This window comes from Podarcis cretensis, assembly GCF_951804945.1.
Source record: "Podarcis cretensis genome assembly, chromosome: 2".
NCBI classification, from domain to species: Eukaryota; Metazoa; Chordata; class Lepidosauria; order Squamata; family Lacertidae; genus Podarcis; species Podarcis cretensis.
The window spans coordinates 43,220,237-43,332,432 of record NC_137171.1 but is presented as its reverse complement, the minus strand read 5'-3'; the positions used below and the strand labels follow the sequence as shown (position 1 = coordinate 43,332,432).

The 112,196-nt window shown below is 44.1% G+C and overlaps 4 protein-coding genes and 4 long non-coding RNA genes across 12 annotated transcripts; 2 read left to right on the top strand and 6 right to left on the bottom strand.

Annotated features, from left to right (window-relative positions):
- Positions 1 to 791: 791 nt before the first annotated feature.
- Positions 792 to 30,586, bottom strand: GIPC1 (GIPC PDZ domain containing family member 1). Of its 3 annotated transcripts, XM_079966221.1 has the most exons (8): positions 30,179 to 30,380; positions 28,412 to 28,516; positions 21,977 to 22,312; positions 21,498 to 21,683; positions 17,044 to 17,224; positions 3,760 to 3,872; positions 3,080 to 3,161; positions 792 to 2,849 (listed from the first exon to the last, which is right to left on the bottom strand). In XM_079966221.1, the coding sequence occupies exons 3-8, from the start codon at positions 22,259 to 22,261 to the stop codon at positions 2,698 to 2,700; spliced, it is 999 nt and encodes a 332-aa protein (XP_079822347.1). In that variant the 5' UTR covers positions 22,262 to 22,312; positions 28,412 to 28,516; positions 30,179 to 30,380; the 3' UTR covers positions 792 to 2,697. The 3 variants fall into 3 exon arrangements, with proteins under 3 accessions (XP_079822347.1, XP_079822349.1, XP_079822348.1); XM_079966223.1 differs by lacking the exons at positions 28,412 to 28,516; positions 30,179 to 30,380 and adding an exon at positions 30,466 to 30,586; XM_079966222.1 differs by lacking the exon at positions 28,412 to 28,516.
- Positions 30,587 to 37,244: 6,658 nt separating this feature from the next.
- DNAJB1 (DnaJ heat shock protein family (Hsp40) member B1) lies at positions 37,245 to 41,438 on the bottom strand. The gene is made up of 3 exons (XM_079966215.1): positions 41,066 to 41,438; positions 38,533 to 39,101; positions 37,245 to 37,873 (listed from the first exon to the last, which is right to left on the bottom strand). The coding sequence occupies exons 1-3, from the start codon at positions 41,274 to 41,276 to the stop codon at positions 37,643 to 37,645; spliced, it is 1,011 nt and encodes a 336-aa protein (XP_079822341.1). The 5' UTR covers positions 41,277 to 41,438; the 3' UTR covers positions 37,245 to 37,642.
- Positions 41,439 to 41,721: 283 nt separating this feature from the next.
- Positions 41,722 to 44,233, top strand: LOC307210438. The gene is made up of 2 exons (XR_013836002.1): positions 41,722 to 42,140; positions 42,570 to 44,233. It is a non-coding gene; the product is annotated as an uncharacterized lncRNA (long non-coding RNA).
- A 3,444-nt stretch (positions 44,234 to 47,677) lies between these two features.
- Positions 47,678 to 74,856, bottom strand: LOC307210410. 2 transcript variants are annotated; one of them, XR_013835961.1, is made up of 4 exons: positions 74,492 to 74,856; positions 66,239 to 66,322; positions 53,482 to 53,550; positions 47,678 to 47,806 (listed from the first exon to the last, which is right to left on the bottom strand). It is a non-coding gene; the product is annotated as an uncharacterized lncRNA (long non-coding RNA). The 2 variants fall into 2 exon arrangements; XR_013835962.1 differs by lacking the exon at positions 66,239 to 66,322 and having other exon boundaries at positions 74,492 to 74,847.
- Positions 63,204 to 95,178, top strand: TECR (trans-2,3-enoyl-CoA reductase). 2 transcript variants are annotated; one of them, XM_079966210.1, is made up of 13 exons: positions 63,204 to 63,336; positions 80,989 to 81,039; positions 86,747 to 86,798; positions 87,395 to 87,439; positions 87,887 to 87,990; positions 88,085 to 88,200; positions 88,825 to 88,930; positions 89,203 to 89,275; positions 89,685 to 89,728; positions 90,892 to 90,949; positions 92,504 to 92,592; positions 93,023 to 93,068; positions 93,526 to 95,178. In XM_079966210.1, exons 1-13 carry the CDS (start codon positions 63,322 to 63,324, stop codon positions 93,651 to 93,653), a joined length of 927 nt encoding a protein of 308 aa, XP_079822336.1. In that variant the 5' UTR covers positions 63,204 to 63,321; the 3' UTR covers positions 93,654 to 95,178. The 2 variants fall into 2 exon arrangements, with proteins under 2 accessions (XP_079822336.1, XP_079822335.1); XM_079966209.1 differs by lacking the exon at positions 63,204 to 63,336 and having other exon boundaries at positions 80,863 to 81,039.
- Positions 92,111 to 93,086, bottom strand: LOC307210455. The gene is made up of 2 exons (XR_013836022.1): positions 92,982 to 93,086; positions 92,111 to 92,332 (listed from the first exon to the last, which is right to left on the bottom strand). It is a non-coding gene; the product is annotated as an uncharacterized lncRNA (long non-coding RNA).
- Positions 95,179 to 97,347: 2,169 nt separating the features above from the next.
- Positions 97,348 to 100,307, bottom strand: NDUFB7 (NADH:ubiquinone oxidoreductase subunit B7). The gene is made up of 3 exons (XM_079966293.1): positions 100,127 to 100,307; positions 98,166 to 98,334; positions 97,348 to 97,546 (listed from the first exon to the last, which is right to left on the bottom strand). The coding sequence occupies exons 1-3, from the start codon at positions 100,239 to 100,241 to the stop codon at positions 97,441 to 97,443; spliced, it is 390 nt and encodes a 129-aa protein (XP_079822419.1). The 5' UTR covers positions 100,242 to 100,307; the 3' UTR covers positions 97,348 to 97,440.
- LOC307210449 lies at positions 99,395 to 99,962 on the bottom strand. The gene is made up of 2 exons (XR_013836016.1): positions 99,788 to 99,962; positions 99,395 to 99,643 (listed from the first exon to the last, which is right to left on the bottom strand). It is a non-coding gene; the product is annotated as an uncharacterized lncRNA (long non-coding RNA).
- Positions 100,308 to 112,196: the final 11,889 nt, after the last annotated feature.

The window sequence follows — 112,196 nt, the reverse complement described above, 5'->3', positions numbered from 1 at the left end:
AGGGTGGGCATCTGACACATCCCTGCTAACTTGATTCTAAGGTGGGGGGAGAATTGGTATGTACCTGGGAAGGGGGGAGCAACTCCTTCCAATACCACATGACCAGAGCATTCAAGGGCCTACACGGCTTACTAGGAGCTGTAGAATCTCAGAGTGCCCATTAAAATGAAATTGCTGGCTGCACACAGTGCAGCATCTGGTTCCACTTCACATGCAGGGCCATTTCCAACCCAGCCCTCACCAACCCGTTTAATATTTGGACTGTTCCAAGCAGGGAGATTTAGAAATATTTGAGCCAAGGAAACACAAATATCACAGGGCAGAAATCGAACGACTACTTTGAGGTTATTTGCTCTCACTCCAGAGGCAGACCCCTAGCAAACGAGACACATTATTTTTATGTGTTGCTTTGACAGGGCTCAAGCATAGGAAAAAGTTGCACCTGGCCATGAAGTTAGGGTACTGCAGTTGTTTTACTGGGTATTTCTCTGGGTAGTTTCCTTTTTCCCAATGTGCCATCTGCAACCTCTCTTTTGAGGTAATTGCTACACGCACTTGCTCACGTCTCCCTTAGCAGCAACCAGAGAACTGTCTTGCTTACCCAGATTTGCAACACCACCCTAACCGGCTGGGTCCCAACTCCCGCATCCTACCATTTCCTCCACAGAGGAAGCTTTAATTTTTGTCCATGTCAGCCAAGAGATGGGATAAGCCGGAACTCCACTTGTGGGCACTCTGCACCTCCCCTCCCCACAACACACCCCTTAAGCACACATGCAGCCAAAAAGCAATTTAGTAATGTCAATATATTTTTATCTTAAAGATGCTTTACACATAGAATACAAAAATATGCCCAAGGAGAATGTGGTGCCTGGTCTACCCACAAGGCTTCCGGTGCCAGGGCACAGGAAGGCAGCAAGGCTTGGCAGAAACCTCACCCACTCTGAGCATGAGTTGTGGGTCCCGAGGGCAACTAGGCTCCACATCCTACCTGGGGTTAGTGTCTTAAAGAGATACAGTAGGTGGATTGGGGCTGTGAGGTGTAATTGAAGAGGGAGGGGGCCTTCATGGCTCCTAGGGTGACCAGACAGTGCCTGAACTACAGTATTGGGATACAGTACAGGGAAGAGGCCCAACATTTGGGTGGGTGTGTGCGCGCGTGTAGTGTAAGTGAGAGAATAGCAATAATTTAACAGAGGCAGCTTTTCAGGCATTATTAACTGGGCCACCCTGGGAGGTAGGTCAGTATGACAAAGTTGGACAGATTAGTCAAAGACAGATCTCGACAAGGACATGCCCAAACCCAGACCGCAAGGAGAACCTGCTGCTGTTGTTGCTTGTGGTTTTGCTGCCCTCTGGGAACGTCCCCAGTGCCAAGCAGCACCACCCTGAGCAGAGGAGTTCCCCAGAACCAGTCCAGTAAGGGAATATTCTCAGCAGTAATTGGGACGGGGGAATGCCACTGGTGTGACAGGCTCAGCAATGGCTCATCGCCAGTGAGACACATGGGACGACAACCTTTGTACTATCCACACAGTGTGAGTGACTGGGGGCAGGAAGCTCAGCTGCAGATGGGGGGTGGCGGTTAAAGAGAAGGTGGGCCTTGAAACTACACTTCGCTCTGGGGAAGCGGTTGGGGGCAGGACAAGCCAGATCCATTCAGGGGGAGTGGGAGTGGCTGGCTATACAGCCTTGTGTCTCTGCTGCCAGCTGTTCTCAGCCATGCCCAACCAAAGGAAGCTTGAGACTGCCGCTCAAAATGGATTCAAGTTCAACAGCTGATGATGGGGCCGGGAAGCAGAGGCAGGCTTTGTTAGGCATGGTAGGACCAGCAGTTGAAACTCAGCTGGAAGGGCTGCTTAGCCACATGGAAGGAAAGGATCTCTCTAGGAAACAAGATTGGGGTCGGGGACTTTATTTCCTCCACCAGTTTTTTTTTTTTACCTTGTAATCTGATGCTCTCTGATTTCTGAGTGCCTCTCTTGCATTTACTACCCAAAGCCAAGCTACGAGGATCAAGCAAGAGAGAGCAGCTATGAAACGAGGCCCACCTGTGGCAACAGAAACAGCTTCCCAGTGCATATCGTACCAAAATGGATTGGAGCTGGACCAGCAGAGGATGTTCATGCTGGAAAAGAGGGATGAGTGTGTGTACCCTCTTAGCCTATCCAGAGCAGATATGCACAGTGAGGAGCTTTTGCCGCACCTGCCCACCCACCCAAATGGTTGTGTCAGGGCTGTCCAAACCCATCCGAGCTCACCCCAGCCTCATCCATCACCTGAGAGTGCCTGTGAGATTCCCCCCAGACTAACTGCCTATCAGGATGCCTGCATATCCTCGTTCAAGGATAGGCCTGGAAACCAGCAAGGAGCAGCTGCATCTCCCTGAGAACAGCAAACTGTATGAGCAGAGTGGCAGAAGCCAAGAACTGGCAGCAAGGGACTCCTAGAAGACTGTGTTCAGGTCTGAGGGAGCCTCATGCACAAAGAGGTGGTCAGCAGCAGTGATTCTGGCCCCCATTCACATTACACTTCAGTCATTAATGCAGGTGACTTATTGCTCGAGGGCCTCTCCAGCCCCTAGGGAAAGGAGGCAGGTGTGGCCCAGCATCGAAGTGAGGGCACAGTGGTGTGCCAGGCCCACCAGTGGCCTGCCTAGTAGTCCTGCCTGCAGGGTCCAGCAGAGGGCGCAGAGTCCTAGTAGCGCCCAACCTTGGCATCGCCAATCGCTCCCCAGACGTCGAAGACAAACTCGTCGGGGAAGGCAAAGTCCCCCAGCTGCTCGTCCAGGGACTCAGCAAATTCGTCAGGATTCCGTTTGTCCTTTCCCAGCTCCACCATGGTAGCAGCTGTGTGGGGGAAAGGAAAGAAAACCAGAGGTGAGCATCTGCTCCACACCCCAAACAGCTCACAAGCCAACACAACAACTGAGACAGAGGCACAGGGAGAGCTTCACACTGGCTCCCATTCCAGCATTGGAAAGGTGTGCAAATCAAGGGGAGATGCCAGCAGTCTCTTAACTAGTTTGCTTTGGGTGGTTTATTTCCAGATTAAAAGAGGAAAGGTAGCGGCAACTCACCTAGCTCTGTGTCACGGATGCCCATGTAACTCTCCAAAAGATCATCAACCTTCTCGATGGCCTTTTCCTCAAATGCAGATGGCTGTGAAGAGGAAGAACACAATGACTAAAGCAGCAACAATGTCTGTTTTCCTCTCTATTAACTTGAGGGGTGGCCGCTGCGACTTGGCTACAGCTACTAGCTGACAGGGCCAATGGGTCTAATGCAGAAGAAAATGGCTGCAATGTGACTGAAGAATTTTGGTAGAGATTGGAGAGTGGGAGTCTCTAGAGCTGCTTATCCAGGGACCACGTGCGGCTCCGTGTCTTCAGAAGATGCATGAAGGGGGTGAGGAAGAGTACCAACCCAGGGCTGAGTGTATCAGCTAGGCTATCCCTCTTGCCACCAATACCATCATAACATCCCTTTACTCCTCTGGTCTGCACAATAACTTGAAGGAGAAGCAGGGAGAAGGAGATGAGAGAAACAGGAGAGATGCCTGCTCCTTCTCCCCCCTCCTCTAAAACCATGCCACAAGAAAGAGCTCAGGGGCAGGGGGGAAATATGCTGCTGGGCATCCCTCTCACCAGAGGGGGATGGATTTGTGGACACCTGCTCTAAACCACTCTTGGAAAAAAGTGGAGCAGAGCAGGGCTGCTGATCCTACTGCTCTACATTTCTGGGCTTGCTGAACACACACCTGTTCCTCCACAGTGGCTGGTCCTTTGGCCCGAAGTCGTAGGGTGCCCCTTCCTGTGCCAAGCTGAGCGCTCCCGCTGTGTTTGCCTCCTGCAGACCGCTGACTGATCATATCTGGAACAGAGCAAGAGAAAAGCCCGGTGAGCTTTTTTGCAGAGTCTGCATGCTGGTGGTCCCAGCTTAGAAACAAACCCAACAGAATGTTTTCCACATGATGTTTTCAATATGATGTGCGGGGCAACATGCACCAACCAAAGAAAGAAAGAAAGAAAGAAAGAAAGAAAGAAAGAAAGAAAGAAAGAAAGAAAGGGCAGAGATTGAGAGAGGCATTCAAGAAATGGTGTAGGCAATAGCAATGGTAAGGACAATCTTTCCACAGTGGAAGCTAAGAAGGGGAGTGATGGCAAGGAGACCACTGTGAAGCAAGCTTAGGAAATGCCATTCTATGTAGCAGAAGACTTTTAAATATATAAATATATCCCCAAAACACATCAGGCCCATTTCCTTCTCACATCCCAATGCTCAAATAAAACAAAAAAGACATCTTCTCAGCAGCAGCTCCCATGCCTGCAGATGTCATATTTCCATAGCCCTTGCCAGAACTGCACCTTCTGAGTCTACGTGCCTCTCAAGGCACTGTTAATTTCAGCTGAAGAATCAATTAAAGCCCCTAGGGAGAGGGAATTAGTCCTGTTAGATCCATGGCTTGCCAAGGGGTCAACGCCTCTGCAGCATCAAGTTCCCAGATAGAGGAAAGGGGAAAGGGGAAGTGGAGGGGGGTAAAGTCTAGCACTGCAGGACAGTCTGAATTAGACATTCTTTCTAAAGGCAAGACTAGAAAGAGTGATGTTGGAAGAAGCCAGCTGTGTCAACACCAAGGGGGAGATGCGGGGCAAGAACAGAAGCAGGGGGAGCAAACTTACAAGAACTCTACCCCAACAAGGTAAGCATAATCAAAAACAAGATAGTGATAACAGAGCTATGCTGGGCAGAGGAGATGCAGAGGGCCATTTCACATGGAGCAGAAGAGCAGTTAATTCAGGGTTTGTACCAATGTGTCAAATGGCACCTTTCCACGCTTTCAGGTTATTGTTGAACATACTGCCTATGGCAGGGGCAGGGGACCTATAGCTTTCCAGAGGTTGATGGATTACAACTCTCACTGATCCCTATCCCTAACCACTGCTCACACTGGCCATGGCTGATGGGGATTGCAGGGCAGCAGCAGGCAGAGGGGCACAAGTTCTACAAGTTCCTACGAGGAGATCTGTGAGCTCCCAATCCAAAATACAGACTGTTCTCTTCACATTATACCTGGAAACATGGAAAGGAAAACCACAAGGCGGTCACCTGTCTTTCTCTCACACACCCTCAGCTCCAGTCCCTCAGCAGCCTGCAGTGGACACTGTGGAAGAATTCAGCACTGCACTGAGCTGATCATTGGCACAAGCATCACAGCTGGAAAGTGGAATGAGTCCCTCCTCTCCGCCCCCTACACACAGTTCTGGGGGTTCTCCTGACCTCCTTCTCAAGCCAACTGAAGAGGCTATGCAGGGAGAAGAGAGGGGAAAGCCCCTCTGCCAAGCCGAAGTCCTAGCACAGGGCTTCTGCTGATGGGACCTGTTAGGTGGCTCCCACCCTGTGCATCCAACTGCAGTACAAACAGGATGGGCATTTCTTTCCCTGCCAGTATTTTACCTCTGGGAAGGTTTTGTACAAATTCTGCAAGCTTGAGAAAGCAGTCTTTGCTCACTTCCTCTGAACAGTGCATGAGGGTGGTGAAACCATCAGCCACAATGTCCTAATCTCCTTGCCATTTCCCGACTTCTGCAATTGCTTTGGGCCCCTGTTGCCATCACTGGTTTGTGGTGGTTCATCGAGTACCTGATAAGGAGGTTTGGCTGACTGAGCAGTTCTTTACACAGCTGCAACTGTCTGGCCTGTTGCTGATCTGGATGCTTCCTTCCCTGTAGCTTATGTTCATACTGCTTGTAAACTTATTCTCTAACCTCCAAGCAGACTGTAGCCGCAGGAGCCTTTTCCTTAAATCAGCAACATTATCCAAAGCACTCTCGCCACTTACAAGCAGTAACAGGAAGGCCACTGCATATAGCGGGCCCTTTCTGTATAGTTTACAGTGGAAATGCACAAGATAATATTTTATCTCAGACACTTTGCATTTTTGCCTACAGAACATTGTGTTGAACTACATGAACAGAGGGTCTATGGCAGATGTGTTAATCTGATGACATTAACTCAGGGCACTTTATGGAGGGACATGGAAAGTATTGATTCTTTAATGAAGCACTTAATAGGATTAGCCAACTGAACTGGCTGGGGAAAAAAGGGAATTTTGTCCAAGACATCTGGAGGGCACTAGGTTGGGGAAGGCTGTCATGAAATGGAAGTACTACTCTTTTTCACAACCAATTAATGGAAGGGTGATGAATGGTGCAAAAGAATACAGAACTGCAGTGATACCCTCCCAAACCCAGCATATGATCTGAGTTTATCTATTTTCCCCCCTGTTTTATTAAATTTGCTTAGTAACATAACATTATTATATATATTCTATAAAACAAAGAATACAGAACAAAATTCATTCATACTACAATGCCTAACTACATAAGATTAATATATATGGTTTCTGAAAAAAGGCTTACATAACAAAATCAATTCAAAATACCATCTGATTTACTTTTTAAAAATTTTTTATCTGAGTCTATCAGCAGGAATGCAGTGCTTAGAAATGGAAAACTTCTGCCAAGCTATTTCCCCCCGGTATATTCTGTGGTATACACTGGCCTAGTTGAATAAGCTCAAAAGTCCATGCAGATTTCCTGCCCAAAGGAACTAAAAAGCACTTCATATTAGTTCAAATCATTGCTTAAAATCTCTGTCATAACATAAGTGTGCAATGACACGGGGGCAGCTTTGAGAAAGGAATTAAAACAAGTGCTGAGGCTTTCAAATTTGCTTTGTTCTCTGAAGTCAGATGCCCAACACAACTAATTGGTGGGAGGCAGCCTCCAATCCAGTGTGTGGTCCTGGAAAAGTAACTGGCAGGTTAAAGCCCTGGCTGGGAATGGAAGAACACAATATTCTAGGAATGTCGCTGGGATGAGGCATTGACCTCCTTTGTCATGACGATTAGTCTGCCAGCTTATAAGGCAGATGCGTGCACGAGAGTGGTCACGTGCTTCTGCATAAGCATAATCAAGAAGAAATGGCCAAGCTTTGGGCAGTGGGTTGTGAGTGTCTCCCATTAATTTAATGAGGACTACATTCATGTTCCAGGCTAGAGCGGGTCTTTCCAACTGGAGGACAGGCTTCAATAGTCACTTCTATAGAAAACTTTAGTTAATTGCCAGAGGAGAAAGAAATGCTTTTGTTATCGATGTGAGAAGCCATTGCAACATATACTTTCAATGCAGTAACTCAGACACTTAATAAGTAAGAAACAGAGATTTCAAAAGAGGCAGTGAGAGGCAGCTCTGGAGCAAAAGCTTAGCACCTCTTCTACATGCTCCTAGCTCTTCATTTATAAAGGAACAACTTAGGTTTTCTATAGTTCACTATAATTGCCTGCATTCATAATGAGAGATTGTGCAGTCATTCTTCTATCAGCCAGACAGGTAGAGCAATTCCTGACTTGGATGAGAGGCCAGGCCAGCACTCTATGGCAGCCTTCCCTAAATTGGTGCTCACCATGTTTTGGACTACAATTCCCATAATCCATGACCACTGGCCAGGGCTCATGCCATGGGAGCTGCAGCTCAAAACATACAGATGGCAGCAGGTTGGTCCATCTAGCTCAGAAGTGTCCACACCATGAGCAAGGAGCCTTTTTAAGGTCAAAGGCTGTATAGCCAGCCTTTGGGTAATCTTGTGGGGCAAGCATTCCAAAGCCAAATGTTGGCAGAGCCAAAGCCAAACCTACTTTTGATCAGCCATACTCAGTCATGTAGATCTCCCTCCTGAGCTATCTCCACTCCATGCTTCTGTCTCTTCCCTTGTATATAGGAATTCGGCTTATAAAAAGATCCAATTTTGTGTTAATGGGACTTTTTCTTCCTAATGGCCACACAAATGGGCAAATGCCATAAATGGGCAAGGCAGAATGAGCCATTCTTACCAACTCCTCAAATATCACACACCCCTATGTGGTCACAAAGACTTTGCTGGAAACATCTGCATTGCAGGCTGCTGGTTCTTCACCATGATCCAGGCTGACTGAGAGGAGGTTCTCCAAGGTTGCAAACAAGGGTCCTTCCCAGCCCTCATTGGAGATGCCCAAGCAGGCATATCTTGTGGTCCACCACCAAACTGAGATCCTTCTCTAAAACTAGAAGGAGATTGCACAGGCCAGTATTCTTCTCTTCCAGAAAGTAACTCCTCCCTTTTTGCCACATACATCAGCACACTTCGTGCATGTGTCACACCAATGTGATTCCATCTGGTGCTTCAATACACTGCTCCCAAGGACCTGCCAGGTTGTTCCACAACACACACATGTGCTCCTTCCTTGTTTATGTGCACACAGCTGTGGTGTTGTCTGTAATTATAACCAGAGTTTTCTCCAGGGGCAGCTAAAGACATGTAACGCCAGATGGCCGATACGCATTTTCCTGAGGTGCCTCATCTCCAGTGGCCTTGGCTCCTCATGGTGCATCAGCCCAGCCACCCTAAGGTGGCGGTGGCACTGGCAAGACAGATTAATAGTGCTTTTCTGAAACTATACTTCTTGATTGTATCGACAGACATGTTGATTGGGAATAGGCTCTACAGATCAATTGGCAAACTGCACGAAGAGGAACCCAATACTCTGCCCCTGCCATCAGTGAAGTCAGCCTTCTCCTTTGCCTTATCACATAATCCCAATGTCAGAGCTGCAAGGAGGCATGGTACAAATTGTACAATCAAGGCAACCGCTCTCTAGTTAACAAGGACAGAGGAGCCCCATGTCCAGCAAGCTGGGGTTTGCAGAGTTCAGTAATCCAGAGAAAAACAACTGCCTGCTCACGACATCCTGGCACCATCCCCAGCAGCAGCTGCCTGGCTCCTCCAAGCCTCCAGCACACCCACCCTCAGATCCCTCCAGCATTCCACTATCCTCCAAGTGCAAATTAGCACATTATGGGCCGCGGCTGTGCCAGGTTTAAGATCAGAAAAGGCTGTAATCTTGGCAGCAGACTGCCCTTAGACATTGGGATGGGCTTGGGCTGAGCTCAAACGTATGGCACAATTAAAGAGCCACGCGACAGACAATAACTGGCAAGGCTAACCTTGAACACCAACTTTGAGAACCGACATGCTGCCTGTAGGAAAGACCAGGATGCAGACCTAGCAATGGGACCTCTCTCTATATCCTGCCTCCCTGCGTTTTATGATGCTAGGGCAGACTTGCACAGGAGCTGTGGTCTCCAAACTGCCCCACTGGCTTTCACATGGGGACAGACACGAGAATGAGTTTTCCTCTGCTGCAGCGGCTCTTGCTTTGCATTCCCTTCCTAAGGAGTACACTTGGCCGCAGAGAAGAGGTGCTCTCGGTTAAGAAGGAAAGGGCAAAGGATTTACACAGACTGCTCTCCTACCCATAATTTATAAGCAACAGTTTCTAACACATACACACACAAAATAGGGAAAAACAACATTCACTCAGGTCCAATTCCACTGCTTCATGCAGCCAGCATGAGGTTATACACAGACCCTACATGGGCCTCCTCAACTGCTGAGAGTCTGCTTACAGCTCCCTACGGCGGAGCTGGGAATGCATAGACAGAAGCAGTACACATAAAATGCTCGGTTGTTCTATCTGGTCTGGCAGGGACATGTGTTTGGCCAGAAGCTGGGTACTATCCCCAGATGTTCCTGGCCCTGTTCTTTGTAGGTTTCCTGCCTCTGCCCTTTCAGCTCCATTGTGGGGACATTCCAAGGAATGATACAACCCTAACTGGGCGACAAAGCCTCATAGTATTCTTGGCTGGCCCCTGCCTTTAGACTTGGCTAGGTGTCCAGACATCAACAACTTTTTCATCACCTTCATTCTGAAGAGCAATGAGAGCCAGTGAAATAGCTAATCTGAAAGGGGTGGGGTGGAAACACACACACAGCAATTCAGAGGAGCCCATCAATGTAGACCGTGCATTAAACAGCCAGCTAAAATACCAATGAAAAGGAACAGAAAAGCAGTAGGACCAAAGTGCACACACAGAACGAGGGCATGCAGAGAAAGTATTGATTTCCCAAGACTAAGACTGTTCACCCTGAACCCCCATTTTATTCACCTAGGGACAATTCTAGCAGTGCCCCCTCCATCATATCTCTGTTATAGCAAGAGGACTGCAGTAATTGGCCTTTACCAAAAAGACCAACTAGAAAGATAAAGAGCAAGGGAAGTGCAGCCCCAGGAGATTCTTTCATTGCTCCAACATAAAGGGTCAATGTCTAAACAAATATGTGATGTGAGATTGATGAAAGTGTTTAAGGATGGAACCTGGCAGTTAGCAGGCAATAGCTCAAATCGGTTTATGGCATGAGTGGAAAGAACACTTGTGGATTTCTGGGAAAGAGACCTCTGCTTCAGGGTGGGCCCATGAGGACCGTATAGTCCCACATACTGGTAGAGAAATGAAAAATTCCACAATGTAGACCAAGCCATAACCAAGGGTCCAGCTAACACATTCGACTGCATCAAAAATTGGCACCTGGATAATTTTTTTAATGGCCATTTTATTTCTACATCGAAATGCTAGTCAGTGGCCTGTTTATTTCTCTTACAACATTAAATTCAAAACAAGTAGATCCCAGAAGTATTAGGGGGAAAGTTATAAAGATGTCAGGATATGAAATTTTGCTGGAGCTTATTCATACTATTAGGCCATCTTGACAGTAACTTTGTTGTCGGTTTATTATCTGCAGCAAAAATACTTTGGTGTTATTACTCTAAAATATATATTTTCTGGACATGTGGCTGGTCGTCAAAGAGTTTATGCCCTAACTCATACAGTTATGTGAAGGCAGACAACAAAATGAGTTCAAATGGTAACTGATATCTCTCTCCGAAGAAGTATAGGTACCAATGCTGTACTGAAGAAAAATTCCAAAATCCTTATTAAGGCAATACCTTTATTAGGCCAAGCAAAGTATCACAAGATAGCAGTCAACTTTTCTAGTTCTCCATAAACTCTTCATCTAAACGGTCAGCAAAGCAAGAAAGAAGAGGAAAATAAAATGTCACTGTCCTAAGGCAGACTGAGAGAGGGGCTAACAGACATTCAAATGAGGCTCTTTTAGGGACTATGCAAGTATTGGCTTGCACCAAGGCTTACTGGGAAGAAGAACCGGTTTGTTCGCTATGGTTCCAAGTTGTTGGAACCAAGTTGCTGTCTCACTGGCAAATCCCAAAAGCAAAAGCCCTGTTTCTGGAACCAATGAATCATTCCACAGCTCAGCTCTCCTAACCTGTGAAATACCTGTGCAGGTTAAAGAGCAACATTGGTTGCTTTCAAAATGATCCAGTGTCTAGGCAATAAATGGAACCCCATTTTGGGATGACTTGGTGGTTCCAAAAATTAACAGGAAAAATTGTTCTACTGGAAAAGTGCTAATTCTGTTTCTCTCTTTCTCTGTGTTTCTTCTCCTCACCCCCCGCTGGCCAGCCAGCTTAGCAAAGAACATCATTCACATCCAAGTATTGCATGATGGAGAGGAGGGAATCAGTGCGACCATTCCTAAAGCACTAACAAATATTAATCCAGCAGAGGAGATGAAAGTGAAGAACACACACACACACAACAGCCACAGCCAAGGAAGGAATAACTTGGAAAGTGGAAAATCATCCTTCCCAGAACTGTCTGGTGAGTCACTCAAGGAGGAAGAAACTCGCAGTGGCAGAGGCAGACTGAAATGATGGATAAGCTGTGCTGCAAACACAGCAGGGGTTGCAATGCATTTAGAAACTGGAACTGCTCGTGACCTATTCTGGGTAACACGAAGAAGCATTAAGCATAGCGGATGCACCGCAGACACAGAACTCCAAGGTGCGGTTATTACCCAGCAATGTGATCTTAGGCTCTCTCTGCTAAGTAGAACACTACAGGCGCAGGGAGGTTACTTAGTACCAGGATTCAAAGACATCCTGTATGGCAACCAGCCTAATGCACCAGCCACACAGGAATATAAAGACAGCACAAGGCTCTGACCAAAAGGGAGCTGGATCCTACCCAGAACACAGTTGTTAAGAGCAGGAATCTTTGCCATGCAGGAGATAAAATGAAAAACTGAGCTTTGTGTATTCGACATGGAGCTTCCTGCCCATCTTCTTTCAAGGGTCAGGGAAGTCCAGCCCCAAGTTTTGCTCCACAAACCTCTCACTTCCTCAGTTCTCCTCTGGGTCACTTAAAACTATCCTGCTTCTCCCTCCCCATCATGGATAACCTTCTCATTTTATACTGACTAAGTGCAGGATCCCTCCTCTAGAGACCTAGCAAAGCTTCTGGATAGAGAAGGGAAACCCACCCCTCTCTGCGCTCACTTGAGCCAACACTGAGAAAAATTGCTGCTCCATTCAGATACCAGTCCTGCTCTCCCAAAGCTAGCTATTCCACCTTACTACATGGCAAGGGCCACCCTCTCTGCTTGCCTAGGAAGAGGATGTGTAAAAAGAGTTTTTTCCACCCAGCAGAGATTTGGCTCAGGGTAGAGAATTCTATTGAACTGGTGCCACCCTGACCTCTGCTGGCGAGAGAAGACTGCAGCACTACAATTTCAAACAAGAGCTGCCTCTCCAGGGATTTTCTCCCAATACCGAAGTTACTTGTGTGCAGTATATATTTTGTTAATGCATGTGAGAGAGATTTTAAACTAAATGTATATCCAGGTTTTGCCAGCACATTCTAAATCCCAGAACTGCACATGTGAAAACTCCCTCAACCATAATGTAAATTATATGGTGCAGGTGCTTAATGAAGCTCCTGTGCCACATTTGTGCAAGCTTGTTAGAATCCTAAAAACTGCAGATATCCATTTTTAGTGACCAACTGCTTTACTACTGCAATAAGCTCTATGTGGGGCAGCCCCTGAAGATGATCTGGAGGCTGCAGCTCATGCAGAACGTGGCTATCGGGTTGGTAAGTGGGTTAGCCTGATGGGACCATGGGGCTGTGTGTGAACTACCAGGTCTAACATACTAGCATTCAAAGCCTTAAACAGCTTGGGACCCAAGTACCTGAAAAAAGCACCTTCAATTACCAACCATATTGAGACTACGATCGACAGTGTCACCAGTGGGGATTGGCAGAGACTCGTAATTGGGCCTTCTCAGTGGTGGTTCCTCATTTGTGGAATGCTCTCCCTAGGAAGGTGCACCTGCCTCCTTCATTATTAATTTTCAGGAGGAATTTTAGAAACGTTCCTTTTTACGCAGGCATTTTATGACTAAAAGATAGTGTCTACCCTGAAATTATGAGCTGCGAGAGTAGGTGATTGTTTTAAACTATTTTTTATTTGCCACCCTGGGTTCCTTTAGGAGGGAGGTGAAGATATAAGCCTAATAAATAATAATATAGTTGGAAGAGATATTTGAAAACAGTAGTTGCTCAAGATAAGTAAAGATGAAAGGAGGAAGGTAATATGAAGCCCAAACTTACTCATTTTCTGAAGAACTTTACTGAAAAGTATCCCATGTTTTGTTTTGTTAATACAAAATCAGTGCACAGAATCAGTGCAATTTATGTCTCAGCTGTGGCTTGAACCTTCACTATGCTCATGAAACCAATGTGCAAATTAGGTCAATTACAAACAACTGCCTGGGCATGAGGCCACAGCTAATTTGAATAAGAGTCCTTTCTACAAAAATAGGATGTTCAGTCTGCTGAAGACCATGCAAGGCTGGTGCTGTAGCACCAGCGACATCTGTTGGCTGCGTTACAGCACAACTGTCAACCAGTGCCATAAACTTCTTTTCTTATCGTTATCTTGTTTCACAATATGGAATTTGGCTGGCATGCATGTCTCTGGGATGGGAAAGCCAAAATATATAAAAGTTTCATGAACCATGTCATTGGGAGAAATTTGTATAGAGTCTGGGAGAAATATAAAAATTTGTTGGAAAGAAAAACACCCTTATGGTTATCGCCAACCAAAGCAATTACAATTAAGACAATAAATATGGATAGACGGTGGGAGTCCTTTTGAGACTTGTTGGAATTTTTGGGGCGAGAACCCAGATTGAAACCAATGGAAGGAGCCAAGTTACTGATTGGGTTACAGTACAGTATCATCAAATAAGAAAAATGGCTTTTTGGACAAAAGCTCACAATTTGAAAGAGAGTTATTGCTGAATAAGGAAAAACTACTATCTAAAATGTATAAATTATTATTGGAGTGGGAAACAAAAGACGAGGTGGTTAAAGCGTCAATGACCCATTGGGCAATGGATATATAGGGTACAATATAAAACTAAACCTCTGGGAGAAACTTTGGAAGAATGATTTGAAATTTACTGCATGCTACACACTGAAAGAGAACTATATGAAAATGATCCATAGATGATATTTAACTCTGAGTAGATGGGCTAAGATGTATAATGCAGAATCTGATTTGTGTTGGAAATGTAAAGAAGGAGAAGGAACTTTTTCCCATATGTGGTGGGCAAGCAAAAAAGTTAAAAGTATATTGGGAAATGATATACAATGAGATAAAAAAATGTTCAAAACAACTCCCAACCCCGCCCCCCCCCCGAAACAGAAGCATTTCTCTTAGGAATTGTTCAGACAGAGGTTTCCAAGAGTCAGGAAAAAAATATTTATATATGTAACAACAGTGGCTTGGATTTTGCTAGCCCCAAAATGGAAAGTGAGGGAGGTCCTTAGCAAGGAGGTCTAGCAACTTATGATGATAGAATATGCAGTTAGCAGTCTAATAAGTAGAATAAGGGAGCACGAAGAATAGGTATTTAAAGAGGAGTGGGAAATTTTTGTCGAGTATATTGAAAACAATTGTGCACAGTTGAAAACACTGGCAGTATTACAGTAAATTAAACAGTATAATATATATTGAAATAATGTAAGAGAGGAAAACAGAATTAGATGGATAGATCAAAATATGCAGGAATGGTGTTAAATGACCCTTGGAAGGAGGGAGAGAGAGAGAGAGAGAAGTCAATGAATGTATGGTATAATAAAAGATGTTTAATTTGAAATGTAAAATTTGAAAATTTAATAAAAAATATATTAAATAAATAAACTTATTTTCTGGGCTGTATGCACTCACAGCACTTGAAAAATAATTCTGCATGCACACAATTTAAATTCTTTGGCAAGAAAAATGGGCTGTATAAATAATGCAATCTTGCACAATGTATTCTGGATTTGATAGTCATTTGGAGTGGCAGGGGATGGGGAGAGGAGGAAGAGAGAGGAGAGAAGAGGAGGAGGAAGAGGAAGAGGAAACAGGGCATCAAAGTCCTCTCCAGCTACTCAAAATCTTATTCTGCCACCTATCTTGATTTAGATTTCAGCAGGTGTGATCCACACATTATTGAGAATAGCCACCAATCCATAAGAAATAGAAAATTGCTTTTATCCCTTTTTTCTTTTAAAAAGGTCCTCAGGAAGTTGAAGACAGACATAGAGTACACCTTCAAAAATAGCACACACTGCAAGAGGGCAAACTTCCCTTAATTCTAAGCTCAGGTGAGTCTGCTCCCAACTGAAACAGAGCCCATCCTCTTCGCTAATTCTTTGACACAAACAAACTGCATTTTGAATAGAAGAAAGGTTCAGTGTTTCCCTCAGCTAGGCTCATACACATCATGGAAACTTCTCTGTGTGTCTGTATTGGGTGCAAAACTTACAATTTTGTCTTGCATGTCATGAGCAAAATGTAAACCATGTTTTGCTCAAATTTCAGTTTAGAAGCTAACAGGAAACCAGCCTGCTGCAAGTAGAGAATTCAAACACACCCTTTGTCAACCTTCTCCTATTACACCAGGTGGTTGCCAAGTATTAAAACACTTCTTCCTTAGAGGAAGAGTCTATAAACCTGCCTATAAAAGGTGCACAGAAACCAGAGGTTCTCTTTGATGAATTTTCTACTCTTAAATGTGTGCATCGTAGAAACTTAGATCCTGTTTCCTACTCCAATGTGTGAGTTCCTGAAGAAAGTGTTTGGAACGTATGCCACTGAAAGAATCATTGATTGCCACAGGGAAAGCCAAAAGACAAGTCTGTGTCATTAGCCAAAGTGTACAAATGTTATTCATGCTGTGCTCTTGAAAACGAAGTCAGATATACCCTTACTTTTGGCTGGGAATCTGATATGGAAATTGGCTTTAAAGCTCCAGTACAAAGGTAATCAAATTCTTTTTAACTTGATGCAATACCGAGGGCAAAGCCAAATATTAGCTTGCACCTTCATTTTCTATGCCTAATCTGCACCTGCCACCGTATTGTAAAGTAAGACATCAACAGGTTAGCTGAAGTACCCTTGACATTTTGCTTGAGCACTGCATGCATGGAAGATTACATGCAACAGTCTGTGGGATGGTGATGCCCATGGCTCGTGTACAGAGGGTTGGTCAAGAGGGAATGTTGCGGCCCTTGAGCAAAAAAGATGTCCCGCCCCAGGTTATTATAACTGAGAGGCAGTCTAAGAAATTGCTGTCCTCAAGCAAGGGAAGGCACAGATTTTCCTCCAGCAATTATGGAGTCCCTAGTTTTACCTCCCCTTTAACTTGTGGATTGGCTTGTAATGGAAACATGCCCCCGGGACTACAGTGGTGCCCCGCAAGACGAATGCCTCGCAAGACGGAAAACTCACTAGACGAAAGAGTTTTCCGTTTTGGAGGTGCTTCGCAAAACGAATTTCCTATGGGGTTGCTTCGCAAGACGAAAATGTCTTGCGAGTTCCTGCGGGTTTTTTTCCCTTTCCCCCCCTTTTTCTAAGCCGCTAAGCCGCTTATCTGCTAAGCCGCTAAGCTGCTAAGCCGTCAATGGGCTTGCTTCGCAAGACGAAAAAACCGCTAGACGAAGAGACTCGCGGAACAGATTCTTTTCGTCTTGCGAGGCACCACTGTAACTGAATCTCCTATCAGTAACCAGAAGGGCAGAGTCTAAAAGAGGACAAAAGCCACCTCAATTACCTCTAGTCTTGTGAAAATAAAGTTCAGCTACTGTTGCTTTGAGAAACAGCAGGCTGCCAACTCCCCATTTCTTGAATGATGTATTTTTATCTCCCCCCCCCCATACTTCCCAGCAATTCAGTATGTGCAGAATACACTTACCAAAAGCCTTCCGAGGCTCAGTAAGCTTCAGTGTGAAAGTGCGGCCTTTGGGCAGGTCCTTGAGCATTTTGGCGACCTCATAATGCCGGCAGCCGATAAGACTCTGTCCATTGATAGACTCGATCATGTCCCCCACATTGATGACTTGGATCCGGTCAATAACACTCCCTTCCTTGATTCTCTGCCAACAACAGATGGGAACAGTCAAGATGCAAATACAGACCCAACCATTTCCTGACACTTCCCACCTCAAGAAGACATTGTGTCCAGAAATCAAGAAACAAACTATACGGCAATAGAGGCAGGCTCTAATTCTAAGCTGACCCATCCATTCTAGCTTCACAATCATACCTTTATGATGGACAACTGTCAGCATTTCTACAGGGAAGGAAGCAAGTTGGTGAGAGAAAGAGTGAAGCTCATAATAAAGCAAGCCAATGGAAGAATCATTTTCATTGATGTTTTTTTAACACCTGGTTATGACCTGACAACTAGTGTGCCAAGACCAATTCCTTGGTGAGTATTTTGCCACATGTATCATGTGCCTTTTAAGCATGTGGAAAATCTCCACTGTCAGGCCTCCGAGTAGAGAAGACCATGTACCTCTGAGGAGTAAGAAGCCCAACTTTGTGTTCAGCATGTTTTAACTCCCCTGTCTCATGACTTTTCAGCCTTGGGATCCACCACAGCCCTAAACTATGTACATACAATGCTCACCCTGCTCCATTCTGCTCCAGTGCTGAACCTGCAGCTTTTTTTCCTGAGGATTGTGACTCATAATTACACTTATATATTTAATTGACTCATGGTGGATGCAAACAGTAGCCTAACCAGTCTGGCATCCTGTTTCCAGCAGAAGCAATTGTCAAATACCTTGGAAGGAGGTATAACCCCACCTCACCAAGCAAAGTTATACTTCTGGAAGCAGTTTAGAAAAAGGAATAGTGCTTCTGGATCACCAAATAACCCACACATCAAGTCCAAGGAATAAGAGCCTTCTTCACACAAACCTGCAAGTAATAAGCACCCTGAGTCTTTCTCTTCCCTGGTCCATGGTTCCTAGACAGACTGCCTGTATTGCACTGCAACAGGGTGGAAGCATTCCTTTCCTTGTAGGTTTTGCCTTGCAAGAGTGGTGAATGCCCAGAACTACAAACCTAGTGTGAGACGTTGCCTGTGCATGTTTGCTCTGGATTGAGCATGGAGAGAGGTTACACGTGATTTATGATACAAGGAACCTATCAGGAAGTGTAGCCTCCTGAAGAGAAGTAGAAAAAGGGGAGGAGACCAGAACAAGGGAGAGTATTGCTAAGGAGAACAGAAACCGAAGCAGGTGGAGAGGTTCTGAATACTGTTTCACAGGGTATTTAGGTAATGGTGAACAAATTTCTGTTTTAAAGCTGCTTAAAGAACTGCAACAGCAAACCTTCACATTAAAAACAAATACTGCAGTGTTGTGCTGTTTTTAAAAGGGCAGGGACTCCCTCAGATCATCCTGTGATAATACACAGTCACTTCCTCCAGGACTGAGAAGCTGATGAACCCTGGGTGGAGACAGCAACTGTTTATTAACTACACAGCAGGTACTGTGGCAGCTCTGCCCAATGCCACGTGAATATTTCCTTCTCTATCCAAAGATACCAAACTGCCACTAGTCTTACAGCTCCTTTACACCTCCTTGAGAAAGCACAGGTTGTGATGCTCCCAGGAAGTTCCAACCGCTCCAAGACAAAACATCCATCTCAAGCAGTGCCACAACTTATTTTCCGCAAGAAAGCTGGAACAGGGCCATGTGGCAGGTGGTCTAAACTTATCTACTCCAGGAGAGAATGAGTGTTGCAATCTCATGCTCTTGCACATGCTCAGAACTGTGAAAGTAGAGCAGGCTCTAGTATTTTCCAGAATGTAACTAGCTAATCCCTAGTTTATGAACCAACTGTACGAAGGGAACATAAGCAAGGGTACAAAGAGGATTGAGGCTCTTGCATCAGAGGTATAGCTCTGTTCCAAGTGTCTAGGAACATATAACCTGAAAAGTGGAATCCAATATTCCTGCAGAATCTGAGGAATCACACACACACAAAAACAGCAACAACACCACATGCACTTTTAAAGAAGGAAGAACAGAATAACTATTCTACTGGTAGTTAGAAAATGGAGTGGGGTTGGGTTAGTGTAGTCAGGTGGACAAGCTTCTGTATTCTGTAGTACTGGGGAAAATTTGTTGAATATTTGAAAAATATAGGTATGATAAGAAATCAAAGAAGTGCAAAATTTAACAATGAATGGGATAAATTTAAGATATATATGGAAATAGAGACAAAGGGAAAATTAAAATGTTGATCAGAAACACATATGTACTTATAGAAATCACAGTAGGCATGAGACAACGCTTACTACGTAAAAATTTTATTAAGGAATAGACGCAGCAGATAGATAAACAAGATAATAATTTCTGAAATCGAGATAAAGGGAAGTCAATCAATGTCATCAAAGTTGTATGTATTTCATGTTTTGTTTGTTTGTTTTTTTCTCTTTTTCTGTTTTTTCTTTTTCATTTTGTCTTTTGTATATTTGTGAAATATAGTTATGTCAAAATTTAATAAAAAATTAAAAAAAAACAAAATTGGAAAAAAATGAAAAATATAGGTATGCAAGTAAGTTCATTTGTAGGATTAACTTAAAACAAGCAGTTAAAAATATTATTGAAAAAAACAGAAGATTATCATAAAAATGGAATAAAGTAGAAAATGCAGTGTAAAAAACTAAAATTAAGAAACCACAAAAGTGTGGGGGGGGGGGAAGAGTCAAATATGTAATTGTATTGGATGTATATGTCTGTAGTGTGTCTGTTTGTAAATTTTTGAAAACTGAATTATTATTATTTTTAAAAAGTAACAGCGAACTAAGGTTTCCAAACCAAACCAAACCAAACCAAACCAAACCAAACCAAACCAAACCAAACCAAACCAAACCAACTATAGTTTCACCTAGCTCATGGTATGTTGGCAGTAAATGAACTACTGTTAAGCCACTGAGCAGGGTTCACGCATAATGCTAATCCATGCTTTTATAAACCATAAGCATTATGTGCTAACTTGTCCACTATGTAAATAAGTACATTAATTCAGTTAGACTGAATATATTTCCACATAGCAGAATTTATGGTTTCTTATCTTATTACTCAAATAATTTTAGCACAGACTTTAAAGAAAGTAAGAACACAAATGCTGGACAAGAGCAAAGATTTAGCTAGTACAACTTCTTTTCCAACTATAATAGTAATAAACCTCTGTTAGCTCCATCAACTGATATTCAAGGATACACTGCCTCAGTAACTGGAGGTTCCATTTTGCTATTGTGGCTAATAGACTTGGGTTGTCCCATCTCATTTTAAAGCCATCCAAGTCAGTGGCCATCAGCCTATCTTGTGACAGCAAACTGAATGAATGATCTGTATCATTTTCTTCTCTCACTTAAATCTACTTATAATTAATTTAACTGGGTGCCCCAAATCATCTATAAAAGAAATTCTTATCTGCTTCCTCAAACTTTTATATAACTAAAAATCTCTGTATCATATCCTTCTTAGGTAAAGGTACCCCTGACTGTTAGGTCCAGTCGCGAATGACTCTGCGGTTGCGCGCTCATCTTGCTCTATAGGCCAAGGGAGCCGGCGTTTGTCTGCAGACAGCTTCTGGGTCATGTGGCCAGCATGATTAAGCCGCTTCTGGCAAACCAGAGCAGCGCACGGAAACGCCGTTTACCTTCCCGCCAGAGCGGTACCTATTTATCTACTTGCACTCTGATGTGCTTTCGAACTGCTAGGTGGACAGGAGCAGGGACTGAACAATGGGAGCTTACCCCGTCGTGGGGATTCGAACCACTGACCTTCTGATTGGCAAGCCCTAGGCTCTGTGGTCATCTTTTTTTCCTTAAAAACCCCCACCCCAAATGCTTAGCATTTCTAGACTACTTGGTTTATCAGAATTTTTCTGTTCAGACCCTAGAAGATAACCTGGTTATCATGTTTCATGTAGAAAAGGCCAGCAGGTGTGTTAGGGGGCCTTGTGCATTATACAATCACTTGGTACAGTAAAATAATACATTCTCAGCCAGAGTGGGAAGGAAAAAAGGGTAATTGTTAGGAATGGGTGGGTTGGACTCCCTAGCTCCTGTAAGACACATTAGCTCCCAGAAAGGTTCAGATCAGGGAAGATTCGTAGCTCACAATATGAGGATTAGGGTAAGCACTGGGCTTAGTGGCCTCGGGAAGAAACCTCTGAAAGATAAAATAGCCTCCCTGAAGCTGATAGATTAGAAAGAACAATGGAAGCAACACAGTGGACCAAACAAAAAACCACACCCACAAAATGGAAGCCCCATGCACCCTCCTTCAACAGCAGCAAGAATTCAGTAGGAGAGCAGCACAAGCTGAGCCTACCCAAAGATACCTTGATAAAAGCATAGCCAGCTCCGTTGTCTGTGATGGTCAGGCCCAGGGCTTCCTCAGATTTGAACACCTCAACCTCCTTCCTCTGGCCCTTTGTGTGGGCGAAGATGAAATCCTCTAGGCCAATCTGGCCACCCAACAGTTTTTCCATGTCCACTTTGTGGGTATTTAAGGTGCAGAACATCACCTAGATAATGGGAAAGGAGGCATGAGCACTTGATGTTACAGGCATCCTAACTGCTTTTAGAGATAGTACTCAAAGTGCACCAGTGGGGTCTGCTCCTTCAGTTCTAGAGGTAAGAGACCTGGAAGCTTTTGGCGACAGACTTGCAGCATAAGCTCCCAGATATTTACTTAAACACAGCCTCATGCAATCCAAACTGTGGTTGACCCTGGCACCTGCCCCACCCAAGCTGAGTTAGCCATGCCATCCCCAACACTAAATGGGCATTCCCAGGAAAACATGATGATTGTACCTACCTCGGCTGGTGAGATTTTAAAGGCCTCGGCAATTTTACTATACAGTTCTTTGACATTGGTAAAGCCCTCGATCCGGCCAGTGGGGCTTCCGTGGGCCAGCTGGGTGTGGAACACAAGTCGAGGGCGGAGACTGGCAGGGGGTGGGGGGAGGCCAGGCTGAAGTGCCCCGCCAACCACACCAACGCTGCCTACCCCCAGCCCGCCCAGGCCACTGCGAATGGGCTCGGCTTCCTCATTCTCCACCAGCGGTGGGGCCTTCTTCCGTCGGCCTAGTCCAAGCGGCATGAGGGAGATGTGGCCAGTCAGCAGCGAGGGTCAGTCGCCCAAGGTATGGACCTAGAAATGGAGGGGGCACAAGGTGAAAAGAAGGAAATGGAAAAGGACAGGCAAGCCTCTAGAAAGACGCATTATCTTGAATTCTAGGGAGCACTTTTCCAACAAGGAGGAAAGGAAGCTGGACAAGAAACAGGTATAGAACTTAATATCACTAGACAACAGCAGTTCTCTATTTGTGCCATCAGGTCGGGTAGACTCAGTTTATAAGTAAAGTATTCTTGCAAATAAGACCACAACAAAATATTACTGGCTTGCCTGCTCACACATATCTGTGGTAACCCCTTGTGGTAGCCTGAAAAGAGTGAAGAGCAAGGAAGGAAACAAAGCTTTCCGCCATTTATAAGCATTTTAATATTCCTGCGCAGCAGAGAGTTGGACTAGAAGACCCTTTGGCTCCATTCCAACTCTATGATTCTATGATTTCTCAGTTTGGCAAATGGCTTTGGGATATGTGTTTCTTGGGGACATTTTGCCTTGTTGTGGAAACTAGGGTTTTATCCAGGCAATCTATGTACGCAAATCCCAACCACATCATGGCTTTTGCACAGAAGCGCCACAAGTTCCAACTCAAAGGCACAAGACGGCAAACAACTACCGTGGGAGTTCTGTATCCCACTGGCCATTGCTTGGAAAAAAAGGGAAGGCTGTAGCTCAGTGGCAGAGCATCTGCTCTGTATGTGGAAGGACCCTAGTTCTATCACTGCTGTCTAAAGGCAGGGATGGGAAAGACTCGCAGCTTGAAGAAATGATTCTTCGACATCAACTTTGTTAGACTGGTCATGTTGTTTAGATGCCTGATTATTGTCTTCCAAAGCAACTACTCTATTCCCAACATAACAATGGAAAGCGAAATACCGGTGGACAACAAAAGAAGTTTAAAGACACTCTCAAGGCAAATCTTTAAAAATGTAGTATAAGCACTGATAACTGGGAAACACTGGCCTTGCGTTCCAATTAGAGAACAGCCTTTACCAAAGGTGTCATGGACTTTGAAGAAGCACAATCTCTGGACAAAAAGGAGAAACAAGCTAAGAGGAAGGCATGTTTGGGAAATTCTCACCATGATAAACTCCTGCCTGGAAACCTATATCCCCACTGTGGAAGGATGTGTGGATCCAGAATTGACCTCCACAGTCACTAACAGACTCACTGTTAAGACCGTGTTCATGGAAGACAATCTTACTTGGCTATGAGTGATCGCCAAAGAAGAAGAATTACTAGCATACTCCTAACATGTACAATTAACTCAGTCACAATGCAAGTTTTCAAAAAAAATTGTATTGGAAATTTTCCAGTGGTTTTTCCTATCCAAATTTGCATAGGGAAATTTCAGTTTGCATCAGGAAATTTTCTCTAGAGAATGATCTAATTAGCATGTTTGCTTAACTTGTATTTAATAAATGAAGCTACAAGCTCTGATATTGCCAGTCTTACCTAATATTTACTTGCAACTGACATCCATTAGTTGTCACAAATGAACTTATGAAATGGAAAATTTTCCACAGAGAAGCATATCACAGGAAAGTTCTCCATTTTGCAAGATTTTCTGCCCCGCATCTCAGTAAGTCACAGTTAGCTCAAGCTTTCTAGATATGTATGCCTATTCTGTTTGTGGTTGTCTGACTACAGGAACTCTATTTGGTGAGTGGACACACAAACAGGAAACAAAATGGGGAATATAGGAGCATGGATCTAGACTTTAATCCCTTTGCCATGTTATATCTGACTTTATCTCCTGACTTCTGAGTTTCACCTGAAGCAAGAGGTTTCTAGTCTTGCTTGCTGAAAGGCTTATAAGATCCTGAAATGTTGTGAAACACAGAAAGCCTATTGTTGAATTCAAGTTGGGAGGCTGCATCACAGAGACAAGATTTTGATGTCTGCTGAAGAGAGAACATTCCAGTTGTTCGAAGTTACCAGTGACAGGCTGCACTGAGGCTATATATGAATTGGGTTTTTTGTTTTAACATTGAAACTGTAATTTAAAGATGCCTTGGTCAACCACTGCATATGTCGCTTACTCCAGAAAATGCTCACAGAGATGATGCACATTTTCTATTAACCAGGGAAAGGGGTTAATGAGTAGAAAATAAATCCCATTTTAGATAGATGATGTCGATGTTGCATCACCTGGATTTTATCACTCCATGATTGTCCAGAGGTGAATACTGGCCAAACACCTTTTAGCTGTTTGTTTATGTGTATTTGTTTAACTGCCTCCATAAGCCATAAGAGGTTTTTATCTATGAAATGGAATTGGGACATATTAATTATCTGCCATGAACTACTAAGGTTGTAGAGATCGGGCTCTGGGCAGCAGTCTAGTTGCACAGCCATTTGCTGCTGTTAAACCCCGACTCCCAGCAAAACACACTTGCAGCACGCAAGAGGGGAAGAGCACATCCTCAGAATGAAGGAAAATGAAGTAAAAGCAAACAGTGGGAGATTAAGCATTCTAACATTCACCACTTTTAAAAGGCAAGACAATGTTCCCCTGTTGAAGCAGTACACTAGGGAGAAGCTCACCACTAAAATGTGTTTTTTAAAAATCAAATAACCAGGCCATACAACAGTACACGCCAGGTTTATTTAGAGGTGGGGCAAGAAGAGGGGTGTTGTCTCTCATCTTTCTCACCACAGGCTATATCCAACAGGCACCTGAAATGCTCACATGATATTCCAACACAACAATTACAATGGCTGTGACCACAAGAAGAGCCCTGATAGATCAGACCAAAGACTGATCAAGTCCAACATGCCATTTTCAACAGTGGCCAGCTAGATGCCTCTGGGAAACCCACAAACAGGATATGAGGGTATGAGGGCACTAGCCCTCTTCTATGCTTGATCCTCAGCAACTTGCACTCAGAGGTATATTGCCTCTGCTCCTGGAGGGTAATATACAGCAACCATGATTAATAGTCAATGATAACTCTGCCCTCCATGAATCTGTCTAATAAGCGTGCTGTAGAGATGGGGGGAAATGCTCCCCCCCCATCAGATTGATGAACTTCTATGATGTCTCCTCCCCTTACTCATCTTTCTTCTAAATTAAAAGAAGCAAGCATTATATTCTTTCTCTGTAGTGGAGTTGCTTCAGCCGCCTGACCCCTTTGGTTGCCCTTTCCCTAAAAGTGACAGGATTTGATAGGTGAGCATGCTTTGCTCTCTTTCGGCTATGAAACGGGCATTTCAGAGCTGGATTCAGTACAAGAAGCCACTGTCAAATCTCAGGTCTGGGTTCATGTACAGTACTGCTCATCGCTCCATAACACACAGGTACACATTTGTGTGGGTTACAAAGGTTTATAATGAATAATACAAGTACTCGTCCTTTCTGTAGGAAGTTAACAACTAACTGATACAAGAACAACCAATAGGTAAACACTATCAGATTAAGATTTAAATACAGTAAACCAAAGATTAGAAATAACTGGGAAGAAAAAGTCAAACTGTCAAGACTTTGGTTTAGAAGTGTCTGTGTATTAACAGGAGACAAATTATTCCTCCAAATTAAAAACTGCATAATGCTGACAAATTATGCTGACAATACCCTAAAATAGCTTTTGGGTCCAACAACATGACTCTCTCCTAAAGGAAAAGGCCCTTGAGTAATACAGCAGGACACAAGATCCTAACCTTTCTGCTAATTTATGTGCATCTCCAAACCAGGCCCTGGGAATGTGCAAGTGTTGGGACTGGCACAGCAGGAGCAAGCCTCTGACGCCTCTGTTCTGGGATCAGGGTGGAGCAGGCCTTTGCAAGTTGATTCAGAGCAGAGAAACAGGCTACAGGGTGTTCCCTAGAGGGTGGGACAGCAAGGGAACGCAGCCAAACCTGTGAGTGCTCCACACTGAAGAACAGCTAAAGCAAACTACAGGGCAAGGCATTCCACATTCTAAGCACAGCCTTCAGCATTGTCAGAACACTTCTGCCAACAACACTTCCCCTTCAAACACTGCCAAAAGTAACTATTTTCAAAGCAATATTTTGTCTCCTTTTATGCTGCAAGTTCCACTGTGGTCTGGCTTGTCCCATCATTTTCAGCTCCCAGAGATCATTACTGTACACTGTTCTGCACTTGCATCTGTCTCCCTTGACTTCTCTCCCAAAGTCTGCCAGAGAACCAAGATCTTATCCCTGTTTCAATATTACATTCATATCCCGTCTTTCCTCCAAGGGGCTCACTGAGATAAACATGGTTCCCTGTGCTAGAAAAAGGGGTGCTGGAACTCACCATGAAAACCTCCCTCATTCTCTTAGAATGGCAATGGCATCCACCTGAGAGGTGCCAGCCCAGAACCCACTTGAGAGGTGCCAGAACTGAGTTTCTCTGAGTTCTCCCTGAAAAAAGCCCTGGTACTCCTCCCTCCCTCTTTTATTCTCAGCACCCATTTGAGGTATGTCAGGCTGCAAGATGATGATTTGCCCAAGTTAACCCAGTAAGCTTCACAGTTCAACGTTGATTTGAACGTGGGCCTCCCCCGTCTTCCTGATTCACAATATTCTCATTTCAAGCAATTATGAAAAATATAATCACACACTCCAGAGCATAAATCCACCAAGACTATAGGCATTTACAGGTCATGGAATTAGCTCTAAACAAGACTCCTCATGGGTGCTGAATTTTAATTTGTCTCGACAGCAGACATACAGGAGACAAAGTGCTGACAAGGCCCCATCTTGGCAGAAATGCAGAAGGCAAAAGGCTGAAAGCCCTAAAGCTATAATCTTTACCTATAAAGCAAATCATTTGAAATACTAACACATCTAAACTTAAACTAGTGTGAAGCATCCTAAGAATTTCAAAATTTGAAGCACAATGTATAGTTTTGGGGAGGGCCAGATAACTTCAGAGATCTGCTCCATAAATCCTACTCAAGTTTTGTTGACATTCCATACTGAACTAGAGATTTCTCTGCAGCTGACTAGGATAGGCGTTAAAATGCTAAGCCTTGAATAACTGGAGGCCTCAAATGGATTTTTGTGGTAATGCCTCTGTATTAAGATAGGAATTATTTCACCTAGGCCTAAACAATCAAGAGGAGGCTTGCCAAACTTCCTCTTAAACTCTCCAGTGAAGATGGCCGTGAATTCACTAGCTAACTTAACCTCCTATCTCTGCTGCTTTTACAGCTAAGGATTTGCTTTCTACGTTTTTAACAAAGCCTTCGTTTCCTGCTGTTAGAAACACTACTGGTTGACTTCCACCTGTTAATTGTTTGTTTTAACATCAAAATCCATGTGCTTGCGCACCCTATAACTTAAACATATTTATTTCTGTCATCACCTATCCCCCAGGTTCTCCAGTACTGTGTGTACATTTACTTAGCTGGGGCAACCCAGGCAGATAGGTGGGGTACAAATTTCATCATCATCATCATCATCATCGATATCCCCTTGAGTCCAAGAGGATTTTCTCCCATGTCAGGATTGCAGTTGAAGTATTTCCCTTTGAAGTGCGTCTCATTACCAGCAGCCTCACTAGCTGTTATTACCATCACTACTATTTACGGTAACCTTTTTTATTGTCTGTGTGAGACACTGCACTGACCTCACGTATAAAAGCCGCTCCTGCCCAGATGGCTTTCTATGGAAGACTGGGAGGACAAAGATGAAGGGAGATAACAGGAAGAGAGTAGCAAAGGGCAGGTGGGAGAGGGTTGTATTTACTATTACTCCTGCATGTTAACAGGATCAAAATGAAGGCACAGTATTATTTCAAATGACTTGGACAGAATACTTTGTGCATCACAGAAAATCCTTTGCTATTCTTGCAACAGACCACATTCAATTTGTGATCCACAATTACCACTGAATCCTTATCAGCAGAGCTAGAGCCTAGCTAGCCTACTTTTTCTAATACTATAAGTACATTATACCAGACAGCTACTACATCCCACAGCAGGAAAGCATGTGAGCGACAGTGTTACTTCACCAACATCAACACAGAGGTGGGTGGGGAGACCTTTCAGCAATTTTGTTTTACTCTTCTGATGAATACTGTATTTGGAAAGGAAAGATGGTCAGAATCATCAGGGTTCCTCCCTGCTTCTGCTCCCTGGGTTAGGCAAGAGAAGATAACAAATGGCACCTCACCCTACAGTGGGCGCAGTTTCCTGCTTCAGGAACCAGTGACCTCTTGGCAGTAAGTGAAGGAAGGTCCCCAACATCAGGTGGGGAAGAGAGTGTGAACTGGCAGGCCTGAGGAAAAGGGTGGGCTCCATTAAACACATCTGCATGAAAAGGCCAATTCATTACTCACCAGTAACAGAAATATACTGTATACTGAATGCATTATACAAAGTCACCAATATCCTGTTATTGGAACATATTATGCACATTCACCCACATTTAATCCTTTTTCATCATTATTCTACCTGCAAGATTTAAGATTTCAAAGAATTTGGAGCATTTTGCAAAATGTAGAAAGCCAGAGGAGAATCAGTGATTAGGCTTAAATGGTCAGCAGGAGGGGAACAGAACATGGTGGCCACAGGAGGGAATAAATGTGCATGGTGCTGTGTTGTTAGATTTCGCACAACTTTGGTGACAGGTTATGCCTGCCAAGCACCTACCCACCCCTTCCTTGTTAAAATGGTAAGGGACGGTAATGGAACACACTGTGTGCATCCTTTTTGACCTAGATAAGGAGTAGTAAGCTTCTGAATGCCTCTGAAGAGTGAAATAGAAGCACTTGCCACTTTTGCCAGTTGTTGAATAGCACCTAGGTTACAGAGCACAAATCTTTTTTCTCCAACTTCCTCAAACGTTAACACCCTCAACAGATTACCTATAGCAACAAAAGGACAAAAGTCCAACACCTTATACCACTGAGCCAATCATTAAAAGCATAGAGGAACACCTTCTAAATTCAGCAAAAGAGCCTTCAGTTAGGGAAGATGGAAGCCCATAATGCAGGAGAATGGCATATAGTACACAATTTAGGAGAAAGATCTGACAAAACTGCATCCCCCCCCCCCAGCTTCTCAAGTCTCCTGTGAAAGCAGGGGTGCTGACCTCACTGAAGAGATGTTAAATGGACAGGAAAGCCAGTTTCCTCTGCTACTAGGCATTTGGGTGTTGCTACCGAGTTTCCCTCAATTCCTACACTACAATAAAAGGAAAACAGAAAAGTCAGTTTCGGTAGTGAAACTCAATCCTCCCATCAATGATAACACAGAGACACCGACCCACACTCTCTCCTGAGCCCACTTGGCATCAGGAACAGCAGGAACCATGGAACTCGGCACACTTTGAAACAGGTGGGTCTTTATCAGGCACTTGTTAAACCACCTTATTTTATATTCTCTGAACGTAGCAGGATAGTTTAAAAACTCCTCACCTAACTTAAAAGTACAGAGCGGACGTACATGGGCGTTTATTTAATCGCCTACCCCCTTTTACTAATGGAAGGGGGAGCAGAGGGTGAGGGAAGAGAAACTCTCAGCATGTGCAGAAAAAAACACCCTGAAATTCCAAGTCACAACACGCTCAGGGGCTCCATTCAGAGAACCCAGGAGTCCGGGCTGCCGCTCCAGCTGGCAACTCCCCTCAAGAGCAGGCTGTCTCAGGGGCAACGGCACTACTTTCCCTACGTGTTTTGTATCCAGGCAACCCCGGCGGGGCTTTTTGCATCTGCAAACGGGCAGGAAGCTCCCTCCCGCCGGGTGGGGGTTGGGGGGAAGAGCGCTGGATGCCAGGACTCCTGGGTTCCCCCTCACCCCTAAATCTCGCTTCCTCTTAGGAGCTGCCCCCACTTCTCCCCCCCCCCAGCTCCCTTCCCTCGCAGCGTCGCCGACACTCCTCCCCCCGGAGCCCCTCTCCTTAGGCAAGGCACGTCCATTCCCTTCTCCTCCTCCTTACCAGCGTCCCTTTCCTCGCCGGGCCCGTCCCTCAGCCAAACTACAACCCCGCGCAGCCAGGCCTGTCCCTCAGCAGGAGGCGGGACTTAGAAACCGCGCCTACTAGCCAATTGGAGCGCGCTTCGCCTCCTTCCTTGGCTAATCACAGGTTGCCCTCCCAAAGCAAGGAGAAGATTCCGGGTCCTTCGTATCAAGTTCCACACAACCGCCGCCACCCCCAGCTTCGAGATGCAATGGAAGGGGTGGGATGGGGTTGCGGAGCAGAAACGCAGAGCGGGTGGAACATACCATCCTCGAAGTGGGGGGGAGAGGTGGATAGTAACCATCCAGGAAGGGCTTTGGGGGATAACTGCCCGCGGCCCTGAACCCGCCCAAGCGCCCTCTCCTCCTCCCCCCGCCCGCACCCGGCTCGCGTCCGTGTTCTCATTGCCTTCTAGTGGCCAATTCTGTCACTACAGCGCGCTTGGAACCAATGGGAAGGCGGGAAGCCGGGCGCGGCCTGAGCCGGAGGCGAATTAGCTGCCCCGGGTGGAGGGAGGGGGAGACTTGTCTGTGCCTGGCGCTTAGCAGCCGAGCGCCGGGGTGGGAAGGTGCGCTATTCTGATCACGCCTTTTCTCTAGGTTAGGGGCGGACCGGAGTTCACCACTTCGGCCTCGCCCCGGAACCTGTTGTGAATTCGAGGGGATAGAAAAATACAAACCTGGAGAACTATGCGCTTTTACTTCATGCGAAACCAGCCCCACTACTTCTCGTCCCGCAAAAGCCTCTCCCTCCGCTTCAGGCCGTAGGAGAGGCGGTTCTTGGGGGGCAGCGGTGGCGTCCAAAGCTCGGGGGGGACGACCCACATGTCACAGCTCACTGGTGACCGAGGGAGGGCGTCTTGCCCACTTTCAGAAACGGGGTGTCAATATCCACTCACCACGACACACATCACACCCAAACCCACTTTTTCCTTCACTGCGTCGAAGAGAATCTCCCAATTCTTGGTGATTTCGAAATCTGAATTAAAATGCCATTGAAATCAATTGGGCGTGACAGAATTATCATAGATTGGGGCGGCCCATTGTGAACACAATGGTGCTTGCCTTTGAGTAAGTATCCCGAGCGCCAGTCCTACCATTAGGCAAAGCGAGGCAGCAGGGAAGCTTAGCAAAGCACTCGCAAACGCATAGGTCATATAATAATACCCTGTGTCAGTGGTTTTTCCCCCCTGGGGGGACACAGGGGTAAGCATACCCCTAAACATTTTGTGAATCTAAGTTTGGCTTCATTGAGGGGCAGTATTTCAATATGAGTAGGAAAATGAGAGTACCCCTCTGATTATTTATTTTTAGAAAAAAAGCACTGCATATAACATACAGCTGTGGCTCTTCCAGGGCTAGCTCACCCACAAGTCAAGGTGAGGCAACTGCCTCGGGTGGCAGGATCCACAGGGGCAGCAGATCCCGCCTCTCTGTGAATAGGAAGCACTACTGGTCTCCTCCCGCCTTTGTTCCTGATATATATCTTCACTCTACCAGTTGGCTCCTTATCTCTCTCGCCCTGACCTAGCCACTGTGATCCACACGATGGTCACCTCCAGACTGGATTATTGTAACTCGCTCTACGTGGGGCTGCCCTTGAGACTGACCCAGAAACTCCAGCGGGTGCAGAATGCCTCAGCGAGACGCCTTACGGGGTCTTCGCTGCGAGATCACATTCATCCGGTGCTATACCAGCTGCACTGGCTCCCGGTGGAGTACAGGATCAGGTTTAAGGTGCTGGTTTTAACCTTCAAAGCCCTATACGGCCTAGGGCCCTCGTACCTACGGGACCGCCTCTCCTGGTATGCCCCACAGAGGAACTTACGGTCTTCAAATAAAAACACCTTGAGGGTCCCAGGCCACAGAGAGGTTAGGCTGGCCTCAACTAGAGCCAGGGCTTTTTCAGCTGCGGCTCCAACCTGGTGGAACGCTCTGTCACAAGAGACAAGGGCCCTGCAGGACTTGACATCTTTCTGCAGGGCCTGCAAGACAGCTGTTCCACCTGGCCTTTGGTCAGGGCGCAGCCTGACTCCCTCCTTTGGCAATCTTTACAAAACTTTAGTTTATGGTTGCCATCAATTTTGCTTTTAATTAATTTTTATAATGTTTTTATAATGTTGTACTGTTTTAGTGTTGTTAGCCGCCCTGAGCCCGGCTTCGGCTGGGGAGGGCGGGATATAAATAAAATTTTTTATTATTATTATTATCTGCCCTAGCAGGGACACACCATTTTGTGGTTCATCTCAGGTGTCAAAATGCCTTGGGCTAGCCCTGGGCTCTGCCATAGTACTTTGAATTTGCAGGGTGGGGCTATCTTTGGTTGTATGAGAAGACAGTCGGCATAGTCGTGTTGATTACCATATGTTTCGCCTACATACTGCTGGGTGTGTGTGTTGATTTAATCTCAGTTCTGTGCATGTTCAGTGATGCTGTGCACCTTGAAATTAAGGGAGGGATTTGCTGGTTTATTTCAGGTAGCAAAATGTATTGGACTAGCCCTGATTATCCTGCTCTTCCTCCAAAGATGGCATCCATAGTTATCTTCTCCACTCCTGTAGACTAACATTTGTATCAGATAGGTTTGTCTGTGAACCACCCAGCCATTATTCTGTGACATATCCTGGTGTGGCCTGTCCCGTTTTGCCACCTTGCACATGCTTCATGCACTGCCCACCTCCACTGAAGCCTTGCTTTCTGGGGTTGTGCAGCTGCAACTTCCAGGTTCAAATAACATCTTTCTAAAACCCAGAAACCGCCACAGCTCCTTCTCCGATAGCAGGGGCATGCATCTGCAGAGGCACCCCTTGGGTTCTATCACCTGAGGTGGCAGCCTGTCTGCATGGACAGGCCCAGCCCTCGCCATACCACAGATTATTAGCAGCCTAGGCCAGGAATGGAGAACTTGTGGCCCTGCTGACAGTATTGGACTGCAGCTCCCATCGTCCCTCCTATTTGGCTATGCTGTCTGGGACCAATGTATTGGGACGCCAACATCTGGAGAGCCACGCATGAGCTAGGTACTAAGAATTAACGTACCAGGGAAAACAGCTCAACTCAAGCCTGTGCTCTACTTGTACTGTACTGCTTTTCTTCAGATAGAAAAAAAATGTGATTCCTGGCCTACCGTCTGAACTGGTAAGAGTTCACTTTACCTCCGTATTCTGCATGTGTATCATCAAGCCCCCGTCACTCTTCTTGGCTGCTATCTGGTTGAGCTTCCTAAAATTAATCTCTTGGAACTTGTTTGGCTCAAGCTCATATGGCTCACACATGCAGCAGACTGTATCGCTTCAGCTGTCAGATCACATTTTGGAATGTGCTTCCTGCCCCCATATAAAATATTCAGCAAGTTAAAAACTAGCACAGCTTGTTGCTCTCTGTTATGCTGCTTTTCAACTTGTAGAGAACTGAAAATTCTTCACATAGCAAAGAATTTAGAAATGTGATCCAGCACATACTTATCTACCCGCCTCTTCCTGCTGCACACATAGACTACGCTCCTTTGGGACTTTTGGGAACAGGGAGCTAAACACTGAGTTTAAGCAAATGAAGAGATTTCTTAGAATGCAGAACAAAACCTTAAAATTTAAGCAAAGTTTACAGTAAGAATTCTTATTTGGATGAGGCTGGTGCAATAGCACATACCAGTTGGCAGTCAATACTTTGGAGGGTTTGCTTTTAGGGCTTTCGTTCTTAGCCTTTACTCCCTGTAGCTTAAATCAGCACTAGAAAAAAAATCTGCGTGAATTGACAGAATATAGGAAGCACGGCCATAAACAGTAGTGTATTAGGGTAGAGTTGTTGCCAATATATCCGTGGTATGGAGAGGAAGAAGGAAAAAAACATCAAAATGAAGGCAGCAGCAGATACCTTAAAATTGTATTGAAAAGCCTCTTCATCTTTTTGCTGAACTTCTTGCAAGAATCCTATTGGACTACATGCATATAGTACCAATACTGTGTCTTGACCAGAATGCAGATACACCTCCTTAGACCACACATGTATTATTTTACAATAAAATTTCACTCACTTTTCTGCTTGTATTTACAATAAAGGAAGATCCATTTTCATCCGTCATATTTTGCTTCTTGGGTCCTCATACCTCACTAATTTTGTCTGCCTAATATTTAAAAAGTTAACCTAGATTCAAAAACCCAGCTATCGCATAATCATGGAAACCAATACTTTAAAAATCTGGTTTCCCCCCGCCCCTTGTACTTAATGACATTACAACTGTGTAAGATGCCTGTCTTTGGACAGCGACATCATGACAAAAATCCTACAAACTACTTAAGTGTTGGAAATATCATGAACTGTATAGTTCATGATTGCACATATATGTTACACTCACTGCTCCTGCATTAGGATATATGCATAGGAAGCTATAGTGAACGCCTGCTTAACCATTGAAATAGACATGTACTCAATCATCCTGTGTAATAAACACACAGGTTGCAAGCCATTTGCCACTCATGGGTTCTTTTCAAATGGACACCGTTGAAGCAGCTCCAACGCAGAAGAGGTTGAGACAGGCCCTGCCTGATCAATCTCCTTAGCTTAAGGTAAATGTAAAGGGATCCCTGACCATTAGGTCCAATTGTGGCCGACTCTGGGGTTGCGGTGCTCATCTCGCTTTATTGGCCGAGGGAGCTGGCATACAACTTCCAGGTCATGTGGCCAGCATGACTAAGCCGCTTCTGGAGAACCAGAGCAGCACACGGAAACACGGTTTACCTTTCCGCCGGAGTGGTACCATTTGATGCAGCTAAATGATGTCAGGTTTTATCTTCCCTGGAGAAGCTAGACTCTCTTCCTGTTCTTTTATCTACTTGCACTTTGACGTGCTTTCTAACTGCTAGGTTGGCAGGAGCAGGGACCGAGCAACGGGAGCTCACCCCGTTGCGGGGATTCAAACTGCTGAACTTCTGATTGGCAAAGTCCTAGGCTCTGTGGTTTAACCCACAGCGCCACCCGCGTCCCTATGCCACCTATGCCAAATTGAAGAATATATGTTTCACAAAGAGCTAAGTAACTGCAGAATCTGTAGTGTAGCCTGAATTCGTTTGCTATCTGTAGCAAAGTTAGGGGTGCATCCCGTATAGCTTCCAACAATGAAAATTGTGATTCTATGCAATCATTTGTCACATTCACATGAGTTACATGGAAGCTGTTGCTTGAACCGTATTAGAGTGAGCAACAAAACAATCATATAAAAATATTCTTTCCCACCTTGTCTGATGTGAATCAAAGGATGCTGTAGCCAATGTGGCAGTTCTAGAGCACTGCACTGATAGAATATTCAGAAGTGTTGCATTTGATGCAGCTAAATGATGTCAGGTTTTATCTTCCCTGGAGAAGCTAGACTCTCTTCCTGTTCTTTTGCCAGCAGGTGAAGATCTTGTTCCAAGAGGCTTTTGGGAATTGACTGCTTTTTAAAAAAGGGCTGGTGCAGTACTGTTTTTAATTATTTGTATGTTTTAAACCAATTTTATATATGTGTATAGTTTTATGTCTATTAATGTTTGTTTTTTAATTATTTGTTTATATGTTTTTAAGTGATTGTTTTTATCTCTAAGCTGCCTTGAGCCCCAACAGGGGAAAATGCAGGGTATAAATATAACAGCAGCTCAGGTACCGAAGGAAAAAATCCCATCAATTGGAGAGCACTCCCACACATAGCTCTGTAACTGGCTTGTTTCCTCCTAAAGGTGACCAATTTCAGTTCCCTGGAGACCCAAACTAAAATAATATGCCCAGTAATCTTAAATCTCTTAATCTTATACTCGTATGATGGAAATGCTACTGGTGCATGTCCATAAGATCCCAACCCGCCACCTGAAGATGAATTCTCTAGCTTTTTCCTGTAGAAACTTACATTTGCCTATTAAGAAACAAGGTGCTCACAAGGTATTTTTGGCACATACACATTATGTACAAGAGACAGATAATTTTAGTTTGAGATAATGTATATGACCCATTATTTGGAATTCACGTCTATCAGACACACAGTGGGCACTGTACAGAACTTCTGGCATAACAGTGAGATTTTTTAGTGAACATGTAAAGACCATATGGCAACACAGAGGCCCTTCGGTTTACAATTGCTATTCATTAGACTAGTAGTGATCACGCAGAGGAATGAAGAAGCAATCTTGCTGAGGAAATTAAACAGGTTGCATTTCTAGAAGAAATGGGTAGCTTTGCCTGCAGTAATCAGTTATTTTCCTTCCATTTAATCCCTCTTTAGGATCAGATAGCAAAGTGGAATGCCTGTTCAGAGATTTTAGTGACAAGGATCCAGCAGAAGCTGTGGATTTATGTTGTAGCTAAAGAGCATTTCTTCATAGCTTGGAATGCATTCCATTTTAATTTTAAGCCCATAAACTGTAAGCTATTTAATGTTAATTTGGTATTTTTCAAACCTAGAACATTGAAGAAAGAAGCTCAGTATGACAAGTTTCTTATTTCATGACCATGAACCAATAAACACTCACATCTAGGTTTGTTTACACTAGTTATAATTTTTAAAAAATGTTTACAGGAGGCTATACATGTTCCTTTACTAGAAACAATACCTTTAAGAAAAATGACTAATGCTTTACTCTTTTCAGTTTCAATAGTTATCACCTATTGAAATACTTATTTATTAAAGAATGTCTTCAACTGAACATTTTACATCTTTTCTGCCAGTCCAATCAATCAACCAGGATCAAGTCTGACATATTAACAGTGTATGGCAAGAAGTCAAAGATTTCACTGAAAAAACCTGTAAACTTCTTACATGCTTTCCAGAAGTTATAAGGCAGCATCCTGCTTGCTTAACAGGGGAGGCCATACTCCACCAATTTACCTTCTGGAAAAGGGCAATTTATGGCCAGGTTTCAGGATGCCTTCCCTTCTAGGAGCTTCAACACATGGCACCATTTTAGAATGGCTTAGTAAGGGCACCCTTAAGAGCAACAAGCAAGTTAGAAAACTGAACATTAAAGGTACCCCCCTGGGAATGAGATAGTGCAGAATGCAATAAGACACAGTACAGCAAAAACAAGAGATTGGAGGTGTTTACTTCTGAAGTCCAGTTTAGATTGTAATCTTCTCCTTCCTATGGGAGGACCTATGTGACATGCCCAAGTAGGGTTAGCCAACTAAGTGAAGGCATGAATTATGATTGGTTGTCGTCTTCCACGTTCAATTAAAAGATGTTCTGTCAATTCTTTCTCTTGGGTAACTGAGCATTGCTGTAAATGTTTTGAGCAATGACAACCTGGGCCAAAAGTCACTGAGAAGTGCAATGTTCATCTTGCAAGAATGGATTTCCCAGAAATCTTTTAGCAACATGAAGTTAACTTCCCTACCCACTGCCAAAAGTGACTCTGAAATCCTGATTCCAGTTCCAATTTCTCTGCTTTGGAGGCACAGCAGTCCCGTTCTGCCTGTCTTATTATATTGGCAAGATTTGTTCTAGGACACTTTTTGAAGACTGTGGAATTCTGTCTGGGAATCTTATATCAAACTCAATAATAAGATCCCCTCGTTGGCTTGGATTCTTGGGGAATGGAAGACCTTCTCCAGGAATTCTTCTCTTCATTCCAGGTTTAATGATGTCCTTGAATACCATTGGTATGTTCCTACCATCTAGTGTTGGTGTGTTCACAGTGCAGCCACATAGAGCCTAAACACAAACACAAACCAGAGAAGTTAATACCTTTTTTTGTAAATAGTTCTCTCTTATAATTCCCATTAAACCCAAGTATTTTTAGTGGGCCTATGACAACTGATGAGTTCATGAAGACAGGAGGAAATGCTGACAACTCTTGAGCTGAACACTGAAGCTACATATACAGTCAGCATCCCATAACATTTCACTGTGCCTGAAATCATGCTGCTACTACTGTATCATGATCTGCTTCCTCAGTGCGCTCCCCATGCGGCTCTGATGAAGCATACTCTTAATAGTTTGCCCACAATATAGCAACACTTACTATAATCACGTGTAGTGATGTGTAGGAAATAAGATTGGAACATTCTCAATTTTTACCCATTTCAAAATCTAGTAATTTAGAAACTTCAGATGGAGTTCAATGTTGTGCTATCATGAACAATCCATCTGTGCAAGAATTACAGCTTGCCTGATGGAATGACACCCCCCCACTTCCTCCCCACAAAGCTCTGGGGTTCTCTGAATGCCCCCCGAGCCAATTTCAGAGGCAAGCCCCACTGTACAAATAGAAATTCCTGCATAGGACTTCTGCTGACAGGGCATGTTCGGTGAATCCAACCCTTTGTTCCCCCACTTCATTAATCAGCAAGAAGTCAGGAATTTCCACTTACCTCACGGAGGCTGATTTTGGCTGGATATACAATATCAGACCCATCTCTTCTAAAAATGTTATGTGGCTTGTCTTTTAAAACAAATACAATATCAGCTGGAATGTTGTTTGGTGTCTGGTCTCCTTCTTTGGGGAATGTAATCTTTGTTCCTTCTTTCCAGCCACGTTTGACTTCAATCGTTAGAATCTTATCTTCATTGCGTGTGCTTTTCCCATCTGGACTGAGACGTTTATGAGAAATTTTCATTTTCTTGGTGCATCCAGAGTAAATCTCCTCCAAGGATACTCTCAACTCATGAGTGATGGGTGGGTCTTGTTTCTTGCGTATATGTTCAGCGCCCCCACGAGCACGGGAAAAGCCAATGTTACCAAAGTTCTGAAAGCTTGTGAAGGGGTCATCAACATCCATGTCTTCATCGCCATTCCTCTGGACAAAAAAGGTATCAAAAGGATTCCTCCCACCAAAGAATTCTGCAAACATGGCATGAGGATCTCCATGAAAGGTGTAAGTGAATGAGGTGCCATTGGGACCTCCTCCTCCACTGCTGCTGGGACCACCTCCCTTTAGTCCTGAAATACATACAAGGACACACAAATTAATCTCTTTCAGCAATTACTGAGCTATGCTGTCATGATTTATATTAGGACTCCTAATCTTCAAAACTTCTTCCTCAGTGCCTCTTTTACTGTGATGCCAGACTTTACTAAACTCTGAGCACACCACTGGAATTTAATCAAATACTTCTAAGGAAGTCCTGTATCAAAAGGCCAAGCACATGCTAGCAAAGAAATGCCAAGTAAAGATTTTATCAGAACTGTTGCAGCCTTCTTTCTCTCCATTTTCTCAAGTGCAGTGTGTTGAGAACCCTACCATTCGGGAGTACTAATGCCATGTCCTCCACCATGTTAAAACTCCAATCACCTCTCAACGTTGGTCATGCTGGTTGGGGCTGATGTGTACTGCTATCCCAACAATATCTGGAAGGCCCTACATTGGCTAACCTTCACACTTTGTAGAGATTATCAATAACTGAATCCATGCTGCTACACAAACACAGCACCACTTAGAATGCATTTCACCTTAGCCTGTATAAACAAATAAGTCTTTAACATGACATTAATAAATATTATTGGGAACAGACCTACAAATCAAAACTAACATTGTAAAGAACAGGTTAGCATGAAGAGTATGCTAGAATCTTCTAGCAAGTACTAGAAGACTTTTTGTAGCAAAGGCTCCACCTATCTTAGAAAGCCTGTCATGCAGCCCAATTTATCCTGTCAATGCATGTTACCAACAATGTTACAGGAAACTGCTAAGCATTTTACTATGAATGCAGGCAACAGAATACCAGAAAAATTACACAAACCTAATATATTTGTAACTAAATTTAAATACTTCAATCCTATGTGCTACATGCCTTAATATATCACAAAAGTAACAGTATTGTGTTTAGTTCCTTCTAAAAAAAAAATAATTCAAAAAAGCATACTAAGTTGCTGGAAAGCATGTACTCGGAACAAGTTTATTATTGAAAAACTGACAGATCCTTAGAAAAGCAATAGAGATAAATCCTACATAAAATTGTTTTTTTCACTTTCTTCCCTGCCTAATTGATTTCCACTTTGTTTCAAAGAAGGTTTCTCAAACAGGAAGAACCTGAAAGGTAATGGTGGATTTTTAAGGAGTGACCTTAATACTATATGAACAATTCAAAGATGGCAACTCATCTGGCTAGTTTCCAGGACGACAGAGTAAAATAACTTGTTCTTTCTTCTCACCTACTTTTCCCTCCCTTCACCTATCTTGGAAAACCAGTCCTGGTAGATTAGTTGCTGAACAGTCATTCCAAAAGCCACTCTACAGGGAAATGCTTCCTAACAGAGCTAAATGGCAGAGTTGATCAGTTATAAAAGCAGAGATTTTTAGAAGATGTTATCTCTCAAGGGTGGGGCAAGAGGGAGAGAGGAGGAAAGTTACGACGGGGGGGTGGGATGACACGATTTGACTGTACTCTCCGGTATCAAAGCAACTTCTGCGGGAGGAAAAAACGCTTAGCTTACGTAAGTGCAAAAATAATAATATTCTAATGATCTGGTCCCATTCGAGGACGCTGGCTCGACCGCCTTGTGCTTTTTGTATATCGTATAAACTATATACACCACACAGTTTCAACTTCAACTTTCCATTTGCTCCAAAACTGTCAGTTTGGCGTTAATCCTGCCTCCATGACGCCTCAAAAAGCGGGGCTTATTTTGCACCCCGTCCTTTACACTACAAGCAGATCCCCTCCACCTCCTCGCCCATTCTCTTCCCGCATATAAAAGAATAATAGACAACAGCTAAGAGGCGGGTATATACAATACATAAGACACTCGGGAACCGGGTCTAGAGCAAACGGCTGCGAGCCCGCTGCGGGACTTCGGAGCCGTGTGAACGTGCAGGGGGACCGATTTCGCTCCGGTCCCGAGAGCCCCGCTTCTACCCTTTTCTCCCAAGCATCCTCTCCCTCCACAGCCCCCCAAGCACGCACCTTCCTCGCCGAACTTGTCGAAGATCTCGCGCTTCTTGGGGTCGCTCAACACGTCGTACGCCTCGGCGATCTCCTTGAAGCGCTCTTCGGCGCCCGGGTCCTTGTTCTTGTCCGGGTGGTAGCGCAGCGCCTGCTTGCGATACGCCTTCTTAATGTCGTCCTCACTCGCCCCGCGGGTCAGGCCCAAGATCCGGTAATAGTCCTTCCCCATCGCGAGCCGCCGAATGCCCTCGCTCTCACAGTCACTGGCTCAATTACCTTTCTCCTCCCTCGGCCGCCCAGGCTATAGCTCGGCGGCAGCCGCTTCCCCCTCCCTATTTATACGGCGGGCGGAGGAATCTTCCAGAGCTTGCCACAACGTTCTCCGCCCCAAACCCGCCCACCCCTTATGCCCTCGCCAATCGCGGCCCACAGCCCCTTACGCTCCGCCAATGGCAACGGGGTTTGCGTCACACATGGTGGGGGAAAGTAACGGTTGTCGAGATCTCGCCCCGCCTCCCCGGCCTTAATTGTGGAGGTGAAGAGCATTCTCTACAACACCAACGGCTCTCATTCTCCAGAGTTCTGGATGCTGCGGTGGCCGCTCGCCCGGCGCGGACGAATCCGGCGAAGCTGCGGGATGCGCGTTGCCCGCGTCGGGATGAGAAGCTACGGGCCGGCCGAGGCCCCGCCCTCGCTGGTGCGCCATCACCTGCAGCAGAAACTCCGCCCACAGGCCACGCCCCCGTTTTGTTGTTATCTAAACCAGCCAATCCGCAGAGGGCTCTCATATAACTTATTCAGCGAGAGGGAACCTGTGGCCCTTTATAGATTGTCGGGCGCCAGGATGCTGCGTCCCTCGGTCACCGTAGGGCCATTGGTCAGGAATGAGGGCGGCTGGAATCCAAACACACCTAGATGCTGAAGTGAAGGTCCTTTAGGACCTGTAGCCCTGCAGATCCCTTTCTTAAGGTGTCTGGGGGGCAGCGATGTTCGTCTTCCCATTTCACAGATTTTTCTAGCATTTTTTTAAAGACTCCAAGGCAAGCAGCGTGTGTGGCTCCTTTTCAGTGGCATCACGAGGGCAACCAAAATGGTCAAAGGCCTGGAAACGATGCCTTATGAGGAACGGCTAAGGGAGCTGGGCATGTTTAGCCTGGAGAAGAGGAGGTTAAGGGGTGATATGATAGCCATGTTCAAAGATATAAAAGGATGTCACATAGAGGAGGGAGAAAGGTTGTTTTCTGCTGCTCCAGAGAAGCGGACACGGAGCAATGGTTCCAAACTACAAGAAAAAAGATTCCACCTAAACATTAGGAAGAACTTCCTGACAGTAAGAGCTGTTCGACAGTGGAATTTGCTGCCAAGGAGTGTGGTGGAGTCTCCTTCTTTGGAGGTCTTTAAGCAGAGGCTTGACAACCATATGTCAGGAGTGCTCTGATGGTGTTTCCTGCTTGGCAGGGGGTTGGACTCGATGGCCCTTGTGGTCTCTTCCAACTCTATGATTCTATGATTCACTGAGAAGAGTGGTTATCATCCATCACTTCCCCGTCCGTTAATGTGTGGAAGTTTGTAATCTGCTCACATAGTCCAGATTGGACACCACTGGTCATCTGTTGTATTCTATGAGAAGTGAATATTGCTTGCTTCTGCCCTGATGGGTATGTGCCCTACTCCCTGTTCCATACAAACATTTTTTTGAATTATTGGTTTTATTTAGTCTGCATTAATACCAGATTATTACACTCCTCTTAAACCTTGATTCAATAGAGGGTATGTCCGTCTCTTCTGCCAGCGGGTTTGGTGAGGTACCTGAGGATAATGCTAAGAGCTTCTCTAAAAACCTGTTCCAGCATAATTCCAGCAAAGCTGTATTACTCTTGCTCCAGAGTTCAGGGCAACTGCTTTCCTTTCAAATACTAAGGGCAGGCTACACCAATTCATCCCATTCTGTAAAAATAGCTTGTTGTAATAGTTTCAAAACAGGGTTTCGAATGAACGGATCCCCTGCTATTTGTGGAGCAGCTAGCCATTGTCCACTTAGAATCCCCCCCCCCGCAACCCCACATTTTAAAATAGTGTTGTGGTGTTACTTATTGCAAAAAGGAGTTGAAATTGACTAGCATTGACCTCAAACCAGTTCAGTGAACAGACAACAGATCTAAATCATTGGTATGTATCAGAATCCGAACAGGAGGAAAAAGGCAGGAGATTGCACCTCTTGTATTATGTTGTTAATAAGCAATTAAATAAAAAGGGACAAAAATGTAACTTTGACTTGTTGGCATATGTAATGCTTTCTTTGCTGGAACTTTTGAAGTAGCCACAACAATCAATAGGCATACAAAGTTGAAGCTTATTTATGGAATCAAAAGCACTAGTTAGGTCTACAAAGACTGTGAACACATTACTGGATGGCCCATGAACAGTTTTATTTATTGTTAGATTATAAAGAACAAATCTTCAGTCTATGGTGTATTAGTCTTAAAAAAATTCCAGTTATAAGTTTTAGAATTGTGAGTGTTAACTTTAAAAAAGATTTCCTGTTCTGTTCTAAAAGATGTATAAGATCATTTTTCTCCTACCAGTGTACATTCCATGGCACACTGATACCATTGGACTTGAAGACAGGGAAAGGCATGATCAATTTAAGAGGCAGATTATCAGTTTCTGCTCTGTGTTCTGTGGTTCGGTGAATAACTTTTGTTCATAAAATAGAGGAAGATGGTATGTAATCCACAATACTGTTCCCCTGTGTGTTTACTCAGAAGTCAATCTCACTATATTCAGTGGGGCTTACTACCCAGTAAGTGCATAGGATTGCACCCTAGTCTTGAACTTGCCTGCTCCTGAAACCCTTTGAACTCTTATTCAGGCCCACGCCCTGACTTCATTCTGAATTAAGGTAGTTACAACAAAGACCAGACAGTAGATCATTATGTTAGACATGCAGTAATTTTAAAGTGTTGTGTTAGCAATTCCCTACAATGTGAAATTCAGGAGATAATTGCAGGTTAGTGGTTGTTAGATAAATGCAAATTGAAATAACTTCTAACTGGAGAGTAACAGCCCTCATAAGCCTGATAAGAAAGCATTAGCATATGTTACCTCTGGGATGTTCTGCTTTCAGATAAGCATTCTCTCTAGAAGAAGTGGATGATTAAAATTTTGGTACTGAAAAACTCAGAATTTTGGAGAAAACATTCTTCTATGTGTGAGTGTGAATCACAAAAGCAATTCCTCTAATTTCTTAGGAGCTGCTTTTCAACTTTTTAAAAATTAGTGTTCATAACCATCTTCATAATCAGGCACAGAACAAAACCAGATGCATTTGCAAGCAGCACTTCATAACCCGCCTGAAGCATGGGAGGTTATGCAAGATATACAACTCATTTAGCACTCAATTTAATGATAAGAACATCTGTCAAAAGCAGGGTGGGGAACCTCCATGGGGTTTTTAAAAAGCAGAGTCTTCTCTTAAACCTCCTCTAAATACATCCTTGGTGGCATGACCACAAGACGTAGGAAGTGTTAAGTTCTACTTTTTCCCATCAAGGAGGTCCCAGAGTATGCTTGTTTATCATGATTTTAGATTGTTCCCAGGCTTCCCTGTTGTCCTGCCTCCTGTACAATGTATATATGTAGCTAATGAATAAGATCATATAAACATCAAATATTAATAATTTTATTATTTTTAAATATCAAAGTGCAGATTTTAAACGCAGCATAAGGGGTCTCTGTAGTATAGTGTATTTTAAAATGGGGTTTTAGAGTTTTTAGGGGTTTTTGAATGTTTTATGTAGTTTTGTAGTTTTTACGTAGTTTTGTGGTAGTTTTGTGTAGTTTTTATGTAGTTTTATGTAGTTTTTCAATTTCATTGTTCTGCAAGGAACAATGACAATAAAGATATCGTAATTTTATCTGCTGTTCTGCCCTTCAGTATTTCAAAGTGGGCTGTGGGCTTACAATCTAAAACCAACATAAAGGCTAACACCCTTACTACACTGATAACATTTATTATCTGATAAGAATATGCTAATTCTTACAAATGCTGATAATGTTTTAATAGTTTTTTGGATGTTATGTGCTGCCCTCAACACCATCTTTTTCTCTTCCTCTTTTTTTTTTTTAAACTTGCACACTCCGTATTGTTTATAAAGCAATTATAAGGGGAGACAGGTTGTCACAAATCCAGTAGCCTTGGTAAAGGGCTGATAATGATTAAACACAGAAGCCACTTCAGGTGTGTTTCAACAGTGTTAACATGCAAGGAGATCTGTGAAAATGAACAAAAAAATCAGTTGCCATTCTGGATCTCCTCCTTGAATGGGAGCACTAACCTCTAAAGTAAGAAGCCTCTTGTATTTGTAGAGACTCCCTAAAGATCTGAAGTTTGGGGGGGGGCAGGAAGAAAATTGGAAGAAAAACAACCATACACACAATTTTCCATTCCCTGGGCCTTCACATCTCTAACCCCATGCATTGTAGAGCATAGGGCTTAGACATGATAGCTAAATCTGACCTCTGTGTTCAGAGGCAGTATATTACTAAATACTAATTGTTAGGAAGAAAGAACAAGGAAGTCCTGTGAGTTTCCATAAGGCACCTTGAGTGGACATTGTGGGTAACAGGATGCTGCACTCGATGGGCCCTTGGTCTGACTCAGCAGGCTTTGTGGTTTTATTTGTTCCTGTGGTTACAGCACTCCGATAAAATTTTATTGCTTTTATTGTCTGGAAAGGCACTAAATAAGTGTGTGTGTGTGTACTAACCCAAGGCTGAAGAGAATTAAGGGTCAACAAAAGAGAGACTACCCACTGGAGCAGATGACCGAGATTGCTTTCACAACAAAATACCATAAAACTGTAAGGGACTAATATGAACGCATTGTAACTGGGGCTGAGGGTTAAATAAAGGTAAAAGGGACCCCTGACCATTAGGTCCAGTAATGACCGACTCTGGAGTTGCAGTGCTCATCTCGCTTTATTGGCCGAGGGAGCCGGCGTACAGCTTCCGGGTCATGTGGCCAGCATGACTAAGCCGCTTCTGGTGAACCAGAGCAGCGCACGGAAACACCGTTTACCTTCCCGCCAAAGCAGTACCTATTTATCTACTTGCACGTTGACATGCTTTCGAACTGCTAGGTTGGCAGGAGCAGGGACTGAGCAACGGGAGCTCACCCCACTTCACTTCTCCCAAATTGCAAACAGGCACCTGATCTTCACCAATCCAGACCAGTCTCTGTTGCTCTCCCTTGCACAGCAAGACCCGTAAATCCTAAATACACTGTTGGCTCTTAGACGAAACGGGAAAGGAAATGTATACCTTCTACTGTTATTCATCCCATCATTACTGACGATTAACCTCTTAAACATTTTGATGGCACATGTGACATAACAGGAAAGTCCAGAAGAAGCATCAGGCATCTTTTCAACTGATTGCGTGCTACAGCAAACATGAGAAGGAATTGTCAAAGAGAAAAATAAATGATTTTGTAAAAAAACAGCCAAAAATCACAACAAAAATACCCACCCAGATGTTGAACAGAATAGGATGAGCTAAAAGATAAGTAAGCATGAATTGAATGACATTCAAGATGTGTACTGGGCACTTTCCCTGACAGATATAAAGGAGAAGAAAAACAAATTGGAAATTCGGTAGAGCATCAGAGCATCCCAGGTTGTAATACCATTATATTTAGAACCGAGATCCTTTCCAAAAGGGTGAGGTTTAAAATATAGAAAGTGTATCGGATGTCTGGAGATCATCTATTAGTGTGAATCACAGCATGCCGCTGAGGAGGGAGAAGAGATGGAGAACTGGTGTTCATGGAGACACCTCAAGAAATATGTGCTAACTCTAAACCCAGGTACTTGAACCTGGAAAAGATAAGATAATCAAGTGTATAAACAGTTTGACTATGTTCATCACTTAAGATCTCTATGGCATTTCATTTGATAAAATTTAGATATAAAATAGCTTTGCAAATGATTTTGATGTCCATTCAGGAGGAATATGACTGCTCTGTAGGATCCAGAAGGTACACATTTGTGTGCTAAATGGAAACTGCCAGTGTTTAGAATTGCTTGGAGATAATAGTTGTGGTAGGTTGGCTTGGTTTACTGGCCATTATTTGGCTTGGCAACCATAAAAGCACCCTGTTTATGTCACCAACTCTGGCTTCTGCCAGTATAAGGGAAAACAATTTCTAACTAAAAGGTCTTCAGCATGAAAGAAGGCTGATAAAAGGAACACAGAACAACACCTTTCTCTTATTAAGCACATGACAGGTGTTTTTAGAGTAGCGCTAGGGACCACAACATACCATCATTTTACTTTTAAGCAATTAAAGGTAAGGATTCACATGTTAAGTTGGATTATGGGAACTCCGGAGTTTATCCAGTCTTCCATTGGTTTGCTTCCCATGTTCTCTTGGATATCACTCATAATTGCTTAGAAAGCTTCTCCAACTAAGTGCAGTTGGAGCTAGGATTGATGTGCAATGGAATGTTCTCCCACTCTCCTCCCAAATCTTATTTGGGGTTAGTTAGAAACAACATGGTGTCCAAAACATAAAATGTGTAAGCTCACAGATGAATATTGGAATTAGTTTGTTGCATAAGAACAAAGAAGTTATTTCTGTTATACTTTGTTTTTATTGCATCCCTAAATATATTGCATACAAATGTTGAGTGTGGTGATCTCCTAAGCAGCAGGCGCTTCCAGATGGTCACTACTTTGGGGTGGGATTTAATCACATGCCTGCAAATGCAAGTTGCAAAATTCTAATTCACTATAAGTTCTTGCAATAATGAAAGTGATGAGGAAATGCAGTGGAAATTGTGGAGAGCAACACTTGCTTTGACTTAACATTGCCCGGCCAACCTGCAAACAAATCAGAATGAATGCTCAATAATCAGGTTGTCTGGGAACGCCTAGTGTTATCAAACCAGTGTATTATTTTTCTGAGCACTGCAATAGGCAGCTTCTTTGTTTCCTTACATCCTAGTGAACCTCAGTGTTGAATTACACTCCATGGTTTCTTTCCCTGCATCATCTTTTTGAATAAAATGGAACACTTTGGTGTGTGTGTGTGTGTGTGTTTGCATTTGCAGAGTGGGGGTAGAAAAGCAGCAAGGAGAGAGGGTTTGAGATGAACAATTAAATACTGTAGTTTATCTCTCCATTTCATCTCTTCTGTTCATTCACTTGTGACATTTCTGAACCTGTGATCACTGTAGCATTAGCCAATTCAAATTGTGCAACCTCTGTTCTGAGTGAAGGACTGAATTAGTTGTGGAGACTTTCATTAAAGTATTTGCATAATTCCCATTAACAATGAAAAATGAAAACTTGTGTTTATTACCTAACCTTGGGTATAGATTTTACTTGAAAAAGGGTTCTGAGTAGGCATAGGTACAAAGAATTGAACTGATCTTTCTGCTGACGGAATACAAGCTTTTAAAATATCACTAGGCTAGAAAAAGGAGGCTATTTTTAAAAACCAGTGAAATCCGGCAACAAACTAGACATTTTGTGATTACTGTGATTTCACCACAACAAAGAGAGTAATTTTGCTAGGACTCTGAGATTCTGCAACCTCTGAGTCCTTTGAGAAGTTAAGAGAGCAGCCAGGAGTTAAAGGAAATGGTCACAACAATAGTCACAACTCATAACAAGGATGATGATAAATAATGACAGGGATCTAACCCATGTCCATCCTGTGACCTGTTCACGTTGTCCTAAGAAGCTAGTATTAAGAAGAGATAAGGGCTAAACTACATGTGATGTTTGTCGTGTTGTTGACTTAAAAAAGATAAATGGGCTGGGGGTGGCAACTGAGCTGAATCAGGACCCTTCATCCCTGCTGTGCTCCCAGTTGAAATGGCCCATCATACCGAGTGAAAGCTACCACTGGCGTCAGTAGGAGCTTTATTCCCATTCAGAGTAGTGTACATGGAATGGAAATCCAATTGGGACCGGCTTCCGGGTTGGCGCCATCGCCGAATGGCGGACTCCCTCCGAGCTCCGGAGGGAGCCTGCTCGGCAGGGGCTGGGTTCTACCGCGCCGGCGACGCGGGGACCCTCAAAAACCATGGGCGCTGAAACCCATGGGCATGGTGACTCAGCGGGCACCGTTTGCGTCCCCCCCGACCCGCGAAGGAGCCTTTTTAAAGGCTGCGGAGCGGGTGACGGGGGGTGGTGGTGCTGTGAGTCCTCCGCTTCCCCTGCTGAGCGAAGCCGCATGCCATTCGACGGAGAGCGCTGACTTCTTCCATTGAAAATTTGGACTTTAAAAGAATAACCCGTGAGTAATTGGAACTTGGATTAAAAAAGGGGAAAAATTCTTTTTAAATTCGGAGCGAGCGGGGGAGGTGCAAAAAGGAAGTCAGCCTCCCCCCTGTTGTAGAGGAGCTAAAGCAAAGGATTTGACAACTAAGATCAAGTGCAACCTTTTTTTGATAAAATTATTAACTTCGCGATGGAAAATTATAAGACTAGGCTGGAGGAGAAAAGTGGAATGTGAATTAAAAGGCAACCCCCCCCGGAAACCCTGGGAGCGATCCGTAAGAGCGCTGGGAGAGGAGAAATAGAGGTTTTGACAGCTGTCAAAGGAGCTGTCAAAGCGGAAGAACAAAAAGAGAACTTTGTTACGAGGACTTTGCTGGTCACATTTGTTACAAATTGGATATAAATTGTTTAAAACAAGGAATAATAAGTTACTTTGACTGTTGGGTGTGATCGGGAAGGAAACTGAGCTACTATAATCCCTCTAGAGGAGCTGTGGGACACTACAAGTATTGTTGGCATCAAATTTGAATAGGACTTTTTATCTCCTGGGAAACTGCAGAAATGGAACACTATTTTGTCTACAGAGGTCTACACACTAAAGGAGACAATAGATTTATCTATTGAAGAATGGAAGGGACTTGACGTAATGTTTTGTTCCTGAATAACAAAGCCTCTGCAGAGGAATTAGAAGCTTTTTGGAATTAGAACATTTGTGCAGGAGAGCAGGAAAAAAAAAAAGAGGAGGAGAGAGAACAACAAGAACAACAAGAATAACAAGAACTGGACAAAGTTGGAAGATAGACTCCTTCCAAGATTGGACATGTGAAATCAAAGATGACCAAAAGACGGCAAAGACTAATAAAAAGACGGCAAAGCGGACTGGTGAAGGACTGTGGTTTAGATGTGGGAGCTCCAGTATGACAGTAGATATTGACGGACATTGGGAACGCAACCGGGAAAGGGGGGAGGGAAATTTGGAATCCAAAGGGTGTTAAATTACATTTTATTCTTTTTTCTATTTTTCTGTTTATTTTAATCTGTACTGCATATTAAAGAGGGGAACTCGTGGAAGGGAACAGGTCGATTTTAGGGGATGGGAAAATATTTTTTAAATTGGGTCAATGATAAATAATTTTAAAATTTGGGGTAAGAATTTGTTGAATCTATTTGAAAGAATTGGAATACAAGAGGGGGAGGGGGGGAGTCCTGGAAGGATGCCAATGAAAATTAGGTTTTAAATTTGGATGTTTTTCTTTTTCTGTTATATTTGAAAATCTTTAATAAATATTATTTAAAAAAAAAAAAAGGAAATCCAATTGGGACCATGGTGGCGAGGAGACTACAGTGGTACCTCGGGATGTGAATGGGATCCGTTCCGGAGCCCCGTTCCCATCCTGAACAGAACGTAAGATGCGTCTGCGTGTGCACAGGTCGTGTTTCGCCGCTTCCCTGTATGCGCGTGATGTCATTTTGACCGTCCGCGCATGCGTGAGCGGCGAAACCCAGAAGTAATGCGCTCCGTTACTTCCGGGTCGCCACGGAGTGCTACCCGAAAACACTTATCCTGAAGCGTATTTATCCCGAGGTATGACTGTATAGCAGTATGGCTCCCTTCCCCCCAGCCATGGGCCTGATCTGACTTGGGCCCACCCACCCTGGCTATTTCTTTTAAAAACATCAACTTTGCAAGGGCAAAATATAAGACAAGTGTCCCAATGGACTCTGGACTCCATTGGAATCAAGTTCATCCCTCCCTCTACTTCTTTTAGACAGCTGTTTTGGATGCTACTGGGTATAAATGGATAAGAGGCCTGCTAAAGCAGCCTTTGATGTGCACATAGATTACCTAGCAGAAGTAGAACTAGCTGGCCTGTTTCTGAAGGAGATTTCAGTCTTTATGAGATGTGTCACAGGATGGAAGCTGCTGCCAGCTCATTCAGCAAGGTGCGAGAGGGTGAAACTGAGTTTAGTAACCCACAGGTAGTTATCTCCACCCTTGAGTCTCCCTCAGCCAATACTGTTGGTTCCTGTGGTTCCATGGTTAGGATGGCACACATACTAGCATATGGAAGAAGACAAAGACTTGTCCGATTTTTAAATTTTTAAGTAGGGTTTGAGAATAAGCCAGGATCTGAAACCATCTTGATTCTGGCTTGTTCTCCAGTAGTTTAAATATACTAGTTTCCTGAGTTCAAATGTACCAAGGAACTGTGATTAGTTTAAAATGTAAAGTAGATTCCCCCCTCCACTTCCTTTACAGGAAAAAAGGAGGGACAGGAAAAAAGGAGCGGCAGTGTATGGGTTCAAGGCTTGTGGAAACTCCTTAACTAGGTTACAAACGCTTCAGGTTACAAACTCCGCTAACCTGGAAGAGTTACCTTGAGTTGAGAACTTTGCCCCAGGATGAGAACGGAAATCGTGTGCCAGCGGTGCAGCGGCAGCAAGAGGCCCCATTAGCGAAAGCACGCCTCTAGTTAAGAACAATTTCAAGTTAAGAATGGACCTCCGGAACGAATTAAATTCATAACTAGAGGTACCACTGTATGTCTGAAGCAACTCCTAAGTGTGACTGGTTTTATTTATGTCACAAAAGATCTGACACAGCAGTAGCTCAAACAGCAGGCAAAGGACATTGTCCTGATACTAGGTAAAGGTAAAGGGACCCCTGACCATTAGGTCCAGTCGTGACCGACTCTGGGGTTGTGACGCTCATCTTGCTTTATTGGCTGAGGGAGCCGGCGTACAGCTTCCGGGTCATGTGGCCAACATGACTAAGCCGCTTCTGATGAAACTAGAGCAGCGCACGGAAACACCGTTTACCTTCCCGTTGGAGCAGTACCTATTTATCTACTTGCACTTTGACGTGCTTTCGAACTGCTAGGTTGGCAGGAGCAGGGACTGAGCAACAGGAGCTCACCCTGTTGCAGGGATTCAAACCACCGACCTTCTGATCGGCAAGTCCTAGGCTCTGTGGTTTAACCCACAGCGCCACCCGCGTCCCTGTCCTGGTACTAAATATGGCTCAAATCCTAATTTCAAGGGAGTTACTTTTACTACTCAATTCCTTGTTGGAATCTTGCATTAGGAAACCTTGTGCCAGGGAGGATGGGGAACATTTGGCCATCAAGTTGTTGCTGGACTACAACTCCCAACATCCCTGACTATGTTTGCTGGGACTGATGCCAGCTGGAGTCCAACAACATTTTGAGGACCGCAGGTTCCCCAGACCTGCCCTTCAACAAAAATTACACTAGAAAGCTATTGTTTGGACTTTAAGAATACAGTCAAACCTCGGTTGTCGAACATTATCTGTTCCAGCAGCCCGTTTGGCTTCCAAAATATTTGACAACCAAGGCACGGCTTCTGATTGGTTGCAGGAGCTTCCTACACTCAAGCCATGTCAGATGTTCGGCTTCCAAAAAACATTAGAAAACCGGAGCATTTACTTCCAAGGTATGACTGTACTTCCACTTTATTTATATTTTGGGGGGAAATCTACATTTTCTCATCGCAAAGTCTTTGATCAGATCCTCAAAACTAATTTACGTAACACATCAGCTTCCATACTTAGTAGAGATAAGGCATCAGACCTGCCTTGTTGCATAGTTCTGTTGAGATTTTTTAACAGACTTCAACTGAGAGAATGAACACTCAGCTGACCAATGTGTGACCATTAATGGTCACATTAATCCAGCAATGGGAAATATCTGTGGTGCCCCCCTTCCCTTGACACACTAAGCAGATGTTTATTTTGTTTAATGGTTAATCCAGCCCTGGCTTCTGGTGCTGGGATTGGTCCAACCAAAGGGCTTTGGCACAACTAGGGAGCAAAAAAGGAAGTGAGGAGGAGCACTGGGCAAGCTGTAGCCCACAGCCCACAGTATTGACATGCACTGCTAGCATGTGTTGATGTCTGGATTGTTCTAAATATGATTTTGCTTCTGGCTTTGGATTTCAAATTCCATTTTTAGGTATGTGTTTCAGTTAATGGGACAGGGTTTGGGGGTTCTCTTTAGTTTTAGGAGGGAAGGAGGTTAAGTGTGTCAATGCGAAATCTTTGTTGTGTCTGTGCTGGGGTCTTAATTCGAGTCATTGCACTGCTAAACTTGTGCTGAGCTCTTTCAATTGATTTCTCCCCATCTGACCTTTGGTGAGTCCCTTGGCCTCTTTGTGAATCAGGTTTCCTCATTCGTGAGTTGATGACTGCGGGAGAGCTGAGAGGAAGGATTAAAAGTGGAGTGTTTAAATACTGAAAACCTATTAGAGTGAGTCAGTTGGGTGTGGTGCTGGGAGTGACGCAGAGGAAAGCACACAAGGATTGTCCAGCTCACTAGGTTAGTAATTTAATTTAAAAACCAAGGCTGCATTGCATGTACAAACTTGCAATGTGCAGACGTGTTAGCAATACCTATACGTTAGGGCGTGTCATTTTAGGGGGTGAAACTTTTTTTTTTGCAAATTTCTTCCCTGAGGGTTCTTAAAAAAGTGTTTTTTGGGTGTCAGGAATCCAAATATGTCATTATTTACATCTGGCTTAGTAAGTCTATGTTTGATGGAAATACACATAAACTGCTTTTGGAAAACCAAATAATTTTAATTTTACCTACTGAAAATGGCAGGTAATGCTAAATAATAATAATACTGTTATTAGAAAAAAACTGCTTCTTTGTCTCTTATGGGGTATCCAAGAGCCTGTATGGAGTCCTTATGTAGGTCTTCTATCAGTAGGAGAAAATAAAAGAGGCCACTGAGAATATTGAGAAGCAAAGCAGCTAGTAAGCATGATCTTTATTAAACTGTTGCAACAGAGTCCCCCGCTTACCCCACGCAAGGAGGGAGGAGAGGAAACGAGAACAATGGTTCCAAGCTCTTATACATACAGACATTTGAAATTACCTCCCCTGTAGCTCAAGACCACCCCTCAAAACATCATACATACATCACAGAAAGATTTAGTGTGTTGCTTCTCTCCTGTCTGCCAGGATACGTATTTTTCGCTCTATAGGACGCACCATAGGACACACCTTGTTTTAGAGGGGAAGAACTAGGGAAAAAAATGCTCCCCCTCTCTGCGCAGTGCCCCTTTAGCGAAGCGGCAGGAGAAACGGAGCCCCTTCCATTTCTCCTCCTGCTTAGCTGAAGGGGTGCTGTGCAGCTCTCCCTCTCCCACATTGCCTTAGCCTTTAGTGAAGGCAACCCGAAGCCTCAGGAGTGCGGCGGGAGTGCTCCCACTGCGCTTTGGAGGCTTCGCATTGCTATCACTGAAGCCAAGGAGCCTGCATTCGCTCCATAAGACACACACACATTTCCCTGTAATTTTTGGAGGGGGAAATGTGTGTCTTATAGAGCGAAAAATACGGTACCTGATAATGCCTTATCTCAGGCATGTCCAACTCCTAAGAGACTGTGATCTACTCCCAGTATAAAAAACTGGCAGTGATTTACCCGTTGTCATTGGAGGGAAGAGGAGCATGTGTGGGGTGGGTGGATTGCCCAGAGTTGTTGAGCTTTTTGGGGGGACGATTGCACAGAGTTTTTTAGCTTTTCCCCTACAACTTTTTGTACACGATAAGGATCCCGTGATCTACCAGGATCAGCTACAGGGATCTATTGGTAGATAACGATCTACTGGTTGGACATCCCTGCCTTATCTGATTGCCTTTTCTGGGTAGCCTGGCCATTCCTTTGAAATGGTAAATACTTAGTTCATGAATCTCTTACTCATATTAATAGTATGCTCAGCTTAACAGATACTTGCCAGACTGTATTTACAGGGAGGCATAGGCCCCTACAGTCCAAAGACAACTGGAAAGCTTTTCCCATTTCCTTCCTCCTTGCAGAGAAATATTTGAGGTCAATTTGGGAAAGTAAAAATGGCTTCAGGATTATTCTCCTGCACTATTTCAGCCATGTGGTTTATATACTTATTTATGTGTTTGCCTTGTACATTTATGAACATTTATTTTATATGTATATAAGACCTTAGAATTCCTATAAAATTATTATTATTAACATATAGCTCTGAATACTTGGCAATCATTTTTCATTATTTCTATGAATTTTTCACACATTTTACTTACCAAGCAAAACTAAATTATATTAATTTAACCAAAATATAGTTTGAATTCCCAAGTCATCTTACAACTTTTTAGCACCCCTCATTTTGGGAATTCGAAAGTTGAAAAATTCAAAAAGCCCTAGTGGCCCGTGTCAGCTAATATTTTGGCATTCACGTGCTGCAACTAGTCGCAGGTCTCCAACCTAAATTACTGTACATATTTGATTTTATATCAGTAGAGCCCTGGATAGGCAGGGCTGTCGGTGAACAGCAGGTGGAGCACTTCAACTAGTAGCAGTAACACTGATTATTCAATTTGGAGGTCTTGTAGAATCTCTTATCACCAGCAGCAACTAGGACTTCCTTATGCTAGAAGTATGGTAGAAGTGTCAATGGTGGAGTTATAGGCATGTGCAGAATTAGGCCCCCCTGTGGCTGAGAGCCCCCTCCCCAAGTTATTAGTATACATTGTTAACTGAGAGCATACATTTGCAACCTGACTACAAACAATGAATGGCCAGCAACTTAGTACAGCGTGTTTAATATGTGCAGTTTCAACTTTGTGCGGTTGAAGGCTGGCCAGTTCAAATTATACAAATTAAATGGAGAGCTCTTTTTGGGCAGGGTTTTCCTGGTGTGGAAAGAGTATTTAAGCTATGAGAGAAAATATTATGAAAATGATATATAGGTGGTACATGACCCCAGTCAAGCTTGCGAAAATCTATCATTTGCCCGATAATAAATGTTGGAAATGTAAAGAAACTGAAGGAACATTCTTTCACCTTTGGTGGACGTGCCCAAGGATTAAGGCTTTCTGGGAAATGATCTATAATGAACTGAAGAAGGTACTTAAGTACACTTTCCCTAAGAAACCAGAGGCCTTTCTCCTGGGCATAGTCGGCCAATTGGTGTTAAAGAAGGATAGAACATTTTTTATGTATGCTACAACAGCAGCAAGAATACTCATCGCAAAGTACTGGAAGACACAAGATCTACCCACCGTGGAAGAATGGCAGATGAAAGTGATCGACTATATGGGTTTGGCAGAGATGACGAGCAGAATCTGAGACCAGGGAAGAGCAACGGCGGAAGAGGACTGGAAAAAATTTAAAGACTATCTAAAGAAATATTCAAAAATCAGTGAATGTTAGATCGATGTTGGATGAGAAAAATAGGGGTTAACAGCGGTAATGGTTAAGTTAAAAGAAAATCAGTGTTATTAAAATTAAGTTGAAAGTAAGGGAGGGATTTGTTAATTAATTAACTAGACATGAGAATGCAGAAAGAGGAGGTATGAGGAAGTCGGGAAAGAAAGGTATATGAAATTAAGAGTTGGAATGATACGTGTTGTATGTCTTTTATTGTTATTTTTTCTTTATGTTTTGTTTGTTCTGTTAAAAATTTGTGGAAACTTCAATAAAAATTATTTATATAAAAAAAGAGTATTTAAGCTATCAGACTTGTTTACTAGACTCTACAAGGCTCTTGCAAGATCTCGGACAGCCCCACAGACTAACTGGTACTGCATTTACAGAAAAATCATCATTTTAGGAGGACGATAAGTTTATAGGAATGCTTCCAGTGTGTAATGAATAGAATGGTGGTTGTCTTCCGTAGCATGATCTGCAAGATAAGGGAGCTTTAATGACATCACTGCCGGTGTGAAGACAGATTTAGGTACCTCAGCAGCACTGGAGCTGATGTACAGTAATGCAGTGGCCAGAGCTGGGATGAGGAACCTTTGGTCCTTCAGATGTTGCTGGACTAGAATGCCCATCATTCCTGATGAATGGCCATTCTGGTTAGGACTTATGAGAGCTGAAGTCCAACAACTACTGGAGTGCCAAAAGCAGAGCCGACTCAGCTGTTAGGTAGACTGAAGCGGCTGCCTCAGGCAGCTGAAGCCCCCAAGGCAGCAGCCTCCACCGCCAATGCAGAAGCGGCACCAGTATTAGCTGAAATGATATCCAAAATGGCTCAATATCTTGTGTCGCGTACAAGATCTCATGCAATTTTGGTGATATCTCACCTTACGTTGGCGCCAATGCCAGCACTGCTTCTCTGCCAGTGGTAGAAGTGGTTGTGGAGGCAGTGGGTATGATGGCAACAGTGACAGAGCAGGGAAGGTGGCCCAAAGTTATCCTTGCTTGGGACTGGGAGAGCTGAGTTCAAATTCGAGCACAAAAAAACAACAACACACATCATTGGATGATGATCCTGGGCCACTCAGCATTTCCCAGCATAAGTTGCTCACAGGGTTTTTGTAAGGAAAAAGTGGAATAACGTCCCGTGTATGCCTCCCTGACTTCATCAGAGAAGGGTGGGATGCAAATGTGATTAATACAAAATGGAAGTTCATAGGGTAGCTGGTGTCTATAATGGAATTCCTGCTGCTCTGACCTCAAACAGAAGCTATGATAGGCTTCACTGCCTTTTGTTAGCTGCCTTTTATTTCAGAGAATGCTGCAATTTAGTAACAGACAAGAAACGGCTGAGTAGCGAATTGTGTAAAATCACAGTGGATTCCATTGATGAGCAAATGTGCTGACATGTTTAGAGCCAACTTTCTGTGTGGGTGTGCCAGGAGGAGATCCTAGGCAATGACTCATTAATATATTTTTACCCTCATTTTGTGGGAGAATGTGGTAAGAAGCTCCCACCCTTGGCAAATAATTAAATGCATGATTCATTAAAAAGATTAAAGGGGTCACACAAAAAACTATAAGTCTGCACCAAGCCTCTCAAGCTATTAAATGTCTGAACAGTACCATAAGTTGTGTGAAAGAAGCCTCTGGCCTTGGATGTCAATGAACCTATTTCCCCTCTCAAATTATTGTGTGTGTTTAGTTCAGGCAGGAGTGAATCCAGTTCTTAGCTACATGACGAACAAAGAGAAAGTATAAGTAATGCAGTGTGTACAGTTAATCACATCCACCTGTATTTTGCCAGATGCAGACATTAGGCAACAGTGCTAAATTCCATGGGTGAACACCCTTCTACAGTCAAACTGCTGATTAGGCACAAACCAGTTTAAGGTCAGTATAGTATTACAAAAGGTTGTGCAACAGAAGTGTCTTCTAGTCACTCAACATGTTCAGACAAAAGTGACACCAGAACATATTTTGCACATAGCTCAAGGCCTTGAAACTGGCAAAGGGGGAAATATTTCACAGCAGGAAAAAGGAATGAAAATTCTCCCAGGTGCGTCCATGCCTCTAAACCTTAAGGTGAGGTGGAAGACTTATTTGTTGAGCCATGAATTTGCATAATTTGCTTCACAATTAAGGTGAAGTGGACTGATAATATAGCTGTGTATACATATGGGTTGAAAACTCAGCGCCATGATAAATGACCACTAACAGATTTACAGCACAATCCTGTGCATGTTTACTTGGAAGTACATGTCAGAATATGAAGCTATTTTATATGGAATCAGACCGTGGAGAACATCTAGCCCAATATTACTTATGGTAATAAGCAGAAATCCTTCAAGGTCTGCAGCAGAGATTGTTTCCAACATGTCACACCCACACCTTACATTTAAAGCACGTGGCTTCCTGCAAAGAATCCTGCAAACTGTAGTTTGTTAAAGATGCTAGGAACTGTAGTTCTGTGAGGTGAAAACCCATGGTTATTTGAGGGAAGTCATGTGCTTTAAATATATGGTGTGAAAATGACGCTGTTCCATCGCACAACGTTTTAACTGGGAATGGCTGGGAAAGAACCTGGGGAAGGAGTCAACTACAGTAGTACCTCTGGTTATGTACTTAATTTGTTCCGCAAGTCCGTTCTTAACCTGAAACTGTTCTTAACCTGAAGCACCACTTTAGCTAATGGGGCCTCCCGCTGTTACTGTGCCACCGCTGCGCGATTTCTGTTCTCATCCTGAAGCAAAGTTCTTAACCAGAGGTATTATTTCTGGGTTAGCGGAGTCTGTAACCTGAAGTGTATGTAACCTGAAGTGTATGTAACCCAAGGTACCACTGTAAGTTGTTGTGTGCATGGAATGATGTCCACCTGTGCAACAGGACTTTTCTCTCCTCTCCTCCACCCACATCCCACAAATTTGTTCCCAAATAAAGGTTTTTGGGGTGCAGGGGGGAAAATCTCATTATATAAGCAGATGTTGTTCCATACATGCTTACCCCACTCAGTGCTGCATTGAATTCCACCCTGGGACCTTCTGCATGCCTACATCTTCTGAGGTATAATTCTCACTAATTTATAGAGCAAGACCATCACTTTTGCCCACTTCAGTTGACTTTTGCCCCCAAAGCTCAAAAAGCCTTAGGAGTCTTCTTGAACACAGACAAGGCCCCAATCTTAGACAGCCATAATGCAGGTGGTCAAGGGAGAAGAACAAGCGCAGGAGTCTTTGCGACAGCTAGTCACTTGGTGAAAGGGGCAAAGGGGACTCTCCTATTTTAAATCTGGCTTGCCTGTTCAACCAGTTGCAAGAGACCTTAAACACACCTGCAGCTATGTGCATGCTTCTTCACTGCTATCATCTGGCTATCTAGGACTGCAACCAATTCTTCCAGAATTTGTCTGCCTGGGTGAGGTAAAGTTTCCACGGTCTGAGGAATATAGTGATTTAAAAGCGTCAGGGGGATATATGGGGGATGAATCCAGCCTTTTAAAGCTCTTCATATCCCCTCCCAATGCTGGAAATCTAGGCATAAGCATCTCTGTTTGCTACATGTTAGCTGAATTATTAATCTGAAGGAGATTCTTTTAATCAGTGCTTTTCCCCCTAAAAAATGTTTAGGGGTACTTGAATTTTGACTCAAGAAAATCATCATGTTATAGTTCAAATTGGGAAAAATAAATACAATATATGGACAAAAGTACAAAGGTTAGAAAATGTTTAGGGTATGTGTACCCCTGCATCCCCCCAGAAAAAAGCACTGCTTTTAATTTGAAATGCTGTCCTAGAAATAATGACTTTTTCAGGGCAGGGGAGATTACAAATAGAAAAGTGAAGCCTCAGACAGTGTTGGCCTTTTAAGTTATTTCCTCCAATTATTCATTTGCCTGCACTGTTTTCCAGAGGCTATATTAATAGAACCTGTGCTTGAAATAGCCTTGCAGTATGCACAGTACATATGAAGGGCATTTGCTAAGGAAAGAGGATTAAGCAAAGGAGCTAAAATAAATGGGAGGCTCTTCCTCAACCACACAGAGACTTTAGATCTGTAATAATTTCCTTCTTCTCTTTTCTTGTGTTATACTTCTGTTGGCTTGTCTCAGCTATTAGGCTTCCTTCCCATATTTGTCTTCCTTGCCGCTATCGACCATGTTGTATTTATGATGAAACTGTACCAGATAACTGCATCTTGCATTGTGCAAACAGAGGGCTCTTCCAGATGACCTGTTTATTGAGCATTCATTCTGGTTTCTTTGCAGGGGAATTAGATGAAGTTGGCTATTTAATGAGCATTTATTTTGGTTTGTTTGTACGGAGGTTAAATGTGCTGTGCTGTCCATGATTTCTAACGACAATGAAAAGGTCTCTGGGTCTGGTTTTTATTGGGTTTCAGTCCACATGGGAATTATATATAATGAGACTGAGGTTCAGGCTGACAAATATGCTTTGGGACACGTATAAATGGATAATGTATTACCTTTGTCTTTCCTAGAAGCGCTGGGTTAAGCAGGAGCATAATGCTTGAAGACATTGAAAAAGATGTAGCTGGTAGGAGGGTTTACTTTTTTCGTCTGGATCTTTAGTCAGCAAACAGATGAGACAGATTAGTCTGCTTATGGTTTGACAAGGCACTGCATTCTTCAGAGTAATTTGTTTAACATTGAGAAGACCAACCTTGATTCCTGTGAAGTACGTGCAGTGGAGGAGACGGCTGATCATGTGTTATTATACCGCGGCCTGTGGTACAGGGATGAGAAGGAATTTCTTCTCTGCAAGTTGAATGGGATGTTGTGTTTTGAGCTGTAGGGATTGTACTTTGCAATAGAACTCTTTGAGGTTCAGTGCTGGCAATATTGTGGAAGCTTTTATGGTTTACCAGGATTTGTGGTGGACTGTAATTAAGAAGTAGTAATGTTATAGCCACTAGGTGGCAGTAGCAGGGCCCTTCTTTTCTGGCCTTGCTATGCCATTAAACTAGAGGAAACTACATTCCATCTGACTGTTGTGGGATTAAGTTTCGAACCTATTATTATTAGAGATTAGAGAAAGAGTGCACCAGTAGACTTTTATTGTCAGTTTCGGCCCAGTGGTCTTCTCGCAATATACTGCCTATAATGTTAGCCTGCCAATAACTTTGTAGGCCATAAAGCAGGCATAGGCAAACTCCGGGCCTCCAGATGTTTTGGAACTACAATTCCCATCATCCCTAGCTAACAGGACCAGCGGCCAGGGATGATGGGAATTGTAGTCTCAAAACATCTGGAGGGCCGGAGTTTGCCTATGTCTGCCATAAAGGAATGCCATCCAACATTTTGCCAATAAAAATAGGGACGTCCTAAGGAAAAGTGAGGGACGCGGGTGGTGCTGTGGGTTAAACCACAGAGCCTAGGACTTGCTGATCAGAAGGTCGGCGGTTTGAATCCCCACGATGGAGTGAGCTCCCGTTGCTCAGTCCCTGCTCCTACCAACCTAGCAGTTCAAAAGCACGTCAAAGTGCAAATAGATAAATAGGAACTACTCCGGCGGGAAGGTAAACAGCGTTTCTGTGCGCTGCTCTGGTTCGCCAGAAGCGGCTTAGTCATGCTGGCCACATGACCTGGAAGCTGTACGCCGGCTCCCTCAGCCAATAAAGCGAGATGAGCGCCGCAACCCCAGAGTCAGTCACGACTGGACCTAATGGTCAGAGGTCCTTTTACCTTTACCTTTAAGGAAAAGTGGGACATTCTGGGATCGAATCAGAAACCGGGATGGCTTGGAGCTGCTGCATAAAGGTATTTCTAATGAACACTTGCTTTCCTCCAGAGGGAGCAACAGCCAGAATACTGGTTTGCTTCTCCCTCTTCCTCTCCTGCTCCAGAGGTAGGATCTGAACCAATGTACAGTGGTACCTCGGGTTAAGAACTTAATTCATTCCGGAGGTCCATTCTTAACCTGAAAGTGTTCTTTACCTGAGGTACCACTTTAGCTAATGGGGCTTCCCACTGCCGCCGCGTGATTTCTGTTCTCATCCTGAAGCAAAGTTCTTAACCCGAGGTAATATTTCTGGGTTAGAGGAGTCTGTAACCTGAAGCGTCTGCAAGCTGAAGCGTCTGTAACCCGAGGTACCACTGTATTCAGGTAACCAGAAAGGAAATTAAGACAAAACATCAGGAAGAACTTTCTGACGGTAAGAGCTGTTTGACAGTGGAACAGGCTCTCTTGGAAGCTGGTGAACTCTCCTTCCTTGGGGGTTTTTAAGTAGAGGTTGGATGGCCATCTCGCATGTATTATGCAGTTGAGAGTCTTGCATTGCAGGGATTGGACTTGATAACCCTCAGGATCCCTTTCAACTGTACAATTCTATGATTCTATGATCTCCGAGTTCCACTGAGTTCAGCAAGGCTTACTCCTATGCCAGGCTTTCCGCAGCTCAGCCTATCACTTACAGTAGTACAGTAGTCGCAAAACAGTTATTGCATTTCTATGGCCTATTGTGATTGGCTCATGTCTCACCCACCGCCCCCTCGTCGAATTTTGTAACAGCTTCAGTAGCCTGCCACTCTTATCACCCTGCCCGTTGATTGGCTCGATTGCTGTCACGCGCCACGTGTTTCCATAGGGACGCTTGGGGCGGGTATGTAGGCGGGTGGGACCGTCGTAATCCCCTGATTGGTTGGGCACCTGAGCCCGAATCCCTGTGATTCGCCGTCCTGATCCTCGTGCCGCGCCCCTTTTCAATGAGGTTAGGGTGTCACGTGAAGAGAAAGGGTGCCAGGCTGTGGCAGCGCCGAGTGCGGAGCTATGAAGTACTATGAGGTGAGGGGGACGAACGGAGGCCGGGAAGGGGAAGCGGTTGCGCCCCGGTGGCCGCCCTCTTGCCCTGTGGGAAATTCTGCCCCTTGCGCTCTGACCTGAGGGGAGGTTGGTGGGTACGACGCACGCGTGGGACTGTGGCTCGCGGGGGGCGCATGCGCGAGGATTTGTGCCCAGGGGCGCGCGAGTGAAGGCACGCATGTGCGTACATCGAATGGGTCCACAATAGGATGGGCGCGCGTTGGCTATAGGAGAGCAGGAAGGGGATAAGCTTTCTCATTTAATCGGATCCAGGGTAGGGCAGTCCTTTGGTGGCACGTACTTTGCACCATTTCTCTGCAGGACGTGCAGCCTTAAGCCTCCCAAACTGCTGGCGTGCCTAAGAGGGAGTTCTGTGACACCTGCAAGTTTGCATAGGACGCCAGCCTCAGTTGCTCCAGTTAAATTATATAAAGTACTGCCATTATTATTATTTATTATTTCGATGGTCTTTTTCGTGGGTGTTTCCTTGCATGCTTGCATGCTTATTGCAGTACTTAATTCTTTCACACTTGAGGTAATGACTTCCTGTCTCATTTTTCTTGTTCTTAAAATATGAAGTGGCTAAGTGCTGCTATTGAGATATATTCCAAGCCATTGTTTCTCTTAGGTAAGATGTGTTTCGATAACCATACTGCCATTAGAATTTTAGATAAGTGGTGGTTTTCTGCACATATACTCTTACCATCTCAGGTTTTCTGCACATATACTCTTACCATAATAATAAAAAATCCTCGGCTCCAAGATGTTCCAGGAAGAAGCTCAGTGAGTGGTCGTAGAGGAAGGATGTTTAAAATGCAATAACCATCATTAGAAATGTTCCCTCATTCTTGAAATTGCAACATATGCCTCTTAGTATAGTGATGTATAAATTTTGTTTAGATCATTTCAGATAAAGATGCTTGTTTCACATGATACTGCTACTTTATTATGCTGTTCTTTGGCACACAATGTATTTTTGATTGCTCAAGAGAACCTGGTTCAACCCCATCTTATTCTCATTGTGCAAGTCTGCCTTGATGTGATAATGTTCTGGCTTGTCTAGCAGTGTTATGGGTTGCAAAACTTCTTCACCTTCACAAGATTTTATTTAAATGGGTCTGGTGTACTGATGCAAGCATGGAATACTGTATAATAACTGAAACTTAATAAAGTCTCTTGAAAATGTGAACAGTGTAACTTGGTTTGCTAAGTGTGAATGTGCAAAGCACTTTTCTATCCATCAGTATGAATGTGGATCCCCCTGGCTGGCTTTTTTTTCTTTTTAGACAGGTGTCTGTGTGGGATTTACCAATAAGTCTGGCTTCTTTGTACTTCCACTGTGTGATTTCTAATAATCCTATAGAGAGTGGAATGTGTATGGTGCAGTTTATGAGTTACTGTAGTCCATTGAACATCTCAGTTCAGGATTGCTCAAGGGATTTTATGTTTCATCCTGAAAGTGGGAAGTATGTGCACCTGCAAGGTGCCTGAATAACTTGCTGCTTTTATATGTTAGGACTTACCCACACTTCCTCTTATCCCACTGCTTTCCCCCAGGGAAAACCACTCTTTAGTTCTCAACTGGAGCAAACAGTAATTCAGTTTTTTTCTGGATTGATGTCTGCTCCATTTTAGAGCTAAAGAGCAGATTTTCTCTGGGAAAGGAGCATGGGAAGGGCAGAGATGCTCAGACCTGTGCCTAGAAAGCACTGGTCAAGAGGAAAACTCCTCGGACCTATGCTTTCTAAGCACAGGACAAGTGGAAGTGTGAACGAGCCCTTTAATCAATAAGTCTCTAATATTGTAAGATAAATTGGAATATTCAGAAAGCTGTTCAAACAGAACTGGCACCTGGTAGTTAGAAATAGGACTTTCTGAGACAAATTTTAAACTATGCTTGATGCATGAATTTGAGGTATCTTCCATGGGGCTGATTGTTGTCTCTTCTTGGAGATTGGCTGTTGAGCGAGTGAGACCATAGGTCTGTTTCCAGCCAGAAAATTACTGTAGTTGTCTGTTTCCCAACATCCTTATCAGAAACACCTGCAATTCATGCTTCAGGCACAGTGTGTGGGATGCATTGAAGTTCTGCCCTTTGATCCTACATGCATCTGCACAGTGTATTGAGACACCAGAAAAAAAGAGTAAACTTAGTTGTACGAAGAGCAGGGTTATGTTTTTTCTTTACTGCACTTAGTACTAATGGCTGAAAAGTTCTGCAGGTTCTGTTAGGAGGCCAACTAACTGTCCAGCATATAAACATATAATAATCACTTTGTGTATCTTCACTGTTCAACAGTGTAAGCCCTCCTTGGGCATGAAATGTCCAGCCTGGAGCTGGGTAGAAAAAAACTGGCTTTGATTACAGTTTTCTGTTATTCAGAGATACATCAGACCAGTTGTCTATGTACTTTAATTTTGTACAGTATTAGCTAATGGAGTTAAGAGTGGAGTTGAGCCATGGAGGTAGAGGAGGGGAGTGGAGTTGAGCCATGGAAGTAGAGGAGGGGAATTGCCAGCAGGGCTTTTGACTTGGTATTAGGGTCCCTTGTTAATCTGACCTGACCTGGAAGACATTTAGGCCCATGTACTTCATTGTTTTGACTGCTAGCAATCCGGTAACTGTCCTAGTGGTTTTTAAATTGCGTTCTGGGAAATTCTGAGTTTCCTTGGACTCTTATGAGGTTATTAGTGAAAAGATCCATAAACGAGATTTCCTGAAATACAGTTAACCGACCACTACTATTCTTCCCATACATCATGTAAACATGAAATAATACTGTGTTCGTAGGTTGTGCTTGTTTTGTGGTAATGGCAACACCCAACCAGCTTAGTTAGTGACCAAATGAACCAAGTGTATACCAAGCAGAACCCTAAAACACACCTCAGAGTCCTTTGTAGCATATTGGAGTTCCATGGCCAATACGTAGGGGTCCCTTGGCAGACATATCTGTATAGAAAGGCTTCCCTGAAGGTAGAAGATTTGAATACGATTAGTCTAAGAGAATTAAAGTCTTGACTGCAGAATAAGTTTGAAGTGGAGCATTTGTCGTTTTGTGTTTATATTGTTCTGAGACCATGATAACATGTCTGAGTTCCTGCCTAGGAGACAGTGCATTTTTTTTAAAAAAAAAAAAATATTTAGGTGCTTTCAGAATTTTTTAAAAAAACAAACATGATGTAGAGACTTACATGATTTCTTTTTTAACCGTTCTGAGCATTTGTAACTTGAAAGTAACTGAAGCTTGTAAGGCAAGAGAGCAAATGTTCTGCTGCAATCTGGAGAATGGCCTGAGCAGCTAAGTCTGTCTCTTCGCCATGAGGTCGGAGAAGCCTTTGCACCTGTTCTGTAAATGGATATATGCCTAGCAGTGCAGCACTTACTAAGATTGGCTATATGTACTGCCTGCCCAACCAGCTCAGCAGTTTATCAGATATACTGTATGGTGAATGGTCTTGTCTGGGAAGTGAGCAGGAGAATGTTTAATCTTGTTCTAATATATTGATGTGGAATAGAGGAACACCCCTCCCCAGGACAAACTTGGGATATGTTTTTTTTCTAAATAGACAAATGGGCTTAGCCCTCCTGTCTCTAGTTAACAGCATGAACAGATCTAGTTACATCATGCAGGGGAGATAAGTTCAAGCATTTATGATTCTATTCCTGCTGTCAGTTTAAAGTTGAGCCTTTCATAATTAAAATACAAATCTGATTCAACCTGCTTTATCAAAAGGGAAGGCTTGCCTAGGGTGTTACACACCGCATTGAATAAGATATTATGTAAGTTGTATATGACACCCATTTGTTATCTTTTAAGAAAGTGGGATGGGGAAAGGATTCAAGTTTCTGTTTCAGGCTGGAATATGTAGGAAGCTGTATGCTTGTCTCCTTACACTTTGGGTCTAGGCAGTGTACTTGTGTATGCCTGGTATTAAATACATTGTCCAATTAACAACTGCTTGCATTTTTTCTAAGCCATCTTAACTACCACTTCTTAGTCTTCAATTACAGCTCGTTAATATTTATGCAAAACTTTTTAAAAGCTGTCAATTCAGAGACTGGAATCTTGATAAAGGATCTTTGTTGCACATGCAAAATAAATTCCGCCTACAATATTAAGGTAAAGAAGACCAAGAGCTGTTTGCATTGGAGGCAGCATGGGACCCCCATACACAAGGTCCAGCCAAGGGCCTATCTCTTGCTTTTTGATTTGTACAGGTTGGGTGGGACATTATGAGATTTGCAAGCAAACAGAGCTGGATTATTAGGCTGATGAGTGGGGATTAAGTGTCTCAGCTAACTGGAGCTACACACATCATGTACACTGCATAGGTCAGGATGGGGAAGCTGCTACCCTCCAGATGTTGGATCTAACTTCCTTCAGTTGCAGGCAACTTGGTCAATGGCCAGGAATGATCAGTTATAGTCCTACAGCATCTAGAGAGTCACAGGTTCCAAATCCCTGATACAGGATGTTTTAAATTAGGCTGTGACTAGAATACAAATAGACCTGCTTCTCAATGATCTAGAATTCCTATGTTAACAGTTACAGCATATAACTAATCTGTGCTAAGCGATGCTGGGTATGTACTCTGGCTTAAGTCCCTTGCTGGACTTAGTACAACATTCTTTACAAGATTTCCAGCAATCAGAAAGCTTTAAGTAGTTCACCAGAAATGCGTAAGCAGATCATGGTGTAACTCCTGCTCATCCCTGGCCCACTGGATTTCTGTTTCTGATCCATTAGCTACCTACCTTCCTTCCTTTCAAGATGGTCCCTTCCAACTCTATGATTCTTACGTTTTTTACCAAGGACAACCCATCTTTTGGATATGTCTGACCAGCTTTGAAAACTTGGGAGAGGAGTTTCTACAGGTAACCTGTGCAACTTTTCCTTCCTTGGAGGTGGAAGGATAAGTTCTCTGAGTGGGTTGGTGAAGTTAGGAGCATACTTTGTCTGCATTTGAAAGATAACAATCCTACATCTTGCAGCAACCTGCAGATTCTTAGGATAGTGTTTGCAGCAATAATGGCATATTAATTCTGCATTTCAATGGGTAGGTTAGCTTTTCCTCAGATTTCTGAGAGTTGAGGCACACTCTTTTTCTGAACTGAAATGAGTGGAAAACCTAACTCCTGCATCTGAAAAGATTGGGTAGAATGGGGTCAGCCCAGAATAGTGACTTGTACAGAGTTGCCACAACTGACCTCCTTTGAAGGCAGGTAATTCTAACATACATCCGTGTATCGGGTATGATGACATAATTAGATCACTTCTGGTCCAGTCAGCACAGAACTGCCCTTGTAGGAGGCTCACTGAAAAAGTGGTCAGGGCCTCATGAGAGCTTTGAATGACTTAATTGATTTCATTAGTTGTTCTTTCATCTGCGATGCAACATAGGGTTTGATAATGACTAGTGTAAAGATCAAACTTTTAATGTACCACACTGGTTGGAGGTAGTATTTGATCCTGCACAGATCAGGGCAGAGATGGGTTGTGCTTTTTCAGTGTTTAGCAGACAGCAGGAGTGGGGAACTTTCAGCCCTCCAGATGTTGGTGAACAACAACTCCCATCAGCCCCAGCAAGCATTGTCAATTGCCATGGATGATGGGAGTTGTGGTTTATCAATATCTGGAGGGCCAAAGGTTCCTCACCCCTGTAATGTAGGAAGGCTGGGAGACTTACACGCCACTTCAAGCTAACAGTTTGAACTCTGTTTATTGGGGCAGAGCTTCCTCCCCACCATATCTGCTGCTGCTGCCACCAGCCCTGCCCACTCTGCCACTGTCATGAGCCCTGCTGGGCAGCAATGATTTCAGGCAAGATTGTGCCAATTTTGGGTGAGAACTCACTAAAATGGATGTGATCCTGCCCCAAATCAGTGCTGCTGGCAGAAGTGGCAGGGCAAGTGTATTCTGCTTCTTTAAAATGTAGGCATAAAAGGTAAAGGTAAAAAGGTACCCCTGCCCGTACGGGCCAGTCGTGTCCGACTCTGGGGTCGCGCGCCCATCTCGCTTAAGAGGCCAGGGGCCAGCGCTGTCCGGAGACACTTCCAGGTCACGTGGCCAGCGTGACGAAGCTGCTCTGGCGAGCCTGCACCAGCGCAGCACACGGAAACACCGTCTACCTTCCCGCTATAAAGCGGTACCTATTTATCTACTTGCACTTAAGGGTGCTTTCGAACTGCTAGGTGGGCAGGAGCTGGGACCGAAAGACGGGAGCTCACCCCGCCGCGGGGATTTGAACCGCCGACCATGCGATCGGCAAGTCCTAGGCACTGAGGTTTTACCCACAGCGCCACCCGCGTCCCTAAAATGTAGGCATAGGGAACACTTAAGACTGAAGTGTTAAGTGAACGTTAATCAAAACTTTTGGATGCTTTTGGAAGTACCACCTGGAGGCTTCCGTGGCTCTGCTGTTGAACCTCAACCATTTTAGTATGGTTTTGTTTTCTGAGCCTGAAAACAGCAACTGTTAGACATTTGAGCAGGAGTGCCCTCCTCTTAGGTGTTTGTGCAAGAGGTTTTAAAATTAATGAGCCTGGCTTTCCCTGAGTGAGATCAAGAGCTTATTGAAGCATTGTCATTTTGGAATCTGAATCTGAATATGATATAATAATAATAATAATAATAATAATAATAAAAATAAAAATAAATTATTTATTTATACCCCGCCCATCTGGCTGAGCTTCCCCAGCCACTCTGGGCGGCTCCCAATCAAGTGCCAAAAGCAATATAGCATTAAACATTAAAAACTTCCCCAAACAGGGCTGCCTTCAGATGTCTTTTGATTAATGATGATAGTTTTGATTAAAGTTCACTTTACACTTCAGTCTTAAGAGTTACCTATGCCTACATTTTAAAGAAGCAGAATACAATTCAGTATGCTTTGTTCCAGGTACATTGAATGGGTGTGAATCTCTGGGTCCTTGAAGGTTACCCTATTTGTGTGGAAGCTGGTACAGTGGAACTTCGGGTTACAGACTCTGCTAACCCGGAAGTAGTATCTCTGGTTAATAACTTTGCCCCAAAATGAGAACAGAAATCGCGCAGCGGCAGCGGGAGGCCCCATTAGCTAAAGTGGTACCTCGGGAATGAATTAAGTTCATAACCAGGGAGCACTGTACTTTGGAAGTGGTTGGCTTGCACAAGCTACCATTTGTGCATATTTTGCAACCTGTTGAGTTTGTTTAGGCATGTTGCAATACACTCAGTTTAAAAGAAAATCCAGACTTACAATGCCTGAAGCAGTAGGATTAAATCTGGGAGGTCAGAATTGCCGCTTAGCACACATGTGTGGTTAGCACACATTTATTTTCTTCAGCTTCTTCTCCACTCTTCATCTTTTGAGTATTTAATGCTGTTTTATTCAGTACCTCTGTTTGATGTGTTTTGAGTTTTTGGCTGAAATATTTTGTATATGACATGCTCTGCAATGGGTGTTCTTAGTGTGTGATGGTAACTTAACACTGTAAGCCCAAGCAATGGTGGCTTTTTACATCCACTTGAGGTCATTCCTTAGTCTATTTTAGCTGTTCAGGTTTTATGTGTACACCAGAGGGTGCTCTCAGCTTAGTGTTTTGAGTAGATGTGTGTTAGTTTTGATTTCCTTCCAGGGTTCTCCCTTTTTTTTCTTCAGTTGCTTAGCCTGGTATTCAGCAGCAGCAGCAGCTCTGCTGCAGATGGATGCATTTACATAAACTAAAGAGACAATAGTCCTTAGGCTGTGGTCACTGTGCATTTAAAATGTCTGTCCCACTCTAGTTAATGTAGTTGGGACCTTTGCCAAGTCGGTCAGTGCAACTTTGGTTTGCTTTTTGTTTCATCAGAAATGAAATTGTGCCAGTTTTCTGCATCTGATGACAAAGCTACAAAATGTCTGGTCTAAATGACAGCATTCAGGCCTATGTGGATGTAGAGGTCACACCCATATCATACATGAATAGCCCAGTTGGTAGAACATGAGACTCTTAATCTTGGGGTTGTGGGTTTGAGCCCCATATTGGGTGAAAGATTCTTGAATTGTAGAAGGTTGGACCAGTTAACTCATGGTCCCTTCCAACTCTACAAGTCTCTGATTCTGTGATTTAAAGCATATTTAAAGCACGTGCCTTCTCCCCCAAAAATCCTGGGGACTGAAGTTTAAGTGGGCTGAGAATTGTAGCTCTGTGAGGAGTAAACTACAGTTCCCAGGATTATTTGGGGGAAGCCATGTTCTTTACATTTATGGAGCAGATGTCAGCCTAGATGCTGTGTGAATGTCTGCTGCTTCAGTATAGGAGCTGCTGCTGCTTTTATTATCGTCCAAGTCTTTGTCCTTTTGAAATGCAGGCAGAAATCTAAAACTTCACCATGAAGGCACTAGTTGGGCTGTGGCGATGCAAGAGCAGGATGCTGGACTATAGATGGTCCTTTTGTCTGATCCAAGAGGGCTCTTTGTGTTCTTAGGCTCATTTCAACTTGCAGCTACTTCTGTATATTCAACTCCTATGTCTGCTTCTGTAATAATTCTAAAGCCAGAATTGTGTTGCAAATACCACCACCAGTTAAAACTTTGATCCTCATATGAACCATACTTCTTACTTAGTCTTTTTAAAACTTTAATTATAACTCATTCTAACCAGTGTGTCAAGAGTGGCTAACAAGAGTGGCTATATTACTAGAAGCACAGAGGGTACTGATTTCAATTTTGCTTAACATATAAAGCAAGTACAGTGCTGTGTTTTACATTAAGTCTAAAGCATTCGTTTCTCCCCTCCCTCCAATTTTCTCTCCTATTTGACTTCTGTCCCAGGCCATCCTGCTGTGACTGTGATAACCTAAATGAATGGCAGCCACCATCTCACTGCATCTCAGTGATGCACCCATCTGAAAGCTGTTAAATATTTCCTAGGCCTTCTTGGCTGTTTGCCCTGCAGCTTACAAGTCATGAAACTGGGAGGCCACCACTAACTTATTTCCACATCTTCCATTAGTACTTGTCTGTATTGTCACATGTTGACTGCATTGTTAAGGGAGTTCCATACTTCTCCAGACCCTCTTTTCCTTACGGCTCCATTAATAGCAGAATTGTAGCAGTTTGGAATGCTTTCATTGTAAACCTGCCAAGCTGTCAAGATACTTAAATAGATAACTTCATAGGGGTTATTTTTGTAATTGGGTGCATTATAGGAGTAACACAATACTGACATGCCACTCAGGTGTGAAATGTGCATGTGTTGTCTTTTCATGGTGATCAGGAATTTTATGGCTGTATTTCCAGGATAAACTACCTGGAAGATCTGTAATGAGCCTGAAATAGTATCTGCTATATTTTTGGAAAGAGGTTTGCTGGTTTGTTTGTTCTCTGTATATTCAGACACCTCTTGAGAGATTATTCTTGAACATGGCACAAGGGTTTCCGAGTTGGGGCGGCGGTCTTCATCAGTGTTTGGATGCCAGGTGCCATTTTGTATCAAGCTGGCAGACCAAAACATGACTTTGCATTGATGTTACCCAGTTTTTGGCGTGACAGATCCAAACTCACAAATTGCACTATCAATTTAAAAATCACAATCTTTTTTAGTTCCTAAAAATACCTGGGCAGCTCCGGGCACCCCCCTGCTAGCAACAAATAAAACAATGAAATATAACAACTATGGGCAGTAATTTTGTATTCTTTGAAACTGAAGTAGACCATGTGGCAAAACTGTATCAATCATTTACCTTGTCTGGCATAAATATAGTGGTACCTCGGTTTCTGAACAGCCCTGTTTACGAACTATTTGGTTTACGAACTCCGCAAAACCAGAAGTAGTGTCCTGGTTTGCGAACTTTACCTCAGTCTAAAAACAGAAGCCGAACAGTGGAAGGGCACCGGCAGCGGGAGGCCTCATTAGGGAAAGTGTGCCTCGGTTTAAGAACGGTTTTGGTTTAAGAACGGACTTCTGGAACAGATTAAGTTTGTAAACCAAGGTACCGCTGTACACCCATTTCTTGTGCCTTAGGAGTCATTAGAAGGGACAGAAACAGCAAGCAAACAGTATGACACACATTGGAGTTGTTAATATTTTCAATCAGTGGGGATTAAGGGATGCAATTACCACATTTTTGCACTGTCTTCAGTTACACTTGAGGGTGGGAAGGGGGAAACCCCTTAATTTCCCTGCTCTGATTCTCTTCTTGCTCAACTTGGGCAGCTGTGAATGCACATGTACACGTATGAGAGAGATTTCATAGTAGGTGAGCTATGAATTGACTGCCAGTTGCTCTACTTCATATTGCACCACAGCAAAGTCATTGTTGCTATGTGTCCAATGAAATGCAGAGCTGGAGGTAGCTGCTGACCTTTCTGGGGTGATTTCATTTGCCATGGTCTCTCTATGCCCCTTGCCAGTGAATGTAGCAAGTAGGCTATTTTGCCACACATGGGTTCAGTCCATTCCAGAGAGGGAGGTAGTAGACAATTACAGTAATGCATTAAATAGCTTTCAAGTTTTCTGTTACCTTGGGCAAACAGCGCTGCTATATAGCTTCCAAAAGTCATCTTTTAAACCTCTCTACCTCCTAAAACTTAAAAGTCTATTACATGGTTGTGACTATTTGGGCTCAGAGATTAAGTTTGGTGATCTGTTAATATCTTAACTAGTTAATTCCTGGTGATTTTTCAGGCAAATATAATATGCCTTTTTCTTGTGAGAAGATTCCCCCCCCCCCGAAATACACTTTTCCCCATGCCGAGCTAGAGAACTCTTCAGCCCCAAACAGCCTCCATGGACAGATTTCACATAAGCTTGACAAGTTTGCACATTCAACCCATCCGTGGAAGCGATGCTTTAAAGATTGTCTTACGTTTTTTGAGATACACACTGATATGGATTAAGTACCAGCCTCTGAGCCACACACTGGGGAAATGCCCTCCCCTACATATGTTACACGCCTGTTCATACATTCATTTTGCTTTTCCACTGCATTCTTAATCTCAAGCAATTTATAAAGAATGATCTGAGAGGAGACTTCAGCAAACTCCATCCATGTTTGCAAAGGCTCTTGCATAAAGCAGTAGTCTGTGGCATAAGGCAACCTGGTTTATACTAGCTGTTCAGATACTGCTTTCCGTCCCCCCACCCCATCCCACCCAGTCCTTAGTTACTTACCAGGGCTTATTCAAGTTGGTGGGGTTCTTCTTCCTTCTTTCCTGGTTTGATGGCGTTGCATACTATACTGGCAATCTGTTTGCTTCCCCATCAGTGGTATCTGGGAGGTCTGCAGTCCTACTGCATTTGAAGGCTGCAATGTGTTGCTTTGAAACTTTTCACCATTTCTTTGACATCCTGATTCTTCTCTGAAACGCTGCTTCTACTGTGAATAGTCCATCACGACAGCGTGCATTCTCCCAGTGCAACTGATTGTTGTTCACAACAGCTTAATATGGTCAGCGTGATCTGTGTGCTGCTTCCCCTGGAAGAAATTCTTTGTTCTAGAAGCTCTGAGGCATGAGAGTGACCATTCCAGGCTCTGAGGCACAGTTCTATTAATACCTCTGTTTGGAACTGGCCCTTACTATCTGTTGAAAGTGCTGAACAGACTCCAAATTCTTGTTGTCCCACTCGAGACAGCTTCTAACTTCACAGAGGCCACAAACTTCTAAACTGAGTAGGAGGCTGGAGGGGACGGCACTTTTGAATCTATCTGTGGAGAATGGAACCTATGGAAAAGTCTACTGTGTTAGGTTTGTAGCTTATCTAGTCCAGAATCTGGCCACCATCAATGACCTGTTCTGGAAGTATAGAAAACCACAAGGCACTACTTGTGTATTCTGATCCCTGGTTATCACCACTTCTAGCTAGTGTTAGAAATTCCCCGGGCGCCAGGCACATTTTGCATCTGGTATGGTTCCAAGTTGCAACCATGTGGAGATTTCTGGATGCCAGGTTGGCGACTGACATCTCCACCCAGCTGGCCCCTCCAGCTCTCTTAAGCAGGAAAGCAGAATAGCTTATTTATTTCATATATATGCCACCTTTTTCTCCAAGGAGTACATGGCTCATCCCCTCCTCAGTTAATCCCTACAACGACCCTGTGAGGTAAGAAGAAGTTGTGACTGGTCCAAGGTCACCCAGTGAGCTTCATGACTGATCCCAGGTCCTAGTCTGACACTCTAACTACTACACTACACTGTCTTCCAGTAGTACTTCTGCTGTGGGGTAGCTATATAAATTAAGTTGGTAAATAAATATGGGGGAAACAAAATTTCACTTAGGGAAAGATCTGAAATATTTTCCTTGAAGCATGAATTGGTTTTATTCTGGTTTGTTTTATTTGATGTTTTAATGTTTTGTAAACCACTGAGATTTTTTTCTTTAAAATATAAAGCAGTATTGAAATGAATCGAAAATAGTAATAATAGCAACAGGGACGCAGATGGCGCTATGGGTTAAACCACAGAGCCTAGACTTCCGGGTTGGCGCCATCGCCGAATGGCGGACTTCCTCCGAGCTCCGGAGGGAGTCTGCTCGGCAGGGGCTGGGTTCTACCGTGCCGGCGACGTGGGGACCCTCAAAAACCATGGGCGCTGAAACCCATGGGCATGGTGACTCGGCTGGCACCGTTTGCGCCCCCCCGACCACGCGAAGGAGCCTTTTTAAAGGCTGCGGAGCGGGTGACGGGGGGGTGGTGGTGCTGTGAGTCCTCCGCTTCCCCTGCCGAGCGAAGCCACATGCCATTTGGCGGAGAGCGCTGACTTCTTCCATTGAAAATCTGGACTTAAAAGAACAACCCGTGAGTAATTGGAACTTGGATTAAAAAGGGGAATAAATTTTTTCTTAAATTCGGAGCGAGCGGGGGAGGTATAAAAAGGAAGTCAACCTCCCCCCTGTTGTAGAGGAGCTAAAGCAAAGGACCTGACAACTAAGATCGAGCGCAACCTTTTCTTTCGATAAAGATATTAATTTCGCGATGGAAAATTATAAGTTGGGCTGGAGGAGAAGAGTGGAATGTGAATTAAAATACAACCCCCCCCCGGAAGCCCCGGGAGCGATCTGTGAGAGCGCCTGGAGAGGAGAAATAGAGGTTTTGACAGCTGTCAAAGGAGCTGCCAAAACTGAAGAACAAAAAGAGAACTTTGTTACGAGGACTTTGCTGGTTATATTTGTTATAAATTGGATATAAACTGTTTAAAATAAGGAATAATAAGTTACTTTGACTGGTGGGTGAGATCGGGAATGAAACTGAGTTATTATAATCCCTCTAGAGGAGCTGTGGGTTATTACAAGTATCGCTGGCATGGAATTTGAATCGGACATTTTATCTCCTGGGAAACTGCAGAAATGGAACACTATTTTGTCTACAGAGGTCTACACACTAAAGGAGACAATAGATTTATCTATTGAAGAATGGAAGGGACTTGACGTAATGTTTTGTTCCGGAATAACAAAGCCTCTGTAGAGGAATTACAAGCTTTTTGGAATTAGAACATTTGTGCAGGAGAGCAGGGGGAAAAAAGAAAAAAAAAAAAAAAAAGAGGAGAAGAGAGAACATCAAGAACAACAAGAAAAACAAGAACTGGACAAAGTTGGAAGATAGACCCTTTCTAAGATTGGACATTTGAAATTAAAGATGATTAAAAGACGGTAAAGATTACTAAAAAGACGGCAAAGCGGACTGGTGAAGGATTATGGCTTAGATTATGGTTCAGATGTGGGAGCTCCAGGAGACAGTGGATTTGATGGACATTGGGAACGCAACCGGGAAAGGGGGGAGGGAAATTTGGAATCCAAAGGGTGTTAAATTATATTTTATGCTTTTCTTAATTCTTTTATGTTAATCTGTATCTTATATTAAAGAGGGGAACTTGTGGAAAGGGAACAGGTCGATTTTAGGGGATGGGAAAATATTTTTTTAAATTGGGTTAATGATAATAATTTTAAAATTTGGGGTAAGAATTTGTTGAATCTATTTGAAAGAATTGGAATACAAGAGGGGGTGGGGAGGGGGGAAGTCCTGGAAAGATGATATTGAAAATAAGGCTTTAAATTTGGATGTTTTTCTTTTTTTTGTTATATTTGAAAATCTTTAATAAATATTATATATATATATAAAAATAAACCACAGAGCCTAGGACTTGCCGATCAGAAGGTCGGCGGTTCGAATCCCTGTGAGCTCCTGTTACTCGGTCCCAGCTCCTGCCAACCTAGCAGTTCGAAAGCACGTCAAAGTGCAAGTAGATAAATAGGAACCGCTCCGGCGGGAAGGTAAATGGCGTTTCCGTGCGCTGCTCTGGTTCGCCAGATGCGGCTTAGTCATGCTGGCCACATGCTGGCCAGTAAAGCGAGATGAGTGCCGCAACCCCAGAGTGCCACGACTGGACCTAATGGTCAGGGGTCCCTTTACCTTTAATAATAGCAACAAATCTCACCAGGGAAAAAATGGCACCTAGACAATCATTTTGGCAACCGCAACCTAGGTTTAAGGTGCCATTTGGCAATTAGCCTATATCTGAGTTTCTAACACTGCTTCTAGTCTGATGAGAAGCAAGATTTTCATAACTAATTTACAACGGGGCCTATCATGCCATTGGGCCACAAATGTGCTTGAACCCACATAATGATACATTGGACACCAGCACACATGGGCTCTTGTGTGCACTGTGTCTCTTGATGCTATTTCTTTGATAGCACAAAGGCTAGTTTACCTTGACCCAGATATTTGAATCATGGGGAGGGGGGGATGTGAAACTGCATCCTAAGGCTCTTCATCAGCTTTCAAATGACACCTTTTTGATGCAGATCAGTTGAGCAGTCCAGTTGTACACTTTTAATATTTTTGTGTAAAATATAATCTCTGCAGCCTGGTAACCTTCCTAAATTTTGCCTGCAAGAGCAAAGTGGTGAAAACAATATGGAAATAGAACTCTTGCTGTAAGATGGGGTATCCAATATGGTATGCTGCAGAAGTGGGGATCCAGCAACAACCCCCATCAACTCAGCCAGCATAGCCAGCGGTCAGGGATGTTGGGAGTTGTAGCTCTCCTCAAGATCTGGAGAGCATATGTTGGCTATCCCTGCTATAAGAAAACAGTCTGTTTAATGCAAACATACAGATTACAAGCCAGTTGTGTTCCAGGCTCAATTTAAGGATAGACTGAAATATGTTTTCATGCAACCTGATATGGCAATTGAAGGAAACCAAAGCCTCTTAATTCACTTCTGGTTTTGAAATGTATTATGACAATTCTTCCCAGAATTTAAACTGGGAGAGGATTTGCACTTCTTCATATTCAGTAGATATTCTCTGTGTTCTCCGATTATTGTTATGAGATAACTCTGCATCCTCTTGGGCATTGTGTGCCTGACAAAGGAATCACAGAGGGCCTGCCTTGCTATCTGCCATTTGTCCAAGAAGATCTGAGCATCATGGATAATAGACCTATCCTTCATGAACCTATCACTTTTTTAAAGCCACCTAGATTCGTGTCACTCACATCCCATGTCATGAAATTTTATAACTTAACGAAATAAAAAAATTCCTTCCAGTAGCACCTTAAAGACCAACTAAGTTAGTTCTTGGTATGAGCTTTCGTGTGCATGCACACTTCTTCAGATAGGAGTTGTAGCTGTAGGTATCTGTAGGTATCTGAAGAAGTGTGCATGCACACGAAAGCTCATACCAAGAACTAACTTAGTTGGTCTTTAAGGTGCTACTGGAAGGAATTTTTTTATTTTGTTTTGACTATGGCAGACCAACACGGCTACCTATCTGTAACTATAACTTAACGATGCATGTTGCAAAATGCTACTCTTTTGTCTGTGCCTATCAGATTTGTTAAGTGAGACTGAATGTTTGTAATTTGACAGGAAGAAAACCCTTTCTAGCCACAGCATTCATTCCATCACAGCCATACTTTGCTGCCCATTCTCTAAACTTAAAAAATGCTCAAAACAATTTAACCTTAGTGGAAAAGCTCAGAATAATGTTGTTGAAGAGGGAGCTGAAAAAGTTGAATAGTGTTGTAAACATACATGCTTTCAGACCCGGGAACCACTTTTAACCCAAACATGCATTTGGGGACCAGTTTCTTGATATATTTGCATGATGGTAGTGCTCTTGTTGCACCCACCTTGGATCAGACCACAATCCACTAGCAGGCCTTGACCCACCAGTTAAAGACAAATGCTTCAGAGTCTTTTGAACAATTCTATCTCATTTCTTGGATGGCTATTTGTCATGTAAGATCTAGTTGCGATTCCTACATTGCAGGGAGTTGGAGTAGATGACCTTTGAAGTCCCTTCCAGCTCTACAATTCTATGATTCTAACAGGTGCATATGTAATAATAATTTGGGTAAACTTATTTAAAACAGACTCACATTGAATGAGGGTTTTTTTTGGGGGGGGGGGACGACTCAGGAAATCATGCCTATTTGTGTTGTATTTAGTTAGTTCAATTCATGAGTCTCCTAGTAAAAAAATATTCTCTAGGTAGCAGGTTTATATGCAGTCTCTTTGAAAAAAGATCTCACAAGGTGGCTTACAGGTAGTTATGGCAGTTAACACAATGGACAGTAAAAACCAGCTATAATGTCAAAACTGTGAAAACTAATGAGAACAACACGGTTTACAACCGAAGCAACAAGTCAGCAAATACATAAATCAGTTGTAAAAAAATCTTTTGGATTAAAAATAAGTTTTTAAAGTCATGCTTCAAAGAATACAACCAAGTTGTCCTGTTAGCACAAGGACTTCCTTTCCTCTCCCTGTGTGCCCTCCCAATCTCTGTTGGGGATTCCTCCAATGCCCTGGAGCAGATTTGGAGTTGGGAGAGGAAGACTCATTGTACAGGTAGATGTCCTTGCAGGAACAGGACGACTTTGTTGGCTACAACCCTTAGAATCCCAGTAGTCACACCCTTTACAATACAGGGGGCCAGAATGCTTGTTATGCATTTATAAACACGAAACATCGCAAATTCCCAAAGATGACAACTCCTGCTAATTATTCTGAGGGGCAGGGCTTATATATACGTCTCTAAAGTCAACTTGGACATGGATGATCTCTTAATAATTATTAGTGCTATAGTGGACTCCCTGTATAAATGAGATGAACTGAGTGGTGCAGTCTTTTTGGGGAGAGAGAGAGAGAGAGAGAGATGTTTTCAAAAACTTCCTGGTATGAGTTGACTGGTCAAAAGGCTGCTTGTGAGGAGTTATATGCTGGACTCAGTTTTATATTTAGCTGGGAATGGTAGCAGTTCAACTCCCAACACTTATCGGCTTACGCCTTGGAACGCATCCTGCAGAACAGACTAGAAGGGAACCCCTTCTAGTGTGTGCTGAGCTGGATCTTACTTGAAGGGCTGAGTCTGGAACTTTAGTCTTGACTTTTTTTTTTAAAAAAAAGAATACTGGGCAATTAGCTCCTCGTGAGAAACAAGTTCGTTTGCTGACCAGGAGAAGGTCTGCATGTAGCCAGGAGAGAAACCTGCTGTGGTGATTCCAGCTCTTGATTGTCCACGCCCCTGAGGATTTCCTGCTGTGTGAAGAGGCATGGACGGGACTTTGATTCATGTCGAGGGGTGTCCACCCCTTCAAAGAAGTTTCAATGAAATAGGAGCCAAGCCACATAAGAAATCTAAAAGGGGTGTTCTTTTTTTTGAGGTGGAGATTCTGGATGCCAAGACCCGGGAAAAGCTGTGCTTCCTGGACAAGGTAAGGACTCTCTAATCTGCTGTCACTGAACTTTATAACTTGATAAATAACTTTTAAATGGGGAAGGCACTGGGATCTCAGAGGGTAAAGCAGGAGTTGCCTACTTGTTTAATAGTAAAATCTACCAAAGACCTGTATTGCCAGCTAGAGTGTAAATATATATTAACACAGGAAAACTAACTGGCTGTCCTGTCTTTTGGATGACTTCTGATAACTGTGAAAGAAGCAGTAGTTAGCATTGATTGGAGAGGATGATCAATTGGAAGAGGCTTCATCTTTAGATATTTCTCAGAATTGATCCATTAAAATGTTTCCTCTCAACTACATAGGCATCCAAAAAAGAGATAAAAGACTGCTGGCATTAATTTCATTTGTCCGCATTTCCCAGTGCATTGAAAAGTAAATGTCCTCTCTTTTCTGCTAGAAAGGATGACCTGAAGTCCCCATTTCTACCTCCCAATTTTAATATTTAACTAGCAGCAGCTAGACTGGTGACTGGGAGTGGCCACTGATACCATATAACACCGGTCCTGAGATATCTGCATTGGCTCCCAGTATGTTTCCGAGCACAATTTGAAGTGTTGCTGCTGACCTTTAAAACCCTAAATGGCCTCGGTCCTGTATACCTGAAAGAGCGTCTCCACCCCCATCATTCAGCCTAGACACTGAGGTCCAGCATTAAGGGCCTTCTGGCTTTTCCCCCCGCTGCGAGAAGTGAGGTTACAGGGAACCAGGCAGAGGGCCTTCTCAGTAGTGGCACCTGCCCTGTGGAACACCCTCCCAGCAATAAGCAACTATCTTACTTTTAAAAGACATCTGAAGGTGGTCCTGTTTAGGGAAGTTTTTAATGTTTGATGCTGTATTGTGTTTTTAATATTCGGTTGGAAGCCTCCCAGAGTGGCTGGGGAAACCCAGCCAGATGAGCAGGGTATAAATAAATAAATAAATAAATAATGATGATGAATGTGACATTTATCATTATTAAAAATATGTGGTACTTCTGCATGACTTGTGGTACTGTGGGGTATCCTTCCTCACCTTGAGTCTCCAGATGTTGTTGGGCTACAGCCTCCACCAAGCATGGCCAATAGTCAGGGATGATGGCAGCTGGAGCCCAGCCACTTCTGAGGACCCAAGGTTGGGGAACACAGTTGTGGATGCTTCTCATGGAGGCCTTCAGTGTGACACCCATGGGTGCCCACCCCACCCCCAAATGAATTTTGCTCTCCCTGCTCTGGGAGGTATGTGAGTTATGCTCTTCCCAGCTCACCCAAAAAATGTGTGGTGGGGCTGGGAAGAATGCAGTGTATGTGGGGGCGGGGGATACTGGAAGAATTGTTCCTGCAAGCCATCCTTCCATGTAAATTGCTTTCCCCCTTGCCTGCCAAACAGCTACCTGGCAGTCAGGCTAGAGGGGAACATCATTGTTATGAGTGAGAGGCCCAGCCACCACCAGATCACACCTCTCCTGGCTCTGGTCACACACCCACTGGCAAGTGGCCAAATTGCCCGTCCATCCTCACATTTGGCCTGCTAGGACAAATGGTTGCCCACATTTGCTGAAAAGCACAAGATTATTACTCTTATTCATAAGAATACCACCCTGCCCATCTGGCTGAGCTGCCCCGGCCGATCTGAGCGACTTCCAATACATATAAAAACATTATATAACAAGCTGGCTCCCAGTTTTCTCTGCAGTCATGAGGTATAGCTAGAAAGGCTTGAGCTGGATGTGTTAAGGATCCTTTAAGCCTGATCTGTTGTCAGATGTTTCTGTAGGGGGGTCTTAAAGAGTATTGCTAGCTGGCTGTTGCTAAATGAGCTGGAGTTTTTCAGGAGGCCAGCAAGTGTGACACACACCACTGTGCAAACGTTCACGCCTTTAAATCCTCACTGACAGCAGCTGCAGGGAGGTGGATATCCGCTGTAGCTGGGAGAGGAGGGCCTTAAGCCTTCTCTTCCTGTCAGGCTGTTTATTTAAATAAGTTTCCATTCTTACTGTTGACACTTGATATGTCACTGACTTGAGTTGCTAATGTTGCAGGAAGAAAGAACTTTGCTAGCTTGAACAGCTTTTGTCACTGCAGCTAAATGCTCCCACTCTCACATGGTGTCAAAACCACTGAATGAGTTGGGGAAGTTAATTTTTGAGATAACAGGATCAAATATGTAAGTGGGTGTGCACACCTGTGCCATGTGCTAAATAAGGTGGCTGGCTAGGATGAACAAAAGCCTATGAGCTTTCTTCTATTAAAATATAACATCATAATGAAAATAAGTTTTCAACCAGATTAGTTTTACAAACATGTTTTGGAAAGTTGGCAGAATCAACTGTTGTTTAGCATGCATGTGCATACATTTGTCAATAAGGCAAGATCTCTCTCATATGTGGTTGCTACTCATAGATGCCTTCACTTTGCTGATGAAATCAGTTTATAGATTTGCCCCGCATAAACCACAGTAGAGAGACTACGATGAGACCCCACCCATGTTTTTCTCTGACTCTGCTCTCTGCTTCTTTTGACCCCACGCATGGTCAGCATGAGGCCCCTGGCAGCTCACCCATGAGGGAATGTAACCCCAGGCAGGAAACATGTTGCCTACCCCTGGTTAATGTGGCATCTATCAGCAGCCATGACTACCCCCCTAAGTATTGCCTCATTTACCAGTGGGTTTGGGCTGGAGTTTGGGCTGCTGTTCAAGATGCAGCAGTTTGGGCTGCTTCTTGCTTTGATTGCTGAACGACAGGACTCCAGTGTTAGGTCTCCAGAAATCTCTCTGCTGCAGGATGCCTGCACCCATCTATTTGGGCCACATAATGTTCTGTAAGAATCGACAGCAGAGCAGCCTGTTATGGCCATAGAGGCCTATAAAATGACCACTGATGTGCTAAGTGTCTGTCATGCGAGAAGGATCATATTCGTGATGTGGTTGCATTGCTGACTTGTAAATTTCATTAGACTGGCTCCAATTAATCCTATCCAAGCTCTTGGGTTGGCTGGCTTGTAGTCAGCAACACTGGCTGTAGCCTCCTGTCCTGCCAAGCTCCAAAGCAGTCTAAACAGCTACTGCTGTTAACCTTACTAGTGCTTTAACAGGTCAGTTTTCATAGCCCCTAGGGCATTTGTTAAGTTCTTGTATAGTTGTGCTGGCTATGAGAATCGGCCTTGTAAGGCAGAAGAGAACCATACCTCCCCACTGGGAGTTGGACTTCAGCTGCCTTAGACACCCTACACCAGCACCTGCTTGGATTGGCTGTGATGGTGGGGGACACGCCCTTCTGAAATGTCATCATCTCCTCCTTCACCTCTCTCAATTCCTTGCATGCCAGGAGGCTTTCTGCACAAGGAAGGGAAGAGGAACACTGTGTTTGTTTTGAGCCGAGTGTGAGATTCCTCCTGGGACAGAGGGAAAGAACACGAGGAAATTGCAGGGGTCTCTGTACTGCCAGCTGTAAGCTTACATGCACTTTGTTGCACACGTGGGCTGGAATTTTGGGCTTATTATAAACAAAAGATTGTAAAAGCCATTCCTCGTTCATGTGTTCGGTGAATTTCTGCAACATAATTCTTACTGTGACATCTGGAGCTTTTGAATTTGGAAATACTCTCAGGACTAGGGCACTCGCTGAATCCTTGTGTCCCCTTTTGTAAAGACACAGGACGCAGGTGGCGCTGTGGGTTAAAGCCTCAGCGCCTAGGGCTTGCCGATCGAAAGGTCGGCGGTTCGAATCCCTGCGGCGGGGTGCGCTCCCGCTGCTCGGTCCCAGCGCCTGCCAACCTAGCAGTTCGAAAGCACCTCCGGGTGCAAGTAGATAAATAGGGACCGCTTACCAGCGGGAAGGTAAACGGCGTTTCCGTGTGCGGCTCTGGCTCTGGCCAGAGCAGCGATGTCACGCTGGCCACGTGACCCGGAAGCGTCTCCAGACAGCGCTGGCCCCTGGCCTCTTAAGTGAGATGGGCGCACAACCCCAGAGTCTGTCAAGACTGGCCCGTACGGGCAGGGGTACCTTTACCTTTACCTTTTTAAGGCGGGAAGAAGTTTCATTCCCTGTTTTGATGCAAGCTCCACTTCTAGGTTCTGAGCCTTTGCAGAAATTCTCAGGGTGATTACATCCCTCTAGCTGAATCTGTCTCATATCAGAAATGATTTCACAGGTGCTAGCCAATAAGCTGCTATCAAAGCTGTGTAACAAAGCTAAAGAAAAGGAAGCCTGAAAGTGGCTGGAAAAGGCTTATCCTCTGTGCTTCACAGAAGGATGCAAAACAAGTGACAACACAAAGAGAAAAACACGTACACTCTGTATACATTTTATTAGACAGGACTGGCTTAGTCTGCCGGTTGGGGAGCCCCCCCCCCCCCAATGTCTCTTTCTGTGGCCACTTCTGTTACAGTGCTATCTTCTACTGCTCTCCTCTCTGTGGACCTTCCTCACAATGCAAGTGGCAGACCGCCTTACAAGTCTCCGTAGATAATTAATATTGTTGGGGCAAAAGCAAGAGGAGGCGGCTCCCTAAGAAGTGACAGCCAGCAGTGAGAACAACCTGCTACAAAGAGAGTTCAGACTGTCTGAGTCCCAGCTCATGCTGCTTACTTAGACGTAACCCAAGAACTGAGCTTTGCTTCCCAGGTTGTGTTGCTTTTTGAAGCTTCTGGAGGTGCTGATCCATGCTTGGCAACTGCTCTGGAATCCTCATACATTTCTCTTGCTTTAATTTGAAAGCTGAGTTGGGTGCTCTCAAGCTCACACATCAGCTGTCTGAGGGACTATCAAATGGCTTCTTCTTGCAACATCTCCATTGCTGGAAGAGAAGTGTGTGTGCACGCACACACGTGCACAGATGTAGGACAGAGACAGCTCACTTTTACTTCCATTGCCAAGGTGATGTAAGGCTTCCAGTGGCTAGAAACATCATGTGGGAAAGCAGATATGCTGGCAAAGAGAATGCAGACATAGTCTTTTATGGCCAGAAATGGCTGTATAATGACCAGGTTGCTGCTGTTGCCGCTTCTGTGAAAGTGAGGGCCTAAGATTCTGTTGAAACAATTTTTTAAATTAAGTGTCTGGTGATGCATGCAACACTTCTCATGATTGACTCAGGTGTCCCTGGGTGGAAAGCTTCTCTCTTTCCTAGTGTGAGGTTCAGGGTTTGAAATTGCCAGGAGGCTCCATTTGCAAACACCTCAAAAAGTCTGGGTGCAATTTTTCATGCCTCGAGGATTACTGAAATGTATGTGCTTTGAAGCCTTGAAGTATATGTTAAGGATAGACAATATGTTAAGGAGTTTAACAATAATGCGTAGCGTGTTTTGAAAACTGAAGTTTGGTACCAATATTTTTATTGAAAACAGCAAATTAAACAAGTATTTACATTTCTGTTAAAAATGTGATATTAACAATGTGTCACTTATGTGAATTGCGTAGTAGTTCATGCTTATCAAAATAATAACTAAAAAGTGTTCCTGACACACCCCTCCTGGCGACTAGACATATTTTTGGCATCCACAACTCAGGTCCCAGGAACCACTTGGCTCCTAGCTTTTCTATCCCGTTTCTTTCTATCTAACTAACATTGGTGAGGTTGTACCCTGGAATCAATTTTCCCCTGGGTAGAAGGTGCTTAGCTAGATGGGATTTATTCACTCTTTAATCATATACGATGTTGTGCTCGGGTTCCCTGATTTCCTTCCTCTGCTTTCTTTTCAGGTTGAGCCCAATGCCACCGTAATAGAGATAAAGAACCTCTTCACTAAGTCCCGTATGTATGGCGCATGTATCCTTGTGTGACTCCTGCTTGAACACACATATCAAAGCAGACCTTTTATTGGTTTTGCCCCTTGTCATTTCCTCACTCCTGCAGTAGGACTGGCCCTTGGAGGGAGGGAGTGTTGAAAGTGCTGAGCTGCTTGCTTCATGAGTAAAGCTTGCCTCCTGACACCCTCGTCATGCCATTTTAATAATATATCCCCAAAACTACTATTGTCATGCATTTTCCCTGTAGTTGAAAACAACTTCTGAAGGTTCTGATTCTGAACTTCCATTTTTATCTCTGTGGACTTTGGAGAAAGGAAGCTCTTTGCTTTTACCCATGTTGGCTTGTTTCTTGATTTGTTGTATTTCCAATGGTGCTGTAAGGCAGCTAAGCAACAGCAGCATACAAAATACAACAAAGTAGCAGTAAAAAACAGACTATTTTATTTTACCTGCTGCTGAAAATGGAGGAACTTTCTCCAGTCAGGAATGGGAAGGTCTCCTTTCTGAAACCCTGGGGAGGCAGGGCCAGTCAATGTACATACACAGTTCTGAGCCAGATGAAGCAATGTGCAGCTTTCTTTCCCCTTTTTCTCTTTGCAGATCCTCAGTGGTATCCAGCCCGGCAGTCTCTGCGACTGGATCCCAGTAAGTTGGTATATTACAAAGCCTTCTGATATTTTTAATGCCTCACTTTTGCAGGTAGATTGTCTTAGCTAGGAAGTTAAGGGGGAAGGAAGTGGGGCTGGTAGACTATCCTGATAGAGTTACTGAGTATTTAACCAGAGGATGCAACAGACACAGGAATTTCCAGCCTTGGGAATTCTTATGAGGGGCATACATGAAAGGCTATATAATCCTGCAAGAAGCTGTCATTTCTTGGACATCCAGATTCATGGGTTTGGTGAGGACATAATTAAAGCATCCATCATCTCCCTTGGAGCCTCCCTGCCCCTCCCCAGTCATAGCTTCCTCTCTCTGAATATTAGGCAGCCAGAGCTTCTCAGACACGTGACCAATGAAGTAGCCACTTCAGTTTGGTATCCCAGCCAAGGTGCCCATGGCAGCTGCATTGTGATTTCTCCTTTCTTTCAGAGGGGAAGTCCCTAAAGGATGAAGACATCCTTCAGAACTTGCCGGTGGGCACCACAGCAACGCTGTATTTTCGAGACCTTGGAGCACAAATCAGCTGGGTGACCGTAAGTGCGCCTCTTCCTTCCCCACAACAGCCACACAGCCTTCCAATGCCCTTGGTTTTTCTCCCCTTCCCTCATCCCGCCTTCTTCATTTTAGGTCTTCCTCACGGAGTATGCTGGGCCCCTGCTCATTTACTTGCTCTTCTATTTCCGGGTGCCCTTCATCTACGGCCATAAGTATGACTTCACCTCCAGCAAGTATTCTGTTGTACAGTAAGTACCTACAGGCCAAGGTAGCCATTTTTCTGTGTGTTTAGCATGTGCTTGGAATACTACGCACTAGTTTTGCTGGGATCTGAGCCCACACCAGGTCAATGGGTAGAATATGTGTCCCATCCCTCCCCCACAGACCCGCCTCCCTCTCACCCTGTCTCAAGAACAGGATACACGAAGGAACTCTTGATCCTTAAAATCTGTCCTAGATTCCCTGCACTATTGTCAGCATTTCTGGAAACAGGGTTTGAGCTGGCAGGAAATAAAAGGATTATCTGTGGCTGTTGGGTGTAGATGGAGCATTACAGTGTTCCATAGCTTTCTCTGGTTCTTCTGGCAGGATTTTAGTTCAATATTTTTAGGTCAGTTGATCGACCTCTGCTAGTTTAAACCATTTGCTGCAGCAAATTTAAGGAAGACTTCCACAAAGGTCTCCAAGTAATCCTTCTGATCAAGGAAGCCCAGAATGTGGAAGCTCAAAGCAGAATACCAGGAGGACTTGCGGAGAACTGGTTATAACTGGCCTTGCTGTTGAAATGGGGCAGAAGGGTCTTTTGCATTTCTCTACTAGATTTGACTGCGACAATAGCCTCTTATTCTGCCTGCTCTGTTTCTCCTTTCCAGTCTCGCCTGCATCTGCCACTCTTTCCACTACGTCAAGCGCCTCTTGGAGACCCTCTTTGTCCATAGGTTCTCCCATGGGACAATGCCCTTACGTAACATCTTTAAGGTGAGTGGTGCTGGGAATGAGGCTAAAGGAGGAGGATCAGGAAGGGGCAAGCAATATGACAGCTGTGGAGGGCAACCCCCAGAATTCCTTACTGTGGTTTTCAAAAAGTAAATGGTATTAGGCATTTTCCTAGGAATAAGGGGACGGGGTCTGGCTTCCTCCTCTGCTTGAGCCTTTCCCAGGCCATGAAGTTGGCATATTCAGCACATCTCCATTTTGCTACAACTTCACTGGATAACTGTTTCTTAATGTGTTTGTTTCTTTCTCTCCAGAACTGTACTTACTATTGGGGTTTTGCTGCCTGGATGGCATACTACATCAATCACCCGTTGTATACTCCACCAGGTGAGCCAAAAAACGAAAAGGAAGCTGGGGAGGAGATTTTGGTGGTTAGTGCTGGACAAGGATCCCTAATGGCTTTTAAAGCAGATGGATATTAATGGGGTTGATCTTTCTTGCCTTGTAATTTAGCAGAAGAATGTCTGGGAGGAAGTCTCAGGCTGTGTTCACACAACTCACTGTCAGCTCTTGGCATGGGAGATAATGTCCTGCAGACTCAGTTAGGTGCTAATTGGCCAACTTGACATATTAATAGGTGTATGATCATGACTGTATGTGACTCTTGTGTCCAGGAAATGCAAAAAGACTGGGGTGGTCAAGGTTCAAATTCCCCACTCGGCTGTTAAATTCACCAGATGACCTTGAGCCAGTCACACACTCTGCCCTAACATTTTCTGTTTTGTCATCCCTTCAGCGTACGGACATGAACAAGTGAAACTGGCACTTATCATTTTTCTGGTAAGAACTTAAGGATGGAGTGTAATAGCCCCATGTGGAATTGAAGTAGATAAATATGTATGTGTTAGAAAATGGGGCAGGAGCCATGGGGCATGAGGCTAGAGGTGAACTTGGGGTGAAAGCTCAGTCACGCAGAGGCAAGCGTGTAAAGTAGAGGAGATAATTTCTACAGAAACACAGCCGTGAAACAGTCAGGGCTTCCTATTTACGTTGTGAGACCAGGCCCTATACAGAGAGGGGATTTTCAGTGCTGAATAAGTGCTGGATTTTTCACAAACTGAAATGGTTCCCCCCACGTAACAGAAAGCTGCTGTTGCACTGTGAAGTCATGGGGGTAAAAAGAGCTTTGAGGGGTGTGGGGTGAGATTGGTTCAGTAACTAGGTCAGAACTCTGCTGTATGGGTGAGGACTAAGATTGCCAGTGGTGACTGGAAAAAATGAGGTCTTGATAACTAGTGTCTGGGCTGATGAAGATAAAGACTAGTTCCTCATTTTCCTATGGGTGCTATTGTGTTTAAAACCAAGCTGCCACCTTCTGGTTGTTGATGTTAACACCGTCTACTCACACGGCACTTGCCAGAGAATGAGAGGGCAGGTTGCTTCCCCATGGTTCTTACAATCTAAAAATATCCATGAGGGGGAACAAAAAGAGGAAGGGAATGGAAATGGCGCCAGGATAAATGGGGAAGAGTGACTTCAGTTGCCCATGCTTTGACTTAGTTACAGTAGGACAGCCTTTGCCAACTTGGTGCCCTCCAGTTGTTTTGAACTACATCCCTGGGGCTGATGGGAGGTGTAGACCAAAACACCTGGAAGGCATCAGGCTAGCAGAGGCTGCAGTAGGAAATGGGTCTAGGGGGTTGTGCATCTTAATCCCGACTTCCTTGATTTGAGCACTTGCTTACTGGTGCACATTTCTAGGGCTCAGCTCTGGAAAATATGAAACAGTGGTACAAAAAAAAAGTGGCTGTGCGTTTATGGAGGAAGAGGATACCCTGCACTGAGGGAGCAGGATCCCTTCAAGCCGATTCCTAAGATTTTTGCAAAAATGTGTCCTCACAGGCAGAAATGTCACTTGGGATGGGGGGGGGCAGGGACCTGTGAGAGGTCAGTGCTTGGTCTCTTCACATGCCTATGTTGAAACTCACTGTTTCCTCTTATAGTTCTGCCAGCTGGGAAACTTCTCAATTCATATTGCTCTACGGAACCTGCGCCCTGCTGGTGAGTACAGGGGAGCCTTTTGGAGTGCCTCCCTAGCTAGTATAGATGCATGGCAAGGACCTACTATGGGTCTGTCTTAAGGCTGTTTGGCTGAAGGGACATGTACCATAAAGTACTGGCAGCCCAGAGCTGGTGAAACCCTGTGCAATTGCTCTTCAACAAAGGGAAAGTATTGCTGAGATTTGAACAGTCCTGAAAACACTATGAACAGCGAACTTAGGGCCTGTGTAAATGTGCATGATTCATTTGTCCAACATTGGTGGGTTTTGCAGAGACTACGCTGTGTTTTGAATAACCTTTGAGAAAAAGAGTTGAGCAGGAAAGCAGAAGGACATTGAGTTAAAGAGGTTAGGATAGATGCAGATAGGGGTGGAAGAGAAGACGAAAGAAAATACTACTTTGCACAGTGCATAAGCTATGGAATTGGCTCCCTTAAGAGGCAGTGGTGGCTGCTGACTTAGATGCCCTTAGAAGAGGATTAGACAAATTCATGGAGGATAAGGTTATCGGCGGCTATGAACCCTGTAGGAAGAGGATGCTGGACTAGATAGGCCACTGACTTGATCCCGCAGGGCTTTCCTTATGTTCCTATGAGGAACAACCAAGAGGAACAAGGAGTTATGTTGGTTAGAACCTTGCTTCTGTGCCTTTTATTAAAGTACAGTGGTACCTCAGGTTAAGAACTTAATTCGTTCTGGAGGTCCGTTCATAACCTGAAATCGTTCTTAACCTGAGATACCACTTTAGCTAATGGGGCTTCCCGCTGCTGCCAGCACGTGATTTCTGTTCTCATCCTGAGGTAAAGTTCTTAACCCGAGGTACTACTTCTGTGTTAGCGGAGTCTGTAACCCAAGGTGTTTGTAACCCAAAGTACCACTGTACTCTCCTCTCTTCCTCCTTTCAATCTCATGCATGCATACACTTGCACACGTGCTCTCTCACTTTTGCTGGGGTTGTGGAGGCCACATATGTCTTTATGTAGCATCAATACTTTTTGGTATTCTGGATTCTGTGTGTCTAGGCATACACACATATACACATAGTCCAACTGGGTTTTTGCTGCAGAAGATCTTAGACCAGAAACACCTTGACAGATCTTGTTAGTGACTGTATTTTTGTAAGCTTATTCTGTGGGCTTCAGACAGAACATAATGTCTGAGAGAGGTGCCAAATGAGGTTTATTTACATGCCGCTTGCCATAGGCGGGCTGTGCCAAAGCAGCTCTCAATTGAGTTGTAGTAGCTTGGTGTCCCTGGCTCAACTCTCTGTCTGGTGAAATGCATAGTTGGATAAGCAGGACCCCATGCAGTGGTGTCTGCAGATGCCTCAAGCTATGATGGAGCTGAGGATGGTGGCGGTGGTGGCAGTTTTTCCTGGAGCCGCCTGTGAGAAGGAAGCAGAATGTTCTTGCTGTGCAAGTTGGTTCCACCAAAAAGCTCCCTGCTATACTAGAGACAAAGTGCCTTTAAGTACAGAAAATAGTACCATTTAAAAGGGTGTATGTGTATATTGCTATCTTTATGAAATGAATCAAACTCTTAATTCTCCCCCTAGGTTCTAAAGCCAGGAAGATCCCATTTCCTACCAAGAACCCCTTCACATGGCTTTTCTTGCTTGTCTCCTGCCCTAATTACACCTACGAGGTGAGAACAGGATAGAACTCCACAGCAGATTAGAGCGTCTTGAATCTGGAAGGTGCCTCATGTGTCTTGTTCTGAACATGTTTTCACATGTATGGGCCTTTTCTGAAGTGTCTCCCCATTTGTGGAATGCTCTCCCCAGTGAGGTTCGGCTAGTGCCTTCATTATGCACCTTTAGGCACCAGGCGGAAACATTCTTCATCCAGGCCTTTGGCTGATTAACATTCTATACCATTGCTTTCTTTCTGGGGGGAAAGGTGGGGGAACTCAACACAAAATTTGTTTATTGTGGGCCCAGTCACTGTGCCCCCCCAAGCCAAAAGGCTACTGGGTTGTTGTTTTTTAAGTTAGGTTGTTGTGAAGGGTCAGTTGCGCTGAAGGGTCTTACCCACCTTGCGTGCCACAATCCTGAGCTGGTGTTCTTCTCTTCCAGGTGGGATCCTGGATTGGCTTTGCCATTATGACTCAGTGCCTTCCAGGTAAGTCCTAGTCTGCTCTGAACAAAGACGTCAGGTCTTAAATAATGGTTTGCAGGGGATAACAGTAGGGTTATGAATCAGGGTTGGTTGGTTGGTTGGTTGGTTGCCTGCAAGCCTCCCTCCAGTTCTTGGTCAGGGATGTGGAAATGTTTTTGGACTCCCATCAGCCCCAGCAGTCTTGGATGATGCATGCTCTGACTCTGCAGATGTTGCAGGCCTGCATGGTCCCATAACTGTTCTAGATAATGTAGTCCCAGACAGGTATTGCTGTCTCAAAAATCCTAGATTGTTGTAGAGTGGCTTGAATGTACCCATGGGGCATGTTTGTTGCCTGTAATTTCCCATCAGCTTGAGTAGTTACTTACGCCAATGTGTGTTTACAGGCATTTGGGGCATGGAAATTATAGAGATCTGTGTAGATGCCTAATGACATGCAACTCTCTTCTCTTGTCAATAGTGGCTCTGTTTTCCTTGGTTGGATTCATCCAAATGACCATCTGGGCAAAGGGGAAACACCGAAGTTACCTAAAGGAGTTCCGGGATTACCCACCACTGCGTTCCCCCATTGTCCCTTTCCTGCTTTGAGCTGGAAGCCTCTGCCTTCTTTTGTCTGGGCCGATAGTTCTGTTTTTGTTTTTTACCTTGTGAGCGAGTGTTATTGGAGTCTAAAATGAGATTTTCTCTTGCTGTCTACACTGTAATCTGAGGGAAGCTGTAGGGATTTCCTTCCTTTTGTAAGTTACTGTCCCTCCCTACAGAATCTTTGACCATATCCCATTCCAAAGCCTTTCTGGGGCTGGGAGCAGCCTTCCCTACCAAGCGCCCATTAAGTCAAAAGCTACAGCGAAGGGAACGATCCAGTTTTAAAGAGAACGAAGCAGTGACTGAGCCCTAAGTCTGCAGGAGCAGGTGCCGAAAGCTAAATCTAGGCAGCTGGAGCCTGGCCTAAACTGAATACTTTTTGCTCCACATAGTACTTTAGGAGAGGTCTCCTCAGCTCTATGGTTCATCAATACAATTTAGGAGTTAAGTCTCCTAGCTCAGCTTTGTGCATTCTCCTTGACTAAGTGAGCCCTCAAGTGCCAAATACAGGCATAGCATAAATCTTCTGTGCTCTTTCTGGAATGCTTCCCCATTCTAAAAGCTAGTAGTACCTTTCTGAAGGGCATGAGACCGATACAAGTGAGGCTGTCTTCATCTCCAGGCTCTTGGTCAAAAAATAAATGCCAGTTCCTGGAGGCTGATAAGTATGCTCTGAGCAGCCAAATTGTGTTCTTCTCTTCCAATGCAGAGGATGTTAATTCTAGACACACAGGGCAGGTAGCAAGGTGCTATGGGGAAGTGTTTGCAGAAACTGCTGCTATGAAGCAAAGGGGACAGATCAGGTGTGACAGGGGAGCAGCTGTAGCACTTTAGTACCATCTACAGTGCAAGCCAGCACCTCCTTCCTCACCCAATATGCTAAGCATGAACTGTTTAGGATGGTAGGTTTCATCTTGAATAGCTGGCAGAGCCTTGAAATGAGGGTATGAAAAACAAGCCTGCTATATATTTTGTTCTCAGTCATGCTACAATTTTTTCCTGGACTTTAGGCCCACTCCTGTTTGTTTTGTGTAAGTGGTATCAGAGCTGCTTTTGGAACCTTCTGCAAGGGAAGACTATACCTACAGCTGCACTGAAGTTATTTGGGGAGGGGGAATACTTCAATAGCTTGTAGCTATTTGTAGTCCCTAAAGAAGGAAGGAAAGGCTTTTAATTTTACTTTGAGGAAAATTCAACGTTACAGAAATTTTGACAGCCTCCCTGAGAGGAACTTACTTCTCCTTTCCTGTTTAGTCTTAATGTCACTAAGGTTGCAATTCTACGTACGCTTATTTGGAAGCGAGCCCCATTCAACTCAGTGGAACTTACTTCCAAATAAACATGCCTAGGATCAGGTTGAAAGTTTGCAATAGTCTTAGTTTATGCTGCATGTGAGCAGTGAGATACTGGAAACCTGCTAGGCTCCATGGCAGCTGTTAAAATGAGCCACTGACTTGTTATGGTCTGTTTCATATGGAACTATCTTCCTTCTTGGATTTACACAAATAAAACTAATCCATCCCCTGGACTGTAGCAGGTTTTTCTTTGTAGGGTGCAATGGAATTAAACACAGAAGGAATGGAACCTTGCGTCACCCACTGGAGGGTTGTGTGCAAGGCAGCCTAGCAAAAAGGAAGAACAGAGCTTCAAATCATATTGGATTATCCTGCCACCAAAGGAGACAAGTTGTTTAAAATCAGAAGCTAACCTTGAAATGGCAACTGCACTCCTACAGCTGCTAAAATTCAATATAGGTCAAAGGGTTGGAATTATAAATTAACCAATGGAATTTCTAGAAAGTGTATTCACCACTTGGGCATCACATTTAGTAGTTCAATAGTCACAGTTGGCTTGCCGAGTCAGAAAAAAAATTAGCAATGTGATTTTGGAAGCTCAGAAGCATATAGAGCATCCCTGCTTTTTTGCCTCTAGCATCTGTTAACAGGTACCGTTTCAGCAACTGTGGCCAACCAGTGTTCCTGGATCTTCCATGAACATATCTAATCCTTTTTTAAAAAAAAGGTTTCTCAGGCCACACACAAACAGTATATATTTTGATTTAGTATTACTTTACTAAACATTAAACACTATTTGAGATTAAGGTGAAAATATGCAAGTATTTTCTCAAATTAGGGCAAAGTGCATTTTGTCTAGTGACACAAGGACACTAGAAACAGGATTTTATGAGAGAAACAAGTTTGTACTCTTTAAATTCTGAGCTACTTGGAAAAGAGTTGTATTTTGAAAGCTTATTACAATTTAGAACTCCTGAAGTGTTGTTTCAGCAGCAACAACAAAAAAGTTGAGAACTTGTTCACAATTCTGTTTGCTAAATCTACACTAAGATAAAGGTAAAGGTACCCCTGCCCTTACGGGCCAGTCTTGCCAGACTCTAGGGTTGTGCACTCATCTCACTCTATAGCCCGGGAGCCAGCGCTGTCCGCAGACACTTCCGGGTCACGTGGCCAGCGTGACAAGCTGCATCTGGCAAGCCAGCGCAGCACACGGAACGCCGTTTACCTTCCCGCTGGTAAGCGGTCCCTATTTATCTACTTGTACCCAGAGGTGCTTTCGAACTGCTAGGTTGGCAGGCGCTGGGACCGAACGACGGGAGCGCATCCCGCCGCGGAGATTCGAACCGCCGACCATGCGATCGGCAAGTCCTAGGCACTGAGGTTTTACCCACAGTGCCACCCGCGTCCCAGAACTAAGATACCAGAGGGCAAATGCTTCCTGCTGTAGATTCCTGCACTAAGCAGGTGGCATTGGAAGTGTGGCTTTTGGGGCAGTCATCTTTCTCATTTCCCCAGCTAGGGTGAGGGTCATAAGCTGCAGTTATAAGATGCCTGTGGTCCTACAGAAGTTTGTTGGACAACAGGTAGGAATTACTGGAGTCTGGCAACATTTGGAGGATTACAGATTTCCCACCTGCACTTCAGCTGAGCCAGAAGAAACTCTATCCACATTTCAACCAGAACCTAATATAGCCTGAACCGTAACTTGGTGACTTCCAGTTGCCCTGGACTTCAACTCCCAGCAGACAGCAAGGCAAATGGCGGGGGATAGTTGTAGTTCAAAACATTTGGAGTGCAGCAGCTGGCTGGGGAAAGTTTGATACAGTATTGGTGCCACAAAGTCTGACTTCTCTAGGTTGGCCTGGGACCTACCAGCTCCTTCCAGGTGTAGGGAAATTCACACCCTGCCCCACAGATACTGGCTCCCTTTGATCCCTGCCCACCTCCTGTCACACTGGAGGAGCAGTAGCTCTTTATGATTGTATGTAGAACAAGACACCTAAAAGAAGTTGTCGTCATTACTAGGCAAAAATAAACAAGGTTTATGCAGTGGAGACCTACCCCCCACAACTGCATTCAGGAAAAGAGTGACAAGTGAAAACGGCTGTGTGCACAGTCAAGACTGGCAGCTATAAAACACGTAATGGTTGGTATTTTGTCTTTGTCTGTCTGTCTCTCTGTGCTTTAATACAATACTAGTTAATACTTCCAGCAACCCACAAAAGGGACATTACCACCCCTTCCTTTAAAATAGCAACTACAGAAGAGACTTAAGGGGCAGGGGTGGGGATTTTTTATATAAGAGAGGCTTCTTGAAGGCTAAGAAGTCTTCATTGGCTCTAAATGTTCAACTGCTATCCATTGCATCTCAGGAACTGCACAGTGATTGTTTTAGACAGAACCACAGGATAACGTCTTTATTGTTTTCAACATAACAGACCTAGTGGATTCTGCAAGCCTCTTGTTGAAGGAGCCAGGAGGCACACCAAAGCCAGCTAGGATGCTGATGCCGCCGCTGCCGCTTTTGCCTTTTGTTCAATGCGCTTCTTCCGAGCCAACAAGCGCCTCTCCCGTTCAAATTCTTTCATGCGCATGACATAGCTACAAGAAAGCACACAAGTGCAGGTCAGGTCAGAGCAACCGATACTTCTCCCCCCAAAAACCCATCCTCGCATTCTGTGGTTTCCAGGCCAAAAGATACTAGCTGGCTTGAATTCCTCATAAAAGTTCTCTCCCTCCTCCCACTTGAACATTCTTATATTCTGCAGAGACATCTGTAGCATGTATATGGATATCTACCTAATGCACCTTTCCCCAAGTCGTCATCTGCTGATATGGGATCAGTGAGATACCCTACATTCTGCTTACCTTTCCTATCAGGAGAGAATACTGTCAAAAATATTTGCCAGTTTAGAAGTCTCTTGAACCTGGAAAGACTTGTATGAAGACTGGTGAGATGCTTTGAGTGAAGCAACTCATAAAGCCAAATCAAAGCTCACTCAGCATTAAGGAAGAATAGTTAACAGATCAGTATATAAGATTTCACCCTACCCACACCACCAAAGGGGTTGTGACACAATAACTTCCCCTGCCCATATGCTACCTGTTAGTCTTGCTAAATTCTTATGGTGGACAGAGAAAAAGTGATACAGGAGTGTTAGCAACAAGCTAACTTAGAAGGCTGATTTACAGGAAGAAGGGAGGCATAGCTCTGACTTACTCCAGGTGCTCACAGTAATCCCAGTCATGACGCTCGTGTTTGCACGCAAAGATATTTGGAAATTTGTCACGTTTGCACTTCGCCCACTTAAGGAAGTAGTGTGCACAATAGTCTCGCATGTCAAGAGGAAGCTGAGCTTCATTCATCTGCTGCTCTGTTGCTATCATCACTGCATGGGGAAATGGAAGGGGATAAAATGAACAGAAGTGAGGTCAGGATCCAGGCAGGGTCAACCTGATCAACTGTCATCAACCCGTTTGAAACCTCTGTAGTGGCTTATGGCCTTTGGAAACCTGATCTGCAAATTAGATTAGCTATTAAAGTTGATAGACCATTCCAGTATAAATCCAAGTGCTACATCCTCACTGTAATCACAGCTAGTCAACACCAGTGAAAAAATTCAGAGTTCCCGCCCTGCACTTAGAGCTGTGCCTTAAACCTTATTTAAGCATATTTTAAACAAACGCATGACCTTTCTGTAGAGACAGCACAGTCACTCTCAAATCAGACATCTCAAGGAGCAGGCGCAGCTCGCACACTAGCTTTAACTGTACAAATGCACTATGGCCAATGCAGAAACCTGGACATCCATGCTCAGGGCTGAGCCCAGGCGAAGTCCAAATTGCAAAGCTGTGACTTCAGGAGAAGTGTTACCACATCCAACAAAGGCTGAATCCCTATTGCCTAGTCTGCCTTCTAACCGACCACGAGCACCTCTGCCTTGTTGGGATTAACTTTCAATTTGTTCACTTTCATCCAATCCATTACTAATGACAGATGGTGGTTTTGAACCAAAGAAGCTTCCGTGGATTTAGCTGAAAAGGAGAAATAGAGCTGGGTGTCATCAGCATGCTGCAGACACCAAACCCCGAAACTCTAGACAACCTCTCCTAGCAGTTTCATATAATTGTTAAATAGCATGGGAGACAGAACAGAACCTGAGGGGCACCACAGGCCTGCAGCTAATGCGTGGAACTGAGGTCCCCCAACACCAACTTCTGGGTTCACCCCTCCAGGAACGAACAGTCCCATCCCAGCAAAGCGGCCCAGAAGGGTATCAGGGATCTAGCACACACGTGGTGCCTTCTCACATTTCTCACGTCCACATCCTCAGGAGGCTGTACAAAATGAAAAGTATCTATTAACACTGAACAAGCAGGGGCCAAAGTTACAGCATCAACTACAGCATCCCAAGTCAGAACGGATCTAAGCTATTTCGTAAGCAAACCTTTATTTTTTATTCCGGGAGGCAAACATGCCCCTTCACTTTCATCCTCGCAACCACCCTGGAGGTAGGCACTAGCCCGGGATCATCTGGCGAGCTTCACAGCCACCTCCAGATTATTACTATATTTTACAGTTACGCAACACCTTTCATCCCAAAGCATTTTTACATAATGCCCTGTAATGGATGTCTCTGTGGAAGTGTTCTCATGCAAGAGTGAGAAAAGGAAGGATTTAAGCCAGGCATAGGCAAACTCCGGCCCTCCAGATGTTTGGGACTACAATTCCCATCATCCCTAGGTAACAGGACCAGAGGCCAGGGTTGACGGGAATTGTAGTCCCAAACATCTGGAGGGCCGGAGTTTGCCTATGTCTGAATTAAACCATGGCAACGCGACAACAGCTGTTCTTAAGTAACACTGCCTCAAACGTGGCTCTCCGGCAATGCTGGCAGATAAGCAGAGAGAGCCCAGCTCGGGAACGGGGGTCTCTGTCCAGCGTCACTCCGGATCTTCTGCCGCCCGAGGCGGTCGCCTCCCCTTGGCTCCTGGGCCGGCCCTCGCACCCCCACCCACCCCCGGGAGAGAGAACCTACCTCGCAGTGCGGTGGCGAGGCCTGCCTGGGGGGCCAGGCTGGGCTTGAGGGCTGCGCCAGGCGAAGGCGGAGCCAAGCGCTGGGTGACCTTCGCCTTCCCCGTCTCCTTCCCTCCCTCCCCGCTCAGCTCAGCTCGGCTCACCGCGTTCCTTGCGCTCTTCCGGGAAGCCGAAGTGGGGGTCGAAGGTGGGCATCTTGACCGGGTCCGGCTCCACCTCCGCGTCCCATAAATACCGCCGAGCCAGATGAGCCCCCATCTTGGCCGCCTCCAACCCGCCTCCTGAGGTTACTCTTGCTATTTCCCGCCCCGCCTTTCCACCATTCCGGAAGCGGAAGTAAACCCTTTTTTTAAAAAAGGCTTCCGGTAACAAATGCATGCCGCTGTCGCAGAGCTACGAAACGGGTAGAGAGAAGCATCGTCTCTGATGATGCCATTTCCTGGTTTCACGTGAGGCGCCATTTTAAAATATTCCTGGGCAGCTGACCTGAAAAATAAATGGAGAAAAACCACACTTTTAAAAAGTGGCTGTTGCTGGGCACCAGCGTGCTGTCCCGTGAACGAATGATGTACCACGAAAGAGGGTGGTTTTATTTCTCTTCTAAACTTATTTCTTCCTAGCGTGTAGAACTTTTTTAAAAAATGGTTTTCCAACATCCGCCTCGCTATTGCAAATCCCAATGCAGAAAACGCCGCACATTACCGCCATATTGCAGGAATTGCAGGCTGTGGCTTGGAGAGAGTAGCCCTCCCAAGTGACTATTGCAAACTGAGGGTTATGCGAAAGTCTACTGTAGTTTGCAACAACCGTATAATGCAGTCCAGTGGTTACACTTCTACAATAAATTGGGAATTGGGCTGAAACAAGAATTTCAAGGCATGTGGTGCTGAGGTTTCTTCTTTTTTAATCTTTGTGGCAGACATAGTATGCCCCTCCCCCGTGTAAAATGGCGATCCCAAATGAAAAAATAACTGGAGACTTATATATACATGTCTACTTTTTTCTAGCTCTACAGCCATTACGATCTACATTGCAGTGGAAAGAGTAGCCAAAACGGATGCCTCTTCTTTTAACATTTTCAACTGGGAATATGTGCTGCAAAATGTGGGACTTAACACCTTAGATTTCAAAAAGTAGTTTTGGAACTGTAGTCATTTAAACATGTATTATAATTAACTCAGTGCAACTCGGCAAACACCTCAGCAATGCCATCCATTACTTTTGTCCTCACACTGCAGTAGGGCTGGGAAAGTAGTAAGCAATCCTGGAAGTGTAGTTCACTGTTATATTCCCAATGCAGGTTGAAGGATTTTGCTGATAAGAGTACAGTAGCATATAGCAGCTCTGCAGTGTAGTCCAATGTTAACATTGTAGGACAGAGGTGAGATTGGAATCCAGTTTGGATTTGAAGGGGGGGGGAATCCCCTGTGCCTCTCAGTTTGCAGCAAAAGTCATTTTATTTTTAATGGGAGGGGGGGCAGACCTCCTCCCAGCAGGTCAATCACTCCATTGCATACTAATGCCTTGTGCTCCATTGCCTTGCATGCAGGCTGGTTGCATTTTTAAATGTTCAAAACATTTTTTTAAATGCATGAAGTAAGGCCCAAGTTAGAGTAGGGGCTTATGTCTTTGATGCTAATTTTTCTTTCATCTCCCTCAGCCACAAGCTCTGTATACAGGAGCCGTGCTTGTATACTCTTAGATAGTGCTACACTAGGAGTTACCAACACAGTACCAGCACTCACAGTGTCTACTGAGACATTTCCTGATACTCACAGGGTCCCCTCCCTCAGCTGAAAGTTGACTTGAATGAATAGATTGAATCAGTAGGCTGAAGGGCTGAAAATTGATTTGAAGGAATCTGTTAGAATAGGTTGTTGAGTGTGCTTGGGTGTCTTGTGTACCCATCAGTCCAAAGAGGTTGGTGATACCTGAAAGCAGTTCTAAAAAAGACTCCAAAAACTCAGACTTTCCCCATTGTGATTTTTAATTTTGACATCAAACTCTGAACATAATGCTCAAAAGAAGTGAGATACACTCCTAGATATAGGTTATATAAGACATCAAAGACTTTAAGAAAGAGTTGATACCTCGGATTAGCATCACAACTGCTTCAGACATGGTTATAATGCCAGTTTATATATGTCTATGCACTAGATTAAAAGGACTACTTTTACTTACACGTCCTTTGGATTACCTATTCTAATGTGGGCTAGAACAAACTCCTGGGACTATCTCCAGGTAGGTGCTTACTTGAGTGATCAATTGGGAGGAGTGATTCAGCGTGGCTTTGTGGGTGGTTTGCTGTTTTTAGGAATAAGAATTTTGAGTGGAAAGTATTCCACAAATTTGCAGATTAATACAAATTGGATGCGATTTGTGGGGTACAAATTGGAAGATAAGGTTAGAGTCCAAGGGCCCAGGAATAAAGTGGGAAAGCACTCACTTAGAAACTGTACTGTTGAAAAGGTCCTGAGGATTATAAACAATGATAAGGAATTCTACATACAATACCACTTTAACACCATGGCTTCCCCCAAAGAATAATTAGGAGTTTCCAGCAAGTTTAACAAACTACAGCTCCCATAATTCTCTGGGGAGTGGTAAATGAGTGCTATGGTGTGGATGTGACCATAAGAACGGCAATTGCTATTATACATTTAGTAAGTCCATCCCTAGTGCTTTTACCCATATGCTAGCAAGGAAGCAGGTAGGACCCTGAAAAGAACAATAGGTAGAACAGGGAAAGCTATCTTCTCAGGAGGGGATGATATGAAGCAGACTGAACAGTTTGTGAAAGACATAACTGCATTTCCAGTGCTAAGTATTTAGCTGGGTTCATATAACATTATCCACGTGCTTATGTTTCCTGTACTTTCTTACCAGAGGAGGGATTCACCTAAGGGTCTTGTCCTTGCCCTGTGCAAGGACTTCCATGTGTGCAATGGGGTTTCCCCTCCTCCCCTCTTGTGCCCCTCTGATATTGGCTCTGGGAGTTGGGCGAACCCTCAGAACAGCACTCCAATCAGTGTGAAGCTGGTTTAGGAAACAATGCTTCAAACTGTAACAAAGTACAAGATACATATGCATGTTGGATAACATCGTGTTAAAATGGATTTAAAACCCAGCACTGGAAATGAAGTGAGTGGCGCAGTAAATGGGATGGCGAACACATAGAATCATAGAATCATAGAGTTGGAAGAGACCACAAGGGCCATCGAGTCCAACCCCCTGCCAAGCAGGAAACACATCCTAATGTGTTGTTTCTTAAATCAGCTTCATCCCAGTTGGTTGCTTTTAGTCCTAATTCATCTGCAGCCAAGGTGGGAACACCTTTGCATAGTGTTAAGGCAACCCTGCTGTGGAACACCCTAACTGAGGGCTTGCAACCATTTTCATTTGATGGGTTAGCCAAGAGTTCCATGTATTTGGACAATGGCTGGAGGTGGCTGTTGCCCAAAGACATCTAGACAACACATGCCACACTAATGATGGTCCCAAACATCCACAAAGCTTTGGTCATTTAGGGAATATCCAGCTATATTTAAGAGATGAGAATTCCTTGAAGCTTGTGTCAAGGATCCCATATAGAAAGATCTCCTTCTTCATTATTTTTTTTTTTAGCAATTGCAACCTGTTGGCTTCTCACAGACAAAGTGGACTTTTAAATTACAGTCAATGTCATTCCAATTACCCTCCTTATAAAGGACAGCACAATTTTCCACACCATCATTATTGTTGGGCTCTCCTTGCCTCCAGAACCTGTAACAGAGAAGCACAATTAGTACAGAATTGTGAAATCACTGCAGAAGAGACTTGCTGAATTATGTGGATGCCTTCTACATTTGTAGGGAACCCAAGTTGGGGACCGCCTGATTACAAATCACACCTCGTGCTCTGGAGAGCAAATATACTATACAAAGCTGGTCAAAAAGGGAGGGATGACATGGGAGAGTGAAAAAACAGGAGGAGAGGTAATGCCTCAAAGTGGCAGTGAATGATAACCATGTACAGTGGTACCTCGGGCTAAGAACTTAATTCGTTCTGGAGGTCCGTTCTTAACCTGAAACTGCAGCTCTTTCAGACTTCCTTTTGTGCCATATTTCAGCTTCACACTTGAAAGCTCTGTGTCTGAGCAGGGGGGAGGGGTGTCAGTCTCTGGGACAACCCACGTTTTACCTATGAATTGGGGCAAACGGCAAACTGATAAAAACCCGCTTGCCGTTTGCGCCAGAACAAAGAACAAACAAGCAAGACTTTTGGACCCAGAGCTTTATAGCCCAGACCTGTGCTAAGAAACACAGCACAAAAGTCTGGATGAGCCCTGTATCTAGGAAAGCAGCTAGAATAGTTGATTCAGCTGCTTGAGCAGCTCCACTAGATCAAGTCAAGGGATTGAATCCTATGGAAGGAGCGTAACAGAAAGAAAGTTTCTTTCCTCTCCATCCTGCTGCCTCCCAGAAAAGCTGCTCCAGAGTAATAAACAATGTGGGATGTTGCTCTGGCCAGGGTTATGCAATCCTCTCTTCCCACAACAATCCGCTGAGCTGCATTCCACATTGTTATTCCCCCACCCCACACCCCATGAACCCCCTTGAGAAGCTTTCAGGGGTGCAGGAGGCTGCAGGGTAAAAGAGGAATAGCTATGTGGCTCCTGGGAATTCCTGACACCGTTCTGCCCCCTGCCTTTTCCCTGTAAGGGGTCCAGAAAGAAGAGCTAGGTATCATCCACATACCTTTCTGTTGGTGCTGTTCCATCAACCCACTGCCACGCTCCCTCGTTCACTGCATCACTTATGCCAATCCAGACCGAGGTGAGCTTTATTTTTGTAACCACAAAATTCTAGGAAGAAAAACATGTAGCACCTTCACAAGTGCTGTAGCACATGAAATCCATAGTCTGCCTAGCTGCAATATGTTGCTGTGATAAAAATGCATTCAGGAGATTGGCCTGAATGATTGCTCAAGAATTCCGCCACCCCAATCCTGTCACTCGGTCATGGGTTCGAGCCCCTCGTTGGCCGAAAAGATTCCAGTATTGCAGGGGGTTGGACTTGATGATCCTAGTGGTCCATTTCAAGTCTAAATTTCTATGATTCTATGCCTATACTTGCACATTCCTGTTTGTTCTAAGGATTGTCACTGATGGCCCGAGGGTCTCCTCCACATGACCAGTTTACTGAGCATTCATGATTTGCTTGCACATAGCTTACATGGAGATTAGGCTATGTCTAGTCTTTATTCAGCATTTATTCTGGTTTGTAGGGCCTACACATTCTCTCTGAGAACTACAAAAGCCTGTTTTTTCTTGCACTAGGGTGGATTTGTTGTACTAGGGTGACAAAGGACTTTAATCAACCTTAATGGTGCACACCTAAATTTCTGGTGTATACTTGAATCTCTCCCACAAAACAGGGACCATCTGGAGGCACCCTGAATGGCTGGCCTTTTGCCTCCATTTCTGCTCCCTGCAGAGGATGATGCTATCAATTTGTGGGTGGGTAGGGGAGAGAAACATCTATGTGGCCTTAGGCTACTTGGAGGGAAGGTGGGATATAAACAGATAGCAGTAAACAGATAGTGTCAGGAGTGCATGCAGGAGCCAGGCCCTGTGACCAGTAGGGCTTCACAAGACTGGGGCCTTCCTAAGTTTGTTCTGGAGAGGCAAGGTGCGGCCGCACAGGTGAGGCCGCTTGGTAACTCACTGCACCTGGTCGCAAGAGCCAGGAAGGGATATAAGGTCAGCATTTCCCTTTGGTTCTTTGCCACAGCAACTTGGTTCCTGCTTTGCTGCATTCGGCTTCTTGTTTCCTGATCCTCGGACCTCGGCTTCTTGACTCCATGCTTCTCAACCCTCAGACCCTTGACTTTGTGACGCCCTGCTTCCTGACCCTTGGACCTCTGGCTTCTAGACTCTTGTTCCTGCTCCCACCCCGCCATCTTGCCCCCGGCCCCAACATCCTCTGGCAGGACTTTGACCCATAGACTGCACTGTGACAGACAGAATAAGTGCAAGACCTGTAAAGCCTGCCCACTCAGAACTGATATGTGTGACAATACGTTAGCTGATTAAAAAAATTAAAAATGAATTACCAGAGTGGTGATGTATTTGCTTAGGTTTCCCTATCCTCTTCTCTACCCATATATTTCCTAGGTCGAGGAAAGCAACAGCTAGGAACTGGAAGCTGCTTGAATTCTTAGGAAAATCTGGTTTGGATAGAGTATAACTACAGGGCCAAGCAAAAGACAGTTTTATGAATGAACAGAGCAAATGCGCCTTACGACCAAAGGTGCTGCTCAGACCTGCTCACGCTTGCTGTTAATAATGACCAGGTGGGAACTGATAGTAATGCAGAATTTTCTGGCATCTTCCCATTGTTTTTCGTCTTCTGAGTAGTAGTAGCAGCTTCCTAGAAACTCATGCCAGGATAAAGGGTCAGTCCTGCAGATTTCTGAAAGAGGGAAAAGTTTTATATGGAAACTACCAATAATAATAGTGGCAGTAAAGGAAAGATTGATTAACTGGAGTGCAAGCTGAACTGTAGCAGAGCAGAAACAGTTCTGATTGCAACAAAGATAGGATGTCTCTTTATACATCGCTATCTGGGATTAGAACCACTAAGATGGCAAGACACATCTCAGGGTTAGGAACTGTCATAATGTGGTCTAAAACATGGAGGTTGGGATGTTCCCCCCTCTACTATCCCTGCATAGAGCCCCAGTTTGTCAAATAGATTTGACCAGAGGTTTCCGTGGATAAATTCTGTTCAGTGATGTTTTTTGCTTTTCTATATCAGTTGCTTACATCTTGTTCCTCTCGTACATACCTCTATTTTCCAATGCATTTATTTTTCCATCCAATTTAGATATTTGTTCCTCTACTTTTTTATCAGTTGCTTCACTCCTCTTGTAATTACGTTCTTCTAAAGCTTTAAGTTCTTTCAGAAAAGCGGTCTTCATTTTGTCAGCTGTTAGAGGGATGATTGAAACATCACAGCTTTCCTGTGGGCAGCTGGTATTCAGCTTCCCAAGCTCAGAGAAGATGGCGGCATCTAGAAGGGCAAGAGATGGGCATCATTGCATGAGCCACCCTGGAGCCCCACACCATTGTTGCTGTTTCCTCCAGAGGCAGGTCTGCAGTCAGACATTTTATGGGGAAGGAACCTAAGCATACAGGGAAGGGATCGTTACAGAACAACAGGAATGCAAAGCCAATATGTGTAAAGTTATTTAACATTACAGTGGTACCTGGGGTTACGAACTTAATTCATTCCTGAGGTCCGTTCTTAATCTGAAACCATTCTTAACCTGAGGTACCACTTTAGCTAATGGGGCCTCCCCCTGCCACCGCGCAATTTCTGTTCTCATCCTGGGGCAAAGTTCTTAAACCAAGGTACTACTTCCGGGTTAGTGGAGTTTGTAACCCAAGTGTTTGTAACCTGAGGTGTTTGTAACCTGAGGTACCGCTGTATTAAATATCAATAAAATGAAATGTAATTTCATATTTTAGAGAGAGAAAAATATGGGTCAGTTATCCCAGTGCCTTTGCATTCACAGGCCAGTTTACGTCTTCCCAGTTCACTTCTTCCTGAACATTTAAGTAGCATACTGCATGCATTGCCTTCCTTATAACTTCTGTAGTAAAAATACTAGATGCTTCTTTTCAAATGAAAGCTAAATATTCAAGGTGGGGAGCTAGAATATATGTGAAGAGCCCAGCCCTGCCCACGCAGCTCACCCTATAGCCACAGCCTGTGACAGAATACAGGGCATTCAGTCAGGAATTCCCCCTTTCCCTCTGTTGGTCACACTCTCTGACTTGGGAGTGGGACTGCTGGGTTCTGTGAGGCACAGAGGCCCTCCAATGGTACTGTGACTGGCCTTGCACTTACCAAGGCTCAGCCAAAGGGATTGACCTACCCCCCCCACAACTTTCCAGTGTAATTACTGAGATCTGAAACTTGCGAAGATGACAGTCTTGAGAGATGCCAGCCAAACCACAGAGAGACATGAAGCTCATTTGTTTGTACGCAGCCCTTCCTTTCCTTCCTTGCTGCAGCACCACGGTACACCATATACGTGTACATATAAATCTTCTTTGCCTTTTGAGTCCCAGTCCCTCACTGCTTTTATCTCTTGAAGCTGGGGTGCTCCACAGTGTGTCTTGACACACATGAACACCCCTCCTACTTCTTGCACTCACGCTGTACAAGGAGAATGATGCCGATCAGGAGACCCACAAGAGCCAGGAGCAGAACCAGGCAGTTTCTCCAACAGCCTTTCCATTGGGCTGGAGTTAAGGTCCATCGGGCTAGAGTTAAGGTGCATTGAGCTGTGGCTAGGTGGAGAGAGAGAAAGAGGGAGGGAGAGATTTGAAACAGCTCAGAATGGCAACTTCAGGAAAAAAGAGAAACCAATAGCAAGCAGGCTGCTGCTGCTGCTGCTGCTGCTGCTGCTGCCATGGTGAGGCATTGCCAGTGTAAGGGTGCCGCAAAGGCATTCAGGATAGCATGCTGGAACTGTGGAGAAGCTGGGGTAATTGTAAGGGTGATATAAGCTATGCTGTGGATACAAAAAAGCCATGGCCTGAGTGATTGTCTGCAATATGTTAACCAGTAGGGTTGCCATACGTCCGGAATTTCACAGACATATCTGGAATACTGCAACCAGAAGCAGTGTCCTGGTGGAAATCAGCAAAATGTCTAGGAAAATCCAGAAGTATGGCAACCCATGTCAGCAGTGTTGTCATATTTATATGCAATTCTGCAAAAAAAGAAGTTGGTGTCCGAATTTTCACTTTTTGAAATATGGCAACCCTATTAACCATGGCTTATAAACTATGGTTAGCTATAATTAACAAGGCCACCGTTACAAGGCCACAGTGTGGCAACTGTAATGTACGCATAGCTGCCATCCCAGTCTTCCCTTATGCATAATAGCCAACAGAGGGCAGCAACACTGAAGCAAGCAAGGGTCCGTTCTTCTCATACCTGGTGGTTCAGGCAGTGCCTTTGGCTCCTCCATTTCCTGAGGCACTGAGATGCTGTCATAGTCGCTCTCTTTGTCAAAGTCTTCATATTCGTCTAGACAGGGGGGTGGACAGAGTTAACTTTTGGAATGTACCAATACAGATATCAACTCGAGCTGGTACGCTCCTCTTCCCAGTTGTAGCAGGTGAGCTCTGCTTCCCTTTTTTTTTGCTGCTCTTGAATCTGAGTCCACGCCTATTTCTTCTTCACCCCTACACTCATGCTTCAGAAGGTGGGCTGTCGCTTCCCCCCACCCCAAAACACATCCCAATTAATTAACTTTAGTCCAGCACCTTATGCTTTAAAGCAAACCTCAACTGTCCATTTGCTAAGCTTGAGACGCTTCTATCCCAGAAGGCATGGGTGGGTGGAAGGAGTAACTTCATAATACATAGCACCTCTCTTGCTCCCCTGCTGACCATATTTTAGCAAAAAAAATACCTTCTACAATTCCAGTTTTCCTTACGGGTTGTTGGGGTAGGGGACGGCAAGACGCATACAGCTGGAGATCTTCTCCTCTGCTTGATACTCCTGTGTCATCATACATGGTCTACACTGAAGAAAGTGAGATGCTCACTTGAAATACAAATCTTCCTCCTGCTCTCAGGTTTCATTTCATCTATTTTCTTTGGTTTCTCTTCCTTTTAAAATGGTTTGTGGCAGATTCAATATCTTGGTATATAAGGGAACATCAGCTGTGTTTGGGTTACACCTGAGCAAAATTAGTGAGAGTTAATTTTCTATTTTTATTAATAAACATACTTCTAGTCATATATAAATATTGAAACATAGAACATAGAACCTAAGATAAGCAATAGCAGTCCATTAACATTTATTTTATTTATTGTAATTTTATTTATGATAATAAAAAACAACAGTGACTAAACCAATACATAGTTCTTTATGAAGTGTAGGAGTAGAAAGCAATCTAGGCCACATTCACACCACACATTTAAAGTACTTTTATGCCACTTTAAACAGTCATGGCTTCTTCCCCCAAAGAATTCTGTGAGTTGTTTGTTAAAGGTGCTAAGGGTTCTTAGTAAATCTCTATTTGCCTTCCAGAGCTACGGTTCCCGGAGTTCCCTGCAAAGAGGCAGTGATTGTTAAGCCACTGTGAGAACTGTAGCCCTAGGAGAGCAAGAGGGGTCTTAACAAACCAGAGCTCTCAAGAGTCTTTGGGGGAAGCCATGACTGGTTTGACTTCACCCTGAAGGTACACTTTTCCATTGCGCCCCGAGACAGACGGGTGCCAATCAACCAACTATGCTTTAAATGTATGATGTGAACGCCACTCAAGAGTCACATTTCATCCTGTGGCTTCCTGAACAGGAAGTTGCATAGCCAGCTTTTCAGTTCATCAAGTTCTTCCCAAATTATTTCTGAGTTCCTTGTGGTTTAAAAAAGTACAGGCCTTTATTAATAAACGTAAAAAAGGGAAACCACTCTTCTTCGAACATACCATGCCTAATTATCCCCCATGATATTCTTGCAGAAAAGCTGGTAAAATGTGGACTGGACAAGGTAACTTAGGTGGATTTGTAGCTGGTTGACTGAATGAATCCAAAAAGTGCTCATTAATGGTTCCTCCTCATCATTTATAAATGACTTGGATGAAAGAATTGATGGGATGCTCATCAAATTTGCAGATGACATCAAGCTGGGAGGACAAAATTGGGATTCAAGATGACCTTAACAGATTGGCGAACTAGTCCCTTACAAGATGAATTTCAACAGGGACAAATGTAAGGTTCTGCACTTAGGTAGGAAGAACCAGCAGCACAAATATAAGATGTGGGACACCTGTGAAAAGGATCTAGGGGTCTTAGTAGACCACAAGCTCAACGTAAGTCAACAGTGTGATGCAGCAGTAAAAAAAAAAGCTACGGTAATGCTGTTCCAGGCTGCATCAACAGAAGTATAGTGTCCAGATCAAGGGAAGTAAGAGTACTGCTTTATTTTGCTTTCTTCAGACCGCACCTGGAATACTGTGTCCAGGTTTGCCTCTGCAGCTTTGACCTTCTCTCCTGCTCCCATCGTTGCCTAAAATTTTTGGCTCATCTTGATCAGAGTTTACAAAGCTGTTCATCTTCAGGGATGGGTGGGGTTGCGCACAGGCCTCGCGCTTCCTGCCCTAAGCAGTGTCTAGGCCCCCGTGTCACAGGGGAGTCCCGGCATGTGTCATGTCTGCAGCAGGCCAATCTGGCTGGCTGGGTGCGTGGCTTGTCGCATTTAAGCGGCTGCACAGCCGGGAGCTCCTTCTTGTGCTTTGGACCTTGGTTGGGTGCCGTTGAGGGGCCTGGTAGGACTTTTTCCACTTGGCAAACTGGCACCAGCCACTTGGTTTTCACCTACCTTGTAGCAAATCATCACAACTTTGTAAGATTTGGCAGATAGGCACTGGAAAAGCTTGGTTTACGAGAGGGGAGGTTGTGGCTATCACCTGCCCCTCCCCTTTAAGGGTGTTCCGTTAAAGGAATCCTGGGGTCATGGTTCCTGTCCAAAGCCTGGGTGGTGGCTAGGACTGTGGCATGACCTTTCCGGTGACCCCGGGGGAGCTCTGAGGTGATGTACATCAACAGGGTTCCCCCTACAGGTAGTTAACCCTTGTGAGACTTCCTGCATGGCAGGCAGGAGTCAGATATAGTCGTTTTGGGTCCAGTGCCTAAAGCCAATACCACTCACATTCTGTAACCAATAAAAGTTGTGGCCTTTTTTGCCCATTAACCTAAAATACTGGTGTACACATGTTTTTATTCATCAAAGGAGGGGGTGCGAGGCCTTGATGTGCAACTAACTTCATAGCTTCCTTCTTTCCACTCCAAGAAAACTTTACCTCAGCTATCAGGATCTCAACTGCACCTCCCATAAGCACCTTCTAGGTTTGTTGTTTGGAAGGAATAATCTCTGAGACTAGTATACCTAGTGTGGTCCAGTACAAGCTGTTCATTAAAAGCTCCTCACTTAGCTCAGAGTCAAGGGTTTTAACTTTCTCAAAGCTCACTTTACAGAGTTTAATCTTTTGTGAGGGCCCTGAGGAGGCCTCTCCAGTTGTCACTGAGGCTTCAGCACAAAGATGCTGGAGGTGACCTAGATTTCCACACTTGCCCCCATTCACCTAATATACTTACCCACACATCTAACACCATACATACTATCATATGCTTACTCCCATTTTTGTACA

Excerpts from the sequence above, each read along its gene's own strand:
- NDUFB7 (XM_079966293.1), bottom strand. The coding sequence starts at position 100,241 with ATGGGGGCTCATCTGGCTCGGCGGTATTTATGGGACGCGGAGGTGGAG. Across the intron at positions 98,335-100,126 it reads GGAAGAGCGCAAGGAACGCG|TGATGATAGCAACAGAGCAG; the intron begins GTGAGCCGAGCT and ends TTCCCCATGCAG. Across the intron at positions 97,547-98,165 it reads GATTACTGTGAGCACCTGGA|CTATGTCATGCGCATGAAAG; the intron begins GTAAGTCAGAGC and ends GCTTTCTTGTAG.
- GIPC1 (XM_079966223.1), bottom strand. The coding sequence starts at position 22,261 with ATGCCGCTTGGACTAGGCCGACGGAAGAAGGCCCCACCGCTGGTGGAG. Across the intron at positions 17,225-21,497 it reads CTGGCTATGCTTTTATCAAG|AGAATCAAGGAAGGGAGTGT; the intron begins GTATCTTTGGGT and ends TGTTGTTGGCAG. Across the intron at positions 2,850-3,079 it reads CATCCGTGACACAGAGCTAG|CTGCTACCATGGTGGAGCTG; the intron begins GTGAGTTGCCGC and ends TCCCCCACACAG.
- TECR (XM_079966209.1), top strand. The coding sequence starts at position 80,878 with ATGGACGGGACTTTGATTCATGTCGAGGGGTGTCCACCCCTTCAAAGA. Across the intron at positions 88,201-88,824 it reads AGCAAGTATTCTGTTGTACA|TCTCGCCTGCATCTGCCACT; the intron begins GTAAGTACCTAC and ends TCTCCTTTCCAG. Across the intron at positions 88,931-89,202 it reads CCTTACGTAACATCTTTAAG|AACTGTACTTACTATTGGGG; the intron begins GTGAGTGGTGCT and ends CTTTCTCTCCAG.
- DNAJB1 (XM_079966215.1), bottom strand. The coding sequence starts at position 41,276 with ATGGGGAAGGACTATTACCGGATCTTGGGCCTGACCCGCGGGGCGAGT. Across the intron at positions 39,102-41,065 it reads CGACAAGTTCGGCGAGGAAG|GACTAAAGGGAGGTGGTCCC; the intron begins GTGCGTGCTTGG and ends TATGTATTTCAG. Across the intron at positions 37,874-38,532 it reads CCAAAATCAGCCTCCGTGAG|GCTCTATGTGGCTGCACTGT; the intron begins GTAAGTGGAAAT and ends GTTTGTGTTTAG.